Below are 117890 nucleotides of genomic sequence, written 5' to 3' on the forward strand. Positions count from 1 at the left end.
CAGATGATGATATCTCTTACTCAATGAGTAAGTTTTCAATAACAAGTCATACCAATTTCTAATCCAACCCACCCCCTCTTTCTTTCTCTATACACCTACTTTCACTCACTAAGATACAACCCTTTTGGGTTGGAATCACTTAACCCAAATCCGTACACTTTAGAAAAATCAGTAACAGAAACATAAACACATATTACATGCAAACACACATATTACATATAAACACACACAGAGCTCAGTTTAGGTAATTTTCTGTGATGATGAATTTCAACTGATTCAAGAAATTGGTGAAATTTTATGAATTCTAATTTTTTTTTTTTTTTTTTTTGTTTTCTCTCTCTTTCCATTGTGGGTTTAGCCTAATGTTGAATTTTTATACTTTAGTTGCAGAAGTCCAATTGATATGTGTGTTAACAAACCCATTTGGAGAATAACAGGAACCTGTATTATGTCTAAAGGAAATTACTTTGGTGGATCTCTCGTTTTAATTGGTCCATCATGAGCATAGACATGGACAAGGGCATGAACTTCTCTTGTAATCCTTCCGGTCGAATTGAATTGGTCGCATATGCCTTCCTGTTTAGTGAATCTCTAGTGGCGTAATTAATCCAATCTCTCAATTGGTTGGTCGAATGTGCCAACCTCTCTAGCTTTCTACATTTGCTTATTCATCATATTTTAATCGGAGCTCCATCAAGAAGAGGTCGATGGAGAAGCTAGTTATCGCCGCATCTGTTGATGGCCGGAGCAAGTTGTTGGAGCACTCGCTTTAAGCTTCAAAATCGTTCGTAGTAGTGGCAATTTACTGGAATTTAAGGAGGTGATTCCGGTAACAGATAGGGCAATTAAGGTTCTGGATAGGCCAAGTTTGGGTATCGCCCTATTTTAGCATAGTCGTGGTCGTGGTAGGGATTGGTGGCCATCGTTGTTGGGGGCGATGGTGTTCGTACGTTGAGATGAAAGGGAGAACACATAGCAGAGGGGAGGAGAGAGAATATTTAATTATATTAATGGGTATTTTGGTCATTTCATCATTCTGATATTTTTTTTTAATTAAAATTAAATAAAATAATGTAGGGCGATCTCGACTTTTCACATCATTTTAGGGGCTGTTTGGATCTCATTTCTTACATGGGGTGTCTATAATACCCCCGGATTTCCGGATGCGGGTTGGCCAGGCCCATACCCGACTACCCGAGGATATCAAACAAATTAGTAATAAATGAACACAGAATACAATTAAGATAATAAGAATAAATAAAATTTGCTAAAAAGAATCTAGAATGATAATCCAAAACTAAAAACCTCAGAATAAAATTTTATAAATAAAGTATTAATCTGATACATCCAACTTTTCCAATTCTACTACAACTCTGGAATCCATCTGGTGGTTCCTGCATGGTGTCAAGATGGTATGGAGTCGGCTCCATGCATATAAGAGCCTGCTTTAAGTTTCAAGAGCAGACTCTCTCCTATTTTGACGTATTTTAGTGTTTTCTGATTTTCTGGGCACCGTTTGGATGATTTTAATTCTTCCGAATTGTGTTGTGAGGGCACTTGGGGTTCTTAACTTAAACTTCAAGTGTATTTAAACCTCTTAATGCATAGTTTATACATTTACGCTAAAGTGTTAAACAGTAGGAAAGTAGACAACTTTTCAATACTGTTAACGGTTGGAGGAAAGTTAAATTGCGTAGTTTAATTCAGTGATTGAACGGATTATAAAACCAGTCATGGGGATGATTTTGGGTGTAAATAGGATTCTTAAACTCAATATTAAAGATGAACCGAAGGTTGGGAATAGCCGGAGACGAAGCTGAAAGGCGAAACGGAGCAAAACTGGATAGAGGAGGCTCTAAGCCTTTAAGAGCAGGCTCTAAGTTTCAAGAGCAGGCTCTAAGTTTTTATGGAGCAGGCTCTAAGTTTCTAGAGCAGGCTCTAGAAACATGAGGACGGAATTCCTTTTTTTAGGGGGGAAGAATGTAATACCCCTAATTTAAAAGGGATAAAAATTGGAATTTAAATGTTATTTTATGTGCATTTTTATTTTATTTTATTTATTTATTTTGTGGCTAAGTGTTTATGTGTCAAATTATTTATTTGTGTTTATTATTTGATTTATTTAAATTATTTGCATTAATTGAATTAATTGCATTATAATGATTTAATTGAAATTGTTTGTTTGCATTTATTGACTTATTGGAATTCTTATGTGAATTAAACTAAGTGAGTTTTTAAATATATTAAGTTATTTTTACTTACAAGTTTTGGGACGTCATCTGGTGTAGCTGACATAGAATTTAATCGTAGGTTTTATGATGGGCCGACTAGGATTAAGTTTAGGGCTCTGTCTCTATTATGACAAGGATTAGGTTTTTGGTATTAAGCCTATAAATATACCATTATGCTTTAAGCTTAGGGTTTAATTGAACGTTAATTGGAAATTATATGTTTAGTACATGTTATATCAATGATCTGTAGGTGTTGATATCAATTCTGTAAAACAAAATTTATGCATGCTTTCGTTTCAGTATTCTGTTATTAAAGTATGTTAAGTTAGTTGCAATTTTAGCCTCTGTAATTGTTTCCAACTACTGTAGATAGGCCATTGGAATGATACTAGGTATTTATAAGACTAGTAAGTTCAGTATTTAAGAGAAATAGAGGAACTGGAATGACCGGAGGTGGAGCAGATAGGCTGAAACGGAGCAGAACGGGGACGGAGGCTCTCAAAGGAGGTGAGAGCCGGCTCCATGGATGTGGGAGCCGGCTCCCACACTTAAAGAGCCGGATCTAAGACCTATAGAGCCGGCTCCAGGCTCAAAAGAGCCTTCTCTTTAAAACTTAGAGCAGGCTCTCTTCAATAGTAAATGTTCTGTAAACTTTTCTACGAACTGTTTGTTACTTTAGAGCATAGGAATGTTTCTATTGATTCTGGGGTTTCACAGAAGGATTAGAAGGTTGATTTTGGGTGTTATTAAGACCTTGAATTAATTAAATTTGATAAGGCTCCTAAGCTCAGTAGAATTGTTGTTGAAAAATAGTTTTAGTTTTGTTCTTAACACATGTTAATTCGGTAACGAATTTAATTTCTGTAGTTGATTTTAATTGTTATTTTCAAATCATTGGGATGCTCTTTGGTATTAATAAGACCTTTAGGATCAGTTTTTGAAATCAATTGAATGGTAGAAAAAGGCCGGAGAAGAAGCAGAACGGTCGGAAACGGAGAAGTAACTGAACTGAGGCTCATAGGGGAAGAGAGACGGCTCCATGGAGGGAGGAGCCGCCTCCCCCATGGGTAGAGCCTGTTCTAGAGGAAGTAGAACAGGCTCTACCTTTAAAAGAGGTTGCTCTACCTCTAAAAGAGCCTACTCTTTTAGGATTAGAACAGGCTCCCTTCATTTTGTACATTCAGTTAATGTTTTTACGAACTTTTTGCTACTGTTTGGGCACTTGGGGTTCTTGAAAAAATTCTAGAACTTTAATAGGGGTTTAAATAATTAATTTAACATGTAATTAAGATCTTAAATTGCATAAACTACCCTCGTTGTAATGATGGAATTAACAGTACGCTAATTAACAATTTTACGTACGGTTAACGACTGGAAGGAAATAAATTGTTTAATTTTAATTTGACAATTTAAGGTGTTATATATGTTTCTAAATTAAATTTTAGATGCGTGAGGTAGTCTTTTAATTAATAAATTGGACTCGTAGCATAGTTTGTGGCTGGGTGCTTAAACAACAAAACAATATACAAGTATGCAACCTAGCTTGCTATTGACGGATAAAAGGAACTGAATTAATAGAATTAATTTTTAGCAAATTCTTGGATAATATTATGATTTTAAATCTTATTTGAATGCATGATAGAATAGTTGATTTATTAAAACTAATTTATTCATGCTTTGGATGCTTGTTGATGAACCGTTAAATAATACATGGTTTAACTCTTGGATTTAAATTGCTGAAATAATAAATATTCTTCTGCAATTGTTTGGAATGGTTTCGGATTGTAAATTACTAACATGTATTTATATGTTGTAATTTACATGGTTTTGGATTTTAAATTGCTGAAACTTAAAACACTTTTCTGCAAGGATATGAATATTTGGTTTTAGACTGTAAATTACGTGCTTAGTACTTATATGTTGTAATTTATATAGATATGGAGGATTGTATGCACTGGTATGGGACGGTGGCATACTAGGTATGGTTTAGCTCAAAAAGCTAATTCCTACCTTATGGATTTTAATTGGTGAACAGTTTTATCTATTTTATAAATTATATGGATTTTGTGAATTGGAAGCACCGGTATGAGACGATGTCATACTAGGGACAGACTGATTCAAAATACTCAGTCCTACCTATTTTGGAATAAGGGTACGAATTATAAAAAACATAATTCTCCTTATATTTAAGTCTGTGCAGTTGAATACGATGAACGACTTACTGGATCTCTTATACAAGTCTGTGCGGCTGAATAAACTGAACAACTTATTGGATTTCTTATGGATGGATATGAACGGATTTTAAATATATGGTTATGGTACCACGAGATGAGCTTGAGTCTCAGACTCGTCGGTTAGGGTGCGTATATGCAGTGGATGCGTAACTGGCTATAGTAGGTTGAGGTGTACCCTGTTAGATCTAGGTACTCATGCCCACCTTTGGGTGCGTTTTCTCATGTTACCTTCTATTCAGGTTGAGACCCCTATTGTAGTTCAGTGAATGTCCCTTAGTGTGGATATATGTATATATATATATGTATGGACTAGATAGCTATTATTGAGATATTTAGGGTGTATCTGTGTATCGGGTCACTGTTTGGATTGCAGTTAGAGAAGAATTTGTATGTGAGCCTGACCCACTCTTATTTTTACAGGTGTTCGTTAGTTCCAATCTTAGAACTGGATCGTGCTGAGCAGATATAGTCATTCACTCCACCGATGCTGTAGGATTTTGTTTCATGTTTTAGGCTTTGGTTTTTTTTCCAGTCATTTGAGTTCGGTGGGATATTTTAGGGGTTCACTAGATGGATTCCCGAGTTGTATAATTTGGAGAATGATTTGTATTCGTGAAGGATCAGTTGTAATAGAATAATTTTATTTATCAATAAAATTTTATTCTGAGGTTTCAGTTTTTGGATTATCATTGTAGTTTCTTTTCCGCAATTTATTTATTCCTGTTTTCTTAATTATATTCTGTGTTCGTTAATTGCTAATTGGTTTAATATCCTCGGGTAATCGGGCATGGGCCTGGCCAACCAGTATCCGGAGATCCGGGGGTATCACAGTGTCATTGTTCAAAAATATGCTAACTTTCATGTGACTGTCAAATGGGTAAACTTCAGGGAGTGTGAGTGTAATTAACCCTCAATTGAATATCAAAGTTGTAATTAATTGAATAGTAGAAAGAGTCAATAAGTAATTATGGAATAACGGATTTTATTAGTTGTAATAAAATGATTCGAATGAAGAGATATTAATATTAAATATCTTAAAGAGTAATGATAAGCAACGCGAAAGAAAAAACGTAAAAACTATCAAATTTGATTTTGTTAAGTCACGTCAGATTTAAAAAAGAAAGAGTGAAAAAAAAAAAGAAAAAAAGAAGAAGGAAAACACCAACCTCTTTCCCCCTCATATCCAAGCTCGTGGTTCAAGCTCTGATACCAATTACAAACAAGTGCGGAAGAAACAAGAAACAAAATATAATAACTAAGAAGATTTTGGAAGTATACCTATGTCAATGGTATTCTTGGAGAGGACAACTTTAAACAAATATCTTGGAAAAATGTTTCTCGTTTTTTCAAGAAGACAGATACGATTGATTTTTGCAAATGTATTTTTTGGAAAATCATGTTCTCTAGGCAAGTCTGAGAAAACAATTTATATAAGTTAAAGAAAAATCTTTTTCTCAGTCAATTGTGAGACAGATTTGGATGCAAAGCTTTTTAAGCTCTTCAGTCATTGTTGTTTGTTCAGCTATGAGAGAAGTAAGATTACTCAGGTGTTACCTGAATTTCTTATTGCATTCTAATTTATGCATTTTCCATACATTATTCACTTCATTATAGTTTTAACCCAAAAAGGGATAAAACTTAGGGCTACAACTTGGGCGGGCTAACCCAGCCCAACCCATGCCCGGCCCGAAATTTTAAAATTTGGACTCTAAGTTCACAAATCGGGTTCATATTCGAGTTGGGTTTTGTCAAAACCTAGACATATTCGGGTTGGGCTCGGGGTCAACCCAAACCCAACCCGAACCCAAAATAAAAAAAAATTTCTCCTTTCTCTATCCTCTTTCTTCTTTCTCTTTCTCTCTCTACCGAAATCCAAATCAGGAGTACTGTAGCCCTAGTTTTTTCCTCCCTCAGAATTTCTTCTACTTCGCAACGCTGAAGAAGTAAAAATATTTTATCCATCATCCTCCTATGCTTCACTCTGGAGAACTTGATTAGTGATGAAAGAAAGGGACTCCTTGAAGACAAAGAAGCAGAGTCAGGAAACTCATCCAACCATAGCAATAAACGAGGGGAGAGAGCAAAAAAAATTTGTTGTGATCTCCAATCTGCGACTTGAAAATTTTTCTTGAAGAGATCGAGCCCAACGTTCCAAACAGAGAGGGTTGAGATGGGTGGCTTATAAACGAGATCACTATTTTAAGATCTGGCTCATGTTGATTTTTTGAAGTTCTGGGAAACTGAAAGATTTGGGTTTTGATTTTTTGAACAATCTGAAGTTGATTTTTTGAAGTGCTGGGAAACTGAGATCTGGGTTTTGATTTTTTGAACAATCTAAAATGATATGCCGATATGGGTTTTAAACTTTTGCTTCTTACAGGTAGATAGGTTTTGAAATATATGGGTTTTGAAGTTCTGATTCTTATAGATTTTGTAGTTTGGAGAGAGATAGAGAGTTCAGAGAGAACAGAGATGGAGGTAGGGAGGCTAAAATGATTTGCCCTAAAAATAATATAATATAATATGTATATATATATATATATAATTTATTATTAAAATATATATAAAATTCCAAAAAAAATAAAAAATCTCAACCCGACCACCCGCCTAAAAATATTCGGGCTGGGCTATGTCTATAACCCATATTGGGTACAATTCGGGTTGGCCTAACCCAACCCGATCGGGTTAGGGTTGGGTTGGGACTGGGCTTGGTTGGACCAGCCCAACTTGCAGCCCTAATAAAACTACAGGATCACATTATTATAAAAATGGCGACAGATGAAACACCCCATTGGTGTACAAGGTATTGACGGAGAAGATCTTTGTGTTGTCTATGGCAATGATCTCTCTGATTCAGATAATATTCTTCATGAAATATCTAGTGAATCATATGTATCAGGCAGTGATTGTGATGAAGAAGTTCACATGCTAAACGCTACTTCTTATCCTAACGAAGAGTCCTCTAATATTAAACTCAGTAATTTTATTGGAGAAGAAGTCCAGTTTACGAACGAACAACTCATTCAGTTCGCTACGCTACAAAAGAAAAAAAAAGAAAAAAGTCTACAAAACTTCTAAGTTATCTTTTCAAAAAGGATTCTTGAACAATTCAGTGGCAATACCACTATTGATTACACAGCCAGCGAATTGCATGGATTCAATATCTTTAACAAAGAAAAAATGGATCGATGGAGATTACAAAACCCTCTTGCTCGATATATCCATATAGGAATGATTCAAATCAAGATCACTCCCCTTTACTATAGTAATGAAGATATAAAAGTAATTTATGAAAAACCATCATCAAATTACAATAGAGAAGAATTTGATCACATCGTCGATTTTATAAATTGGCTACGACAGATGTACATCAACCCTCAACTATCTCTTGATGAAAGTAATCATATCATCAATCAGATCCGTGAGACTTCTTTACAAAATGAAGATCTTCTTACATATTTCGGATATCAACTCAACATCTCCGATAGTGATGAAGAATCAGAAGAACAGATCAATGTTCTTACTGATTAGTCTGATAAGGAAGAAACAGAGTTTAATAATTCTGAAGACTCTGAATCAGTTGGCGAAGAAATTCAGGCCGAACCACAGCCAGAATCAACCTCTCGTAACAAGAGAAAACGTGTATCAGACACTATTCTCGATGAATCTTTCTATGGCGATTTTTCTCCCACAGAAGAAATGCAAAACGTTCCTTACCCCAATGAGCTTTCTGATTATGGACAAAAATGGCTAAGGATTGTGCCCATTCGTCAATGGTTTTAAGATGATCTTTATACGGGATATGTGAAAGATCAAGATAAGTACCGTTTTGAGAAATAGGGTATTTATTGAGGTCATCTTTCCTAGCAAAAGTAGGATAGGTCATACAATCATAGTTATATGAGGATGCAGAGGCAGAAGGTTGTTTTCCTTCGGCTAAAATCTTTAATGATCTTAAGGATTTTGTTGATATTCTAGTCTTCTCTAAAACAAGAGATGATCATAAAAAGCATCTACAATGCCTTTCAGAAAAACTGAAAAAACATGGTATCATTCTATCTCCAACAAAGATAGATGTTGAACAGGAATCTATTGATTTCCTCGGTCTAGTTTTAACCCAAAAACGGATAAAACTACAGGATCACATTATTATAAAAATTCGTGATTTTCCTGATGAAATTCAAGATAAAAAGCAGCTACAGAGTTTTTTAGGAATCTTGAATTATGGCCGTAACTTTATTAAAGGTTTGTCTCAAAAAGAACTTCCTTTGAAAATTAAAAACAATTGGAGGGAGAAAGCAAAAGAAAATAATCATAAACTAGAAATTACTTATTCCTGTATTCAATAAATAAAAGATCATGAATATTTTGCTCTCACTTGAAAAGCTATTGACTAAACCAAAATCAACATTTCTCAGTTAGATCATACAAGGCTCATATTCATTTGACACTCATATGAAACAAGAAACTAGAACCTAGAGAGAGAAAGAGGGAGAGGGGAGGGTAATTGTTGGTTGATTTCTGCAACTCAAACCAGTATCACCAAGGTATTAATCAATCAAGAGAGAGAAAGACATCAATTACAGTACTCATATACAAACCATGAATACCACCACCACTACCACCTCCACCTCCTCCATCCCAACCGCTAGCATAATTATCACCACTACCACCCATCAGTAATGGCCAGTAGCTATATGGCTAGCCTGCCCACTCCCTCACAAGCCTCTTGTTACTTAACCTGTCCTAACATTCTCCTTCCCCCCTCGGACAAGCAGTCACCTGCCAATCTTGTTAATCTTGGTACTCAACATGGCCTTAGTACCGTCCATGAAGATGCTGAAGAAGGTGAATGGGATGCTGCAGCCGAAGAAACTAAAGCACTAGCTGAAGCAAAGATGGCGCTTGAACAGGCCCCTGTTAGATCACTTGCTAATGCAAGGATTGAGCTTGCTCTTGCCAAAGAGAAAATTACAGAACTGGAAAATGCCCTTAACCATAAGGGTGAGATCCAACAAGGGAAACAACCACTTATCATAGTGGCTGAAGAATCAAATGATCCTTTACCTACTTCCTATCACCCACTGGAGTTTGGGAGTAAGAGCTCCAACTGTGTTTCTGCAGGTAGAGGCAAAGGTAGGGGTTCTAATGGCAGAGGAAGAGGTAAAGGAAGAAACTCCACCACCCTTGGCTCTCTTCATCAGCACTAGAGGAGTGTCCACGCCCCGCCTGTGGGGGTGGGAAATACTACTACTTTGAAGTCAAACATTGGGGAAAACACCTCTCCCCAAGCCATACCTTCACAAAAGGACTTTCCTCCATTTCACCAAAATGGAAACACTAGCTGGTCAAAGGGTCTGGACACTACTCAGCATCCTATTTCTGAGTATGGTGGTCCTCGAGACACTCACACTAGCTGTTCAAAAGTTGCTGCCACTGGTCACGTTTCTGTAGCAGACAAAAGTAGGATGAAATTTGACTTTATCCCACCTAATGTCAGTGATGGATCTCCCATTGTTGTTGAACTTCTTGCTAGTCTTACTGAGGAAGGAGTCCATGAATGGAAGGCCAGTTTAATGGGATATTTTTTGCAAAAAAAAACTTCCCTACTCTCTTGTTCTGAAGCAAGCCCAGAAGCTATGGGGTTTAATGGGATTTGAGGAACTACTTGGGGATGACAAAGGTTTCTTCATTTTCAAATTCTCAACTGAGGATGATTGTAATAATGTCCTTGTGAATGGGCCATGGATGATATTGGGGAGACTAATCATTCTTAAAAAATGGGAAAAAGGTATGGAACTCAACAAAGAATCCTGCAGCACTATCCCTCTATGGGTTAAGTTTTTTAACATTCCGTATGAATATTGGACTGCTAGAGGCTTGAGTTACATCACCAGTGATGTAAGGAAACCACTATTTGCAGATGAGCAACTGAATCCATGACAAGAATAAGTTATGCAAGGGTCTGTATGGAGGTTAATGCCACTAAACCTCTTATGGATAACTTTCAAATTAAGGTGGAGAGTGGTAAACTTATCACCATCGATGCAGAGTACCAGTGGATGCCCCATGTGTGTGATTCTTGTAAGTGCTTTGGACATTCTACTTCTAATTGCAATTCCCATGAAGGTAATTCAGGTCCTCCTTTGATTACTATTACTACCCCTAAGGTGACTAAAGCTGTGAATGTTATTTCTGAATGGAAGGTGGTCCAGAAGAACAATAGGACTACTCCCTCCACCATTAATGAAAACCAGGAACTCACCTCTTGCACTGAAACTTGCTCAGAAAATGCAGCCCCTCTCAATGATAGTACTAACCCTCCATTGTTAGTTACTAACCAGTTTTCTGCTCTGCAATCTGATATTGTGCCTCCTAGTATTGAAAACAATGAACTCCTCTCTTGCACTGAAGCTGACTCAGGAAATGCAGGCCTCCTCAATGATAATGAGCCACCAGTTGCTAGCCACAACCAAGATCAATTGACAACTACTCATAGTGAAGATGTCACATCCAGCAATGAAGTGACTGAGTCATCTCACACTTCTAATGATATTGCTCTGTCCCCTACAAGTCGGGATTGCAAAGATGTTACAGTGGATGGCAAATACAAGGATGATGATAAGGGGAAGAAGAAGAAGAATAATAAAGGGGATATTACTCAATAAATGTTTGTTCTAGGCTTTCCAGGTCTGGTGTTGCAGTTCACTTAATGATCGGTACAACTGCTTGGAATATCAGGGGTCTCAATTCCCCTAAAAAACAAAGAGAAATAAGGAAGCTTATTCACGATTCTAAACTCCAGTTAGTTGTCAACTTAGAAAATAAAGTCCAACAAGCTAATGTTTTTTTAATTTTGAGAAATATTGCTCCTTCTTGGCAGGTTTTTCACAACTATAACCATTCCTCTCTTGGTAGGATATGGATTATGTTTGATCCAAGGATCATTAAAGTTCAGGTGTTAAGAGACAGTGCCCAAGCCATCCATTGTTCTGTGACCATTGACAGTGACCATATTAATTTCAATCTTTCTGTTATCTATGCCTACAATAGTGCTGATCAAAGGAGAAGTCTGTGGAATGACATTTGTCAGCTTGCTGCAATTACCCCTCAGCCCCCTTGGCTCCTTTTGGGAGATTTTAATGTTATTAGACATCCTTCAGAGTGCTTTGGTGGATCTCAGAGATGGACCCCTGCCATTGATGAGTTTAATAAGTGTATTAACACCTCTGAGTTATATGATTTAAGGTATAATGGAATCTTTTTCACTTGGACCAACAAGAGCCCAGGTGCTGCAAATATCTTTAAAAAACTTGATAGAGTCTTGGTAAATGACAAATGGCTTACTACATTTCCCTTATCTGAGTGTGAGTTCTTGCCCCATGGGATTTCTGATCACTCCCCTATGGTGGTCAAGGTTGGTAGCCCTAATCCAAGGAGAAACTGCCCTTTCAGATTCTTTAATTTCATTGGTACTCATAAGGATTGTCTGACCACAGTCAATGATGTGTGGAGTATCAATGTCAATGGTGTCTCTATGTTTTAAGTGACTACAAAACTCAAGATGTTGAAGCATAAACTCAAACTCTTGAATAAGAAGGAGTTCAGTGAGATTTCATCTAGAGTTATTGAAGTAAAAGAAGCCCTTAATATTTGCCAATGGAACCTTGACTCTAATCCTTATGATCAGCATTTAAGGACAAGAGAAAAGGAATTGCTCCAGACTTATAATGATTTGGCAGCAGTTGAGGAGTCATTCTTCAATCAGAAGTCTAGAGTTAACTGGTTAAAGGAATGTGATAGTAATACTACTTATTTTATGAAAGCATTCAACAATAGATGTATCAGGAAGAAAATCATGAGCCTTCAACTTGCTGATGGCTCCACCAATACTAATCTTCAAGTGATTAAGGAAGAAGCTCTCAGCTACTTCAAATCTATTTTTGGTGGAGGTACTAGTAACTATTCAGGTATGGAAGCCCTCAGAACAGTTTACTCTAAAACTATTCCTGATAGTTTCATTGCAAATCTTAGCTCTATTCCTTTAAATGAAGATATCATGAAGTGTTTTTTCTCTCTTAAGAGCAATAAATCCCCTGGTCCTGATGGGTACAATGTTTGCTTCTACAAAAAAGCCTGGCTTGTGATTGGTGAAGATATTATTAAGGCTGTTAAGGATTTTTTCTCTACTGGTCACTTGCTTAAGGAAATTAATGCCACTTATTTAGCTCTAATTCCCAAGGTGCAAAATCCAAATTGTATGAGTGATTTCAGACCTATTGCCTACTGTAATACTATTTACAAAGTGATCTCTAAGCTTTTGGCTAACAAGCTCAAACCAGTTCTCCCTTGTTTTGTGGATAAAAGCCAAACTGCCTTCATTAAGGATAGAATATTGGGGGTTAGTGTGTTTTTGGCTCAGGAATTGAAGAACGGGTATCACTCTAGCTCTAACAGCCCTAGATGCACCCTAAAAGTTAACCTGAGAAAAGCTTATGACACTGTTAATTGGTCCTTCTTGTTGGATACCCTCATGATCCTCAATTTTCCTTCTATTTTTATCATCTTAGTCAAAGCCTGTATTACTTGTCCAGGATTCTTAGTGTCTGTGAATGGTGAGCTCTATGGATTTTCCAAGGGTACTAGAGGCTTAAGGCAAGGTGACCCTCTATCCTCTTTCTTGTTTGTTATTGTTATGGATGTCATATCCTCTATCACTCAACAGGCTACTTGCAATGACCAGAGCTTCATCTACCATTGGAAATGCAAGAAGACCAAATTATCTTACTTGATGTTTGCTGATGATCTTATGTTTTATTGCCATGGAGATGTTCACTCCCTTTCTGTCATCACCAATTCTATTTCAACCTTTTCAGAGTTGTCTGGCATCTTCCCTAACCTCTCTAAAAGTCTTTTATTCATAGCAAATGTCCCTGAGGAAACCCAGCAACTCATGATCAATATGTGTGGTTTTGAATTAGGTAATCTCCCTATTAGGTACCTAGGGATCTCCCTAAGTTCCAAAAAACTTAATGCTATTGACTGCAGAATCTTGGTTGAGAGAGTCACAACTAGAATTACTTGTTGGACAGCTAGATTTCTATCCTATGCAGGTAGATTGCAGCTCATTAAATCCATTCTTCTCAACATGATTGGTTTCTAGTGTGGCATATCTATCTTTCCTAAGATGGTGATCAACCAACTCAACACTGTCCTTAAGAACTTTTTTTGGACAAGAGTTAATTTAAAAGCTACTGGAGCTCAAGTGGCTTGGTGGAATGTGTGAAAGCCTAAAGATTTTGGGGGTGTAGGCATACCTCATTTAGCAGCTTTGAACCGTATTTCCATGCTCAAACATATCTGGAACCTGTTTAAGGACAGAGGCCAATCCATTTGGTTCGAGTGGGCTCATAAAAACCTCATCAAAAATTGCAGCTTCTGGTCTTTGAAGCCTCGTCAGTTGTGCTCTTGGAATTGGAGGATGTTTCTCCATCTCAGAGGGCTTGCTAGACCTTTCATTAAGCATGTGGTGGGGGATGGAAAAGATGTTTCATTATGGCATGACTACTGGCTACCCTTAGGTCCTCTTGACACCAGAATTGACCTCAATCTTATTGTTTGTTCTCAATGGAAAGTTTGGGCAAAGGTACAATGTTTGATTAGGCATGGTCAATGGCGAGTTCCTCGTCTGTTTAGAGATTTGGTCCCTTCCATTGGGATAACAGAACAGCTCCCTCAGCTGAGAAGTGGATCGCAGGACTCAGTTATATGGTCCCTGTCCCCTACTAGAGAATTCCACTTAGCTACTGCTTACAGAGCCCTCATTCCTCCTTCTCCTTCTATTCTTTGGCATTTTGTAATCTGGTTTTCAAAGCACATTCCGAGGTATTCTTTCATCGCTTGGGTTGCTTTATGTCATAGGCTCAAGACAAAGGATAGTCCAGCTCTTGCTAAGAAAATTGCTCCTAATTATTGCTCCCTGTGCCTTGCTGATGCCGAGAGTCACCAACATCTCTTCTTCAAATGTAAATTTGCTTATGAGATTTGGATGTTCTTCCAACATTTATGTGGGATTTATGTTGGAGACTTCAACTTATATGAGAATTGGATTGTGTCAATGTGGAAGGATGGTACCAAGGCTCCGTAAGCCTTTGTTTTCAAGCTATGCCTCACAACATCAGTGTATTTTACCTGGAGAGAGAGGAATAGGAGAAATGCCATGAATCAAATGGCTTCCACCACGTCCGTTACTAAATTGATTTACACTGATGTTAGGAATCGTCTCATGTCTTGCAAGTTGCGGGATTCAAAGGCTGCAAGGTCTATTGCAGCGGCATGGAATCTCCCAAGCTCAGTGTTCCATGGTGATTAGTGAGGGTGTTGAGGTTGTTGCTGCTGCAACTGGTTGTTTCTGTTTCGTGTTTCTTATTTCTATTGCAGTAGCTTTGTTTTTGTTCTTGGGCTGGTTTCGGCCCCAGCTTCGTTGTTGTGTTTGCGTTGTGGGCCTTTGCCCCTCCTTTGTATAGTTTCTCTTTTCCTTAATTGAATTTTGATTTACCGAAAAAAAAAAAAACATTTCTCAATTAATTAAAACCTTTTCTCGTGCTCTTCTACTTAGATAATGTGGAAAAACAGATTTATTAAAAAATGTTCTTTAGAAAACTTTGTGTAACATGTATTAGACAAAACCGAATTTTTCTGTAATTGATTTTATATTGGCTTGATATATCTCTTATAATAATAATGGACAGAGGCAATATAGGCCCCTGGAATTTTTCCTTTTCCTTATTTTTTATATTTATTTGCTTATTATATGTATATATTTTTTGGACATATGTAAAAATGTCCCCCTAAAATTATATACCATATATATTTCCTTAAATGTTTTTTCTTAAATTATTTCATTATATTCTATATATATGTAATTTATTTCATCCCAAAAAATATCATTCTCCATATGTATCCACATATGTCTCTAATATATACTCTATAAACACTAATTTACTTGTACTAGGAAAAGGCACGTGCGATGTACGTGGTGAATATTTTGTAACTTATAAAATTTTTGTCTTCATATTAATTAATAAAAATTTATTTTATATTAATAAATAAATACTGAAATATTTTAAAATTGCTGATAGAGTTTAAGTTTCGTAAATTAATAAATTCTTTTATGTTTTTATATTAATACTGAAATATGTATATTTTATTTTTTGTTAAATAATAATTTTTTATTTTAATAGTGAAATATTTGAGTTTTGCAAAGTAACAAATTTTTTTAGGTAATTTGAATTTTATTAGGTAATTTGTAATTTGAATTTTATTAGATAATTTGAAATTTAGTATAATTTTTAATTTACAATAGAAATTCAATTATATTAATTTTTCATTAAATTTTAAAATATAAATTCAATTATACTAATTATACATTATATTGAAATTGATATAAAAATTTATTATATGGAGTTTGTGCTTTTTGGAAGACCCTAGGTTATATTTAATTTTCTTTAAATATGTAATTTGTGGTAGAATTTTATAGAAATTATTTTATTTTATTTAGATATATCTTTGTAAAATTAGATTTTCTTTTATTAAAAAACTCATAAAAAATAGATAAATACAAGGGTTATATACTTATATGTGATAGAGTTATCTTTTTGTATTAATTAATAAATATTTTTTATATTAAAAAATAATTACTGAAATGTTCAAATTCTTTAACAGTTATATTTTATTCATATGTATTATTATATTATTATATATTTTCTTTAAATATATTATTGTCCAATGTAATAAAGTTATAGAAATTGTTTTATTTTCTTTAAATATTTCCTTATTTAATTAGATTTTATTTTATTAGAAAACTCACAATAAATAGATAAATACAGGTTATATGTGATAGAGTTTTAAAGAAAATAAAATATATAATTTGTGGTAAAGTTTTGTTAATCTATGTTAAAATTTTATAAAAACTATTTAAATATATCCTTATCTAATGTGATAGAGTTTTATTGCAAATAAAATAGGTAATTTATAGTAGAATTTTATATAAATTATTTATTTTCTTTAAATATATATATCCTTGTCTAATTAGATTTTTTTTTTAATTAAAAAACTCATAATAAAAGATAATTTGTGGTAGAGTTTTAGAAAAATTATTTTATTTTTTATACCAATTTTTAAATATTTTTTATATTAATAATTCTTGTCTATTTATATTATATTTTATTTAAAAATTCATAATAAATACATAAATAGGTAATTTTTATTAGAATTTTATATAAACTCTTTTAAAAAAATATTTTATTTTCTTTAAATATATCGTTGTCTAATTATATTTCCTTCATCAAAAAACTCACAATAAATAAATAAAAACAAGTTATATGTGATAGAGTTTTAAAGAAAATAAAATAGATAATTTATGCTAGAATTTTATAGAAATTATTATATTTTCTGAAGATCTATTTATAAAAAATAAATAAATAGGTAATTTGTGTTACAGTTTAATAGAAATTATTTAAAAAACACTTTTTATATCAATTAATAAATATTTTTTTATATTAATCTAATTCTTGTCTAATTAGATTTCCTTTTATTAAAAAACTCATAATAAATAGATAAATAAGTAATTTGTGTTAGAGTTTTATAGAAACTCTTTTCAAACCTATTTTATATTAATTAATAAATATTTTTTTAATCTTAATAATGCTTGTCTAATTAGATTTTCTTTTATTAAAAAAACTCATAATAAATAGATAAATAAGTAATTTGTGATATAGTTTTATAGAAACTCGTTTAAAAACTCTTTTTATATCAATTTTAAAAATAATTATTTATATTAATAATACTTGTCTAATTAGATCTCCTTTTATTAAAAAAATACTTAATAAATATATAAACAGAAAATTTGAGTTAAAATTTTATAGAAATTCTTTAAATATTATCTCTTTGTCTACTGTGATATAGTTTTATTGAAAATAAAATTTGTGATTTGTAGTAGAGTTTTAAAAAAATTATTTTATTTTCTTTAAATATATCCTTGTTTAATTAGATTTAATTTTATTAAGAAACTCATATTAAAAGTTAATTTGTGGTAGAGTTTTAGAAAAATTATTTTATTTTATATATCAATTAATAAATATTTTTTATATTAACAATTATAGTCTAATTAGATTTTCTTTTATTAAAAAATTCATAATAATAAATAGATAAATAGATTAACTTAAATTTTATTAGATAGATTTTAGAGTTTGATTGACATTTTTTATATATATATATATAAACTCTTTGCATATCAATTAATAAATATTTTTTTTATAAAAATAGATAGTTAAATACTGAAACTCTTTGCACATATAATAATACTATAGATAAAATAAAAAAAAAATTATATCAACTAATAAATATTTTTTTATATAAATAAATAAATACTTAAACAACTTGGCACAACTTCTGTATTTTACTCATAAAATTAGGTTTTCTTTTATTAAAAAATTCATAATAATAAATAGATTAATTTGAATGTTATTAGGTAAATTTTAGAGTTTTATAGAAGTTCTTTTTTCTATGAAAACTCTTTTCATATCAATTAATAACTATTTTTTATATAAATAAATAAATATTGAAATACAGAAACTCTTTCCACATTTAATAAATATTTTTTAAATAAATACTGAAACTTTAGATTTACTTTTATTAAAAAATTCATAATAATAAATAGATAAATAGGTTAATTTGAATTTTATTAGGTAGATTTTAGAGTTTTATAGAGGTTTTTTTTCTTTCTTTTATTTTAATTTTTTTATAAAATCTCTTTTCATATCGATTAATAAATATTTTTTATATAAATAAATAAATACTAAAATACTGAAACTCTTTGCACATTTAATATTTTATTTTCTTTAAATATGTCCTTGTCTAATTAAATTTAATTTTATTAAGAAACTCATAATAAAAGTTAATTTGTAATAGAGTTTTAGAAAAATTATTTTATTTTATATATCAATTAATAAGTATTTTTTATATTAATAATTATTGTCTAATTCAATTTTCTTTAATTAAAAAATTCATAATAATAAATTGATAAATATGTTAATTTAAATTTTATTAAATAGATTTTGGAGTTTGATAGAGTTTTTTTTTTTTTAAATTACTTTTCATATCAATTAATAAATATATTTTTTTTCTTAAATAGCTACTTAAATACTGAAACTCTTTGCACATTTAAATCTGTTTTTATATTAATTAAGAAATATTTTTTTATATTATTAAATAAATACTGAAACACTTTGGTAGGACTTCTGCACTTTACTCTGAAAATTAGATTTTCTTTATTAAAAAATTGTAATTTGTAATATGTGTTAGAGTATTATAGAAAATATTTTTAAACTCTTTTTACATTAATTAATAAATATTTTTTTATTTTAATAATTCCTATCTAATTAGATTAGTTTTTATTAAAAAAAACTCATAATAAAAGGTAATTTGTGGTACAATTTTAGAAAAATTATTTTATTTTTTTATATCAATTAAAAATATTTTTTATATTAATAATTCTTGTCTACTTAGATTTTCTTTTACTAAAAAAACTTTTAATAAATAAATAGGTAATTTGTGTTAGAGTTTAATATAAACTCTTTTAAAAACTCTTTTTATATCAATTAATAAATATTTTTTATTTTAATAATTATTGTCTAATTACATTTAGTTTCATTAAAAAAAAACTAATAATAAATAGATAAATAGGTAATTTGTGTTAGAATTTTTTTAAAACTCTTTTAAAACCTCTTTTTGTATCAGTTAATAAATAATTTTTTTTTTATTAATAATACTTGCTTAATTAGGTTTATTTTTATTAAAAAAAACTCATAATAAATAGATAAACAAGTAATTTGTGTTAGAGTTTTATAGAAACTATAAAGTTTTGCGAAAAATAAAATAGGTAATTTGTAATAGAGTTTTATATAAATTATTTTATTTTCTTTAAATATATACTTGTCTAATTAGATTTAATTTTATCAAGAAACTCATAGTAGAGTTATATAAAAATTATTTTTTATATATATCAATTAATAAATATTTTTTATATTAATAATTCTTGCCTAATTAAATTTATTTTATTAAAAAATTGATAATAATAAATAGATAAATAGGTTAATTTAAATTTTATTATGTGGATTTTAGTGTTTTATCATATTATTTAATAAATATTTTTTTACATAAATACTGAAACTCTTTACACATCTAATAATAGTATAGATAAAAACTCTTTTTATATCAATTAATAATTTTTTTTTTTTATAAATAGATAAATATTGAAATACTCAAGCTTTTTGACAGAACTTCTGTATTTTACTTTGGAATTGAACTCTTTTTATATCAATTAATAAATATTTTTTTATATAAATAAATAAATACTGAAACTCTTTGACAGAACTTCTGTATTTTATTTTGAAATTCTAGATTTCTAGAATTCTCAATTTCTGTACCCCTTCTTCCATGCCTCTATTTATAGGCTTTTTGGATTAATAAGATAATGACATGTGTCCTTTTCTGATAATGACATAATCATAATTGGGCCGGACCGGTTATATTGTGATAATTATCCACAAAAAATAACTAAAAATAAGAGTTTTATATAGAATATGATTGATTTTATTAGGTAATTTTTAGATTTTTATAAAAACTATAATTATCCATAAAATAAAAAAATAAAAAATAAAAAACTAAAAATAAGAGTTTTATATAGAATGTGATTGGTTTTATTAGGTAAATTAGATTTTCTTTTATTAAAAAACTTGTAATAAATAAATAAATAGGTAATTTGTGTTAGAGTTTAATATAAACTCTTTTTATATCAATTAATAAATATTTTTTATTTTAATAATTATTGTCTAATTAGATTTACTTTTAGTAAAAAAACTCAAAATAAATAGATAAATAAGTAATTTGTGTTTTAAAAACTCTTTAAAAACCTCATTTTCTATCAGTTAATAAATAATTTTTTATATTAATTATACTTGTTTATAATTAGGTTTCGTTTTATTAAAAAACTCAAGATAAATTGATAAATTGGTAATTTGTGTTAGAGTTTTATACTAACTTTTTAAATATATCGTTGTTGATAGAGTTTTATTGATACTAAAATAGGTAATTTGTAATACAGTTTTATTGAAATTATTTTATTTTCTTTAAATATATAGTTGTCTAATTAGTTTTAATTTTATTAAGATATTCATAATAAAAGCTAATTTGTAGTAGAGTTTTATAAAAATTATTTTATTTTATATATCAATTAATAAATATTTTTTGTATTAATAAATCTGGTCTAATTAGAATTTCTTTTATTAAAAATGTATAATAATAAATAGATAAATGGGTTAATTTAAATTTTATTATGTAGAATTTACTGTTTTATAGATTTTTTTTTTTTTTTGGTTTTAGTAAAAACTCTTTTCATATCATTTAATGAATATTTTTTTTTATAAATAAATAATGAAACTCTTTACACATCTAATAATAATATAGATAAAAACTCTTTTTATATCAATTAATAAATATTTTTTTATATAAATAAATAAATACTGAAAACTCTTGACAGAACTTTTGTATTTTACTCTAAAATTCAACTCAATTAATAAATATTTTTTATATAAATAAATAAATACTGAATTACTGAAACTCTTTGGCAGAGTTTCTATACTTTACTCTGAAATTCTGAATTTCTAGAATTCTCAATTTTTGTACCCCTTCCTCCTTCCTCCTTCCTCCATGCCTCTATTTATAAGTTTCTTGGATGAATAAGATGATGGCATGTGTCCTTTTATGATAATGACATAATCATAATTGAGCCGGACGGTTATATTGTGATAATTATCTATAAAAAATAACTAAAAATAAGAGTTTTATATAGAATATGATTGATTTTATTAGGTAATTTTTAGAGTTTTATAGAAACTATAATTATCCATAAAAAATAACTAAAAATAAGAATTTTATATAGAATGTGATTGATTTTATTAGGTAATTTTTAAAGTTTTATAGAAACTATTTTTACAAAAATTATTTTTATATCAATTAATAAATATTTTTTTATATAAATAAATAAATACAGAAACACCGAAATACTTTGCACATTTAATAATAATATAGATTTGGTGTACGATGTGTCCCTGAAAAATATATATATATATATATATATATATATATATATATATATATATATTCTGATTCGGGATGCAGTCATGGATTAGGATTAAATTTTCAGAAGAGTCCACTTATCTGTAGGGTTCAATGTTAAAATCCAACTGAACAAATTAATTTGTAACTTTTTTTATAAAAATATATTCCTAAATAATATGTGGTACTTGTAAAACCTTCTCAAAATAAAATTTTTATATAAATCATCAAATTTGGTATTCATAATCCAGAAAGAACAATAAGTTATTAGAACCCTAACCCTAAAACCCATTAATTCTTCTTAGTGATTTTATGCATGATGGCTGTGGTGACAGTTCCACCCTACAATTCTTATGATGACTACTCTGTAACTGTGTGCGCTAGCCACTATCTTCAAGATCATCAGAAACAATCATCTGAAGAGGAGATGAACATGCAAGTCCAGGTGGTAGTTCGTTACTTGTCATCAGATAAAAGCACAAAACGTGACTTCAAAGGCCACCACACATCCAAAAATTTCAAGTGTCCAGTACGTAAGTTAGCTTCGTCTCCTCCATCGTTGTCATGGGAAATTATAGGGAAAATGATTATTCTGATGGAAGTCCCTTTTCCGTTAGACGGCAGACTTCATTGGATTGAAGAGCTCAGCAATGGTGTCTATGGTCCCAAGACTTCATTGAAGGGTGCGGATGATATGGTCCAGCATATTTTGGATTATGTTCTTCGTTGTACGAATGCAGGTGATCAACCAGTGGGAGTGGAGGTGACAATCGAGAAATCGGTAACTCTACCGCACCATGAATTCGAGGCATGGATCACTTGGGCTGATAATCAGAAGGAAGTTGATGGTGTTAATTTTGAGAAGGAATATAGAGAAGTCATCACCGGACGGCCTTCAAGAGAGTTAGAAGTTCAATTCTTGACAATTAGACACGAAGCCACAAAGAAGATGAACCTGTTCGTTCCAGCAGCGTCATCATCAGTTGCGGCATTAGAGAAGGTGACATTCGAGGGTGGTGGTGGTGGTGAAAATCATGAGTTTTGTACAATTTGCATGGAAGAGTTGTTGATTGGCTCACAGGTCACTCGTATGTCATGCTCCCATCTGTATCATGAAGGCTGCATTCTAAGTTGGCTGGAAGAGAATCACAGATGCCCTAATTGTCGCTTCAAGTTAATTTCTCTGCTTGATATATGCCTCCTCATTGGCCTTTAATTCTAATTTTAAGATCGATTAATTCCTAACTTTGAATTATTATTGTTTTATCTAGAGAAAATCAAATGGAAAAGTTGAATTATGTAATTTTTTTTTTCAAACAATGATAATCGCTTCCGCAATGCTTCATTATAATAGCTTATTAAACTGTTCGATGATCTCCTTATTATGCAACAATTTAAGAGCGGATCATTGGTTTATGCTCAGATCTTCTGGTTCTTTGTACTGCTTTGCTGTACATGGTGCTTTGAAATATCAAGCACAGTAACGGGTTGAGTCAATTAGACTCTTGGGTTGGGTCTTCGGCCATGTTGTTTTCATATTGGGCCACGGCCTTTTTTTTTCTCCAGCACATGTTGGAGCGCTTTGTAATTTAGTTTGCATCTATACAATTACTTAACATTCCAAAAAAAAAAAAAAAAAAAAAAAAAACAAACAAACAATTTAAGGACGGGTTCAGGAGTTGTCAATAGAATGAGCTAATATTAAACATAGATTTAATTGACTTTTGTTGGCACAATGGCCTTAAACTACCTCTTACTATTTTGATGATAACAAACAAACATGATAAGTGTTTTTAACATATCTCCATTTGAGATGCAGTTAAGAAGGAGCACAAGCACAAATAAAGAACAAAGGCATGGACTCATCAAAGAAGGGATAACAAATGGAAAGCCTCTCTTCCATCCACAGGGGTAGCTTAGAAATTGTGAGAGTAGATAAAATGTAAGGCAAATAGATTATAACACTTTGGTTTAAAGCTCAAAATGCATTTCATTCATCATACAAACTATAACTTTTGTAACTTGAACTAACCGAACAGATGCTCAATATAAACGATCAAATAGCCTTATTGAAATGACAAATTTTATATGATGTGACCGATCACTTCAGGCATATAACCGATCAGATGATCTCAAGTGATCGAACAGATCACTTCATATTAACGATAAGATGCTTATGACAATGAGTTTTGAAGGTTTCAAAAATTATCATATAACCGATCACTTTGCTCACATAATCGATCAGATTATCACAAGTGATCGAACATATTATTCCATATTAACGATAAGATGGAGAAAACAGTAAGTCTGGAAAAACTGAAAGTTTTCATATGACCAATCAGATCATTGATATAACCGATCAGATGGGTTCAAATCTTAAAAGTGCGGGAAAATAGGATCTCATCCTACCGATCACATTGTCCATCTTACCGGTCAGTTACTTCAATTGTCCGAACAAATAAAGAATGTGTTCGATCACTTGAGTTCAAGTGACCGCACAAATGGACCATATGTTTGATCAGATGGGCAAAATTTCAGGATAATTTTTTGCTGAAACAGTATTTTTGGCAAGCTTTGAAACATAATTCAATGTTGTTTAAAGCTCTATATAATATCTTTAAAGGTTTTATAATTAAACGTGCAATACATATCAGAGAGAAAAAACCTTGTGATCAAAAAGAAAACTTATGTAGATCATTGTTTCATTCATATCATTTGAGCTTTAACCTCTGTGTTATATTCTATATTTGCCATTGGTTTATGAGGCTTGATATGCGCATCAAATCTGAGAGTTTTCTTTTACCATTATATTCAAATATCTTTGTAAGGGTTGGTGTAACCTAGCATAAGTCTAAGAGAGAATTGTTTTATTAGCAAGAAGATTTAGAAGCGGTGTGCTTCTTGTACCGGTTTGCTCTCCACCTTTAAAGAGAAGCCTTATTGGGTTTTTGGAAAATTTCAAGAAGGATCTTGAGCCGAGGAGTAGGAGTTTCCAAACCTCGTTAAATCTTGGTGTTCTGAGTTTGCTTTCTCTCTCTATACCCCTTTACTTTATTATTATTGCATTTATTGCTTATTTATTGACATGCTTTCAATAAATCTTTTACTGTCCATCTTATATAATATTTTAATCGAATTATTTGGTATCGTTCTACTTAGACTCTATTCTCCCCCCTCTAGAGCCATTTACTGGGTAAGAACTTGATCTTGTTTCAATAGACTAATATTAGTTGGATAGAAAATTCATTCTTGAAAATGAAATTTTTTTTTACAACTAAACCTATTAAATTACCATTAGGAATTTTTTTTAAAAAATAAAATTCCCAAAAAGGCCTCGTATTCTAAGTTCAAAAACCACCACCACCATTGTCTTCACCACCACAACCACACCATTGTCACCTCCATTGCCTTCCATCACACCACTTACACCACCGTCGCTGCCACCACTGTTGAAGCCTTTCACCACCACCGACTTCCATCATTTCCCCCGCCTTTTACCATTGCTACCAACTTCCGCCACTGTCACTGCCACTACATTCACCATGCCTTTCACCACCACTGTCACCTCCATTGCGTTCCACCACCACCACACCATTGCCATTGCCTTCCACCACTACCACTACCATCGCCATCTTCCACCACTACCACCTTCCAATACCGTTACCGCTTTCAACCTCCATCACCACCGCCAATCTTTTTAAAAAGTTACAGAAGAATATTATTTTGTTAATTTAATTTATTTGTCACTAAAAAAAGTATTTTAAAGAAAGGTAAAGTCTAGAAAACACAATCCTAGTTTTGATTTTGTGTGGATCATACCCCTCTAGTTTATTTTGTGCATATAAATCCCCACCAGATACTACAATGTTGCAACTAACCATCTCTGGTCAGATTTCCGGTAGAGAATGGGGTTAGAGGTCTTCTAAAGCATTAAAATTCAAAATTCCCCTCACCATATTCACGGCCCTCGCTTCTCTTCTTCCTCACTGCCACCACCCACACCATTCCTCAGAACTCCTTTCTCAATCCAAGCACATCGATGTGAGTCCATCATTGACGACAAGGTCTATTCCGGGTAGTTCCTCATCACCGGTATTCGGTCATCCCCTATTTGCTTGAAGAGGGAACGGCAATGGCAAGCTTGGAGCAAAGACAACGGGGTAAACCCACTTTGATTTCTCTTTAAGCCAACCTAAATCTTAGTGAGAGACGAGTGAAAAATTTAGAGATAGATAAAGAAGAAATAATTAAATTTAAACCCAAATCTTAGAGAGAGAGGCGGCAGTGCTAGCGACTGTTAAAGTCGCGATTTCGGCGGCGGCCGTTAAAGAACGGCGGTGATGTGTGGCAGGAAGCGGTGCCGGAGCAGAACAAATCTGAAAGAAATAAATTTAAACCCAAATCTTAGAGAGAGAGGCGGCGGTGCTAGCGACTGTTAGAGTCGCGATTCCGGCGACGACGGTTAATGAACGGCGGTGATGTGTGGCAAGAAGCGGCGCCGGAGTGGAACAAATCTAACCCGAACATGTTTATTGCCACCTACACGACTGAGTATAACCACCCCATGCCGACTCACCGGAATTCACTCACCGAAAGCACCCGCCAGAAGCCAGTCACACTCCCAAACGGCCACCGCCTGTGATATTAACAAACCCATTTGCTCCTCCCCTGTTTCGCCGACAAGTCTCTCTCCGGAGAACGAAAAGGTTCATAACAGATAAGACTTGCTGATGGAAATTGATGAAGATGGTGTTGTGTCCGGTGAAGTTGTGTTGACCAGTGAAGAAAGGTGAAGTAGGATGGTTCAGCGACGTCATTGTCTGCCAAAGGTGGAGATTGGCACCGACGGAAGGGGATGAGTGGGCTGATTTTGAAGTTCTTGAGGTTGTCTCTATCTTGAGTACTCTTCACCGTCATGCCTGTCATACCCCCTAATTTTGGAACACGGATTGATCAAGTCCGCGCACAAAATCAAGGGATATCAAAACAATTTAAGTATTTAACAAGTACAGAATACAAAGATGAATAATAAAGAATAAATAAACCGCTGAAGAAAACTAATAAATAAATATTACTTAATGATTCTCTAACAATTACAATTCGGAAATCCCATAACTCAAGGACCCCTTAAACATTATCCAATAATCCAATACTATTTAAAAGTACACAAGATGAATAGACGAATGACAGTCTTCCAGCTGCGGATCCTCAACCTCGAGACTGGAACCTCTAATAACCTGAAAAATAAATCGTGGGTTAAACCCTACGAGCAAGTTCACTCTACCAGGCCTCTGAAAACCAATAAGCAGATCATCTCTGATCAAAACCAAACCTAATAAAGTTTTAACTTTAATAAAGCACGATATACATGTCTATATATAATTATATATACTATACTAATCACATCCATTAATAGGTTTATTAAATTTCCATACCTATTAAATAATTATTAAAATAATATTCATACCTAGACCAATCTACCATTTCATTTTATAAAAACTCCTTTGACCTTAATCCCATCCTAGTCAGTTGTTTAATCATTTAAACAACAAATTATAATAAAAGAAATACTCTATTTAATCCCAACCCGATAATGATTTTAATTGTTTAAATCACATATCCAAAATCCAAGTTTTGACAAATCATCCACGTCTTCCCCAATATTATTTTATTAATGTAAAATAATACACTAACCAGTAAGTACTAAACTATTCTCATTTAAGAATATCTAACCCTAATCCAATCCATACATACAACAACTATAGATGATATTTTAATCATCTAACACATAACAACGTAATTATGCTTTGGCAAATCAACCATGCCATTGTAAATATTTTTATTTATACATTGGCAATTCAATCATGCCTCCATAAGTATATTTATTTATACATTGGCAATTCAACCATGCCTCCGTGTATGTATATTTATACATTGGCAATTCAACCATGCCTCCACAGGTATATTTATTCATACATTTAATTAGCAATTCATCCATGCTTTCCATATATGTATTCTATTCATACAAATATTTAGGTAATATATTTAATCATTTGACAATTTATCCATGCCCACACTTTAACCATGAATTAACTTTAAAATTAACAATACGCTAAATCACACATAGCCATCACATGCATATTATACGCATATCATTAATTTAACAACCAGCCTATTAAGATATGCCAAATAAGAATGATAATATTAATCATCTTAAATGATTTATATATATATATACCTACAAATATGTTATTTAATGTATATATGTGTTTAACACCTTCTTTAATAATCCTTGATTATTTAAAATCAATATACATACATACATACATACATATATATATATATATATATATATATATATATATATATATATATATTCATCCTTCCATACAACTCATAGACAAATTAAACTATATATACCCATATATAAATAATTATATATATATATATATATATATATATATATATATATACACACTTCCTTCCATAACAAATTATTAATTTATTATATTTACACAAATTAGTGCAACTAAATATGTCAGAAATAGTTTCCTTTAAATACTCCATATTGGTTTAAATAGTTTTCCGACACTTTCTCACTAAAACATAAATATCTCCTAGTAGGATGGGAATCTGATAATAAAATTGGTACCATTGGAAAGAAGACGAAAAATCCTTGAATTTGAGCTCAAGAATGACCCAATTTCGATTTAAAATGACTAAGTTATGACCGTTTTAATTTCTAGTGTCGAATTAGGCCAACATAGTTTCCCACGCGCGCCCACGTGCTTACTATGCACTTGCACGCGCTGGATTCAAGCCTCCTTGTGTGCTGGTATTGGCTAAGCTCTTTCAGCTACCGTGAGCTCACCACACTGAATCCATCACTTCCTTTATGCCGCATCCAATGGTCATAAATGAGTGCGCAAATGAACACGCTCACACTAGATTATTTTCTATTAACTATAATAGATCTAAAGTCTAGATCAGCGACTGCACCATCTTCTCATGGTCTGCAATACACCAAATAATCCCATAGTTGACCAGACCACTTTTATGGTCTAGATACACATGCGCACCAAAGTTTTATGCGCCGCGATGCACCATATCAATTCACATAAGTTTAATTAATCAAATGGCCCTAATTGGCGTATACACCCTATTATCCTACACCGCGCCGCACTGGATCAATTCTGTATTGTGCCGCCGCTCCACATGCGCCAGTTACCTAGTATATATATATATTTATATATATATATATATATATATATAATTATTTTCCTAACAAATAATAGGAAAATAAATCCTAATAAATTCCTAAAAATATCAGAAAAATTCCAGAAAATTACAGAACAATTCTAGAAAATAAAGAAACCATAATTAACTCTCTTGGGTCACAAATCCACCTATAGATTGATTTTAAAATATACATAACACCTATATATATCAATTAAAATCCAATAATCTAAAAATCAAATATAATAGTTTATACTTTTTAATTATTCCGATCTAACCATAATTTTTAAACAAATAAATTTAATTAAAGCCTTGATACTCAAGGTGAAATCCTTATGAGTTCTAAGAGGAAAGTTAGAGAAAACTCGCCTGAAGGTTTCGAAACGAAACCGACGCTTTAAGCTTTAATTATCTCTTCCAATTCCGACGTCCTCCTTTTCAGATCCGACCTCCTCCTTGTCAGCCCTTCTTCTTCCTCTCTCTCTGTCTGTTTTATTTTTCTAACGTGTAAAACCTTTAACCCTAAAGCCTTATGTGTATTTTTATACACCTTAAATTCCAAATCCTATTCCAACTAGTATTATGAATTAAAATAATAATCTTTAAATAATTTATATCTATAAACATATATATATATAAATATATATTCCTTCCATAATTAACTCATTAGTTAATTAAATCATATATACTTATAAATATCAATAAATATATATCTATATATATATCTTTCCATAACAATTATTAATTAATTATATTTATATATAATTATATATATATATATATATAATTGATACAAAAGTGATCATTTAAATAATTAAATAACCACGGACCTTCATTAATTAACCCAATAAGGTTTCATACAAGCCCAAGACCACATCTTTTGGTCCAACTTTCCTTAAGCCCAATCCAATTAATTTAAATAAATAAGATAATTAATTAAATACAGAAATTAAAATAACTAATTACATGAAGCACATAAACAAACAAGAATTTACAACTAAGTCATATAATACCAATAAAATCAACACACCAATAATTCGATCAATAATCAACCACACAAACAATCAATCATCATACATAATCACGAAATATAACTTAATTAAAATAAGATAATTAATCTAGCACTCAATAAAATAAAATAAATCATTGAAAAATAAAATAAAATAATTAATCCTAATTAATAAATCTTTTAAAATTATCGGGGTATTACATATGTAAGTTCTATCATTGACATGAGATCACTGTCTATACCCTCATATATCTCAACAGACCCACCAACATATGGACTTAATTCTGTACTACCAAACTAACCATCATAATGCATTTCCAGTGTGTATAACTTTTGAAAAGCAGGATTAAAACCTAAAGCAATAAATTTCAACAAAACAATACCAAATATAAGATAACTAAAAAAATAATTCTGACACAGTTACAGTAATTTTAAACAAGTATTGTCAAACATCACTGGGACCACCACCCTATATTACTTAATTTAATGATCACTAGGACCAACAATACTATAAGTACTACAAAATCATTAAACCCTAATATTAATACTCCTACCCAACAATAAGGACCGACATTGAAAATGAAAGATTATAAAACCCTAAGAATTCCGCCCAAAAAAATATATTATTTACTATTAATTTCAAGAATAAATCCCTAAACCTTAAATTATAAATAAATTGTTTGAACAATAAACAAACCTTAATTTTTTATCACAGGGACCACATCCCTATAAACAAACCCTAATTTTTATTATAAAGCAATGACAAAGCAACGACATTGGTAAAAGTTTGTCCACCAAACATCGAATTATACCTACCAAACATTAAGGACCCATATTGAAAAGAAAACAATATAAAACCCTAACTACAAAGCAACGACAATAGGTAAAAGTTTGTCCATACCTAGCACCATTGTGTCGAACAAAAGTGATACGAACCAGTTGGAATCCACCAAGATCTTCGACCATTGAGCGATTACAGAAAAAAGACACACACAACACTCGCTTTCATAAACACTGGACACTGGCTTTCATCAACACTCAGACACTGGATTTCATCAACACTCAGGCACTCGATTTTATCAACACTCAGACACTCGATTTCATCAACACTTGCTTTCATCAATAGTCGCTTTCATCAAGACTTACACTTGCTTTCTTCAACACTCAGCGCGCACACAAACACAGAACATAGATGGAGACATAAAAATCGATTTAGGGCATACAACAAAGCCCCTACACGACGTCGTTTCACAAAGAGGCATAAACAACACAATACTACATCGTTTCATATGGGGGGTATATTTACCAATTCAAAATTCACATTTTCATTTTAAAATAATATTAAGGGTATTCTTGACATTTCACAATAACTTAATGGTTCTATGACGGAATGGGGCAATTTTATAGTTTCTGTTATATTAGGGGGTTTTTTAATACTCGAGGGGGTTAGTAGATAGTTTCGATAAACAAGAGGGGGGTTTTTAGAAATTAGCCCTATTATATATACTCTGTATAAACCAAACATTTATTATTTAAAACTTACATTATGGAATTTTTAATCTATAATTTATTCATCCTATTAAAATTTTACAAAATGTATTTGTCCTTTATAGAAAAAGTAGCGGTCCAGAGTAATTTTACAAAATGTGACGTAGATATTCAATTTCGGAGAGTTTTTAATTTTCTGTTTGTGAGGGGAAAGTGAAAGCATTTCATGTAAGGAGGGACTTTTTATTTTTTAATTCTGACGTGACTTAGCCAAATCGTTTTCTCTTTAGCGTTACCTATCATTACTCTTTGAATATTCAAATATATTATTTGTTGAAAAAAGGAAAGCAAACAATTATTTTGATACAAACTAAAAAAAAAAAAAAAATGATAACTTTCATTTTTTTTTTTTTTTTTTTTGGGAATGAAAGGAATAGTTACTAAGGTTAAATTGGGATACCAAATGGGCAATTACCCATGTACAAACTTACAGGCTAAGTTGTCCCACTTAATTTATTTTAGCTCTTATATGGGCTTTTGGGCTATATTGTCTCACTGAATTTATTTTGCTTTTAAATTGGCATTTGTTTTATCTGGTTATATAGGCTTGTCCAGCTGGTGCCGGTTGGTTGTGTTTTGTTTTTGATATTTTTGTTTGTGTGGGTCATGTAACATTGAATAATAGAAAAAATGCTTTTCATAAAAATTAAGGTAAAGTGCATTAAACCCCCCCTGAACTATTGGGGTATATGCAAAAAACCTCCCTAAATTATAAAAGTTGCAAAAAAACCCCCTGAACTATTAGGGTATGTGCAAGAAATCCCCCTAAACTATAAAAGTTGCAAAAAAACCCCCTGAACTATTGGGGTATGTGCAAGAAACCCCCCTGAACTATATTTTTTTTTGCAGTTTACCCCATCTGCGCTAATTGATTGACTGAAAAGGACGATGAAGCCGAGGAATTTGTTGCTGGGATCGATGGGTCTCCTGTCATAGCTCCATCATAGCTGTTGCACCACCTGTCAGATCCGTCGGCCATATATATCGCATTTCTCTGCAACGTTGCGTCAGCCCATCGCTGTCACCGCCTTGCCCGCCGTTTAGCTCACCTTGCTCGCCGGTCCATTCTATCGTCCATTCCAAGTTCACCGGCCCATTCTGCCATCTCCATAGCCGAGCACACCGCCGTCCGTGTTTCGAGCACACAGCTGTCCACAGTTCACCGCCGAGCCCCCTCGAGCTCGCCGCCGCCTCCACAGTTCACGGCCGAGTCAACCGACTCTCATCACAATCGAGTCCTCTGCGCACAAGCATTCATCATCCGAGACCGAGCCATCCCGCCGACCTCGGATTTCTTTGGTCTCTTCTCTCTCTCTCTTTCTCTAGCTCTCTGTTTGGGTTCTGTTTGGTGAAAAACATCTTTTGGTAGAAAAAAAAAAAAAAAAAAATGTAAGAAGTGTATAAGTTAAAATGACGCAGTGTGTTATAAGGGTAAACTGGTCTTTCAAAATTTTCGGTGCCGGAAGCTGATGTCATGGGGGTAAATTGCAACAAAATCATAGTTCAAGGGGGTAAATTGCAACAAAATCATAGTTCAGGGGTTTTTTTTGTAGTTCAAGGGGTTTCTTGCAAATGACTAATAGTTCAAGGGGGTAAATTGCAACAAAATCATAGTTCAGGGGTTTCTTTTTGTAGTTCAGGGGGGTTTCTTGCAAATGACCAATAGTTCAAGGGGGCTTAATACACTTTACCATAAAAATTATTTTGCTTTGCGTATTATCAATTGTTTAGTAAATAGTAGTCAAAAGTCGAAACAATAATTTGATATTTTTACATGTTTTAGCATTAGTAACAAGTAATTTAGCGATGAACCGTACCAATTTATTTTATTTTATTTTATTTTATTTATAAAAACTAATTATTATATTTTTCAAACTTGTAAAAAAAATTTATTAAACATGTTTTCATGTTTCCAAAAATGTGCACGAATGGACGTTACCAAATATACTTTCGATTATCATTTAAAGCAGTCTACAAACAAATACTTATTTTGTTTCGAGTAAAAACAAAATAGTAGCATCCACAGTGTCTTATCCAAGTTCCATATATGTTGATGGATAGATTACCTCTACCCCAATGACCGAACTAAAAACAATGTAATTATCAAAGAAATTTGGCCTACAAAATTAGATCAAATCCAAATATATATGTATAGATTAATCCAAATATCAAAACACCAACAACACAAAAGAAAAAATGCCAATCTCTAAATGGTCAACTAACATGACCAAGAAAATGTGAGCTGTTGTTTAGTTGCCCCAACTAATTTATTTCGCTCAAAATGATCAAGTAATAAGGTATGACAATTTTTGGGCGTTGTGTTTGTGTCGATACAATTTAGGTTGACATGATTATTAGTCGTGTTTAAAATTCTTGACATGGATACGAAGCGATTATTACACGACACGCGTAATCTGTTTAATAAATGTATCAAGATTTGACATGATACGAAAAGACACGTTTAAGTCACTTTTGACACACGATATGTTTATTCTACATGTTTAACTAAATGGATCATTTTTTTGCACAAACACGGCATGTTTAGTTAAGCGGATTAATCGTGTCATAATCATATTTATAAGGTCAAATACGAACACGACACGTTTAATTAATGTGTCTATTTGTGTCGATATAATTACGACACGAACACGATTAGTCCAAACTCAAACGCTGTTATATAGCCTAAACAAAAATCATACCAAATAAGTCCACAAAGTATTTAGTTCCACATGTAATGATTGTTTAGTGGGCTAATCCACACCGTCTATATTCAAGTTCCGAAACTAAAACAATGTAATTATCAAAGAAATTTACGCTACAAAATTAGATGAAATCCAAATATCAAACCACGAAGAACACGAGAGAAAAAAAATGTCAATCTCAGAACCAAGAAAAGGTTAGCTTTTGTCTAGTTGTCCCAACTAAATTAATTTGGCTCAAAATGGTGAAGTAACAACATATCAAGTACTCCTAATCATCAAGCAACAGTGTAGTAAAATGGTGAATAAACCTCATGTCTTGCTTAGAGTGTTACAAACCGGAATCAAAGCAAACAGCATCGAGTAAGAGTTTTAGGGCTTGAAGTGGTCCTCCTTCATATCAGGAGGACCATCCTTCCAAACTTGCTTGCTTGGATCCACTTCCTCTGGTTTTGCAAAGTAATTCTCGATGATCAGCACGGGAGGATCAGCATATTGCACCACCACAACGTCCTCCTCCACATCCTAAAAATTTGAAGGATCAAATTACACACAAATATATCTATACAAATACAATTAATATATATATGATTTACACACACAACATCTATCTAATTCTTCAACTTCCGTTTTCGAAATCAATCTATTATCTGTCTCTACAAACACTTCGATTGCAATCACAACACACGTAAAGACTCACACACACACGCGCACACACATAGAAACACACCCAATTTTTCATCTTTCCTTTCTCAAATCAGTCCCTTTTCTCACAATCACACACACATACGATACACCATCACACCCAATTCTTCGGCTTTCCTTTTTATAATTAATCCAATTCTTCAACATTCCTTTAATTGTCTGTGATACCATGGTATATAGATTATGTGTATATTTATATATAAAAGAATGTTAGGCTAATTAAAATTATATATATCCATCTTTTTAAGACAAATATAACCTTAAAATTTCAGTTCTATGTGCTTCAAACGAGGGCTATTTGGGTCATTTCATCTCTCTATGTTACTGTACGCTCTCCATCACCACCATAATCGCGCCGACGCAGAGCAACACAAGGACGGCCGGCGCATAGGCACTGCCTGTGTCAACGGCGCGTAGCATCGCTAGGACCACCAGAACCGACGCAAAGCACGGCCAGTATCGCCGCCACCACCATCCCCACCCCATAACCACCACCAGCACCACTATTATCCGGTGACGAACCACCACCATCCCCTGCAAAATTGAAGGCACGACCACCAAAATCGGTGGCGCCAACACCACCATACTTGTGTATTTTAAAGAATAAACCACCAGTCACCACTGACCACCACAGTCGGTGGTTCCACCACCACCACATCCCCAACCCCCACTAGTAATGTATTTCGTCGAACCACCACCGACACCATTCTCATACCCACAACCACCGCTAACAAAATGTGATAACACCAATAATCGAAGCTCTCGCCCACGCCCACGCCGGCGGCCGATTTTGGTCTGGTTTTGGAAGGCCAATCGAGATCCACAGAAGACAATTGGGTAGGCTAAACTATGAAATTACTTAATCACCCATATTTTCAATGACGTGGCAACCTTTAGTAAGGTTTTTTTTAAGACAAAAACGATGGATAAGCTTATTTTCTGTTAGATTTCGTATATATATATATATATATATATATATACACTCTTAAACGTCCATAATCATGTTTCAATCATGAACTAACCTGTAGTAAATTGACGGACGTCTTCTGCTCAACCTCCGATTTCTCCGGACAATTATCTGTTGCTTCCTTCGCTTCCTTCTAGAGGGACAAAAAAGAGAGAAAGTATGAGAGATTGATTCACCGCAAAAACTCAATAGCCTAAATTCAAGAGAATTGTCACCTTAAGCGTGATTCTCTCAATCTTCTGCTCAACGACCGGCGGCTTCTCCAAAGTTGCTTTGTTTCTAACTTTCTAGAGAGAGAAAGCAGAAGTGAGAGATTGATTCACCGCAAAAACTCAATAGCCTAAATTCAAGAGAATTGTCACCTTAAGCGTGATGTTCTCAATCTTCTGCTCAACGACCGGCGGCTTCTCCAGAGTTGCTTCGTTTCCGACGTTCTAGAGAGAGAAAGTAGGAGTGAGAGATTGATTATCGATCATTAGCGCAAAAACTCAATAGCCTATTCGTCACCTTCAGCGTGATGTTCTCGATCTTTTGCTCAACCACCGGCGGCTTCTCCATAGTTGCTTCCTTTTCGACGTTCTAGAGAGAGAAAGTACGAGAGAGCAAAAATTCAATAGGCCTAAGGAACGATCTAGACAGAGAAAGTAAGTCAAAAACACAATACGCCTAAAATTCGGCTCAACCTTCTGTTCGGGATTGATTTCGCTTGCCGATTCCGAAGCCCTGCAAATGAACGAGATCATGAAAGTGAACCGATCGTCAAGTAAACAGATCAATATGAGAGAGAAGAGGGAGAGATTAACCTTTCAACTTTATTAATCATCCATTTCCGCACAACCCTTTTACCACCTGAAAACTGATCTGCCATTGTTGAACGGAGTGAACAGAGAGAGATTGAGAAAATGAACAGAGAGAGAGTGATGAGAGAGATTGCAATATATAGAGAGAGAGTGAAGAGAGAACGAAGTGGGAATAAGCAACGTGATTCAGTTGCGTTGGCGGGAATAGAGCAACATCCACGTTTTCATTTTGAGAATTTTTTTTGGGTCATAAATTGAACCTCTATAGATAGACTACAACTCTAAAATGGAAATGATACTATGGGTCGGGGTATAATTGGTCACTGCTTCAGATTTCCAAGCAACATCAATTTTTCTTTTGTCTTTTTCTTTTTTCTCCATTTATATGAAAATTTATCTGTGAGGGGTTTTAATTTCTTTACTTTCTCAGTTTGGTGGTGAAAACCAAAAAAAGCATAAGAATTAATATAATAAAATTTATCACCCAAGAAACATTTGAGTATTCTGGTGGATAATTGATCAATGGGTTTAATACTAAGTTGAATACAGGGCTTCTGATTTCCTCATCTGATTGTATGGGCTTGGAAGTCATTTCTTGTCAATGTGTCTCGTGTGTGTGCCAATATGTGTTTCCTTTAGGTGTGTTAATTAACAAGGAGGCGCTATATTACTGGCTTCAGTGGCCATTCTCATCCATCTGGTTCTTGGACCTCTACTGAACTGCAGGTCATAAGGCATACTGTTCGACGGAGGGCGTGCTCCGGTGGCAGTAGTAGACTAGTAGTGGTGTAGGAGTTGTTTCTGCATCAATGATAAATCAACCTCAAAGTGGTAGAAGTGGTGTTATTTCTGCATCTGGAGAAGCTAGTCTTCACAAGCTAGTTTGCTACAAAGACAAAAACACACGGTATTTTCATCTCAGGCTTAGTTGATCATGTTGTATCTTTTTGCTTCAGAGGAATGGGTATCTCTAGAATAGGAATGTACTGGAGTATTAATGATTTAAGGACCTAATTTGACAGTTTTCGAATTCAATTTATGTGAGTGTGTGAAGTTGGTACCTAAATCAACTATTATTCCCTTCAAATTGACCATGGTTTTAATGATTTATAAAAAATAGGAGGTGAAGTTAAGGTGAACCAAAAAATTCTCCACATTCCTCCATCCTTTCCTCTCATTGAACAAGTATAATCTACAATCACGAGGAAGGGTTAAATCTTCCATGGTTTTGGCTCACTTTGGAGAACTCAATTTAGTTCAAGCACATGAATAATGACCTAAATATATTTAACTCCAAGACTCTCTGCATATTCTAGCAACCTAAGAAATATGTCACATCCAAAATGACGACGCAGATTTACAGTGTTCGCCACTCTGAAAAATCCTGCCCGACTCCTAACCAAATCCCGCATGACACCAAAACAGTTTGTCAGCTGTTGAGATTGGAGAGCATGCCTCCACAAGCAGTTGGCATCACCACCACCCAACCAGGCCCATCAAGGCGTGTCTGGTTCTCCCTCTTCATTTGGTGTAAAACCAAGCAGATCACTGTGGTTTCTTCATCAGAGATTTCCGTTTGTATCATCTTGTCTTCAGGATCTTCTTCATCTCGGAGCAGTGCCAGAAGGCCCTCCTGAAATAACACAGCTCCATTAATGAAAAAGTTTCTAGGAACTTTGTTATTAAAACAGTTGATCACTCAAAAAACCACACATGGAGCATTGCAAGGAAACTGAAAGCTCAAGTTCTATAACATCGACATCCTTCCATACTATTGATTGTAGTCTAATAAATCTAAAATCATGGTTTACAAAATATGGAAATAATAGCAAAATCTCTTTGGCATAAAAAAGGAGTATAATGAAACATAAAGTATTAAATGAGAGTTAAAACATGCATATATATATATATATATATATATATATATGTGGTGAAATATTCGGACAACATGCATTGATCTGGAATTGGCCCCCTAACAACAAGGTCGAGTCAACCTGGACCAATGCCTATTAATTTCTTGTTGACCCAACCAAAATTGTAAGAACCCTGAGCCAAGCCACAACCCTAGCCTGTCTACATATTAAGCTTTTCAAATCGTAAACAGTCCAAGAAATAATTTAAGAACACAGAGACTAGATTTAATAATATAGCAGAAAAAAATTTAGATTTTTGAATGAGTTGAAAATTTTGGAAAAAACTTGGAGCAGGACGACTTAATCGTATCAACAAGTGTTGATTCGTCTGTTGAAGGGATAGAAAGATACATTATGCATCGTTGGGAAAGCTTATATCAACCAGGCTTTCTAATAAACCCATTGTCCAACAGAGAACTACAATATGGCAATTGAGAGCCAATAGAACAGTACATCACATGGTTGAAGATATCAAAATAGATATCACAAACCTCTGTAAGATCTGTACTTTTAGACGTGGTTCTTTCTCGCTGAAACTGCCCTTTCCCAATCACGACATGCTCAAGCTTTAACTTACTGAAAGCTCTTTTCAGAATTCAACCCTGATATCATATACTTCCTCAGTTTCTTCCCATTACAAGAAGAATAGCAAACTGCATTATATAAAACAAAAGAAAAAAGCCAACCACAAAGGTACCTCTACAGATTGAGCTGTTGCCAGCCTGTAAACATGAATGGCTTTGTTTGACCATTTCTGTGACACTGATCCACTGCTTGTAAATCCATTTGGGGATTCTGGGATGCAAATGAAATATGATAAACCAAAAATGTCAAGTGCATCTAATGAAAAAGGCCAAAAATACCAAAACAAGCTCAAGAAATGGAAAAAATGATGGTTTGAGGAAGGTACCCAGTCACTATCATATAAAATGCAGGTATCACCGTATCACCAGCAGTTAGATTGATACCAAGCCCACCAGCCCAGGTGCTGAGGAGAAATATTATGTAATTTGCTATTCGAATCATTGAACTCCTTGACCTGTTTGACCAAAAATAACAGGTTGTCACTAAAACAGAAGATGGTTCATCAAATGCTCTTTTTTCTTCTTTGGCAACTGAATCTGAGTGATCAAAGTAAACGATATAATCAAATGCATGGAGAGAAATTTATTCTAAAGGAAAGGACAAGAGGCAGCAACAAGGAGACTAAACATATTCATGGCATGGGTGCAGGATTGTAGGCTTATGGAGGATATGTCAAAATTACATTGTGTGGGACTATGAGAAACAGGGAAAAAAAAAAAAAAAATTTGAACATGTGTGCAGCCTGACACATATGCACACTCAGACACACATATAGAATCCATACAGAGAGACAGTGAATCATGACCTAACTGGAAAAAACAAGTAATAGAATTCCAAAGATAATAAACAGTGTACTGATTGTCAGAAAAATAAGATAAACAGTGTCACCTCAATGATCAGCCCAGTGAGGCTAACCAAACTGAAGAGTTTAGATTCTGACAAATTTTATAAAATGTTAAAAAAAATAAAACAATTCACTTAGAAAACAGCAATTTTCTGTAAGCCAAATCTCCAAAATTTGTAAATTAATCTATAAAAATGACTTGGAGCAATATCAAATGTTAAGAGGTAGTCCTTGCCGGTCTTTTTCTTTCAGACAATTTCACACTACCATCAATTCTACAAACCTAAAATCCCTTTTCACTAAAGTTGTAATCAAGAATATCTAAACTTAGTCCACCGGCAGAAGTTTAGAACCTGATTGAGAATATAACAGAAGGTTAATAGAATAATAATAAATAAATAATCAATAAACTCTAAAGCATACCTTGTGCTTGCGAGCAAATAGCTTTGCCAGCATTCTGTCAAGCAAGTGAAATTTGCTGCACTATTCAACTATCTGTTCTATAGGTGGATAGAGACCTGTAAAGAAATCAAGCAAGACAAAAATTGAATAAAATTATAGAGAACCACTGGGCATCTAAAAGTCTCTCATATGCAGGCAGATTGGTACTTATTAAATCAGTATTAATTTCCACAGAGATGTATTGGTCCAATATTTTCATTCTCCCAAAGAAGGTAATTGATGAGATCAACACCTTACTGAGGGGATTCTTATGGTCTGGACCTGAGATGATGAAATCTGGAGCTAGAGTTGGATGGGGTCAGTTTGTAAATCTAAAGCTGAAGGTGGGTTAGAGTTACCAAACTTGGAGACAGCCAACAAGGCTGCCATTATGAGTCACATTTGGAGTCTTAAAACAGGTAGTAGTCAGAGAATTTGGGTATTATGGTGCAGGTCATACCTCTTCAATGACTGCAATTTCTGGACAAAGAAAATTCCACAAGTGTGCCCATCGAGTTGGAGGAAATTTTACAGCTGAGGCCTCTTGATAGGAAGATGATAAAACACAAGGTGATGAATGATGAGAACACGTATTTCTGGACTGATTACTGGCTCAATGGTGGTCCTTTGACTGATCAATTTAGTGAAAGTACCATACGTGCAATGGGTTACACACTCACCACTAAAGTATGCTCCTACATCCAACACACAAATTGAGTATTTCCACATCAGTTAACTTCTATCATCCCTGAGCTCTCATTGCTTCCACCTCCAGTCATTTCAACACCAGACAAAATCATTTGGAGTGCAGTTCCTACTGGAGATTACTCACTCAAACATACCCTATGTGCACTCTCTCCTGAACCCTTAGTTGCTCACTGGTCACACCTGGTATGGAACAATCCCTTACCAAGGCAAAAGATGATACTTTGGATTGCTATACAGAATCGATTGCCAACCTTGGATAGAAAGATCATGTCAAAAATTGAGCCCAAATTATGTCTCCTGTGCTCTTCCAAACCGGAATCACACTCTCACCTATTCTTTGATTCTGATTTCACTGGGCCAATATGGAGATTCATACAAGATAGATGCATATGTTACACAGGAAGTGAGAATTGGCCCCATTTGTCATTTGGGCTAGTCAGCATTGGGTTAATAGAAACCCTAGAATCATGCTCTGTAATCTGGCTCTTACAGTAATGATCTACACTATATAGCAATAAAGGAACAACAGACTTTACAAGAACCTACCTTCATCGCAATCAAAGATGCTGAAGCTTGTTGCGAACTCCATTGCAGGATCATCATTGCAGGATCACTCAAGAATTCGAAGAAAGAACCTATCTCTGCTCTTGCAAGGGAATGGAGCTTGATTGCTGCTCCTCTCCGGCCACCACCGCGACCTCCGGACTGATTGTGTGGGTGATCAATGCCATCACCATCTTCTCTTGATCACTGGAATGAGAATTGACATCCATTGCTAAATGCTATTAAGCAGTTTTCAACGGTTGTTTCTATGCTTGATTACTAGGAGTAACCGTTCTAGTTGGGGTTTGGGTTCTCGGTGTTTTTGGGTTCACTATTGTGTTCATGGACTTGGACCTGCTGCTGTTGCATAATCTTTGGGCCGCCTGTTGTTGGGCTTCTTGGCCAAACTGGCCGTGTACATTCTTATGCATACATACAATATTTCTTGGGAAAAAAAAAAAAAAAAAATGTTGACAGCATTGCAATTGGTTTACAAAAACACTAATTTTGATAGTAGGTGCGGTCAATGGTCACACCAAATTTGGAAGGAGAGGAAATGAGAAGGATTGATATTTTTATTTTTTTCTCCTGATAATTTTTAATTTGTTACACCTTAATGTTTTTAGAGACTTAAAAATAGCAATAGAATAAAATTAAAAAATATTTTGTTTGAAATTTCGTAACACTATTATTTTAGGGAATAAAGTATCTACTCACCTGTGAGTATAAAAAATAAGGAAGGTTTAAAAAATAAACACATAGTCTGCAATTACAAAATCAAGCAAGGTATAAATAAGAAAATAGAGAAGTGACCGAATTTATTTTAAAAGAAAAAATTATTATTCTTATTTATTATTTTTCTGATTTTATAAATACAAATAGTGTCTATTTGTAATTGAAACACATCAGCATTCAGTAAGAATGATCTACTCATCGGGGAGTAGGCAAGTAAGGACAATGCTAATAGGTTTAATGACAAAACTAGCAAAATAATTTGCATCAATGCACCGCAACTGGTCCTAGGTTCACCTCAATGTTTTTGTATAATATGATCCCGGACAATACTTGGCTACTCACCGGTGATTAAGAAACTTATACTCACCATGCATGTGGCGCAATACTAAACTGACAAATGTCCTTACATTTAAAATAATAAAAAATAAATAATTTTTAGCTATATGGGGTAAACCCAAATGAATCCGAATCAATTCTAACCAAGTTTAGTATTGTAGAATTAATTTTTATTTAGTTTTGTACATCTAAAATAGACTTATATATAACCAACAAAAGTATACTTTTTATTTAGTTTTGTACATCTAAAGTAGACTATATGAGAGGAGAGAGAATTAAAATTTGATTCGCATTCATTTGGGTTTACCTTAAATAGCTATCAAATTATTTATTTTTTATTATTTTAAATATAAGGACACTTATCAATTCAGTATTGCACCACATACTTGTCTTTCGCCTCATAACCCTCCTTGTTGCACACAAATAACCCGCGGTGTAAAATTCCCATGCTTTCCCTTCTTACTCGAACTCCATCCCTATCTTTGGGATGGAATTAACATCTCCCGGGGAGTCACATGCTATGATTACTACTTCCATTGTTGGTAAGATCTCATCACTACTTTGGACAATGTTGATCAGGGCGAAGCCAAAAAATTTCAATTGGGGGCCAAATAGTAATATAAAGTTAAATTTAATAATTTTTTTTCTTGTACAAATGATGTGAGAAAAATAAATAGAAAAGAGATTAGTTAACAATTCATTAATAAAGTTGTCGTTGTCCAGTTTTCTTAGAGAGTACTAATATGTTTTAGCAAGAGTTACAAAATAATAAGTACTTCTATTATTAAATTTGAATTTTTAAAGACAAGGCTAAAAGGATTTTTTTTTTTTTTTTTAGTTGAATGGGTAAGCTTTTATAAAAGAAGAAAATATTTACAATGTCCAAAATTGGACAAATGAGACCTGAGGAACATTCTCCAAAGGCACCAACTGAAGTAAACAAAACAAACAATTGCTTGTCATGGTATCATAACAAATATACATCAACCAAATAAACTTACATCATCAAAATACATACTGCAGTACTAACTATCCCAATCATAACAAGCTGGTTGTAATAGCACTACTCCAGACTTAAATCAGTACCAAGGCTTGGCCATTAGCAAATGAGCAGCCTTTGACAAATAACTCCTGCAATTCCACCATTGAACTGATATTCCTCATATCTGCTCCACACTTGGCTTAACTGAAGCTAGTCTAGCTCTTATGCAGTTCTTTATCATTCTGATAATGAGGTAAGAGGGAGAGGACCTGTTTCTGAATGCTCTTACATTCCTTTCTTGCCTAATGAAGTAAACAGATGCAGAGAAGAGCAATTTGTGAATGAGCCAGTGGCTACGAGTCCAAGTATTAGAACACCAATCAATGAACTCTCTCCAACTATTAGGCTTGATGTAGAAACCTACAGCATGTTGAATGAACTCCCAAATTGTACTACTATATTTGCATTTGAAGAATAAATGATCCAAGGATTCCCACTCAGCTAGGCATAAATAGCAAGCATTGGTGTAATATTTTTTTCTCATTCCATTGCAATCCAGTGTATACAGTCTCTCATTGAGTGCCAATCACGTACTATGTCCATGCTTTGGATTGTGATTTTTAAACCAGATAAGTTGATGCCAAGCAAATAACAAAGATGAGGTGAATAATACTCCATTGTGAGCTTGTGAGAGTAATGCATTGGAGCATTTGGTAACCATTGGATCAAATCAGTGGTTGCATTTGGGGGTGAGAGGCATTGAAGCTGAGATAGGAATGTTTGTGACTGGAAGAATGGATTCTGCTGTAACCAACTTAGGATTGTCCATTGAGAATTAGCAATTAGACTATCAACCTTAACTTGAAAATCCAACTATGAAGTTTCACTGTCAGAAAGGCCAAGCTGTGATGATATAGGACCATTAGGTAGCCAATAATCTAACCATAAGCTTGTGTTCCTTCCATTCCCAACCCTGTGTTTAACAAGTCCCCTAGCCATGTCCCTTAACTTGAGAAGTGTAATACCCCTATATTTTAAGGTATTATTAATTGGAATTAATTATTTTTATTTAATTAAAATAATTTGTTTGATTTAATAGGAATTAATTGTGTTTATTTTATTCTTAAATGATTTGTTTTATTGAGTGCTTAGATTAATTGTTTTGTTTGATTTATATTTCTTGATTTTATATGATGATTGTTTGTGTGTGTGCTTGATTGTTGATTGAATGGTTGACGTGTTGATTTTATTGGTATGGTGTGTCTTAGTTGTAATTTCTTGTTTTGTTTATGTGTTTTATTTAATTAGTTATTTTAATTTAAATGTTTATTTAATTATTTAATTTATTTAAATTAATTGAATTTGGGCTTAAGGGAAGATGGACCAAATGATGTGGTCTTGGGCTTAGATAAAGCTTTGTTGGGTTAATTAATAAAGGCCCATAGTTATGTGATTATTTAAATGATCATTTTTGTATAATTATAAATATATATATATATATATATATATATATAATTAAATATAATTAATTAATAAGTGTTATATCTATATATAGGTATATATGACTTAATTAACTAATGATGGAAGGTATATATATATATTATTTAATTATAATTATTATTTATTTTATTTAGTAATCATACTAGGAATAGGAATTGGATTTAATGTGTATAAATATACATATAAGGCTTTCGGGTTAAAAGGGTTTACACGTTAGAAAAATAAGAAAGAGAGAAGAGGAGAAGGCTGACAAAGAGGAGGTTGGATCAGAGAAAGAAGACGTCGAAATTAGAAGAGACAATCAAAACTTAAAACATCGGTTTCGTTTCGAAGTCTTCGAGCTAGTTTTCTTTATTTTTCTTCTTAGAACTCATAAGGATTTCACCTTGAGTATCAAGGCTTTAGATTTAATTTATTAATTAAATCGTGGTTAGAACGGATTTAATCAAAAGCATTAAGTTAATTTTATTTGATTAAATTATGATTAAATCGGAGTATTAAAAACATGATTTATTATTTTATTTTTTTTGGAATTGTTGGATTTTAATTTTATATATAGGTTTTATATATTAAAAATCAATTGTTATGCTTAATTTATGACCCAAGAAGGTTAATATTTAGGGTTTATAGAATTTTTTAGGAATTTCTATATTTTTCTGGATCTGTTTTATATTTTTCTGTAATTTTTAGAAATTGTTTTATAATTGTTAAATATTACTATATTATAAACTATTTGCATACACTGGAAGGCTTTTGTTCTTCGGCGCGTCCTAAGGGGCGTTGGATTCGGTGTAGGCGTGTGCATGGAAAGATGGTGCACACACCAATCAAGGCCATTAGATTAGTTATTCTTATGTGGATTGATATGGTGCATCGCGGCACATGAGAGTATGGTGCACATGTGCATCTGGGCCATAGAAGTGGTTTGATCAACCTATGTTTCGAAATTGGGGAGTATCACAAGAAGTCTTCTCCAAAACCCAAAGCTCAGTGAAGAAGGTTCGAGAGTCCAAACACTCTTTGCATTTGATACAAAATTTCCAAATGTGCTCGAGGCCAGATATTCTGTTCGTCATCTTTAAACAAGGAAACCCAAGACCACCACTGATTTTAGCTCTACAAATAGCTGATCATGTCATTTTAGCACCTCCCTTTCTGATCTCCACACCTAACCTGTAAAAACTTTTAATTATATATCTGGTTAATCTGCTCAATGACCTTAATTCATAGGAAAAATGAAAGCTTGTGTCCAATAAGCTTGTATGGAAAAGTGTATGGATTTAATCAGGACTGCTCTCCCTGCATATGAAAGAAACCTTGAAGTCCACCTACCTATTCTGGATGTGATTCTTTGCACCAAGGTTTGGCAATCTATGGAATTTATAGCTGATGATGAAAGTGGGAGGCCTGGGTATTTAATTGGTAGTACTCCAACATCAAATTGTAACAATGAAGTGGTATTTGATTTGGTGTGTGAATCAACCCCAGCAAGAACACTTGACTTTTAGAACAATTAATAGAAAGACTAAATGCATTTAGAAACTTGTTTAAGGCTGTAAAGAAAACTGTAACAGAGGGAAGACTATCATGTGAGAATAATAGTATATCATCAACAAATGCTATATGAGTAATACCTAACTTCCTACATCTCCAGTGGTACTTAAAACCAGAATTCAGTGAAATTGAATTACTGATTGCCTGTGAAAGGACTTCCATTGCCAGAACAAACAACAAGGGTGATAATGGATCTCCTGCCTAATTCCCCTTTTGCCCTTGAAGAATCCAAACAACTCTCTATTCAGTGAGATGGAGTATGAAGGAGTGGTAATACATTGTTTTATCTAGTGTATAAACTGATCAAGAAAACCAAAGAAGTATAGTGTGTCTAAAATGAATTGCCAGTGCAAAGAATCAAAAGCTTTTTAAAGATCAATTTTGAGTGCACAACATGGTGAGTGTGAAGCCCTATGGTAACCATTTAAGAGCTCATGTGCAAGCAGAATATTATCTGTAATCTGCCTATTCTTGATAAAAGAATTTTGTGAAGGGTTAATAAGAGTGGGGAGCACAACACTTAGCTTAATTGCAATGAGCTTATAAATGCATTTGTAAATAAGGTTACAACAAGAAATTGGTCTAAAGTCACTAACTGTAGGGGGATTAGGCACTTCAGGTACAAAAGCAATGTATGAACAATTAACATTAGATAGCATTCTCCCAGAGATAAAAAAATCCCTAATTGCAGTAGTGATATCTTCCCCAATGATTAGCCAAGCATGCTTGAAGAAACTTGAGTTAAAGCTATCAGGACCAGGGCTTTTATAAGGGTGAAAATAGAGATATTGTTTTATTTTGTAGGCAGTTGATGTTTAAGAGAGTGCAAGAGATAATGATTTTATTTTGTAGGCAATTGATGTGTGAGAGAGTTTAAAATAAATATAATGTTGAATAATTATTAACATGTAAACAGAGATAATGATTTTATTTTGTAGGCCATTGATATGTGAGAGTCCAAAACAAATATAATGTTAAATAATTATTGATATGCAAGAGAATTTTAAAATTATAAGAAGTCGTAATGATAGAAATAATTTTTTTTTTTTTTTTTTTTTTAAAAGAAGAGTCATGATATTTAGACAGAAAGTTTAGACCGATTTGTTAGGCAGAATCTACATGGCACAAAAAGACAAATTAATATGGCAATCAAATGGTCCAACTAGCATTTTCATTAAAATAAGAATAATGATACTTGCACCGATTTGTTGTAATGTATTACCTAACCGAATGTTTCTGATTAGTTATTTATGCACAATACAGGTAAGTGAAGGGTGCCACTTCTTTATTTATGCATAAATAGACCAATTAAAATAAATAGGTCTAAGCAATTCACAACAACAAATGTGATACATGTATTGTGCATAAATAACAAATGATAAACATTCGGTTAGGTAATTTATTGCAACAAATCGGTGCAAATATCATTACTCTTAAAATAAAGTAATTAATACATAAAGAAAAATTTGCATTTTTTTTTTTTTTTTGGTCACCCATCAATATAATAGAAGTTGTATTTATATGGTAATTAATATATTAAAGGAAACATAATTAAGAAAAATTTGGCACTCTTTTTTTCGGACCAATAACTATAATAGAAGTTGTATTTATTTGGTAATTAATATGCTAAAGGAAACATAATTAATACATTAAGAAAAATATAAGGCCCTCTTTTTCTATTAGGGTCATAGCAACCACCTAACTGCCTAAGTCCCCTTATAGTTGACACAATTCATACAGCCACTCGATCCAACCATTATGAAATTATTGAAATCTAGCGAGTTGAAAGATAAAAAGTAACAAGCAATTAGAACAAAGTCATAATTAAGCAATACACATGGAATACATTCCAAAAATCAGTTAGATTATATTAAAGCATTGTGCAAGCCGTTATGATAAAGCTATTATAATAAAAATAATTATAATAATAATCCGACATTGCTATGCTGTGGTTTCAATTTGATGTTCTTCTAGAATAAAAAATAGAGCAAAGTATAGAAAATTTCCCTCGACTTGTAACATTTTCTAGTAAACCCTTTTGTCTATTTTTTTACCAAAGAACCCCCCTCGACTGTTTCCAATAAATCTCCCTTGTTTAATTTTTTTACCAAAGAACCCCCTTAACTATCTGAAAGGGGTAAAATAGTTGATATTTAGACCAAAATGCCCTTTTATTTAAATATTAATTCTCCTGAATTTCAAAAATTCATATCTCACAAATCGTACATTTAAAAATTGTAAATAATATATGCACAGAAAGCTTATGAAATAAGGATTCTAGAAATATCAGATTTCTACGACAAACCTTCATAACCAGAGAGAAATAGGCAATCTAAAAATCTACTCCAACAATCTTCTTTTATTTTTTAAAAATAAAATACTCAGAGATATTTGTAAGAAAATTTTCAGAATTATTCATTTATATACGGAGCTGAATATATAAAAAATTTAACCCCAATAGAGATCGATTTCGTGAGATATTTTATTTTGTGTCAAAGTATTTTTAGTTCTTTTTATAGACTTACCATTTTAAAATAAATAAAAATGAATATTCGGTCTCTATTGGGGTTAATTTTTTTATATGTTATGGTCCATATGAAAATGAATAATTTTAAAAAATTTCTTGTAAATAACCAGAATATTTTATAAAAAAATAAAATAAAATAAGATTGTTGCAGTAAATTTTTAGATGGTCTATTTCTCTCTAGTTATGAAGTTTTATTAAACAAATCTTATATTTCCAACATTTAGATGTACGATTTGTGAGATATGAATTTTTAAAATTCGAAAAAATTAACATTTAAATAAAAGGGTATTTTGGTTCAAATATCAACTCTTTTACCCCCTCAGATAGTTGAGGGGGGTTCTTTGGTAAAAAAATTAGACAAAAGGGATTTATTGGAAAGAGTTACAAGTCGAGGGGGTTCTTTGATAAAAAATTAAACGAATGATTTACTGAAAAAGAGTACAAATCGAGGGTGGGTTTTATGTACTTTACCCTAAAAAATATTAATAATTTAAAGAGAACTCCAAATTTAGAATTGAACATAAAGAAGGAGTTTATCAACTATAGAGAACAACTTGAAGCGACAATTATGGCACCTGTTATTCTTTTCAGCCAACTTAAAATGCAATCTTCATGGAAGAGATGGGAGCATGGCATATGAGTGAGCTGTGAGCCAATCAACAACTCGTCCGGGCAACTCGTACGAAAATCATGATCATGATCATGATCGGAACCATCACCATCACCACCCTTGAATGTCACCTTCTCTAATGCCGCCATTGTTGATCTCGCAGTTGAACCGGAGAAGTTCATCTTCGTAGCTAAGTTTCTAATTTTCAAGGATGGATGTTCGATCTAACTTCCTTGAAGGAAGTCCGGTGACAATATCCCTATATTCCTTCTCAAAATTAACACCGTTGACTTCCTTTTGATCATCAGCCAAAGTGATCCATGCCTCAAATTCATGGTGCGGTAGAGTTACCAATTTATCGATTGTCACCTCCACTCTCACTCCCACCAACGTGACTATTGAAAAATGCTTATGTGACAAATTCGGAAAGCCTAATTCTAAAGAGACCATTGAAAATGCTCTTAGTACACATACATGCTCTAGATGGTAGCAGTTTTGACTAGTGCGTGTGTGGGCTTGCATCATGTATTCCACACAAATTGTAGTGTATAATAATTAAATCTGGCAAAATAAGTCTTGTAGCCTTGCATAAAATCTGTGATGATGTGTTTGTAACGTAATAGAGCTTCCTTATCATTTAAAAAAAAAAAAAAAAAAAAAAAAAAAAAACTAAATAATTCAACTTTGCAATTCGACTCTCTCTAGATAAAACAAAAATAATTCAAAGATAAATGAATCGATCACTAGGTACTTAGGAATTAAGTAATCTTAAAATTTAGAATTAAATGTCAATGATGAGGAATACATCAAGCAGAGAAACTAACTTGAAGCGACAATTAGGGCAGCTGTGATTCTTTTCCAGCCAACTTAGAGTGCAGTCTTCATGATACAGATGGGAGCATGACATACGAGTGACCCGTGAGCCAATCAACAACTCTTCCATGCAAATTGTACAAAACTCATGATTTTCACCGCCACCACCACCACCACCACCCTCGTATGTCACCTTCTCTAATGCCTCAATTGATGATCCCGCTGCTGGAATGAACAGGTTCATCTTCTTTGTGGCTTGGTTTCTAATTTTCAAGGATAGATCTTCTAACTCTCTTAAAGGCCGTCAGGTGATGACTTCCCTATATTCCTTCTCAAAATTAACAGCGTCAACTTCCTTCTGATTGTCAGCCCAATTGATCCGTGCCTCGAATTCATGGTGCGGTAGAGTTACCGATTTCTCGATTGTCACCTCCGCTCCCACGGGCTGTGGTGGGGTAAAATTAGGAGGAGCTGCATTCGTGCAACAACGAACATAATCCAAAATATGTTGGATCATATCAGCCCCGCCCTCCAATGTAGTCGTCTTGGGACAACAAAGACCATTGTCATGCTCTTCAATCCAATGAAGTCTGTCTAATGAAAAAACTTCCCATGAAGGAGACTTGCCATCATCCAAAGTTAATGTGTACTGGACACTTGAAAATTTTGAATGTGCGGTGGCCCTCGAAATTGCGTTTTATGCTTTTATCTGATGACAAGTAACGAACTAGGACGATGACTTTCATGTACAAATCTTCAGAGAATTGTTTCTGATCATGAACATGGTGGACAGCAGAAACAGTTACAAAGTAGTCGTCATAGGAATTGTAAGGTGGAACTGTCACAGCGGGCGCCATCATGCACAAGAAGAATGGGATTTAGGGTTGGGGTTAGGGTTCTTGATCGGCAATACCTCTAATCCCCTACTTCCCTTATAATCTTGATCGGCAATATCTCTCTGCCCCGTAATGACGTACTGTTCGTTATATTATTTATAAATATGTTTTTTTTTAGAGTTGATAGGCATGAATTTTTTTTATTTAATCATTAAATTAAAACAGTTTATTGAAAAATGTGAAAAGTCAGTTACATTTCTATTCTAATTCAGACAAGGATCATCATCAGCGTTGGACCTTTCCTGCATAGAATTTAATGAATGAAATTGAATTGATAAATGAGACCAATTAACAATGATGCAATCTCACCCACTAGCTAGATTATGTGTAAGAGAGGTCAGCATGGAAAAGATCCTTGTCAAATTAATTTATGGGCTCAAAAAAGAATGCTCATACAACATTAATTTTCTTTTGATTTTTTGTTTTTGCTAATAAATAATAATTTCCAAAATTGTTCCCTGGTTAAATTACCCATCCTCAAATTAAAATAATAATAAAAAATTATAAAACCCATTTAATATTATCTACTTGGATTTTAATTGAACTCTACCTATGAACGGACTCTCCTACAAATTTAATAAAATTAGGTAGAGGTTTAATTCCTTTACGTTAACCATACCCGAATTCCCCTGAAATTTCTCCTCACCTTGTAAACTATATATGTTCTTTAATATTTTTTTCTTAAATTGTTTCATTATATTTTATAAATGTAATTATTAATTTATTTCATTCTAAAAATATTAAATTCTCTATATATATTCGCCTATATTTTTCTTTATATATATATATATATACACATTATTATGTAAATATTCTAGTGTACAATGTGCCCCCGGGAAAAAAATTCTGACTCCATCATTGCTCGTGTGAGAGTTGCTTTATAATTTCTTTATATATATATATATATAGCTTTTCGATAATATATATTTACAAGAATTTAACACAACTATTTTTTTTTTTAAGGGGAGTTCAAACCACTTACCCAAAAAAAACCTTCAAACCTCAATTAAAAGGAAGAACAAGTATCACTGACTACAATCTTTGATGAATTTTGAATAATAATAGTATAAGACTTATGCTAAGATCAGATTGATTCATAATTCACAAGTTTCAGGAGTACTTAAAATTTATATAAATTTCAAACTATTAGCACTTGTTGCTAATTAATTTCCTTAACTCTTGGTCCTTTGACTAGGGGTGGCAATTTGTATTCATGGGTGTTATGTATTATACTAATTAGGTAAACAACCCATTTAATAATCGTGTCAAGAATTTTTAATACTAACCCAACCCATTTATTAAACAGGTAAACGTGTTAACCCGTTTAATGACCTGTTTATCAAAACGAGACATTTAATCAAATACTAAATAATATTAAAAAAATTGTCATAATTAACCCAAATATTCAAAATAAAAAGAAAAATAGCAAGGCATGGATAAGGTTTGTGGTGAAATGACTTAACTATCCATAGTAATTGAGTTTAAACAGGGAACATATTATATAGGTCATATTCACGACTATAACATGTTGAGTTAAATGAGTCATAAACGAATTACACGGGTTAAACTCATCAATCCAAATCCGACACGGCTAAATAAACGGGTTAATTATGTCGATCCTTTTATAATTCAAACCCGGTTATACCAAATCCAAACATTTTTAACTCGTATCTTGTTATCGTGTCGTATCGTAATTTGCCGCCCCTAGTCTTTTATAATTATGGGCTAATATTCCCTGAACAGGTGGCTTGCTTAGACTTCTTAAAGTAACTCCTATTATTTTGTCTCAAATATTTAATTTTGTCATTGGCCAAAAATAATAATAATAATAATAATAAAGTAAATAAATAATTATGCCTATCTTATTATAAGAGATACGAAGCCAATATAAAATCAATTATATTGATGAAAAATAAATAAATAAATAAATCTGTCTAATATAACCTGTAAAAAAAGTTTTCTAAAATAAACAGGAATGTTTCCACCTATGCTACAATCTCTCGATCACATGAAATCATATGTCCTTAACAATTGAATAAAGAGTAGTCATAATCTCATTTATGAATTGTGATCTATTCGAAATGGTACACCTGGAGTTAACTATAGGGAGAAATTCCATACATTTACTTTCTTCTTATATATACATTATCACCTTTTTTTTTTTATTCAAATGATTATGATTTATGATGTAGTAGTGCAATATGCATTAAGTATTTTATTTTATTATTATTATTTTTTTGTGTGTACATTTTTTACAAGTCACACTCTGCTGGGCTGGCTAGGGACTTGGCCTCCAAAACAATAAATGGGTTCGCGACTAATGAATGGATTATACGTTTGGTATATATTAGGTTTTTCTGCTCACTCATTCTATGCATACATATCTGATATATGTATATATATTATATATACATTTTATGATCATAACTCCTGAAATCATTAAGGGTGTGTTTGATTACATACTTGCATGAAATTGGACTCTTGAAATTTGAATCGATGGAATTTGAAAAAAAATAATTAAGAAAATTGAATCAAATTTTTCTCAAATTTCACAAATTTTAATTCTAAGGCTGGAATTTCATGCAACCGACAACAATTTTCTATGTTTTTCAACAAGGAGAGAGAGAGACCGGAAGGAAATGAAATGAATGTGAAGTTAATGAGGATTGAATTAATGTTGGTTTTGGTTTTAGTTTTGTATTAATGGTCATTTGAAACTTACAATAACAACACTATTAACTGTTCAGATGAATTGAGATGTAAGGTCCTAGGTCACATAATTAGTCTCAATCTTTGCACGCCAATATGCGATTTGGGAACGAATTCGTACAAAATTCGCGAACTCAATTTTTGTAATTTGCAAATTTGTTTTTCTAATTCGCGATTTTCATATATATTACCATATATACATTTATTACTTATATTATTACTCAATATATACATTAATTACTTAAATGTCACTGTGCGGATTTGCTAAACTACCATATATATATATATATATATATATATATATATATATATATATATATATATATAAATTATACATGTTTGAAAATGTACTACTAAAAAATATATTACAAATAAATCACCCATCTATTAGTGAGAAAAGTTAGCTTATTTATTACATATATTATTAATTGAATAAATAATTATAAATATATTTCCATATGGATTTAAATATATAAAAATATATAAAATATACGCTCTCAAGACGCTCCCGCTCTAAAAAAATTTAAACTTTGACGCTCTCGCGCTCCCGCTCTAAAAAAATTTAAACTTTGACGCTCTCGCGCTCCCGCTCTGTATGACTTAGGTAAGATCTCTAATTCATTCAATAAAACATTTTACAATTTTCATCCATCAACCTAGCGTCTCTTCCATTCATTTATTGAATTAGCTAATTTCAAGTAGTTGGAATGAAAGCTAAATTGATTGTTATTAGCTTAATTTAGATTTTTTTTCTTTTTTATTTAGAGCATTGTTATTTGTTGAGCGCGATAAGTGACTGTCACAAAACTCATGGTGAACTCTAAAGGGATTGTGAGTATTGCGGCAGTCGCCTGTTACAACATATATAATTATCCTTTTATTTATGATTGAGGAGGCCCGAGATGACATGGGCCGGATATGACTTGCAAACGCGACATTCGGTCCGTACAGATGGGTCAGGCCCATAGAAAGACACTGCCATATGGGCCGAACGCGAATAAGCCCATCAAAGATGACCAGGACTTATGGAGGAACGGGCCTAGATCCAGCAGTCCATCAACATTTGTAAATATCTATAAATAGGAGAAGTAATGGAAAGAAGGGGGAGATATTTTTTGGTTGAAATACAAGAATTCTAGAGAGAGAAAGAGGGAAGGAATTTCTTGTATCTTCAATTGGCGCCGTCTGTGGGAATCATGGAAGATTGGTTGATCAATGATTAATATCGCGTGGATTCAGACCAATTCGGGTGATCGAGACTCGATCTTTGGGAGTTGAATCCAGATCTGAGCGATTGTGACCTACTCTAGAGGAATTTTAGTTCCTGTAGCTTTGGCAGAAGTGGCTTCAGATCTACGCAACAACGAGTTGTTCGATTGTGGCAGGATCTGACGGATTTAGAATTCGGACAATTCAGATCTCGTCAACCGTGAGCATAATTCGGAGAATTCGAAACCAGATCTGAAAAATTCCCACTCGCGAAGCTCGGATCTACTCGCGAACTTGAGATTAATGCCTTTACTCCGTTCAGGAATAATGATAGGTGAAAGCTCCAATCCGATGGAGGTTGTCCAGCAAACAAAGCTTGAGGAGTTGATGAACTTGATCGAGGCTCTTAAAAAAGAGAATGCAGAATTGAAAGCTGGAATGCAACATCAGCAAATGCCCGCGGTTTCGCGTCCACCTCCGGCCGGAAAAGGAGGTGTTCAATCTAATATCGCGCATCAAGGCGAGCAGGACGAGAACAGTCAGTCAGCTCTCCACCGTGATGAAAGAAGGATGGATGATTTGCCGCCAAATGCTCGTCGAGTTGAGGATCACGAAGGATCGACTCACGTTGATCCGCGACATGAGCAGATCAGACAGAACGAAGCCATGACCTTCGATCCGCATCGGGAAAGGGTCAACCGAGAGGAGGTGATAGAGGTTGATCGCCGCCAAGTTGCGTCGCCTTGGCAAAGAGAGCTCATAGAGGAACGGTCGTTCGATCCGTCCTACCGGCCCTCCATGGCTACAATCACTCATCGCGGTTCGGAGAGCAGAACCGTAGCTCACAGAGCTACCACTGGGCGCCAAAGAGAGAATGAAGCACTCTGATCCGCGGCTCGAACAGTTGATTCACCATTCACTGACGAGATCCTGAATGCCCCGCATCCAAGGAAGTTTGCTATGCCAGTATTTATTCTGTTTGACGGAACAACCGATCTGATCGATCATGTGTACCATATCCAGTTGAAGATGGCCCTGAATACGGAAAACGACGCTTTAATGTGCAAATGTTTCCCTACAAGCCTAGCTGGACCGGCGCTCAGCTGGTTCAAGAACTTGCCTAGGAGCTCCATTGGTAGCTTCCGAGACCTGTGCGATCGGTTCATAAGCCAGTACTATGGGAACAAGCTTCCAGCAAAGGACATCTCAAGCCTATTCACAATGAGACAGCACAAAGATGAACGTCTCCAGGCTTTTCTCACCAGGTTTAATCTCACTAAGAGTATGGTGATCGAATGCCACCCTTCTACAATGGTTCAAGCCTTCAAGTTAGCCATGACACGTGGCACTCCGTTCCATACCAGTCTGGTAGTGAATACGCCGACGACTATGGATGAACTCAATGAAAGAGCCGACGGCTTTGTGCGCCTAGAAGAAGAGGAGGCAGCCAATGCTCGGACAGCATCGCTCGTGTCGATCGAGGAAAAGTCCAAGGCAAAGATTAGGCAGAAGCAGGCTCAGCCGCAGCGTCAGACCTCCTGGAAGGCAGAAAAGAGGTCCAGGGAGGAAGAGCTGATCACTCCGCTGAAGGTCACTCTGGCGAGGCTATATCAGGAGAACAAAGATAAGTTTCATCCACCACTGCTAATTAGGCAACCCCTCGAACAGAGGGATCAGACTAAACATTGTGCTTTCCATTCCGATTTCGGTCATCAGACTAATAAATGCAGGAATTTGAGAAGGCAAGTGGAGATGTTGATAGCTAGAGGGGAGTTCGCGAGTTATGTTCAAGGCTCGGCGACAGAGTAGAATCGACCGATGGAACAAGTAAAAAGGAGCCATAAACAAAGCTCCCACAATTCACAACCAGTTCGTATAATCAATGCTATCCACGGTCGACCCGAGCCCAGCGAAGATTCAGATGAGCTGCTCCGAGCGCGCCTACGGCAGGCGCAGATGAAGAAAAGGGTTAGCAGTGTGAATACTCTACACCAGCAGATCACATCGATACAGATAAAGTTCGACAGGACGGACCTGTAGTGTGTTCAAATCCCCCATGAAGACCCGTTGGTAGTCAATTTGACAGTGGCGGACTGCCTAGTGCGCAGAGTTCTGATCTATCCCGGGAGCAATGCGAATGTCATGCCGAGGGACACATTTGATCGGCTCGAGATTAAACCAGAGAGGCTCAAGCCCACTGGGAATCCCCTGTTAGGATTCGATGGCAAGAGGGTGGAGCCCGTCGGAATGGTGGAAGTAGAAGTTCAAGCTGCAGAATGAGTTCTTATGGAAACTTTTGTGGTTGTAGAGATTCACCCCTCGTACAATCTCCTTATGGGAAGAGGATGGATTCACAGAGTCCAAGGAGTACCCTCAACTTTGCATCAGGTCATGAGGTGCCTCGGACCCGATGGAAATAAGGTGATAGACATTCGTGGGGATCAGGTTGCAGCCAAATAGTGTTATTCCGTCACACTAAAGTATGCTGGGAAAGGGAAGGCGCCCGTCCGACCGGCAAGCCCCAGATAGCAATTACAGGAACCTCCGCCCAAGCAGAACAGGGTGGAGGAGTCAGTTGACTTGACCGAAGAGCCCCTTCTGGATGTGCAGATCGATCAGTCCAGGCCAGAACGAACTACCAGAGTAGGAATAAGACTGACCAGGGAAGAGCGGCAAGAGCTAGCTGACTTCTTGTCTCACAATGCCGATGTATTTGCATGGAGTCACCTAGACATGCCTGGAATTAATCCCTCCGTATCCTGTCATTCCTTGAATGTCAATCCCAATTTCAAACCAGTAAAACAAAAGCAACGAAGATTTGCTCCAAAACGCAACCAAATCATAGCCGAGGAAGTTGATAGGCTGCTTGATGCGGGATTTATCAGAGAAGTGCACTACCCTGATTGGTTGTCCAACGTCGTTGTCGTGCAGAAGAAGAATGGGAAATGGCGAGTATGCATTGATTTCACCAATTTGAACAAAGCCTGTCCGAAGGATAGCTTCCCGCTGCCAAAGATTGATCAAATGGTGGATGCTACCACCGGGTATGAACGCTTAACCTTTCTGGATGCTTATTCAGGTTATAATCAGATCCCTATGGACCCGGCAGATGAAGAAAAAACTTCTTTTGTAACCGAGCGAGGGACATACTGCTACAAAGTTATGCCTTTCGGACTAAAGAACGCGGGAGCAACTTATCAAAGACTTGTTAGCAAAATTTTCAAGGATCAAATAGGAAAGATTGTGGAAGCCTATATTGATGATATGGTGGTAAAAAGTAGGAAGAAGAATGATCATCTAAAACATCTGCAAGATATATTTGATGTGCTGAGGCGATATGGGATGAGGCTCAATCCAACCAAGTGCTCGTTTGGTATGAGTTCCGGTCAGTTCTTGGGACACGTGGTCAACCGCAAAGGCATCGAAGTTAGCCCCGCTCAAGCAGAGGCTTTGATTAAGAATGCCGAGCCAAAGACGATCAGAGAGGTGCAAGCCCTCACAGGACGAATAGCTGCATTAAGTCGATTCATTTCAAAATTGTCAGACCGCTGCAAACCGTTCTTTGACACGATTCGGAGTCATGGAAGACAGGTCTGGGGAGATGAGCAACGACAAGCATTGACCCATTTGAAGGAATATATGCAGAATCCACCAGTCCTGTCAGCCCCGGATCCAGAAGAAAAGTTATTTTTGTATCTTGGAGTATCTAGTGTTGCGACAAGTGCCGTTCTAATTCGTTGCAAGGAAGGCGTGCAACACCCGGTATTTTATGTCAGTAAAACAATGACCGAGGCAGAACGAAAATACTCGAAGGCCGAACGGGTGATACTTGCACTTGTAAACGCAAAAAGAAAGTTGAGGCATTATTTCGAATCCCACCCTATAGCTGTTCTAACAACTTTTCCAATCAGAGTGCTTATGCACAAGCCAGAACTCTTGGGCAGAATGACAAAGTGGGCCATAGAGTTAAGTTCATTTGACATAACATATGAGCCGAGAACAGCTGTCAAAGGACAAGCGGTAGCCGATTTCCTGCTAGAATGTGACTCTGAAGATACGAAAGAAGACCTTAGGTACGGCTCTTGGAAACTTTATGTGGATGGCTCCTCTAACCAGATGGGGGCCGGAATTGGGGTTAAACTGCAAACCCCAGAGGGTACTTCTTTGAGTCAAGCACTCAGACTGGAGTTCCGAGCCACCAATAACGAAGCGGAATACGAGGCGTTGCTGAATGGGTTAAAGTTGGCCAAAGAGCTACAGGTCAGAAGTTTGACTGTTTATAGTGACTCATAGTTGATTGTTCGGCAGGTAAATGGTGAGTACGCGACCAAGGATGACACGATGGGGGCATATCATTCTGCCATTCTGCATAAAGCCAAAGACTTTGCAAAGATTGAATTCATACAGTTACCGAAGGAACAGAACGCAGATGCGGACCGGTTAGCATGTAGTGCTTCGAGTTCTGGTGAAACATTGGCGAGGGTGATTCCAATAGGAATATTGACCCAGCCATCTATTTTCGAAGAACCTTTGGACTCCGACCCTTGGCAAGTCAACGTCATACCGTATGAACCGAGTTGGATTGACCCCATCATTACTTATATTCGAGATGGCGTTTTGCCTATGCAAAGGGATAAAGCTAGGAAACTCAAAAAGAATGCTGCAAAATACGCCATCGTGCATAACCAGCTGTACAGAAGATCCTACTCTGGCCCATACTTGAAGTGTGTCACCCCCGCAGAGTCACAGCAGGTATTGCGAGCTATTCATGAAGGTGTGTGTGGCAATCATTCTGGGGGAAGGTCGTTAGCGCATAAAGCAATGACACAAGGGTATTTCTGGCCGAACATGTCAAGAGATGCGGAGGAGTTCTCTCGAAGGTGCGATAAATGCCAACGATATGGACCATTGATCCACCAACCACCTGAGGAATTGCACGTAATGGCCTCGCCGTGGCCTTTCGCGCAATGGGGGATGGATGTGGTCGGTCCTCTGCCAACGGCAAGAGCTCAGAACAAGTATGTGTTACTTGCCACGGATTACTTCACTAAGTGGGTGGAAACAGAACCATATCCTAGCGTGACTCAGACTCATGTGAGACGATTTATTTGGAACAATATTATCTGCCGTTTCGGCGTTCCAAGGTCAATAGTCATGGATAATGGCACGAACCTCGACAGCAAGCAAGTAAGAGAGCTGCTGGAGGAGTATGGAATTAATCAGAAGTTGGCTGCAGTAAGTCATCCTCAGGCCAATGGACAAGCAGAAATTACAAACAGAACAATTTTCGCCTGCACTAAGAAGAAGCTGGAGGACCATAAAGGGAAGTGGTTGGATGAGCTCCCGAACGTCCTATGGGCTTACAGAACCACCCCAAGGCGGCCGACTGGGGAGAGCCCGTTTGCATTGGCATATGGTACCGAGGCGGTTATACCGGTTGAGCACTTGGTCCCAACTATCAGAAGCTTAGCATGGAGTCGAGATCAGAACGACAAGATGTTAAGATTGAACCTCGATATGATAGACGAAAGGAGGGACGCTGCAGCAATAAGGTTAGCATCATACCAGCAAGTATTGGCGAATAGTCACAACAAAAGAATGAAACACAGAGATTTTGCCCCTGGCGATCTGGTTCTGAAAAGAAAGGTGGGGATAGTCAAAAAAATGATGCCACCCTGGGAAGGCCCATACAGAATTACAGAAGTCATAGGCAAGGGAGCATATACGTTAGAAACCATGGCGGGAAGGTTGGTCAGCAAGCCCTGGAATGCCACGTCTCTGAAGAGGTACTACCAATAAAAGCTAAGTTTCGGCTTTATTGGGTGTTGTTTGTTGTCAATCAAGTACGTATGAATGTGCAAATTCCTGAAATTTATAAAAATAACTTTCCTCTTCAATGGGTTGCTAAAAATAAAAAATAAAATTGAAAAGCCAAGTGGCAAGTGGCATTCTAGCCGAGCGCCAGGCACTTAAGCAAGATAAGTGGCAGCTGGCACCATAAGCCGAACGCCAGACACTTGCTAAAAAATGAAAAGCCAAGTGGCAAATGGCATTCTAGCCGAGCGCCAGGCACTTAAGTAAGATAAGTGGCAGCTGGCACCATAAGCCGAACGCCAGACACTTGCTAAAAAATGAAAAGCCAAGTGGCAAGTGGCATTCTAGCCGAGCGCCAGGCACTTAAGCAAGATAAGTGGCAGCTGGCACCATAAGCCGAACGCCAGACACTTGCTAAAAAATGAAAAGCCAAGTGGCAAGTGGCATTCTAGCCGAGCGTCAGGTACTTAAGCAAGATAAGTGGCAGCTGGCACCATAAGCCGAACGCCAGGCACTTGCTAAAAAATGAAAAGCCAAGTGGCAAGTGGCATTCTAGCCGAGCGCCAGGCACTTAAGCAAGATAAGTGGCAGCTGGCACCATAAGCCGAACGCCAGACACTTGCTAAAAAATGAAAAGCCAAGTGGCAAGTGGCATTCTAGCCGAGCGCCAGGCACTTAAGCAAGATAAGTGGCAGCTGGCACCATAAACCGAACGCCAGACACTTGCTAAAAAATGAAAAGCCAAGTGGCAAGTGGCATTCTAGCCGAGCGCCAGGCACTTAAGCAAGATAAGTGGCAGCTGGCACCATAAGCCGAACGCCAGACACTTGCTAAAAAATGAAAAGCCAAGTGGCAAGTGGCATTCTAGCCGAGCGCCAGGCACTTGAGCACGATAAGTGGCAGCTGGCACCGCAAGCCGAACGCCAAGCACTTGCCATAAACAAGCACACGACAAAGTTAATATAAAAAAAAGAGAGAAAAGGTATATATATATTGAAAATGGGTTTGAACAGAGCGCAACACAAAGGAAAAAGAGAAAAAGAGTTATGTCATCTCATTCATAATAAGCATTGGGTTTACAAAAAATGAAATATTCAAGTCACATTGTTACAAAAAAGTATGGAATCGAAGAGTCCGGAGGAGTCCTAGCTAGCTGCCTCAGTACCGACAGCCTCCTGGTTGTGCCGACCCGCCTCCTCGGTCCCATCAGCCATCTCACCCTCACGAGGTGGGGAATCAAGATGAATAACAGAGTCATTCGGCTGGGGGCCAACGTCAGCAGTGGCTATGGGAGGTACCACAGTTGACGATTGAGGAGCGGTTAAAGGCAGAGCGGTAGGAGGAGCTGTAGTGATCCTAGAGGAAGCAATGTCCTGGCACTCATCAAATATGTGCTCCGCTTCGGTGGGTTCTGGGTCAACATAGATCCCCAGAGGGTCAATCCCTAAATCCTTATCGACCTCATCTGGAGTTGAGCTGGTCTGTCCCTCATCCGGAACTCGGTCGGAGAAACCTTCTCGGAATCCTTGAGCATATCTAAGAGCGCCAACCCTTGAGAACCGAGCATGAAGAGCCAGCATCCCACCGTTCACTCTGCTGATGGTATCAATCAGAGCATTACGCTCGTCCAGAGCTCTCTTCTCAAAAGCCATCCGAGCAGACTGTTCATCAGCCAGAAGGCGCTGGAGCTCTGCCTTTTCGTCTCTGATTGAATCACGCTCAGTCTGCCAGACACTCTTTTCAAGCTGGAGGGCATCCTTCTCATCCTGAAGAGAGTCGTTTTCTTTCTTCAAGACATCTCTTTCTTGTTCGGTTTTTTCAAACCGAGCCAATACCTCGGTATTCTTGCTGGCGAGAAGGTTGTTTTCCTTATTGGCCACCTCCAGGCTATCAGAAAACTTACGAGCCCTAGCGTTCCCCATTTCAACCTGCTTCTGCATAGCCATCATTCCGAACAAAGTCTGCATAGATATACATTAATAATGGTTAAACAGATAGTCTGGTCGGACGAAGGCAAGACCAAATAATATGAGAGGATTCATGAGTTGGAAAATAAAAGTCACCTCCATGGCAGATTGGGGAAAGCGGCTGAACACATCCTTCTGGGATAGACCTTTCGCCGCCTCAAGGTCTTTCGGAGTCCACATGATCCTATAATACGCCATGGCCGTCTGGCCATCCTTTAGCATGGTCTCGTTCGGCTTCACGAACGTCCCATCCATTCGGGTGTACCGAGGAGCCCATGGTGGTAAAGTGGGAAGAGAAGGGGAAGCTGAAGCAGAAGCAGAGGCACCAGCTGCAACAGGCCCGGAGGGGGCAAGAGCTCTGACTGGGCGGTGCAAGAGAGCACCCGGCCCAGAGACCTGGGTCCTTCTTATAAGAGGTTCCTCCTCAGGGTCGACTCCACTGTCAGGATGAGGCCTTTTGCCTGGTTCTTTGTCCCGAGCGCCCCCAGCGGCAGCAGGGGCTGTAGTGATTTGTGGAGATGCGCTCGGGTTGGTAGCAGGGGTGCTGACAACAGAATCAATAGCCACCGTGCTCGGGATGGTGTCAGAGATGGTGGCTGAGGAAGAGGCTGATGCAGGAGAGGAGGTTGCCCCAGCAGCAGAAGTGGCTGGGGGAGTATTTTTCTTCCTGCCAAAGGATGGAATCTGAAGCCTGCTCATGGTATAGCCGAGGGATGAGAGCGCTAGAAGGTTGTCTGAAGTGAGGAGGTCTGAGCAGGAAGGAATATCGTTCAGAACGTATTTCTTCAAGTAATTACTCCTATCCCTGCAAACACTGTAGCTCAAGTCATCACAAGGTATTCCTAAGGAGCGGCATAAGAAAGTACAAAAGCGAGGAACACATGTTTCGCAGGGACAATCGTTTTTGTGAGATTTGAATTTCTTATATGAGGAAACAGAACAGACGCCAAAGGCGCTCGGGATTGGGTAATCCTCTATAGCCGGCGAAGACCAAGCCCCACTAATGCCCAAGATGTTATCCCTCCAACCCTTTTCAGATTTGATTGTGTCCGTACATATGGACATCTTGTCGATCGGGTAGAGGTGGTAGAAGGGCTCGTTAGTTCGGATCTTACTGACCTTATAACACAGAAGAAGATCTATGAGGTCAAGGTCCAGGCTTCTGTCACGAATCAACAATAGCATAACGGATATGATTCTAAAGAAATTGGGGTTTACCTGCAGGGGGGATATCCCCAGTCTATTGAAGACATAATTAAAGAAGGGATGCAGAGGGAACCTAACGACATTTAGTTGAAGGTTTGAAAATAAAACTTCGCCGGGAAGGAGGCCGGCACCGGTCATAATATTAACATCCTTAGGGCAAACCCTAACTTGGATGTTGTCAGGAAGTCTAAGTCTCATACGAAGAACATCTAGATCTACAACAATGGTGGAAGTGATTGAAGGATCTAAAAGGGTAAAAAGAAGCCTGCCGAAAGTAAAAAGGAACAAAACTAACCTCTGAGGTAGAAAGCAACAAAGAGCACTGCAAGACCGCTGGAAGAATGACTCTTGAAGGATTTCACCGGAAAAAGCTTAGCACTGTTCTAAAAAGAGAGAGATTTGACTGGTGATGAAGACGGTAAAAAGGCATGAAGTGGTATTCTAGAGCCTTATAAAGGCGAGGGGGACCCGAGGGCCGAAGCGTCAGGAAGGCGAGAAATTCATCGAGCCCCGGAACATTGATTCTGGATCTGACCGTCCGTTCCCCCATGTGGGTTTCTCGAGCCGTCAACGTCATGATGAGACGCCTTCAATAATTACCCCCTTATTAAACAAGGGGTAATTATGGGGGCAGTTGAGGAGGCCCGAGATGACATGGGCCGGATATGACTTGCAAACGCGACATCCGGTCCGTACAGATGGGTCAGGCCCATAGAAAGACACTGCCATATGGGCCGAACGCGAATAAGCCCATCAAAGATGACCAGGACTTATGGAGGAACGGGCCTAGATCCAGCAGTCCATCAACATTTGTAAATATCTATAAATAGGAAAAGTAATGGAAAGAAGGGGGAGATATTTTTTGGTTGAAATACAAGAATTCTAGAGAGAGAAAGAGGGAAGGAATTTCTTGTATCTTCAATGATTAATATTTATTCATTCTGTACATTTTATTTAAAGGTTTGCTCCCTCTCTGCCCAAATTCCCCATTATTGTTATTTCTTATGAGGATGCTTTTAACAATGCGAGAAAGCACTTGACATTTCCATTGGAAAATAAATACAGTAGAAATTGGTAGGCATTGGTCCGGGTTGACCCGACCTTGTCGTAAGGGGCCAATTCGAGATCAATGCATGTAAGTCTGAATGTCTGATGTCTGCATTTTTGACAGAAAAAAATCTTCAGTTGCAGTAATGCTGAGCTATGTGCATAATTTTTTGGTTGTCCACATATTTCAACATACACGCATGCATGTTTTAACTCTCATTTAATACTTCAAGTTTCATTACTCCTTTTTATGCCAAAGAGATTATGCTATTATTTCCATATTTGAAAACCATGATTTTAGATTTATTGGATTATAATCAATAGTATGGAAGGATGTCGATGTTATATCAATTGTTTCAATAACGAAGTTAAATGATTTTCTTGGCAATATTAGCATGTAATGCAGTTGTGTCTCCTTTAAAACTTTTCCATTAATGGAGCTGTGTTATTTCAGGAGGACTTTCTGGCACTGCTCCGAGATGAAAAAGATCCTGAAGACAAGATGATACAAACGGAAATTTCTGATGAAGATTTTAAAAGGGTTTGGACCGCAGTGATCTGCTTGCTGCTACGCTAAACAAAAAGGGAGAACCAAACGCCGGTGTTAATCTGTTTCCTCTTAAAGGGCCGACTCAGAATCCGCCAATGGTCAACCCTACAATGCCGTAGATCAGATCAACCATCTCCAAGAACTGGCCGATCACAAGAGGCACGGATTAGATTCTCTTCACCTCTTTAATGACATTTGCTGAGTCTTGACTATGATAAGGGGCTTTGGAGAGGAACGAGAGGAAGTGAAAATAATGGATAGATGATACCAAGTTTTCCTTTTTTAGACTCGTTACTTGTACCAAAGAAATGAGAGGTTTTGTTTAGCTCAGTCACAAAAAAAATAAAAAAAAATGGAACCAAGCTATTGTTTAGATCACTCGCAAACAAAAATAGTAGCATATGTTTTGTTTAAAGTTAAAGAAGGTACAGTGGTTTAGTTCTAAGTCACAAAGTAAAAAGTCTATTATTATCCCATCATTAAGTACATAAGCAATAACAGGGCTCACATGAAAAGGTTTACATTGTTAGAGAAAATTTTAATGATTCACATAATACCCATGGTAAGTTTAACTCTCTATATATAGTTTTTCTTTATTCGACCTCAATAGTATATTCACATTAACAAGAATTTTAGGAGATTATACATGTCAACACTACCTTTCTCATCTTAGAAATTGAAACTCAAATCAATGAAAAATCATCTAAAGACCATAAATATATATATATAACCTTAAGGTAGTGATCATCCCAAGCCAGTGACCCACATTAAATCCTTCACAAGTTTCTTACCCTCTCCAAGAATATTCCAAAAACTATACCACATAATATATATATATATATATAAAGAATCATTAAAAATATCTCCAAAAATTCAATATAAATTCTAAAAATTCTATATAAATTTAGCATAGCCCATCCAAGTCTAGAATCTCACCGAATATAAGAACACCTCTCACCATACGGACCGACACAATTAAGTTCTAATATTTTATTTCATTTTTCTTTGGCAAAGAACTAGCACACGGGGAAGTTAAACTTTTGAACTCTTACTTTTAGAAGTGGAAGAAATATCATTACACTACAATTTTCGATTCTCTTTGTCTCTCTTTAATAAAGGGTATATGCCCATATATTATTCTGTAAACCATCCTTCCTCAAAAAATAAAAATAAAAAATAAGTTAGTAATGTGAAGGTATTTGAAATTATCAGCTTCCTTTCGAGAGAATTGAGAGTAAAGTCTGTTTGCAAATTCTAGCATCCAAAAACATGTCAGATCCAAAACAACGCAGATCAATGGCATACACTACTCCCTAAAATCCTGCCTGACACCTAACTAAATCCCACATAAACTAACCAGTCTCTCAGTTGTTGAGATTGGAGAGCATGCCTCCACGCAATTGGCATCACCATCCCAACCAGGCCCTTTAAGGGAAAACAAACTAACAGCAGAATCTGATTCTCCCTCTTCATTTGGCGTAACACGAAGCAGATCACTGCGGTCCAAAACCCTTTCCAAATCTTCATCAGAGATTTCCGTTTGTATCATCCCGTCTTCAGGATCTTCTTCATCTCAAGAGCAGTGCCAAAAGGTCCTCCGGTAATAACACAACTTCATTAATGAAAAAGTTTGGAGGGAGATAGAGTCTAATATTGTCAAGAAAATCATTTAACTTTGTTATTAAAACAATTGATCACTCAAAAAACCACGTGGAGCATTGCAAAGAAACAGAAAGCTCAAGTGATATAACATGGACATCCTTGCATACTATTGATTGTAGTCTAATAAAACTAAAATCATGGTTTACAAATATGGAAACAATAGCAAAATCTTTGGCATAAAAAAGGAGTAACGAAACATAAAGTATTTAATGAGAGTTAAAACATGCATGTACATGTGTGTGTGTGTGTGTGTTGAAATATACGGACAACCAAAATAATATGCACATAGCTCAGCGTTACTGCAGCTGAAGATTTTTTTCTGTCAAAAAGGCAGACATCAGACATTTAGACTAGCATGCATTGATCTGGAATTAGCCCCCTTACAACAAGGTCGAGTCAACCTGGACCAATGCCTACCAATTTCGTGTTGACCCCACAAAATTGTAAGAACCCTGAGCCAAGCCACAACCCTAGCCAGTCTACATATTTTTTTTGATAAGTAGCCAGTCTACATATTAAGCTTTAGAAATCATAAACAGTCCAAGAGAAATTTGAAAACACTGAGAGAAGATTTAATAATATAGCAGAAAAAAAATTTAAAATTTTGAATGACTTGGAAATTTTCGAAATAACTTGGGAGTAGGACAACTGAATCGTGTCAACAAGTGTTCATTTGTCTGTTGTAGAAAATAGAAAATATACATTATATACCAAAGTCTTAGAAATGCAGAAACAAGTAATACCATGCATCATTAAGAAAAAGCATAAATCAATCTGGCTCTCTAATAAACACATTGTCCAACAGAGAACACAGCATGTCATTCGAGGACTATTGAGCCAACAGAACAGTACACATCACATGGTTGAAGATATCAAAATAGATATCACAAACCTCCGTAATATCTGTACTGTTGGATGTGGTTCTTTCTTGCTGAAACTGCCCTTTCCCAATCACGACATGCTCAAGCCTTAACTAACTGCAAGCTCTTTTCAGAATTCGACCCTGATAGCGTTATACAGCTTCTTCCCATTACAAGTAGAATAGCAAATTGCATTACATAAAACAAAAGAACAAAGCCAATCATAAAGGACCTCTACAGATTTGAGTTGTTGCCAGCCTGTAAACATGAACGAGCTTTGTTTGACCTATTCTGTGACATCAATCCATAGCATGTAAATCCATTCGGGGATTTTGGGATGCAACTGAATATATGATAAACCAAAAATGTCAAGTGCATCAAATGAAAAGGCCAAAAAGACCAAAACAAGCTCAAGAATTAGAGAAAACCATGGTTTGAGGAAAGTACCCGATCACTATAGTATAAAATGCAGGTATCAGCTGCAGTAAGATTGTTACCCAGCCCACCAGCCCTAGTGCCGACGAGATTCCGTAGTTACTGTTCTAGTCATTGAACTCCTTGATCTGTTTGACCAAAAATAACAGGTTATCACTAAAATAGAAGATGGTTCACTGAAATGAGGGCAGTTTTGCGACCAAAACAAGCACTATAGACAAATGTATGGAGAGAAATTTATTCTAAAGAAAAGGACAAGAGGCAGCAACAATGAGACTAAACATATTCATGGCATGGGTGCAGGCTTGTAAGTTTATATTGGACACGTCAAAATTACATTGTGTGTGACTATGACAAGAAAAAAAGAACACGGGCGCACGCACTCAGACATACACGCGCGCACAAACACATATAACATCCTGTATACAGAGTGTATCATAACCTATCTGGATAAACAAGTAATAAAATTGCAAAGATAATCAGTGTAGTGATTGCAGAAAAAATAAGATAAACAGCGTCACCTCAATGATCAGCCCAGTGGGGCTTACCAAACTGAAGAGCATATATTCTGGCAAATTTTGTAAACTGTGCAGGAAAAAAAAAAAAAAAAAAAAAAACACTTGCACTTAGAAAACAAGAAGTTTCTGTAAACCAAAACTACAAAATTTTTAAATTAATTTATAAAAATGACTTGGAAGTTGGAGCAATATCAATGTTAAGAGGTAGTCCTTACCTGTCTTTTTCTTTCAGACAATTTCACACTACCACCAATTCTACAAACCTCAAATCCCTTTTCACTGAAGTCGTAATCAAGTATATCTAAACTTAGTCTACGCCAGAAGATTAGAACCTGATTGAGAATACAACAAAAGATTAATAGAATGATAAAGTAAATTAGAATAATAAATAAATAAATAACCAATAAACTCTACAGCGTACTTTGTGCTTCCAAGGAAATAACTTTGCCAGCCATCTGTCCAGCAAGTGAAATTTGCCGCACTGTTCAACTATCTGCTATACAGATGGGTAGAGGCTGTAAAGAAATCAAGAAAGAAAAAAATTGCATAAAATTATAGAGAACCCATTATATTTTAGATCTAATTGATATTGCAAAAAGCATACAAGAGCCATCAAAGGCTGACTCTAAGAGATCAGGGCGGATTCAGTTCTTCCGAAATTGAAGATTATTAAGCTTGCCTTTCATACCACGTCCTGCGTATATATTCAAAGTGAGCACGGAAAAATTGAAAAATATAATGAAAAGAAAATGTCGCTATTATCAGCAAAAATTACAAAATATAATGGCTTGTTAATGCTTACAGGCAAAAGTGCACCAGTAGAATAAATGAACTCTAAAACCAACAGCCATAAAGGCGGGAACCAAAAACATACCTCTCCGAGCCAATGTGAATTGTACCAACAAGTTGAGGACCAACATCAGGATGTCTCAATTTGCAACACCGAAATGGAGGCAATGCATCAACAGCTAAGTTCATTTTAGTAGTTCCCTGCTCCAGTAAATAAATTCACAAAAACTATGATAAATCCAAGTAAACTCCAATTCAGGAACTAATCTAAGAACAAAGAATAATAGGAAAGAAGTCCACCAAACATTCCCAACTTTTGTCTGGGTTTCAGTAGGCAATGATTACCAGATAAGTACAACTCACAGTGGGCATGAAATAAAACTACCGTTCATGACATAATACCCTTCTGAAAAACTACTGTTGATCACCTTATTACCAGCAACAATGTCCCATGGGTGGCTAAGTATAACATTTTAGCTGAAACCTGAACGAAAGCTTACAATGCTCCCTCTGAAGAAATTATTATCAGCTCAACCCCCAAAATTGTATGCTAGTTCAGTCCCTCCATTTACATTGTGATTTCTAATCTTTTAGGACAATCCAAAAACTACTGTTGATTACTTTATCACCGGCAACAAAGTCCCACTAGTGGCTGGGTATAACGTTTTAGCTGAAACCTGAACGAACACTACAACAAATACAGGCTTTAGAGTCAGTCAAAACCGCTGCTATAGCCTATTGCAGCAGCATAGCGGTGGTCAGTATAATAGCCACCTAAGGCCTCGACACAATAGGTATTTGGGTTATAGACCGCCGCTAAATCTCAGCGTTACACGTCTAAATTGTAGCTTCCAATTTCTTATAAAATATTTTATCAGCTTCATTGTTATAAAACATTTTTTTTTTTTTTTGGCAGATTAAAAAAAGCTAAAGTTAATGACCTACTTCTACAAGAGTTAGCTTCCAATTTCTTAGAAAATAATTTATCAGCTTCATTGTTATAAAAACGTTTTTTTTTTTTTTTTTCTTGTTTTTTTGGGCAGATTAAAGAAAGCTAAAGCTAGTGACCTACTTCTGCAAGAGTTCTCAACTAATACAAAAACATATTCATAACAGGTCTCTACAAAATCTATCGATATAGATTTAAACCCAAAAAATTGAATACAACCAATTCGTGAAAAAATCCATCTTTAAGCAGAAAGATATCTGTAAACCTGTTCTTCCACATTATTCCATGTAATTTACCAAAACATGTTAGAAAATTTCAAGGCAGAAAATTTATTTACACCTACCTTCCTCAATGACAGAATGCTTTTAGCTTCTGTATTTCATCAATCGACATCTCAATTCCTTCACGTCCGACTGTTTGATGGGCTTTAACAAGAACATTGGAGCTCCTTCTAAGCACCCCCATTCATGCAAGTACTAATTTATGGTCAACTTTATGTTGTTGAATCTAAATTCTAAATTTGTATTATACTGGGCTGACAAAAGTAAACTGAAATCAATTAAGATGCTTAGGATCCTCCAAAAAATGGTGAGCCACCAAGAATGAGTCAACATTTATACTCTGGACTGACTCTCTTCCTTTAGCGCCAATAGCTACTGTTAATAACAACAAGCTCACAGACATAATTTGGACAAGAAAAATACCAAAACCCGTTATAATCAACCTCATCAAATTCACAATCACAGATAAAAAAGCAATTCAGGCTATGTTTTGGGTTAAGAGATCTTCCCTTGTATCACAATGATTATATGACCTAGAATTCAAAATTCAAAAGTGTACGTATGAGAAATCAACCCTTGCATATCTAATCTGCTTTGAGGATGTATCTAACTGATGTGATGCTCAAGTTATATAGTTTCTAGACTAGAATCACTAAACTCCAAAAGAAAGGGATCACAATCGAACATCAATGGAATTCAAGAAAGGAGAGAAACAAAGGGATCTTAAGAATTTAAGGAACTATAAATTATACTTTTAGGCAAAAAAAATATGAATTGCAAGAAAATATAGGAAAGACACCCTTCTTCCAGTATATACATTTATTCAACATAATAATTCAAGCCATTTTAGCCTGTTCCAAAACCATGCAACTTCTCACGATAATTACTAAATTGATGCAAGACTCACCATGCAACTTAGAAAAATCATAGGGGTCAACATTCTGCTGACCTTCGCCAAGAACATACCATCCCACTTCAAGACTCGCTTCAGAATTCTGATTAAAGTCGTTTTCTGCAATAAATTCAGAAACAACATCCCATTTTACTTGGTCTTTCTTATCATTATGCATACACTACAACCACAAAATATTTCAGTATATACACGTATAAATGCGCACGCACATGCACCCATAGAAAATAACAGATTTAATGGCATATATAACAATAAACCACATATTAAATAACGTGTTTACATGGCAATTCAGGAAATAGCCAAGCATAACAGAGTCTGAAAGTAGGAACCCGAATATGATTTTTAAGCAAAACATCAAGCTTCAAATTATGGAATTCCATAAACTATCATCCTAATGGAATTGAAGATACGAAGTAAATATAAAATAGAAATTAATAAAGCAATGTTTGATAAGAATCATGGAATACCATAAACTATCATCCATAGATGTTCTTAAGTTGGGATTCTGATAGTGTCTTCTGAAAAATCACTGTACTGGCTGCTTCCAAAAGCAGACGAGCAATTCTACTTGGTGACATTCAATCCAAATGAAACATGTTCTTTGTTAATATCAGTATGTGTATGCACTATGCAAATACTACTCACCACTAACCAACTCGAAACCCTAACTTTCCATGATGAGAGAGAGAGTCTTACATTGAGCTGACTGGTAATAGTCCTGGTTCCATGGAGCTAGAATCACAGAGCCCATGGCCGATCTATCTCCCAATCAAGCAAACGCATTATGCAGTCCCTTCACCTGATCACAATCGCAAACAAAATCACATGGAGCAAACATTTTCAATATACAAAATGAAGAAAACAATGAAATTAAAAAAAGATCAAGAAAACGGCAGCACCACTCTCTGCCACCCATGTTACGACTACAAGACCAGGGAATCGGCAGAGCAGCCAACTCAATAGGGCGAAAAAGGGCACAAATAGCAAGACATCATAAACAACAAAATAAGAACAGAGCAGTGTCTTACCTTTGCATCAAGTCCTTTATCTGACGATGAACCACATCCCTTCCTCTGCAACATTCAGAAAAATAAAATAAATAAATAAATAATCCCCTTAAGTACTAATCAGTGCCCTGTTGGGATTTAGAGGGAAAATCAATTCAATTAAAGTACATATATCAAATTTCATTAACACAACGCAACTAAGAAACAATTGCAGAAGCCTTAATTGTCTTGACATAACCCCAAATGGGGCCATAAAGATGTGGAAGCTAGTCATCAGATATGCTAATTCACAAATTTCTACATGCAAGACTCAAGGTATAGTAGAATGCAGAAATGCCTGAATTCAGAAGTGTACATTTCCCATGGAAAGGCTTGTATGAACTCACATTCAAAGAATTCTTAGATATAGCCTCTGGGGTGCATCTGTGGTAACAAATTTGAAGTTACAAGGATATTAGGAAAAGAGAAAACAGTTAAATGTGTTAACCATATAAGAAACGAGCCTTGCCATTCTAAAAAAATTTGAGAACAAAGTAAAAGCAACAGGGATATATGCTTATTATCACATCAATTCAAAGGGAAAGAATAAAATCAGTGAAATACCCTGTGGCCCTGGATACATAGGGTGTTTGACGTAATTTAGGTCAGCTGGTAACCCACCCCTGCCACAGTAATGCAAACTACAGTTGGACAAAGTATGGCATATAAAAGCATGACATTTAGTAGCTTTTAATTGGTTAAATGCATGAAAGTTGAAGAGACTTAACAAACAGACTTGGAAAAAAAAAAAAGCATATTACCATAGAAAAAGATAAGCACGTTCCAAATTGAATTGAATTAGATAATACCCGAATTAGATGATATACAAAGCACTGCAATTTCAATTATTAGTTTCTAAATTTTGATTCGCAGTTGTTGTAATGCACAATTCGTGAGATAATAACATTTGACACTGCATTTGTTCACAACTCACTGGGAAGAAGGTAAGTTGAAGCAGGGTTCACCCCCATTCTTCAAGCGATGAAGAGCACTTACAGAGTTTTTTCTGTGTTGAGGACCAACATAGAAGTTGTTGACAAAGCACACCACTATGAGGATGACATGCGCTAATTCAACCCAAATGTGGCAATGATACACATTTGTTCTACTAAGAGGAGAACGAATAGTTCTCTGAATATTGCACATACATCTGGCCTTCAGAAGTAATAAATGAAAGAGTTCAATCTACTTATCATTCTGATAGTAAGATATAATTAGATGACCTATGAGAAATCAACCATGATTCTTCTATAAACAACTAATAGACCAAATTTAGCAATTCCTCTTATATGCATAAATTTTATCATTCTAATAGTAAGATATAATCTGTGTATAATTGTGATCATAAGCATCTAAATTCATGTTAGGGTGGTGATTACTACTCCATGTTATCCACAAAATTTGCAATGCAATAGCAGCACAAGTGGCCTTGATACCATGTTTCCCATAACCAGTAAATGCCAGCACCATTCTTTCTTTTTTGTTTTACTCATGTCCACAGCCAAGCGTGTAAGCATGTAAGAAATCTCAATTGTCTCATTACTATATTTTATATTTTCATTGCTTGATTAATTACTATAATAAACAAAACTGAGATTCAACAATGATACTAAGATGATGCCTTCCTTCTCGCCGTGTTCTATTCTGCCACTCTGGGAGACAACAGGGCTGTGAACTTGTGCATTGTATGTACCTTTCATACTAAATTTTTTGTTTTTGTTTTTGTTTTTTGTACAAATACACAATTGATTAACTTAGGTGATAAAACACTATAGTTACAATGGTGATTACCTTGTAATGCAGCAGAAGACCTTCGAAGTCCACATTTTATTATTGCATTCCTCTAAAAAAAATTTGATAAGTTATTGCATTCCTCTAAAATGGATGTGATTTTTCAAATTAATAATATTTAAGTGGGGAATATGGGACCTGGTGGGAGGGAGACATTGCCCATAGAGGTATGCATAAATTCACACACACACACATACATATACACACATACAAATATCAAAGATAGTGAAATAACAAACCTAAAGATACTTCCTACTGGGGCTGGCCAATCAAAGCATGCTGATAATCATCATCAAGATACAACACTCAGTAATCCCAAGAGGAATGATTGGCAAGCATGAAGGAACCCAAACCCAAATAAGGAAAGAAAATTCTCAAAATTTGCTTGGTAACATTGAATTACTATGAAATTCTAGAGTCTATAGAGACTACAAATGACAATCTAAATATCAGAATGCGTATGCACTATGCAAATACTCCTCAATGCTAACCACCTCGATACCCTAACTTTCCCGGAGAGAGAGAGTCTTACATTGAGATGACGGGTAACAAGAGTCCTGCTGGTTCAAATGAGCTAAAATCACAGAGCCCCTGGCCGATCTATCTCCCAATAGAGCGAACACATTATGCAGTCCCTTCACCTAATCACAAATATGAACAAAATTGAGAACAAAATCACACACAGAGCAAACATTTCAATATACAACATGAAGAAAACAATGAAAAAAAAAAAAAAGAAAAGAAAGAAAGAAAGAAGGAAACGATCAAACGAAGAACAAAAACCCCAAACTTCCTTTGGTTCGAGTTAGGGCTTTTGTTTAGTGAAGAAGCACAGAATACGTAGAATTCACGTTTTTATCTGAAACAATGAAAAAAAAACGCTAAATTACAGAGAATGCTTACTAAGATTGTACTTCGAGCTAGGGTTTTTGGCGTCACAGATCTACCGTGTTCGTGTTGGAGAGAGAAGGATTGATAGTGAGACCGTGTTCATGTAGGAGTGTAGGAGAGGGAGTAGGATCGATAGTGAGAGACAAAGTGAAATCAATTTTTTGGAAGGTTAGGTCAACAAATCGCTTGATCAGATTAGAGAGAAGGATCGTGCGCAAGCAGTTTGAAGAAGGATCGACAGTGAGAGAAATGTGGTCAGAATAAAAACACGATATTTGGAACCATGTGATGAGAGAGAGAGTGATCTGTGCACATTTCAGGGGAGGAGAGAGAGAAATAAAAGGGACTGTAGCTCTATAGGCAGTTTTTCTTGTAGTGGAAAGCTTACCATGCTCCCTCTGAAGAAATAATTATTAGTTCACCCCCCAAAATTGTATGCTAGTTCAGTTCCTCCATTCACGTCAATCCAAATTTTTTGGCCAAAAAGAAAAAAGAAGACTCTTGACGGTCAAGCCCTCTTGCCCAAATTGCTCAATCTGGCGGCACTTTCTAATTAGAAAGCCCAACATTCGCTAAGCTCTAGCTTGCTCTACTAGGAATGTTCACTAAGCTCTACATTGCTCTACCAGGAACATTCACTAAGCTCTAGCTTGCTCGACTAGGAAGTGACTGAACTTAGCAAATGCTATTGGTACCCAAGATCACCTGGTCATTCGCTTAAATTTATACAAATTGGTTTTCAGCAAGGGGCAAGAAGTACCAATTTGAAGGTCAAATATGTGCTGTAAATTGCTTTATTATCACAGAAGTGATAAGTTAGATGACCACAGTACCCAAGCTCCATAAGAAGGAAATTTGACTGAGCCACGACACCCTTGCATAATCAAACCAGGAATGCGATTATGAAAACAAACATGCTTCAGAATTTCTACAATTAGAAAAGTTTTTAAACTTTTAATCACAACAAAACAATAAAAAATGTGTGGTTTCTTGCCACTTTTACCCGTCAGAATCTCCACTACCAACCTTCCGCTTTATCAAACAAGTTTCATTCTTTCTGATTTATTGCAGTTGAAATTAAAATTTCAAAATTGATGCACAACATGATATGCCAAAATGTGAACAATAAAGATGAATTTGCATCATGAAGCTTAAAAGAGTACCTTCTAACCAAGCACCCCTCAGCAATGATTACAATATGAGCTCCAGCTTCCCTAGCAGAATTACTAATAGCCAAAGATACCAAGCACATCGCAAGTATGCATGTTGTCTATGCAAAAGTGTAAAATGTAATAGAACACACTCGAAAATGCTTCTCAACCATAGCTAACAGCGATCCAGATCAACATTTCAAACTAATACAGTTTTAAGCCGAATGTACATTTGCAGAAGTGATAACTAATTTTGCATCACATAAGAAATGAACACAAACTATACAGACTCAATGAAAGCATAGTCTATATCATGGATCCTAAGTGAAGACTTAAATGTTGAGATTGTTAAAGAGACCTTGCAAATTACATAACTCACAATATAATCCGTTGCGCCAGGAACCACAGAATGGAGTTGCAAACATTGGGAAATGTACAAATTTAACCAGGAAATTTAAAAAGGTCATCATAAATATTTGCAAATAGAAAACTCAAAGCAAACTCCAATATTTATATGGTGTATACATATATCTTTATCTATATATATATACAGAGAGAGTTATTCGAGAACCAAAGCAATGTGCCCCTCCTTGGAAAATTGTAGGGAAACATTGAGAATAATGTCACTTGTTTGTTTGAGATATGTGATAGCACACAAGTTCACATGCCAATTAAATATCAAAACTTCACCAAAGATCCAAATTTATTCTCCCAAAATACCAGCATTTAACAGGCAGCTAAGTCAGTTACGTACATTATAAAACAAAAATACTCAACATCAAGTCCGCAGCTAAGATACATATGACCATATCCCACAATCACCATCAGTTTGTCCCATCACATGATGTAGCATAATATATCCACTCCCAGGAGTATTGACATTCCCCTACCACACAATTGAGGACAACTGGCTTATTATTTCTGTAAATTTGTAGAAATGCCAAACTTCAATCAAAGTCTAATGAGCCCTGTGACAGATATTTAGAGTTAAATCTTCAGACAGTAACATTTTTGTTTATGAATGTCCACCCCAGCCTTATGAATAAGATAGGAAAAAGGTGAAAAGTGGAAGATGGTGGCAAGAATAAGATTTAAATTATAATGCTTAGCTTCTCAAAAAGTCTTTAAGAGTACAAATTTGTAGATTACACAAATATACCTAACTAATTGGGGTTTTTTTTTTTTTTTTTTTTTTTTTTTTGGCATGGACAGGTCACATACGAAGATATAACCAATTTGTACAAGTGTATATTTCAAACAGAAGGGCTCAGGTACTGCCTAATGTGTTACTTGATACCCATTAATACTCACCCAATGTACAAAACAAACAACTGGAAGGTCCAAATGACATATATCACATAGGAATTGAACAATACCATAGTTTTGATCTTTCCTTAGTGTGCATACATGAAAAAGAGAGTATTAGGGGATACACGTTTCCATAATAACAAAAATTAAAACAAAAAACAAAATTCAAATATTAAAATATTAAAATAAAAGTGTAACGAGAGAAGAATTTTTAGATTATGAAGTTTTAAAATTCACTATAACAACAACAACAAACAAAACTTTTTCCCAATTACTTAAGGATTGGTTACATGGATCCTATTTTTCCATTTAAAATTCACTATAGCAACAACAACAAACAAAACTTTTTCCCAATTACTTAGGATTGGTTACATGAATCCTATTTTTCCATTCTACTCTTAGGATTCATGTTCACACTGGTGCAAAGAGTTTAAACTAGTTGTCAAGCTACCTTATGTAACCCTCCTCCTTTTCCGGGTCTGAGACCATCAATATAAACTAAGGCACTATTTATGACACGGACTAGTTTTAAAATATATAGAATGTTGAATGCAATTGGTTTAGGCCCCAAACTAACTATCATAACAAGGCCAATAACTAGTCTAAATGGATCGCCCTTTCCTTATTGTCCAAAGCTTGACTACTGGACCTCAAATCAAATACCATCTAACTTCACACGAATGGATTTTGATCATTCAAAAATGATATAGAAAATATTGGGACTTGAGCCCTAACTACACCTCCCCTAAGAGAGTAGCAGCGGATAATACATGATCTAGGTGATTACCATCACATTTATCGTGTATTGGTAATTACATTTTTTTCTAATTTTATTTGAACCAATCCCATTATCATTTGGGTGAAATGAAAAGGTACAAAATTGATATGTTAAATATAGCATATCATTTTGCTAGGCAAGGACTAAAAAAGAGAGGGAAAATAGACTGAAATTCTCGTTGCAAAAGTCCCCAACATAAAAATAAGATCATCTCAAAAAGTTTTGCACTAGAATTTTCCTCCAAAACTAGTTGTCTTCTCTGCCAAACAAAAGGATAAAACAACAAACTGAGAAAAACAAAATTCCACAACTAGCAGTCGTATGAATTTTTCCTGACACAGAGATCAAACTAAAGCAAGTGTATTTTAAGAAAATATTCAGACAGCCCATACTTGAATGGATGGCTCATTTCTCCTGTTCAATGTGTCACCATTAAATCTTGGTCCCACAAAAAGTCCACGAGATCATTAGCGATCACCTCAGCAACTCAAATCCATCCGGATAAACATATGAGACTATAGTCACAACTTGATCCTGATACCATGCACACTAATATGTACACCCCTAAAACCAGTGCATTTCAACAGAATGAATAAGAATCCTACCGTGGTCCCTATTACGGAATTCATGGCAAGTGGTGCCTTCAGAACATCAGCCTGTAGTTATTCACATCAATGATAGTACATTAATAAATTGGTAAAATGGACACTCATCAATTGAACCCACAAGTTTAGTGAACACACACACACAAGAAACTCTTTTAGACATGTAAAAATTCCCTACATTGAAATATAACATAAGATCAGAAATATAAGATTCAAGGCGATGCAACACAGAAATAACAAGAGGTAAAATGATGCCTTCCAATAATTCTTTTACCCTTCCAAGGAACATTAAAAGATCAAATTAAATGTTCCAAATTAAACATTTCCAACAACTTTTAGATAAAATTTGGAATGAGATTACACAAGATTGGATGAAAAAAGGTAAACTTGAGCTAATGAGGAAAAAAATGGACACTTCTTTGCCATTGTGATGCTGGAATATATGTGTGTGTATATATATATATATGGATATATGTGCACAACAGTCCATAAAGTCAAATGATAAATAACAAGAGCATTAAAATCACGTAATAACCTCAAACCAATTATAAAAAACCTTCAATGCTGGGGACAATAGGAGTCCCTGAAACATCAACTGATACAAGTTAGGAAAGGATGAGATCACCACTAAAAAATCATAAATTACTAAAGTTAATGAATTTGTATTGACTTGATCAATGCAGGTACATAGTTTATGGTGCACTGCTTCCGGTTGGCAGTAACAACAAGAAACAAAAGAATTAACATGTTAACGATAAAAGGACCCAAGTTTGGAATATGGAGAAATAAAAATAAAAACCTCTTACACCATATCTTTTTTGCCCCAAGGAAAGAGCCCACCTCAGACAATGAGCCCAAAAAACTGATTTCTGTAACTTATTTTTCATCTTGGCATTAAAAGACAATGCATAAAATAAATAATAAATAGAGTAGTAAGCATAATTCATAAGAAAATCAAGATTCAGGAGCTGATGTGAAACTATTCATTATATTTATATTCAAACGTCATCAATTCTACACTTATGAAATAAAACTAAAACATTTAAACAAAACTTCTTCTCTATTCCATTGCTTTACATATGCTGATTTTTCAGCTATTTTCCATTCGGTTAATTTGTCCTAATGTTCTCATAATCCTTCAAGTAGGCTTTGAAACTTAAATTACATATTCAGGAAATCATTACAATTGATCAGCACATCACATAATATTTGCAGCTTTTGATAATTTTATCTACAAACATCACCGGCAACTACCTTCACTTGTCTCCTTATGGTATTATATCCTGAATAGCTCGGGAACAAATCAAAAATATTAGTGCACTTTCTGAACACACTTGATCCCAGCTTCTAGAGTTTCCTTCTGTCTATATTCTATGTTAGATGCATTGCTTGATTCGGCAAATACAACAATTGGTCATATAAGTCTCTGGCTCTCCCTTGCAAGAAAAACTACATTATGGACTAGAACTAATGCAAATAGTTTATATTACATTAAAACAAAATAAAATACATTATCATAACTCATTTTGAGAAAGATGCAATCAACATATACTTAAAAGCTGCCCTATCATAAGGAAACCATTTATTACATGGTTCATACATATTCAGAAAAAGAGAAATTATGCGGCTGACCTCATTCATATGAGCTTAAGGCCAGGATGATGATGATGTGTTCAATGGTACTTCTTCTGGGTTCCTAGGAAATATAATTAAACTTGCAGGATTCTCAGGACATCTATACTCAATTTGATAGCATGGAATTCGTATCTTACACTAATTTTTCGTTCAATTTCAATTCCAATCCACTGACTCCAGGCTTGTAGTTGCTTCTACAATGATTTTTTTTTTTTTTTTACTCTAAGGGCAGAGAATTAGAATGCATAAGATACATACATGTTGAATTGAACCTCTCGTCCCGTTTGGATAATTTTGAAATCATTGAATGGTTGAGTTCTTTATCAGGACCCAATAGAAGATACCGGACATCAACACAAGGCGTGAATGATAGAAGGACTCCGTTTCAATAACTTCAATCCATGTCTCTTTTCGCAATACCGGGGATGAGATCTTCGGGGGCGGCGGTCGAGGACGGCGACGGAGAGTCCAGAGGGAGCGAGGTAGGCGGTGGCGGTGAGGCCCGTTGTGGCCCTCGCCGATCACCAGCTCGTCCCATTTCTTCTCCTTCAACGCGCGCGTGGAGCTCGCGCTGCTGCTCAAGTTTATTGGCCACAACTCTCTCACACAGTCACTCACACAAAGTCACTGTTAATGGACTCGCGTGAATAGCTTTTGTTTTGCAACTAGTAATTAAAAAGCATCTTTAGTACGAATAATTAAAAATATTTGTTAGTACTATTTGTTTTTAAAGTATAATGATTAGTTTAAAAATATCATTTAAGAACTTTTTAAATAAATAAAAAATATTGTATCCTTACAATATCAAATGATAAGATAATTTTTACAAAATACATTTTTTTATTATTTAATGGACAATATTAGTCTACTCATCGGTGAGCGGAAAACTTATACTCATCATCTATGTGGCTCAATGTTAAACTAACAAGTATTTTTATATTTAAAATATTAAAAAATAATAATAATTTAATACATATCCTAAATGAATCTGAATCAAATTTTAATTATCTCTCCTCCGCCTCCTTCTCACGCTTCTATCGTGTAAAAAAAAATAAACCTGAAACAAAGAAAAGCATCTCGTGCTTATATGTTATTTGAGATCAAAATCACTAAATGCCAAAACCCTATAGAGAATATAGAGAATTTAAGTGTATAGTTAATAAAATAAATAAATAAATAAATAACACCAAATCATTGTCAAATACCAATGTTCCAGAAAATGATGACCAATTGCAAGGTCCTATTTAATCAGCTTCGGTAAATAAATCCAGCTCCAAAACATTACATTCGACATCGTTATGAATACTCTTGAATTCAACGTCACCAATTTTCATTTCCTTTCTGGCCTTGTGAATTTTTTGAAAGGTTACTTAAAGGTGCCATAAATTCCTGCCAATAATAAAATAGAAGCATGAAAAAGAAGGAGAGGAGAGATAATTAGAATATGATTTGGATCCATTTGGGTTTAACCCGGATAGCTATCAAATTATTTATTTTTTATTATTTTAAATGTAAGAAAACGGTCAGTTTATAAATTTTCTACTCATCGATGAGTAGGCAAGCATTGTCCTTATTCAATAATACAGAACTCGTCAAAAACAAAAATAAAAACACCAAAAACAAAATACTTAACCAAACATGCCCTTAGTTAGATGGGTGATGGTGAAAGCACAAAATTATTTACAAAAGCAAAAATGACATAACCTTTTTAATTACAACATTGCAATTTTGTTTTAAAAAACAACCTTTTTTTCATTTTATATAAATTATTACTTCCTACATAATTTCGGACAATCACTAATTACAACGTAATTAAATTAATTAAAAGTATCAATTTTTTCTTATATTAGTTATGTGTCATCTGATTATTGGTAGGTTTTAATGGTTTGAGACTATTAATAATTTCTCCTTTTTTTTCGTAGTCCAATCCTTATCCAAAATGGTCACACCAAATTTGAATAGGGAATTTAAAAGGAGAGGAAATGAGAAGGATTGATAGATAAAAAAATAAATAAATAACTAAATTCTTTCCAATTGATAGATAATTTTGATTTTTTTTTTCAAAATGATAAGATAGATTATTTAGGTCATTTTTCTAAGTACACCTTAATGTTTTTAGAGACTTAAAAATAGAAACATCATAAAATAAAAAAATCACATTTACCACTACACCATTCCATACAATTTTATTAAAAACTCTATACACTTTTAATTAAAAATTAAAATTAATGTTTCTTTTATTGTAGGTAACTTCAGATCTATATATTACATTCACACATTTTCATCACTCCCTCCATATTTGCACAAGTTGACACATATAAGGGACAAGGATTAAAAAACAACCTTAAAATATATTCCGCGTAATACTTTTATTTCTTATTTAAAAAAATGAATAAAAAACATTTTTAATATTTTCACATTGTGTAAAAATACCCCCTCTGACATAAATTAGTGTTGTAATACCCGTTTTGCCATTTTACTCTTCGAAAAATGCCCAAAGGGTTATGTATGCTACTAATCTCATAATATATGGGTGTTATGTGCACATTACCTTTTTTTAAAAAAAAAAAATTCTCTTTATATATATCTCTAAACATTTTGTTTTAAAATTTTTTTTTAAGAATTTGTAAAACAAGGATTTGAATTTTTTGAGATTCCAATTTATTCTTTTCTACTAAATTTTTTTTTCTTTATTTATTTATTTTTTTTCGAACCAACACTGTTAAACAAAAAAAAAAAAAAAAAATCCCAATATCAATGTGCACTGCTTTTCGGAGTTTGAAATTTTTTTATTTTCTTTAGTTTGCACTTTATTTTTGTTTTTTATTTTCTATTTTTATCTTTACTTTTCTTTTATAATTTTATTTTTATTTGATATTTTTATCTACTTGTCCATTGCCGGCATACTCCAACAGTGTCATTTTCTATCAGTTTGTAAAATTATTTATTTTTATATTTTTTATAAAATAGTTTAGTAAGAATAATTTAGTCAACTTGAGGTTTAAATTTGTTAGAGGGACCTATTTGCACCACATTGAAACTTTAAAGGTATTTTTTGCATGAGAGGAACATCCTCCAATAGTGTCTTTTTGGATCATTTTATAAAATTATTTATTTTTATATATTTTATAAAATGATTTAGTAAAGGTAATTTAGTCAACTTAGGGTTTAAATTTGTCAGAGAGACCTATTTGCACCAAATTGAAATTTTATGATATTTTTTGTACATAAGAGGGTGTGATATGCAATATTATAAACATATTTTAGGGATGTTTTCTACATTTAATCTTAATTATAAACAGTAACACACAATACTTACGTGAATATATACAATTAAACAAACACAACTATACACTACAATAATTCCCAAACCCATTAGCGACTGGGACAGGACATTGTATAGTATATTACACTATTACCAATTTTATTATTGTTATAGTTATTATTATTATTATATACATTCTTAAGGATAGTAGAAAATATTTGAAATTATCTCACTAATTAGTTTGATAATGATTTTTTTTTTTTTTTTTTTAACCCAAGAAAACAACTATTTTTGTTTATAATATTGGTAATTAAAATTTCATGTGTTTTGGTGATTATAATGATATTTTTGCTTCATATTTCGAGACAAAGTTACATGAGAGAATATTAGATTCTCTTTCTATTATCAAATTCTTATAAAAATATGTAGTTCAATTTATGGCATACCCTTACATTACATATATTGCTTAAAATGATTCACATATAAATTGAAGGGAGTACATTGAATTAAAAATAAAAAATAAAAAAAAATTATAATGAATACGTTACAAATTACTTGAGAAAAAATGAATAATCTAGAATTTTTTAAATATGGCATGTAAAAAAAATGTGTATAATTCTAAAATATGTGTATAATTCTAAAATAATTTAAAGAAACTACCCCCTCTGACATAGACAGTGGAGTGAGCTAAAATAGACAGTGGAGTCTGTAAGTCTTTGTTATCCAGACACTTGTTCTTCTCAAAAGACATCTAAACATCTTCGATCTACCAAAAATGGGACATTATTTACCTTTTAATTAAAGAATAGGACATTTTTTTTTCTCACTTAATCCATTAAAGAAAAAATGAATAATCTAGAATGTGTAGCACATACACGTGCACATAAATCAATATACAAGATGAATTCAACAATTAGGTTTCCCTATTTGCACATAGAAAATATTATAATAAGATTTTAATAAAATAAATCTACGGAAATAATATTTAAAAAGCATACAAAAATATATTGAAAAACACACAAAAATATATGTTTAACGTGATCAAGGACAACTTTGAAATGTAGTGTGAGAAACATAGAGGAGAGAAATCTATTTCTTGTACCACTAAAATAGTGGTGAATTGTGAGCCTCTTATGATCTGATCATTTCATTCTGTTGTGGATAAATATTTTAACGTGCTTGTCCATATATAGTCATATATATTATATTTTTTAGCAAGGGTTCGTTTGTTTATATGTAAAATATTTTTCAAAATTTTTTATTTTTTATTTTTTAGTGTTTAGTTGTAGTAAAATATTTATAAAAATATGATAATCTCCTTCATAAATTATTAGAAACCAACCTGTCAAATTCGCATTTTATCCCGATTTTAGTTACTAACCCGAAAAATTTTGTTTATCAGGGAACTTGTTAAGTTATATTTTAAATTCCTATTATACCCATCATTATTAATTTGGGTTCCTTTATCTTTTTCTCCCTTTTTGAGAGACATTTTTTTTTTTCCCAAACGTAAATGAACTCATGAAATTTAGATCTTATTTTTAGCATTTTTTTTAATATCTATTTTTATAGCTTTATTCTTTCTTTTTTTTTCCCTTTTTTTCTTCTTTTTTTTTCCCTCCAAATACGTATATACATATAAAATATTATGGTGGGTATTTTTTAAGTGCGTTATATTAATTTACAATATGTATATATACATATCAATTAGGTTTTAGAATTTGGATAATAAAGTTATTATAAGTTTTAGGGAATATGTATGTTCCATAAAAAGAATAATACAAAATATTCTATAGTGATATAATTATAGTTGAATTAAAAAAGAAAATCCTCGTAAACTTGGTTGTTATATGTAAAATTCTATTGGTTTTAGTTATTCTAATATAAATAAACATATAGTGGAACAATTCTAATCTTATTCGATTTCATCAAAGTCCTTACAATTACTATATAAATTGTAATCTCCAAATCATATATATATATATATATATATATATATATATATATAAAAATATTTTTTAGTAATGAAATTTAGGTGACTTGTGTCTTGTACAAGTTCAGAATATTATTATCAATAACAAAATTTGATGCATGAATTAATTTTACTCAAATTTATTTGTATTTTTAGTATTTAAAATTATAAGGGCAATTTTGACAAGTACAATAATTTTCTTTTTTCTTTCATTCTATCCAAACTAACAACATAATATTTTTTTACAATTTTTTTGAAAAAATTTCATGCTAACCAAATGCACCATGAAAACTTAATTTTCTTTCACTTTCACTTTTTACCATTCACTTTCACTTTCTATCATCTATTTTCATCTAACCAAACAAAATGCTAAAAGAATAATCCTAGACTAACAGCGAATGCATTTATCCTACTAGTGAGATAGCCCATGATGAAAAACTAAACAAAAAAAGTCATAAACATTGAACTTATAATTTATATTGAGGGGTTTAGGATTGTGCTATTTGGGCCGAGGGGCTACCCCAAGAGACTAGCCGAGCACCTCAGACCTTTGGGCCCAAAAAGCACACTCTACATTCAAATAGATTCAGACCGGGTTGTAAAAAGAAAAGTCAAGTTCTGCCACCCTTATATTAAAATAAAAAATAAAAAATAAAAATTAGACAGGAATTATCAATTTCAATGGGAAAAAAAAAGTACCGGAAAAAGAGAGTAGGTCCTTATAATGTATTGTGTAACAAGGGAGAGTTTGTCCCACGTTGGACCTCGATAGAAAAGTGTTTGGGTTGGGTGTTAGTCTAACTTAATAGTTTAAGTTTTTGGGTCAGATCGCGAAGCACTCTCCCATTACAATTGGTATTAGAACTAGACCCAATCTTTGATCTAGTGTTAAACCAAGCGTCCGTCCAGAAGGCGTCAAAACTTGTATAACATATTTAGTTCGGGAAAATCCATTATAACATATTTAGTTCGGGAAAATCCGTTTTTCATCTAGGCTTCTTCTTTTATCTTTTTTTGCTGATTTAACTATTTTTTTTTTTCTCCTTGCCTTCTTTTTATATATAAAAACAAAAAACAAGAAAACAAAATGAAGAGTCGTACACTGCATTTGAGAAGAATGAATATTTCTAGAAGAGGAATGTATTTATATTTATACCCTTCCAATTGTAGGACCATAGTTTTTATGATTTGTTAAAAAGATGAGGTGGAGTGAATTGAGGTAATAATAAAATTGAGAAGAAAAAAAAAACAAGAAAAAGAGAGGAGATAATAATGCTTACAAATTGACAAACTATGAGTCTGAACAGAATCTTTAAGCATTCTTCTTCAATCCATGGGGGTTGTTAAGGAACTTAGGACACTTACTTTCAGTGTACTGTTCTTTTAATTATTTATTTTCAGCAAGAAACTCACACCCCCAATTGATATCATGAGAAGTTAAACTCTAATCTCAAAGTGGAAGAAATATCACTAGTCTACAACTAGCAGTTCTTTTAGAAGAAAGTCTCTTATGTACTTAATTGAATAGGACTATCTGAAGAGAATAGAACATTCAGCCTTACATTGCCCAAATTTGACTGTTACATATAGATTAATACATTTGAAAATATCAGCTTCCTTTCCAGAGAATTGAATCTTTTCCGCATTTACAAAATGAAAGAAAGCTATGTCGACAAGCATTTTTCAGCTCACACAAGACTTAGAATAGTTTAGCATCCAAAAAAATGTCAGGTCCAAAACGATGCAGATTGACAGGCGTACGCCACTCCAAAAACCCTAACCAAACCCCGCATACACTAAACCAGTCTGTCAGCTGTTGAGATTGGAGAGCATGCCTCCACTTGCAGTTGGCATCACCACCTCCCAACCAGGCCCTTTAAGGGGAAACAAACTAACAGCGGCATCTGGTTCTCCCTCTTCATTTGGCGTACCACCAAGCAGATCACTGCGGTCCAAAACCCTTTCCAAATCTTCATCAGAGATTTCCGTTTGTATCATCCGTTCTTCGGGATCTTCTTCATCTCGGAGCAGTGCCAGCATGTCCTCCTGAAATAACACAGCTCCATTAATGGAAAAGTTTGAAGGGAGACATCTGCATTACATGCTAATATTGCCAAGAAAATCATTCAACTTCGTTACTGAAACAGTTAATCACTCAGAAAAGTGGGTTGAACGAAATGGAGGCAACCTAGTAGGATTTTACATGATAAAAGTTATATAGTACCGACCAATTGTGTTATATGGAGTGGAGTGTTGGACCTTATAAAAGAATCAGCAACATTGGAAATGAGAATGAGTGAATTGACTAGAAGAGATGGGGTCACAAATGAAAGTGCGAGGAAAATTAGGTGTTGCACCCATTGGGGAGAAAATTCGAAAGAGTAGCACCCATATGGAACATCGCAAGGAAACAGAAAGCTCAAGTGATGTAACATTGACATCCTTCTATTCTATTAATTGTAGTCTAATAAATCTAAAATAAGATGCACATAGCTCAGCATAATGGACAACCAAAATAAGATGCACATAGCTCAGCATGACTGCAGCTGAAGATTTTTTTCTGTCGAAAAAGCTGGCATCAGACATTCAGACTTGCATGTATTGATCTGGTATTGGACCCGCATACAACAAGGTTATGCCTACCGATTTCGTGACGAGCCCACCAAAATTCTAAGAACCCTGAGACAAGCCACACCCTAGCCTGTATACCCATTAAGCTCTTCAAATCGTAAACAGTCCAAAAGAAAATTTAAGAACACTCAAAGCAGATTTAATAATATAGTAGAAAAAATTTAAAATTTTGAATGAGTTGGAATTTTTGGAAATAACTTGGAGTAGGACAATTGAATCGTGTCAACAAGTGTTCATTTGTCTGTTGTAGAGGATGGAAAATATACACTATATACCAAAAGTTTTAGAAATGCAGAAACAAGTTATACCATGCGTCATTGGAAAGCTTGTATCAACCAGGCTCTCTAATAACCACATTGTCCAACAGAGAACTACAGCATGGCATTCGAGTACTATTGAGCCAACAGAACAGTACATATCACATGGTTGAAGATAGATTTCACAAACCTCGGTAAGATCTGTACTGTTAGATGTGGTTCTTTCTTGCTGAAACTGCCCCTTCCCAATCACGACATGCTCAAGCTTTAACTTACTGAAAGCTCTTTTCAGAATTCGACCCTGATAGCATATACTTACTCAGTTTCTTCCCATTACAAGTACAATAGTAAACTGCATTGTATAAAACAAAAGAACAAAGCCAACCATAAAGATACCTCCACAGATTGAGCTGTTGCCAGCCTGTAAACATGAACGGGCTTTGTTTGACCTATTCTGTGACACCGATCCATTGCTTGTAAATCCATTTGGGGATTCTGGGATGCAAATGAAATATGATAAACCAAAAATATCAAGTGCATCAAATGAAAAGGGCCAGAAAGACTGAAACAAGCTCAAGAAATAGAAAGAATAGTGGTTTGAGGAAGGTACCCAATCACTATCATATAAAATGCAGGTATCAGCTGCAGTTAGATTGATACCCAGCCCACCAGCCCTGGTGCTGAGGAGAAATATCCTGTAATTACTGTTCAAATCATTGAACTCCTTGATCTGTTTGACCAAAAATAACAGGTTATCACTAAAACTGAAGATGGTTCATCAAATGCTCTTTTTTCTTCTGTGGCAACTGAATCTGAAATGAGGGTAGTTTGCGATCAAAGCAAGCACTATAGACAAATGCATGGAGAGAAATTTATTCTAGGAAGCAACAATGAGACTAAACATATTCCTGGCATGGGTGCAGGCTTGTAAGTTTATAGAGGACACGTCAAAATTACATAGTGTGGGACTATGAGAAAAACAAAGAACATGGGCCCACGCACTCACACACACACACACACATGCACACACACAAAACCATATAACATCCCATGTAGAGAGACAGTGCATCATAACCTATCTAGAAAAACAAGTAATCGGTGATCATCCAAGTGGGGCTAACCAAACTAAAGAGTATATATTCTGGCAAATTTTATAAAATGAGAAGGAAAAAAAACATTTCACTTAGAAAACAGCAATTTTCTGTAAACCAAAACTCCAAATTTTAAAATTAATTTATAAAACTGACTTGGAGCAATATCAAATGTTAAGCGGTAGTAGTTACCTGTCTTTTCCTTTCAGACAATTTCACACTACCATCAATTCTACAAACCTCGAATCCCTTTTCACTAAAGTAGTAATCAAGTATATCTAATATCTTAGTCCACTGGCAGAAGATTAGAACCTGATTGAGAATATAACAGAAGTTAAAAGAATGATAATGCAAATTAGAGTAGTATGTAAATAAATAACCAATTAACTCTAATGTGTACTTTGTGCTTGCGAGTAAATAGTTTTGCCAGCAATCTGTCCAGCAAGTGAAATTTGCCGCACTGTTCAACCATCTGTTCTACAGGTGGATAGAGACCTGTAAAGAAAACAAGCAAGACAAAAATTCCATAAAATTATAGAGAACCCATTTTTTTAGATCTTATTGATATTGCAAAAAACATACAAGAGCCATCAAAGGCTGACTCTAAGAGATCAGGATGGTTGCAGTTCTTCCGAAGCTGAATCATCAGATTATTAAGCTTGCCTTTCATACCACATCCTGCATTTTTATATATAAACAAAGTCAGCAAGAAAAATGACAAAATATAATGAAAATAAATTGTCAAAAGTGAAACAAGTCAACCATCAGACAGAATGGCCGCCTAACAACAACGTGCAACAAATGGACTGAATTCATGAATATCGAAGACTGACTCATTGTATTTTCATCCAAGACCAATGCTGGTCAAATCCATGAGGATTGAGGGATCATAACACAAAAATGTTAATATGGCAACATGATAGCAGGATACAATCTTATGCCAAGTCACAAAACCAAATTGAGTTCTGAAATATGTCAATGCGGATTATTCTTGGAGGACGCCTTGGCATAAATCCCCTCTTCCGGTCTTGTGCTGTTAATAAGGTTCAATCTTACAAAGTACAGGGATGCCTCCCAATTACACAAATTTTGCCTTCAATTTTCAAATAACCTTCCAGAAACCGTACATTCTAACCAAATATTTTCATAAGAAATTTACAATGACTCGTTTCCAAGATACAGCTAAGCAACAAAAAAAGAATTTCAGTGATTGACTACAAAATGGATGTGTCTGCTCATTATTTTTCTTTGTTGTTACTAAATTGTTAATTGTCCATCTAATGCAGCTTTAAAGCAAAAATAGTTCATTACCAGCTTCCACCTTCTCTAGCAAATAATTTTCCAGGGTCTTATTAACTAGATGATCCTGCAAATTTTTTTGATGCTCAGTCATATTGGCATATAATATAATCTCTTTTTTCCGAGGGAGCATCTGCTCAACATTTGCTTTCATTCTTCGAAGGAGAAAGGGACGCAATATAGCATGGAGTTTGGCCACCACCTGCAGGCAGCAAAATTACGTAGAGTTATACATAAAATGCAAATAAAGTGCCGGAACAGTAAAGTGCGTGGTCAGTAAACATGTATACTTGAGCCTTTCTCTTCTCCTCTAATTCTTCCTTTATGGCTTCATTGTTGCACTTTCCCGAAAAATCAAACCTGAACATAAAAATCGTGTAATGAACAAAACTATCAGGCCATGGCAAGTAAATCATCACTTTAACCCAAGGCATTTATTGTTTTCTTCTTAAATTTATTTTTTTAAGAAATTCTACTTTTATAAGAGTTGACCATGGTCAGGGAGAATGATTAGAAAAATGCTCTTAAATCTGTGGAAAAGGGGTTTTAACATAAAAACCACTCAAGTTGCCTTTTAATTCTCACCTTTTCAACTGTACAAAGGATTTAGAAAGTTTTAAGCAGTAAGGTCGTAATAATGACAGGGTTGGGTAAGGGGGTTCATAGGTAGTTATGGAAGGAGCAAGATAAGAACAATGGTCTTAAATCAAAGGAAAAGGGTTTTCACATAAAAACCACCCATGTTGCCTCCTAAACTCTTTGAGGTATCAACTTTTCCAACTGTAATTATAGGTTCTTACAAGTATAGTGGCAAAAGAGACCATAGTGTTTCAAAATACATGGAAAAAAAAAAATTAAAAAAAAAAATTGTCGGAAAGTTATAAATGCTTACTGATATTCAAACTTAATACAGGGCGAATTATGTGCCTCCAAAATTCATTTCAACATTGTTATAACACAACATATTTTCCATGCCTCAATAAATTAAGAAAGACTCTACATTAACAAGCTCCTTGTCCATAATAGCCTAAGGTATTACACAAGAACCAGCTTACAACTTAGGCTATTATGGACAAGGAGCTTATTAATAGAGCCCTTTCATAATTTATAGGCATGGAAAATAAGTTGTGTTATAAACAACGTTGAAATGAATTTTGGAGACACATAATTGACCCTTCATTAAAAATAAAATAAAATAAAACGAACGCTTAAACTATGCACCAAACAGGCATCTGCTGCTTCACGATTCAAACATAGATGTTAAATGCATCAAAAAAAAAAAACAATTATAGGTTTAAAACTTCAATCTTTGTTGCAGAAAAAGCAAATGTAAGAAACAATTTTAAACTTCCATTATTGGGAATGCTGCATTTATCATGACAGATCCTGAATGCAAATACTAAAAAATTCCACAATTAGTCTTTATTTCTTTATTGTGTTGTCAGAAATAAAATGGATACTAAATCTGACATTAATTCTTTTGGTGCTACTAACTTATGTTTCAAATTACTCAAAAGAAAGTCTATGATGAGAGCTCTCCCATGTGAGCTCACACCCTCATCCAGTGGATGAGGGCCAAGCCTACAGTGATAACACTCTCATCATAGCTTTTTACTACTAAGAATTTCCACACAAATATATATATATACCAATGCAACATGATTCAAAAAACTACAAGAAGACAAGTTCCGACTTAACAAATACTATGGGTTCATTTACAAGTTCATGAGAAAATCCTATTTAATGGAAAAAGCCATGGTACTTACCATGACTCAAATTCTTCATGGGATGAGAATATATCAGGCAAAATGAAGTTCAATAAGGACCAAAGCTCAGCCAAATTGTTCTGCAGAGGAGTCCCAGTTAATAGAAGCTTATTTTCAACTGGTAACAACTTCAGTGCCTTAAATAATTTGCATTCGGAGTTTTTTAACCTGTGACCCTACAAAAAGAAATATACAGTTTAGATAGCAGAAGTACAACTGCCCAACCTGAGAACTCAACATTCGCGTATGTTTTGAAAATAAGATATTCATCCACGAATTTGATAACATACCTCATCAACCACAATATATTTCCAATTGTAGTGTCTCAAGTGCTTTTTCGCATCATTTAAAGCAACCTCATATGAAGTAATTATAATGGGGAATTTGGGGCCTATTGTTCTCGGCATGTGCTTCCTCCTTGTCTCATCTCTTTCCTTCTTATCCCCATGGTAGATAATTGCATTCAAAGAGGGAGCAAACCTTTAAAGGAAATGTGCAGAATGAATAAATATTAATCATACATAAAAGGAAAACTATATCTGTTGCGACAGGCGACTGCCACAACACTCACATGAGTGATGATATGTCACATCTCCCTTGTTAGTGTTGTGACAGTCGCCTGTCGCAACAAATAGAAGTGCTCTTTAATTCTAACTACTTGGAATCAGCTAATTCAATAGATCACCAAGACAGAAAATTACCTAGATATCTCGTTTACCCAATTTGAGAGGGTAGAAAGAGGGGCAATGACTAAGTAGGGCCCATCCAAACCCTTGCCTTTTAAGTGTGCTAGTAAGCCAATAGTTTGAATTGTCTTTCCAAGTCCCATTTGATCTGCTAGGATCCCATTTAGCCCATTTTGCCATAAAGATATCATCCATTTCACACCTTTAATTTGGTAGGACTTTAACTTTCCACCAGTCAACAAAGGAACAAGTTCAGTCTGCTCTTTCTCAGTTCTCTCCTCCTCAGTGAGGTTCATATCTTTCGGAGCAGTGCCTTCTTGAGACCTTGTAAGCATTACCGCAACTGCTCTTTTTGCCATCCTCTGAAAAATATCACCATTTTGTCACAGACCATTCAGACCAAAAAAATGTCACATTACATAAAGAACAAAATAATTATACCAAAGAAGCCACAAATGGTAGAAAAATCCATTGGCTGCAAGTCATAGTTCAAAGCTGTGCTACATGGACAAAGACAAAGTACACATGTAGGACATACAATTGGCTATGGGTATAATATATGAGTCCGACAAGTCTTTGTTGACATGCGCCTAAAAAAGTATATCCATACAGCTGTCCTATCATTTTGAGTTGTAAAATTACTCTTTCTAAACAACTGAATCATCTATGTTGACCACTGATAAGTACACCATTTTAACTCAAAAATATAGATACAAAATATAAATATTTAGCAGTGTCCAGTGAGTCTTTTCACCTTTGGTTGGGGATTTGATAAATTTCAATACATAGACATGTCCACCCGATGCTCGCACCAAAGTGCATATAAGATAAGTTCATGGTTGCAGTATTGAAAACTAAATTGAGGGAAGCGATCCAATATGATACAGTAAATAAAAGGCTTATAAATTCCAAACAAAGTTTTTAAAAATAATTATAATAAAATGGATCTAATGAATTAACAAAATACACCACTTAGAATATAGAACACTGCCTAAGTGATTAGTATAACAGTACTAAATTAGTCTCCTATGTATCATAATACAAACGTTTCATCAGCAGATTTTAAAAAGGAAAACAGAGGGTCTAAATTTGTAAACATATACTGTATTTATGAATATGATTGTTATTTTTTTGATAAGTAAAAATTTCAATTAAAAGCGTTCGAAATGGGTACACGTCCCAAATACAACAAGGCTAAGATACCAAGGAATATAGGAAATCAATAAAGTCCTCTGGGGAGCCACAGTATCTCCCCAATCCCCAAAAGAAAAGAGTGAAAATAACATTATGCTTGAGAACAGCAGTCGAGACCTCCTTTCCTTCGAACGCTTTACAGTTACGCTCCCTCCACAGACACCACCAAAGACACGAAGGAACCATCCTCCAGTACCTTCTAGCTTGAAGACCCACAATCACCCTACCCCAAGCCTCTAACAGCTCTCTCGTAGATCGAGGCATGACCCACACTACTCCAAACAGGCCCAACAGAAGGTTCCAACAATCCATGGCCATTGAGCAGTGCAAAAGGAGATGATCCACAAACTCGCCATTATGCTTACACATATAACACCGGTTAACAATGATCAGCTTTCTACTCCTCAAATTGTCAAGCGTCGAGATCTTACTCCATACCGCAATCCACGTAAAGAAGGCCACTTTAAGCGGCACTTTGGCTATCCACACAACCTTCCACGGAAAGCTCTCTACTGGACCAGAAAGGCAGCCGAAAAAAGATCTCACACAAATGGTGCCCCGAGATGAGGGAATCCAAACCACAACATCTCTTCCTTTCCCCCGCATCTCCTGTTGGTACAAGAGCGCCATAATACTGTACACATCGCCCAACTCCCAATCTTGAACAGATCTGTGGAAACGAACATCTCAAGTCGTCTTCCCGCTATCAAGACGATAGCAGTCAGCAACCAAAACATGTCTATCCACAGCAATTCGATACAGTCTCGGAAATAGGCAAGCAAGAGCCCGATCACCACACCACCAATCCTCCCAAAAGCTAATCTCCCTAGCCTCCTGAACTCGGAATCTTATGTGTTTGGAAAATTCATCCCACCCCTTTCGAATAGCTTTCCAAACCCCCACCCCTCCAGGACTTGAGACCGAACACGAAACCCAACCCCCTGTCTCCTCCCCAAAGCGTCCAACTAGAACTCTCCTCCATAACCTATGTCGCTCCATACCAAACCTCCACAGCCACTTCCCTAACAATGCCTTGTTGAAATGCCTAATTCTCCTAATACCTAGGCCCTCATACTTAATGGGTCTACACACCTTCTCCCATCGAACAAGATGATACTTGAACTCCTCCCCAGCTCCTCCCCACAAAAAGAAGTCTCTCAATAGACTCAGCCACCGAGACCGGAATATGGAAAAGAGAAAAAAAAAAATAATAAGTAGGAATGTTCGACAGGGTGCTCTTCAACAAAGTGATCCCCCCCCTGTTCATTTTCAAAATATAAAGAAAATTTAGAAAAAGTGAATAAGAAAACCAACATTAAAAACCCTCTTATATATACAGAATGTGCAATACCCCCCTGGTGTTAAAAAAAAAAACCCTACATTTTGCAAATTGAGCAAAAAAGAGTATTTTGTCAATTTGAAGACTAAAATACCTAAAATGCCCTTAAGCCAAAATAATTAGAAAAAAAATATTGATTTTAAGTTTAAGGGTATTTTTGGGTTTTCATAAATAAAATTGTTCAAAATTGACGATCAACATATATTAGGGGCCAATTTGCATATATTTTCAAATGATAGGGATTTATAAGCACATACCAAATAGTAGGGGTGTTTTTTGCACATTTTTATATAGCAAGGGGCTTTTTGGCACCTTACCCTTAAATATTTCACACAATACCAATAGTTAAAAAAAAAAAATTCATGGATACTCAAGGATCTACAATATTTCAATTTAACTTGCACCATAATATCTAGACCTGCAACAAATTTTAAATTAGCAACACAATCATACCCGACTAACTTAAAATATGAGAACAGGAAAAAAAAAAAGTGCTTCTTTCATTAAAAATATCAAAGCAGCATATTTAACCAGGGAAAAAATTTTAAAGCACCAAGTGTCTTGATTTATGCATTTGATGGTTTAAGAGCAAAGACAGAAAACAGACTTTGAGTGGCATTTGATAGCTGAAGATTGAAGGAGTAAGACTTTAGTGGTTCGTAAATGTGATTTGAGATGAAAGTGGAGATTTTTTAAAAAGCATACAGTTGAGTGAATAGGGAACCAAAAGCATTCTATTCCCTTTGCATGATAAGGCATCACACTAGAAGGTGCTGTCTCAAGGAAGAAGAACGAGACACCTCGTAATACCTAGAAAGGCAACATCATCTCCCTTATTTGCTAGACCATGTCATACATTTGGATTAGAACCCAACAAGACGAGGTATCTAGGGTATCAACCATGACTTCAAATCATGTTCCAAGAAGTTGGCAGATCATACAAAAATAAATTAAAATGAAAGGTTTGCCATCTATGTTGTTTCCATCAGATTAATCGGTTAAGATGAGAAGATGAGCAGCACTAGATGTTGAGCTTTAATAAAGTTTCTGATCTGAATTTTCAGACCACTCAATTGTTTTGAACCTATTCAGTACTGTGGCTGCTTACTTAAAACAATCTCAAGAGTACATTTCTTCTCTCTGAAAAAGTTCCAGTGATACAAATAAAAGATGACCTACCATTCATTTTGGTCCCTTCTTTTTCACACATCAATGGACAATGCCCTCAAATCATATATGAAAGCCAAGAATCATTTTAACAACCATGATACGCATCAATTAAAGAATTGCCTCTAATTCATACATAAGAGATCAATTTCCCTCATATTAGCATACTTGCTTTTTAAATGTATGAAGGTTTGTTTCCTTTTATTTGCTTACAGTAAGAAGAGCAACACACAATCAATTTTCAACATAAATGATGTACACAAAAATATGAATGAAATATCATAAAGAACCTTTACAAAAACAACATATATTGTCATGTAATATTTATAATACAAGAAGACATGTGATATGTTTTCTGGACTCAAGTGCAGATAACAACATCCGTGTCAAGTTGACATGTTATGGATCCAAGAAGAAGGTTCCAGCCTTCCAGGTAATACAGAAAATTAAATTTCTAAATCAATGCCCGAAGATAAGAGGGGATTACATTGTTATAATCTGTTGCTGCTTTTCTTTTTGAACCGCGACCTCTCTTTTTCACTTTCACAGTTGCATTGTCTTCTTCAACTCCATTCTATCAATAAAGTTCATATAAAAACTAAATCAGAAACAAGATAAATTAATGCTAGTATAGAAATTTCTTGAAGAAATAAGCATCAGAGGATACAAATGTGATGTCATCCATTTTCTCCAGCAGAAATTCTGAGTAAAGCTGGGTTTGCGTTAGAAGCTCGTCTAATTTAGTGAACTGGGTGTCATTCAAGCAGGGTTGCTCCTCGGGCTCATTCACTCTTTCTCCTTCCTTCACCCGGGCTTCCAGCAGCTTTTCTTCCTCCTCTGCCATGACTCTTGATATAATAGAAGAATCTCCATTTTTCCCATCCAGAAGTATTTCTTCCTCCAACTTGACTCCAATTTTCTCCTTGCAAAAACAAAAAAAAATACAAAATAGAGGAGAAATTGAGTAGACTGAAACCCACTCCGCACCCTGGGAAATATGGGGCAACGGAAAGAAAAGAAACTCTGCAACTGCAACTCAAAGATAACACGAACAGATAAACTATGAAAATATACATAACCGAAGTAGATAACATAATTTAATATATAAGAACCAGCAATGTAAGATGTTGAAGCACAAAATGCAACCTTGACACTGAAAGAGAAAGTCCCTTAAAGATCAATGAAACACTATGGATGGCAGGGACAGAACTTTCCCACGATCAACAACTAAAGGCATCCGCCTTTGAATTAGGACTCTTCCAAGATATTTGAGATTGACAATGATCATTCTATTCTGAGTCAACTAGAAAGTTCCTTTCGATTATCTCAGATTGATAACAAATAGATGTACCAAAGAGAGTGGTCAAGGAACACATCATTCTTTTCTGAGTGAACACACGGACTTTTACACGAATGATTATAAACATGATTTGGCTTGTGTGATTCCAAATAAAAAAATTATTAGCAATAAATAAGAAATAATCTGCTAACAGCTACTGCAATTATTGCTAATGGGCCATTAGTCCAATGGTATATCATATCCTTCCTCAAAGGGGGAGAAGAGGCGTTCGAGCTCCGTAGTGGGCAAATTGTGTGTGTGTGAGTACTTACCTTACCTATATATATATATATAACTATTGCAATCACTCTACTATAGTTCTAGAATAAATGGACCACACAAGGAATTTTTGTTTTCATTTGGCAGTACAGGTCAGCCACACAGAATAACACAGCAGCAGACTCAAATCCTTAACCAAAGAACTGATCCACATAACTTAGTTTCAGATTGAACTTGAAGTTGAAACTCAATTTGATTCTCAGAAAAATATTTTTACAAAAAGGAGAGAAATGTATTTTCATGACAACCAAGCAGAACAGAAGGCGGTCGATTGCTCTTTATTTTTTCGGGTATCACAATGACACAGAAATATTTATCCGTGCTAAAAACTCTAACTATCAAATAAACAGAACAAGTAAAGGTAAACTTCAAATGCAACGAGAAACAGAATAAAAGCTCAAAACAATAAAAAGGGCTAAGAAAATAATAATAACAATAATAATACACTAGATGATGAAAAAGGACACGACAAGTTTGTGCAAATAAAGCAAGATTTTTTGACAGATAAGAAAAGAACAAATTTATACGCACAAGTGAGGAGCTACAAAATGGCGACGATGTGAAAATTATATATATATATATATATATATAGAAAGAGAGACGGAAAAGGCAACAAATGCAAAATGGAAGCAAACCTCATCTTCGAGGACAGAAGTTGGAGAATCTGCAGCAGCAGCAGCAGGAGATTCGTCCTTCATTCCGTCATGGGCCACCATTTTGAGCTTCTAAGTCTTAACCCTAAGCTACTGAAGTAACTGAACCAATATTTAGGGGTATCAATCCACAACACACAATCAAATCAGAACACACAGTAACACACAATAAACCAAATGATTTTGAAAAAAAAAAAAGAAGCAAAAACTCTAGGGTTTCAATTATTTCCTATTTACGGAGCGATTTATATATATACGGATGTATAGATAGATGTGCGTGTGTGAAATTAGGAGAACTGAGCTTGTTTTTACCGGTGCTTGAGAGAGAGTTGCAGAGAAATGAATGCCGATGGAAGGGTTTTCGATCGGTGGTAGAGCTACTACATGTAGCACTAAATTATTGTTCTACTACTTGTCTGAGAAGATTTGGGCGGGAAATTGAAGTTTTTGTGTTTGCCCTAGAACCGTTCACATAATTACAATGGAGCCAAATGGGAAGTCGTTTTGAGTACTTCTTCGTCGTTTTCAATATTTTGCCGTTACTTTTCAAGCCAACCTGAGCTTACCCATACGATACTTTTTGATACTCAAGAATATACACCCACCAATGCTTGGTGTTGAATACTGTTCATTCTAGTATATAGTGCAACGTTTTTCTATATAAATATGCAGTATGAGAATATGAGAAAGCTCTTCTTCTTCTTTTTTTCTTTTTTTCTTTTTCCTTTTTTTTTCTTGTTAGTTTAATTTATCCGGTTACAAAAGACATATTTATTTTTGTAAATTAAAATATTTTTTTTAATTTCAATTCTAAAGGAATACTTAATCCGAACAAAAAATAAATAAAATTGTAATTCAATTCTACATGAATTTTAAAATTGGTCTGAATAGTGTATTTGAAATTGAATTTATTGAATTTCAATTACATAAAATTGAAAGTCCAATTCAATATTAATCTTGTGCAACCGAACACATCCTAAGAATATTTGTCAATCCGATAATCTAATAGGTAATTCATGAATGAATCGGATATCCGATCTGTTATTAGTCGGATAATTGATCCGATAATTTGATTCATTAAGGGTTTAATTTATTTTATTTAAAAAAGAATAAAAAATTAATTTAAAAAAAAAATTATTAGGATATGAAGGAGAAAAAATTGAAGTAAAAAAAATAAATTATGAAAGTAAAAAGGATTTAAAAAAAAAAATTAGATTTACTCTTTGTTAAAGGAAAAAAAAAAAAAAATTAACCAACAGGCCAGTGGCCTAGCGTCTTACTCCCCAAAGAGAGGTCAGGGGTTCAAATCTCAAAATTGACAAGTATGTGTGAGCACCAACTAGAACAAAAAAATAATGATAGTTTTGTAAGAGAAATAGGGAGAGGGAAGAGAAAGACCAACAAATAATTATAAAACATTTTTATAATATATATAAATGCTATATATTATACTATTAGATAATATGTGTTTAAATTATTATATAAAATATTATGCGAGATAGGATTATTATTGGATCATATTGACAAAAATTCATATCTAATTTGTCTAGTTAATGAACTATCAAATTCAGGTCATTAACAGCTTATCTAATTAAAATTATGATTCATATTCGAATTATCATATATTAGAGTTGGTTTAAAATTCGATCCGGTGAAAATTTAAAAAAACATTTATGAAGGAGAAGTGTTAAAAATTGATACACTTTTCGAGAAAATTCTAGAGGAAGGAAAGTTGCTCAATGTGAAAAATACGTGTATCTAGTAAAATCTGGATAGAACTTTTTAGGAAAATAAAATGTAAAAAATAGGTGTATTTTGAGAGAAAATTCTAGATTAATGTAACCCTGGAGAAAGTAAGAGGGTGGAAGTTGGGTTATAAATACCCAGGTATTGCCCCTAATTCCCAAGTCCAAATCCTTATCCTCGGAGAGCATGGTCTACAAATAATAAAAGAAATTATATTTCTTCCTGCCAGAGGACTACTGCTATTTATTAGGTATGAAAGAGGAGTGTTAAGAAAAGAAATTATATTTCTTCCTGAGAGCACTACTGCTATTTATTAGGTATGAAAGGGGAGTGTTAAGAATTGAAAAGAAATTATATTTGTTTCTGATAGAGCACTTCAACATAAAATGTTATAAAAAAATAATATGTAAAAAATATTTGCATTTGAGATAAAGTTCTAGATTAATGTAACTCAATTATTTCCCGCCCACCTTATATGTAAAAACAATTGTATTTAATTTTCTCTAATATTTCAATTTAAAGCACATATAGAATCAAACAAAATCTATATAATGAGTTACATATATATTGATGATTGAAAAAAAATATAGTTTGACTGTAAAAATGACTTTTTATAATAGAATTAAGTTTATTGTTGATTTTAATTTATAGACATCACCAATGTGAAAAAGAAGAAAGAAAAAAATCATTCATGTCATGTCATTCATGGTAAATGTGTGATAAATTTTGTTCAGTCACAAATTATATACATGTCAATATCATAGTTGTGAAATTTAGATTATAAGGAAGTTAGAACAACATATGAGATGAGTTGATTTTTTCCTAGAAGGAAAAATGAAACCTAGCTTCAACATTTTTTAATTGTTATTGTTATTTATAAGTAGAATCAAAATATTCAAATATTTTAGTTGCCATTAAAATGTAAGAAAGCACCCAAATCTTCAGGTTAGAATACATCAAGTGAAGAAAGTGTTTTGGTGATGTGAGGGATTTGGTACAAACGAATACTTGATGGATAAACTTGAATGTGATACTAACCGGCCCAAATGGTTTTTGTAATTTATTATTATTATTATTATTATTATTGTTATTATTATTGCTTGTTATAGATAACAATTCCTCATTAAATATGCAGTGAGTTAGCTAGTATTGTGCAGACTGGATCAAACCATAATTTTATGCACTTTCTAAATTACTTATAGGGCTTGCATACCCCCACCAAAAACCTCAACTTACTTTACTGCATCATAAGTGAGTTAATCGACAACCTGTGCTTAGTGAATTTGCATACTTTAGTGAACATGAGCAACGTTACAAAAATGAAATTTTAAGAATTACATAAAGGTTGGCTTAGTGCATGAGATTTTTGTTATTGTCACATTTAGATATGGAACAACAGTACGATGTACATGGTTTTACCTCCTCCACATAGAAAGATATTGTTTTTTCCTTAAATTTTATTTTTTTAAAAAGAGCTATCAATTGGTCTCTATTTTTTATTTTTTTTCCATAGTTCTCTCATTTTTATTTTTTTTCTTGCTTCTTAAAATTATTCCTTTTGCACTTGTAGTATATAACTTTTTTTAACGAGGCTTAAATTTTATGAATGAGACAACTATATTCAATGAAAGTATTACTAAACAGCTTTTAATTTTTATATTGATCAACTATTTTACTTTTAATCTTGTAATTGAAATCCTGACTCTGGTTGTGTCAAACATACCCTTATACAAAGAATCAAATATATTAATTATTTCACACATAATTGTACGTTGTTGACTATCAAATGCTAATAATTTCTCATAGTAAACAAGATGACACATTATTATTATTATTTTTCACATCTACATCTACATTGACCAGTGACTTATCCTCAGTTGATATCCCAACAAAGGAGAAACTACAAAGGCTTGTGAACATCGGAGGGAAGTAGGGGTGGCAATTCGTGTTTCCGGGTCGTAATCGTGTCCTGTCAACTTAAGAGTATTATACTAAATAACTCAATTCGAACACGACACGTTTAATAATCATGTCAAAAATTCTCAACACTAACACGACCTATTTATTAAACGGGTTACACGTGTAACCCGTTTAATGACCTATTTACAAAAAAACAAAAAATATATATATTATTTAAATTATTAATAATACTCAATAAAATTATAAAATAATAAATATTAAAAAAAATATAAGTTTTAATGAACCAAATTACTAACTAGTTTATAGTTTATGAAAAATTAAATTATAAGACACAAGTTTATATAATAATTTTATAACTTAAATAGAAATTTATTTACGATATATATAATTAAACGTGTATAAACGGGTTACGCTGGGTTGAACTTCTCAATCCAAACACGACACGATTAACTAAACGCGTTAATCGTGTCAATCCGTTTATAACTCGAACTTGCTTAAGGTCAATCCAAACTTATTTAATTCGTATCGTGTTCGAGTCGTACTGACAGATCGTGTCAACTTTTGCCACCTAGAGAGAAGTGAAGGGAGAATGTGGAAGGGTCAATGAAGAAGTTCTTATGTGCATTGTTGTTGTTGCTCAGTAGCTTTCAAGGGTCACCTGTAAAAAATTACATAGAGAGCAATAGTTGATGGTCCAAGAACAAATAGACAATAAATGGTTAAATAAACTAGTCCTGTACAAATCCCAAAACAAAAACAAAATGTAGTTGAATTTTTGCGGATTGTCTAGATTTATGAGGATTAAATAAGATGGAATGTGTTCTTGTTTCCTTAAATAATATATATATATATATATATATATATATATATATATTTATACATTTATTTTTCTATCCGGAACTGTTCTATTAAATAATATGAAGATGTTATAATTTAAAAAATTATTATATAATCCGAGAACATTAGATCTCGATTAATTATTTTTTAAAAAAATTTTGTTAACTTGTGATTTGATACATACCGACGCTATATAATAACTCGTCATTGCAGTTTACTTATTTACTTATTATTATACTCTTCGTTATGCGAGCATGTAAAAATATACTAGTTTAGTCAATAGGATTGGACAACTGCAGTTCTATTCCAAATTGGCTCTGCTTTCTCTCACTGTACTGACCAATACATAGCCCAATTTCAAGGGCCCAGTATCACTTACTTGTTCTGTGCAGTGTGGGTTTCCTAGGGTTTATGTATTATCCCCAAATCTGCAATTTGGCGGCAACATCTTGTCGAAATACTTTCAAAATTGCCCGTCAAATCTCTCTTACGATTCAAGTGCGCGTCGAAGCCATGGCATTCTTTGATCTCCAATCCCGACTTCAACATCTATTAACTTGGCTCGTAAGAACTAGAAATGATTGGCAAGGCCATCATCAATATGTATCTAAAGATATATATACAAAAACACATAGAAGTTAAAGCAAAATTCTATGAAAAATAAAATCACAGTCAAAGACATCAAGAAATGAATTGTTGTGATGCCTATTTCAAATCATGAAGCGATGCCTTTTGTTACGTATACTTTTGTATTCAAATTTTGATGGTCAACAATTTACCCACAATTTTTAACAATTAAATGTTAGGCGCTGAATGTTACACAACATCTTAGTCCCTTTATTTGCATGTTTTATTATCTTAATAATAGTTTATTTGTAATTTTACATTATTTTATTATTTTTTATTTTTTATTTCAGGGCTTTAATTGTAAAATCAGTCAAGACCAGTGATTCTGCGTTTTAACAAATGACATTATGTGGGATTGAGCAATGTTGAAGATCCAAGTCTAATTATACTTAGATTATAATTCAAAAAAAGTCACAAGTTGATAAGAATGGAAAGAAGAAGAAAAGGAAAAATCCTTCTCCAAAAATAAAACTTTCGCCAAAGTTGGTAACTTGAACCTGTTTTGGTAATCTGGCTGTATCTTTCCCTTTTAGTGTCAAAAATGCTAAATTCTCGCGTAGGTTGAAAGGAAATTGGAAGAGCTACAATTTTGTATTTCACGAGGATTCCCTAAAGCAACTGTTTACCCGGTTAAAATTGGTCTGGAAGTCTGTACAAATTTTGGAGTCCTTATTTGACAGTTAAAATTGGTCTGGAAGTCTGTACAAATTTTGGAGTCCTTATTTGACAGAATTTCTATGTATGTCTTTTATATGAAAAAGTGAACTTTAGGGCTGATCTTTTATTATTTAAAAGGAGTCCTCTACAACATTGAATCATCATACAGAAGAGCTTGAAGCTGAGATCAGAGACGAGCATTCAAAAGAAAGAAGAGATCGATCCATGGCGGTGAAGATGTCTTCCTCAACCATGAAGAATTCCACTCCAGTCATGCTTGACTAAACGCTCTACTAGGGTTGTGATGTAGCTCTAGCTTAGCACACTAGTTTGATTGTATTTAATTATTGGAGAATAATTTTTATCATGCATGATTGTGTAATCTATATGATTTTTAATTGACTTTTCAATAAGAATCGGTTTTAGAGTTTTAATTCAATTACAAATATTTTTCAATCTTGTCTTAAATATTTTAATCTTGTGATTGAATACAACTCATTCACTTCTTGTAGTTATGAATGGGATGACTACACAATGGTTTTTCTCTGAATATAATATTAGAGATTTGATGGATTATGCCTAGAAAAGATAAACCATGCTACGCCCTAGAGTAAAGTAAATAGGTAGATGGTTTATACCAATCGAAAATAGTCCATGCTTAGCTTTAAATTATATTATTTTCTAGTTGAATTAATATGTGCTTGTAGCCATGATTGATTCCATGTGCATGTTATATCATATATCTCCAATAAATTGATGCAATTGACTGGTGGTGCGACGTTAGTGCTGAAATCATACCCCTAGTCCTCTCTCTTTATTTTCTACATCCTATTTAATCATTATTCTTTAGTTTATTTTATTTTTCATTTAGTTAATTTAGAATCAATCATTACAATTCGATTATCCTACTTTCAAGTTAATTTGGAATTTAAGAAATTTGTTGACAAACTTATTTTACACAAATCCCTTGAGTAAGACACCCTTACAAATAAACCCTATCTGCAAAAATTCATGCACTTGCGAGTAGTACATATAAATCTCACAACATTAAACACCCACAAATTCACAATCACAAAAATAAAGTTATAAAGTAAAGCAAGTGAATTAAAGTTTAACAGATGACACCAAAATTTTTGCATGAAAACCCTTGTTGGAAGAATGGAGACTTTCCCTATCTTCAAGAAAAATACAACACACTTAACTGCCACTCACTTCACTCTATCAAGAAATAGTTATTGAATGCCTTTGGGTTTACAACTCTCATCCACACGCTCTCGACTTCAAGCTTACTCTTTAATCATTGTTAGTAGAATGAATTCTTTATCCCCTTCGGAGCACGATTGAATCCTCTTTTCCATGTTATGAAAATTAGAAAGTAATTATGCTGCTATGATCAATCTTTGTAATCTAAAGTAAAATGTGAAGATTCTTTGATCAGTTGAAGAACATGACGTTTAAGTGTATGCTCTAAAAATTATACAAATAATTTTTTCTAAAAAAGGCTTCAATAACAATCTTAAAATCAAATCCATTTTTTTCAATTGAGCCATCCAATCTCTCTTGGGACTAGGAGTTAGAGAGGTTTTTATATCTAAGAGAGTCTTTAAAATAGTTAGAAAAATATTTAAAAATTGTACTAGGACATCACAAGTAGTTTGGGTAAAACAGAAAACTTAAAAGTTACCAAAAATTGAAATCTACCATTTAGAGAAGTCCGTCGGTCAGACTTAGTTGGACACAGGTCGGACTAGCTTTTCTAGTTTGTAAACAATGGGAATTCCAAAAAATGTGCCCAGTCCAAGAAAGTACGACCGGACAGACTTTTGATAGATTGCAACTCTGAATTAACAATCACCCACTGACCAAGTGTGACTGGTCGAAAAAACTGCAACTGTCGAATTTGTTGAGATTGTAATGTTTATTCCAAAAACTCAATTGCAAATAATCAACATGGATACGTCAAAAAAAAAAAACAAAAAAAAATGAAATGAAAAAGGACAAAGGTACAATATGGATACGTCAAAAAATAACATTATAATATATTATTATATATAAATAATATATTTTTGTTATTTTCTACATAAAATTATAAATAAATCACTAATTTGTATTTTAGAAATAGATATTTGTTACTTTTGTTTTCTTAAATTTACATGGGAGCTGATATTTGTGCTCCACTATTATCTTCAGCCACTCCAATTCTTCTCTCTCCTAAAATAAAATTACAAAAGAGTCCATAAATTATCCAATGTTTGGTTGTTATAATTTTTAATACCATAATTGCCTTCTCTCTCAAGGTTAGAATTCTTAACTACATTCCTTCAAATTTTCAATCACGTTACCTTCCATCATCTCTCCAAACACACAAAATAATAATAATAATAATAATAATTCCCCTAATAATACAATGTTACTGAACTTCCCAAGACAAGAAAATCGAACATATATTTTGAGTTGGTTTTGAACATATTATTCTTGTTGAATTAGACCAATCTTGAGCATCTTACAATTACTGATTTAATCTATAAGTATTTACTATAAAACTGAATTTTATCCTCGGATTATATGGAGAGAATAATAGATACAATCTCTGTAAATGTTCTTGCTATTCTCCTATACTTTCTTAAAAAAGGCGCTCAACCAATAGTTCTATTTGTATGGGTCCTTTATTTCTTTGATTGCTGTTTTTTCTCCTCCGTGAGCGTGGGTCTGGGCTGCCTGCGGTTACAGAGTCCCCAATGAAAACATCACTCCTGAGATGTTCAAGACTTCCGAATGTTTGGAACACTTCCCTTACAAGCGCCCCGATGAATGTGGTAGTTGAAAATCAAAGATCGGCCATGGATATTATCATTCACGGGAAGAAATTATTGTTAAATAGAAATGAAAAAGTTTAAGATTTGATATGAAAGGTATCTTATTAGAATTAGAAGTATTTGAGTTTTTTTTTTTAATTTATTTTTTTATATAGTTAAAATAGAAATACTTGACTTGGAAACAAACTTCTATTTAAATGAGTAAAACTTATCACATTATAGAAAAACATTTAATTGAATTGAAAATCAAAATATTTGCTAAAACATCAAAATAAAAATTTAAAGTTTAGCTTTGTTCTCAAATTTTAATATGAGAGAGAAAGTGGTGAATCCTAACAAAGTTTTGTTAGAGAGAGGGGATACAACTTGAGATAAAACTCGAATGAATTGAAATTTTAAAAATTGAAAAAGTTAAAAAGAATTGGAAGAGTTTTCACTTTATACAAAGGGTAACTATGTCATTACAAATATAAGAATTAAACTTTGAATAGGGTAAGGACTCTTTTGTAATTTTGTTGTTTTTTTTTTTTTTTTTTTCTAAAAAAAAGAAATGAAGTGTTTTAGAATAATAGTGGAGCACTAATACCAGCTCCCATTTCATATTATTTCTATATTTTAGATTGCGTAGTTTTCCATTTTTCTTAATAAAAAAATAAAAACTGTGAAAGTGTTCGAAATGTATATTTATTGTATCCATAAAGTGTTCCATTCGTGTCCAATCAGAAAATAAAATATTCAGTATTGAGAACTCGTGTCCAATCATAAAATAAAATATGCACTATTAAGGACACTTCTAATCCAAGTGTATTCGTATATTCGGCAAATGTTCTAGTGTTGGCCACCTTAAGAAAAATATCCGTGCTTCCTAGGTTAATATGACCCCAGAAAATATGAATCTAAAAATAATAATAATAATAAATAAAAGGGTAGAATCAAGTTAATTACATAATTTATGGAAAAAGATAATAGAAAAAAGAAAAAAGAAAAAAAAAAAAAAGAAAAAAGGCGGTGAACAGAGAATTAGGGACACAAGAAAAGAAAGAAATCTACTATATTTTTCCTTTTTTTTTAAGTGGGAATACATTCAAGTACAGAGCAATTGCCAATGCCTAGGTCCATAAACATGAAGTACAAATACAAGATTCATACAAGCTTTAACTAGTTAGGTTTATGCATTAGAAGAGCCCCCAACACTAAGCATATTGTTGATGCTTGCCGCTCCTTATGAAATCAACTAGTTCTGAATTATATGAAGTTCCCATTATCATGTCATATTAATTCCCTCCACCATTGCATGAAGCTGCTCTCCTCTAAGAAAACCTCAGTGGATACCCCATAATTGTTTATCAAATCCATCGCGTAGCGATCAAACTCAATCAAATTCACCCTTGAGGATTCTTTATCTGCCTGACTGGTTTCTCCAGACTGCAACAATTTGCATGAAAGAATAGCCTCCTCCACATGTGCCCAAAAGCAAGAATCCTCGGTAAGACTGCAAGCTGCAGTTCTCTCGATGACTTGCAAAGTATGGTCGGACGTCATCATTCAGCCACTTCTCGAAGAAGACATAATGTGCAGATCTTCCTTGAGTTATGTACAGTTTACCTTTCCTGTAGTAATCAGCCATGTCAAGTGGTTCAACCATCCTTCTATAGGATGTTCCAGCATAGAGCCAGCGAGTACGGAAGGTTGTTCCCTCCTTGGGGGAAACTTATCTGCCTCTTCGACCATAATCTTCCAGTAATCAGTGAGTCTTCTTTGGTACATAACAGTTCCTTGGTCAAAAAGTTACTGGATGTAATGGATGTCTCTTTCTCAAAAAGTCTAGAGAAGATCGACAATTATATTGATTATATTTCGTCTGTGTTCATATCGTTTGTGTTTTGCATTCACTTGTAGATATAATAGCAAAACACATATATACTATGCATTATAGCTAGACACAAATTGATTTAGGTTCTATTCTTGGTTGCAGTGGACGCCCTTCACTCATGAATGGGATAGCGCGCCCTTGGCAATTGCCAGGAACATTTAGTGTACCTGTTATGATTGAAATTTAGAAGAATTGCTAGCATATTCAAATAATATAGTGTTAGGATGGACATTATATTATTTTCACAAACTCGGATATGTCAATGTGACCCGAAAGTTGACCCGATAACGAATCCTGAATGCGGAAGCGGAAACAAAAATAAAGTCTATGAGGATGTTCGGTATCCCTAAGACACTTTCCATGAAATCACGGAACCCAAAGAAAACAAATGCGGAAGCGAAAAGGTAAAAATAGACCAAGTATGCTACCAAGGGCAAAATAGTCATTTCACATGAAAACAAAGTCTCGACGGATGTACGTCATTCCTCAGACACAAACGTGGCTTCCCATGAAGCCACAGATCTTAAAAGAAAACAAAATGCAGAAGCGATGTTTTAAAAAGGGACAAGTTTAGCCCTAGGAGTAAAATGGTAATTTTTAGAAAGATATGGGTGCTACCGAGCACACCATTGAATAGACAACGAAAAATTAATGAAGATAGACTCAAGAATCACTTGATTTGGAGTCCGGACGAAAGACAACAGTCAAAAACAAAAAAACAAAAATGGACGTCGTCGCAGCTGAGGGGCACCCATGCACGCCCACACACCAATAATAATAATATTGTTGAGGTATGGAAGGAAATAAATAGTACATAGTAAAAAAAAAAAAATCAACAAATAGATATAATAAATGCTGATAATCGGGAGATAAACCAAATCCAAACGGGCATGTTGAATAATAAGAGTTGGGGATGATAGTAGATTTTGGCACAACTGTGCGAAACCAAGTCAAGTCCAACCTTCTGTTGTTGAAGGGTCACAACACTTCCAAAGTTCATGGTCGTAGGCAGTTCATATCAATCTCTATAGAATATGCTTTTGTGCCATTTCAAATGTGTGAGACATATGGCATTGTTTGTTGAGGTGAAAATTCAGAAAAAAACAAGGATGTCCGAGAAATAATCATAATCAAAAGGAAATAAAAACATTTAATCACAAGAAGATAAGATGCATGTATGTGATTTATCCAAAACTTAGTGCTACGCCTACGGAACACACCAAACAAATTCCACTATATAATGAAGAATTCCTCTCAAACTCTCAACTTACTACTATCTCGTGTAGGCACAAAATCACTCAACAATTAAGCCACTCACAATTCTCACACAATTGTCAATCTCACACAGTTTTGCACACCAATCACCTTGCGGCTCACACCATCACACAATGTCACACACCGTAAGGTCTTATTAGGTTGGCACACAAAGGAACCTAACTTGCCTCTCAAGTCTAACCTTTTGGAGAGTCAAAAATTAATTAGTAACTAATTTTCGCAAATCTCCAGATAAACTTGTTCAAAATTTTTTTGAATCAGTTGAGATTACAATCATGTTTAACTAGTTCAGGAAAAAACTTGAACTAGTTCAATTGGGGTTACAATCATGTCCAACTCGTTCAAGAAAAAAACTTGAACCAGTTTAATTGGAGTTACAATCATGTCCAACTTGTTTACGAAAAAATTGAACTAATTCAATTTGTTCAGTAATTAAAATTTGGGTTAATTACAACGACACCTCCTGAGGTTTGATGTATTAACAGTCATGTATAACGTAGCCATTTTTTGAACAATGACACCCCCTGTGAGAATTTTGATCCAAACAAGCCCTTAAAATGTTAAAAAGATGAAATTGCCCTTCAATGTTTAATTCATTTTTGTGGGAAAATATTAGAACTTATGAAAAGTCAATTTTGCCCTTATATATATATACATTATTACATCAACACCATCATATATATATATATAAAACCAAGTCCAACAAAAAATTGGGATAGCAGCACCGTCGCCAACCACAGCCGAGCTCCACCTCCCTCGCCGGATCTGTCTCACCGTCCACAGCCATCCGCCGAGCTCGCCGTCGCTTTCATCGCCGGTCGCAAATCATAGCCGATTTCTCCTTGCCCGCCAATGGACATCATCAAAGCCGAGAGTCCCTGCCGGTGGACATCCAAATCTGTCTCACAGATCCATAGCCACTGGCCAAGCTCGCCGTCGCTCTCATCGCCGGTCGCAGATATCCACAACCGAGTTCTCCTTGCCCACCGATGGACATCATCAAAGCCGAGAGTCCCTCCTCGCTCACCGCCGCAGTTAACCAGCTCGTCTCTACGGCTTCATCAAGCCGTCACAGCTAGTCCGTCACTACTTTGCCGCAGTTCATCCACACCCGTGCTCTCCATCTTGCTCGCCGCCGAGTCTCCACGGCCAGTGGATGCTTTGAAGAAGGCCCGGCACCGCCTCCACTCTCTCCACCACTATTGCCCCTGTACATTCTTTCAAGAAATATATATATATATTTTTGCCCACAAAATTGAAGAAACACATTGGATAGGCACAGAGAAATTAATTAATAGTATGCAATAATTCTCACTAAACCCATTTGCAATCTCTCTGTGTCGTGTTTGGTGGAGGTGGCAGTGGTGGGTGGTGGTGGTTTTGGAGGCAAAATTTCTAGTTTTCAGTGAGAGAGGATAGAGATATAAAATTAGAATTAATAAGGGTAATTCTATCATTTGAAGATTTGGATATTTTAAATTAAAAATTAGTATTTTATTGAAGGGCAATTTAGTCTTTTCTCACCTTTTAAGGGTCTGTTTGGATAAAAAATTCTAGCAAGGGGTGTCTTTATTAACTTTATCAAACCTAGTGGGGTGTCATCGTTCAAAAATGGTCTAACTTGTATATAGCTGTAATTATAGCAAACCTCAAGGGGTGTCATTGTAATTAACCCTTAAAATTTTCATTTGACTTGCAGTGAAATAACCTCCACAACTCAACATTGTTGGTCATTGAAATGGTAGAAAAAACTTGCTAGTTAGTTGTTTAATAATCCATATGCTTATAACCTATCATGCTTAAAATACTTTTGGGATGACATCAGCAGTATCATTTATTACAGGCTTGATTTTAGGGGAGAATTGAGTTCAATTAACAGGAAAGAAATTTGAGTTCAATCTAGTGTTTTTTATTTTTTTTTTGTTCATGGGTTGACATAAAAATAAAAAAATTATTATTATTTCTTTTAAATGTTTTGAAAATAGAATTCTGTATTAAAGATTGAGAGGAATTTAATTTCCTTCCTCAAATCAATATTACATGCAGTTTAGCCCACCCAGTCCAAGTAAATGAATAATGCGTGAGGCAAGTAAATGAATAATGCGTGAGGTTACAGAGAAAGAAATATTAATTACATTCTTAGAAGAATTTGTAATTGTTATAAGCGTGTTAAGATGTTTATAATGTTAACGGAGTGAAACATTTACCATTACATGGGAGGAAACTAAAGAGATTGTGAGCCACGCTGAAGAGGAAAACCAGTGCAATTGTTGGGACAGAAAAAGATTAGGCAAAAAAATGACACTTTGTAGATCTTGTTCCTCATCCACTTGTTCCTCATTCATGTTTTTAAAAGTATTATGTGTTTACTAGTATTACTTCTCATCCAGTGGCATAATATTCATCCACTTGTCAAATAAAACCTCATTTTGGTGACAACCAAGTAAAGAACCTGCAAGCCATTACATAAGCCACTACTTGCAAATTTATCCCACTACAAAAATTCAAATTGCAAATGTTAACACAATTATTCATTCGCTCCATTTTGTACGGCCCCATTGGTGAAGTAATCAACCAAACAAAATAGGTTCAAATGAGAACACCACAAGAAGTATCAAACAGAAAAAAAGGAGCAAAAGGCAAACATCCGTCTCCTCACCGATCAAGCTTGGAAGTTGAGGCGCACCAAATATCCCTAGTACTCGTACTCGCGAGAAAGTGACCTTTCTGAGCGTCGGTATTCACGGTCCAAATCTCGAGTCCTCTCCCTTTCATGCGACTCGGAAGCTGCTCGATCATAATGGTAGTCATCCTCCATTTCATCATACTGATCATTATCACGATCAGGATGATCATAGCGGTCGTGATCACCCTCGACATCCATCTTATCATATTGACGCCGGCCTTGATGTTCATAGTATTCAGCTTTTGGACGCCTATGCCCATGTCCAGACTCTTCATACCAACCAGGATCATCCTCTGGCTCAGCAGGATCATAGTTAGACTCCTTTTCACCATGACGGTCACGATCATGTTTAGATTCCACCTGCTCATAGTCATATTCTCTATCACGTGAACGCTTGCGGTCAAGGTCAGGTTCCCCAACTTCATAATCCCTTTCCTTATCTCTTTCCCTTTCTCGAGGTCGGTCACGCTCCCGATCGCGCTCTCTATCACGGTCTCTGTCACGTTCATAATCCCGACCACGGTCTCGACCCCGATCACGGTCACGTGTTCGGTCACGATCACGACCTCGCTCTCTCTCCTTGTCCCGGTTCCTGTCCCGGTCTCTGTGGTGCCTATCCTCTTTATGATCACGATCCCTTGGCTTGTCATGAGAGCGTTCACGAGACTTCTCCCGTTCTCTCTCTCTGTCTCTTCCCCTTTCACGAGATTTTTCCCTATCCCTGAAATATTGTTATTCAACAGCAACCATAAACATCATATGCAGACATAAGTAAGACATAATAAGGATCTCAAAAAATCTCCACAATCTAACCTAGATTCCATTGAAGGCTTACCTGGTTTTTACTTCAGTCCATAAAATTTCTTGTTAAACTTTTAATTATTATGCAAATATATATATATATATAGATATATATATTTGTACTGGAACACAATAATTAATTGTTTGAAAGTACTCGAGCATTACTGTATTAAGGAATCCATCTCCTAACTGGTCCAATTTGTTTGTGTGATCATTTCTATCCTCCAACAGGTTCTTACATTTGGACAGAAATAAATAAAACCAACAAAACAAGGCAAAAAAGTTACTACAAATATTACCGCTCTCCGTGCCTTTCATCTCGAGTCCTGGGCTCCTCAGACCGAGGTGGTCCTCCTGACTGCTGTAGCTCTCTGAGGATTCAAAGAAGAGCAAGAAGCACATTACATTTCACAAAATAATAACATCCAAAACACGCAGAATCATTTGGTACTTTGTACTGCAGTTGAAGCTCAGCATTATTACAAAGCAATCATAACCTACCTCATTAAACAAGGAGGAAAATAAAGGTTATCAACTACCCGGAGTTAATTTTCATCATAATTGATGTTTTTCAGATTGCAGCTGTTTCAGAGCATTTGCATAAGATTAGCAAATCAAGAGCAAGTTGTATCTTTCTACCATTTGTTCACTCAAAGGGGACCAAGGAAGAAAAAAAAAGGTTCTGCGGGAAACTCCATCTCTTAGCCTACAATAAATATATGCAAATTTTTTTTTTGGTTGTGTATAGTGGTGGGGGTAAGATAAGAGCACACACCCAACCTCATGTGCAATCACTATAGTTCTAATGGAAAATCACTCTCCAAAAATAAATGCAAAATTGTTGTTAGCCTATATATGATAATTAAATCCCAAAACTAAGACGCCTTCTCTTGGCTACCTCCATGTACAATGCATTTCCCATTTTAATTAACATCCTCAAACATTCATATTAATAAAGATCTTGATACCCCATAGAATTTTGTGGCTCCTTTCATCATGCAAAAAAGTTTGTGAAAATGTTGCAACCAGGCTAATTACCTCCCAGAATACTTTTGGTTTACTTCTTCACCTCCAACCCTGGTTGTTCCAAGTCCACCACCAAGTCTGCGAGGTCGCCAATTTGGAACAGTTCTACCACGTTCAACATCCACAAGCACCCTTCTATTATCAAGCTTCTTCCCATCAGCTTGTTTATAAGCAGCTGTATGAAATATACATGCAGCACTCTCAAACCAAATACAAAATATATGAGATAGAGACCAATATAGAAATTAGATTAAAGAATACCTTTCATATCACGCGTGTGCAAATACTCGATGAAACCATATCCTCTGGGTTTACTTGATTCTTTATCTGTAATCAATCGAATCTGAAAATCAAAGGATAAGATAAATAAGCTACTGCCATAGAAGGACAAAATTCTGCAGCAATGAACAGAATGTTATTCCAGATGCTGTTTAACTTTACCAATCAAGTGTGTATTGAAATAGTTAGAAAAAATAAATCCTAATGGCACGGCAGACAGGCATTATGCCTCATTAGCCGTGCTCACCTTTAAATCATACAGCTTCCCCAGGCGAGATGCATCACCACCACTGCTAGAGTTGCAGAAAAACTGATGTATGTGGCCAATTTACCAGTTGCCGAACAAACTAACGTCCCCTTACCAGGGAAATTTATTTTAAATAACAAAGTAATTTGTAAATAATAAGTGAAATACCAGATATCTCCTCAACTGCTGATATGTTTTTTGACAGCCTTTAAAGCCAAAAGTACAATTTTATTAGCATAAAAGCACGTACTACAAATTAAATTAGAAGAGAATGAGATACTAATACTCCCGATATATTTTACCCAGTGCAGGAAAAAGTTGTGAGTCTCCCTTTCTCGCTTGGAAATAAAGGCCAAAAGGCACAATCCATCACCGCTCTGCTTAACTTAAAGCATTCAGCTTTTCCATGCAGTATGAAGCACCATCTTTACATTGAATTGGTAGAAAACCAAAG

At 34.6% G+C, this 117890-nt stretch overlaps 2 protein-coding genes and 1 long non-coding RNA gene across 3 annotated transcripts in view; all 3 read right to left on the minus strand.

Annotated features, from left to right (window-relative positions):
- Positions 1 to 36175: 36175 nt before the first annotated feature.
- LOC132266721 (uncharacterized) lies at positions 36176 to 82351 on the minus strand. The gene is made up of 19 exons (XR_009468701.1): positions 75873 to 82351; positions 74114 to 74172; positions 73897 to 73933; positions 73532 to 73576; positions 73200 to 73302; positions 72498 to 72602; positions 70446 to 70561; positions 69993 to 70265; positions 69787 to 69903; positions 69575 to 69638; positions 69066 to 69181; positions 68651 to 68961; positions 39431 to 39559; positions 39218 to 39315; positions 39012 to 39122; positions 36611 to 38240; positions 36491 to 36530; positions 36315 to 36386; positions 36176 to 36241 (listed from the first exon to the last, which is right to left on the minus strand). It is a non-coding gene; the product is annotated as an uncharacterized LOC132266721 (long non-coding RNA).
- A 6129-nt stretch (positions 82352 to 88480) lies between these two features.
- LOC132266720 (ATP-dependent DNA helicase DDM1-like) lies at positions 88481 to 101273 on the minus strand. Its single transcript, XM_059767695.1, has 16 exons — positions 100959 to 101273; positions 100629 to 100748; positions 99043 to 99297; positions 98863 to 98949; positions 94691 to 95037; positions 94280 to 94469; positions 93990 to 94165; positions 92514 to 92583; positions 92236 to 92425; positions 91507 to 91602; positions 91325 to 91419; positions 91117 to 91236; positions 90444 to 90563; positions 90230 to 90328; positions 90024 to 90134; positions 88481 to 88991 (listed from the first exon to the last, which is right to left on the minus strand). Exons 2-16 carry the CDS (start codon positions 100707 to 100709, stop codon positions 88755 to 88757), a joined length of 2274 nt encoding a protein of 757 aa, XP_059623678.1. The 5' UTR covers positions 100710 to 100748; positions 100959 to 101273; the 3' UTR covers positions 88481 to 88754.
- A 13568-nt stretch (positions 101274 to 114841) lies between these two features.
- Positions 114842 to 117890, minus strand: part of LOC132266722 (U1 small nuclear ribonucleoprotein 70 kDa-like) — a 6775-nt gene continuing 3726 nt past the window's right edge. The window contains exons 7-10 of the mRNA XM_059767697.1: positions 117172 to 117253; positions 116923 to 117085; positions 116184 to 116255; positions 114842 to 115804 (exon numbers count right to left, since the gene is read on the minus strand). Coding sequence (XP_059623680.1) covers positions 115093 to 115804; positions 116184 to 116255; positions 116923 to 117085; positions 117172 to 117253 — 1029 coding nt within the window. The 3' untranslated portion in view covers positions 114842 to 115092. The remainder of the gene's footprint in view (positions 115805 to 116183; positions 116256 to 116922; positions 117086 to 117171; positions 117254 to 117890) is intronic.

Source organism: Cornus florida, unplaced genomic scaffold (assembly GCF_030987335.1).
Source record: "Cornus florida cultivar Cherokee Brave unplaced genomic scaffold, ASM3098733v1 CherokeeBrave_3.0.0_Hap2_Chr07, whole genome shotgun sequence".
NCBI classification, from domain to species: Eukaryota; Viridiplantae; Streptophyta; class Magnoliopsida; order Cornales; family Cornaceae; genus Cornus; species Cornus florida.

Coding starts and splice junctions, on each gene's coding strand:
- LOC132266720 (XM_059767695.1), bottom strand. CDS start 100,709: ATGGTGGCCCATGACGGAATGAAGGACGAATCTCCTGCTGCTGCTGCT. Junction 91,420..91,506: donor GTCAGCCTTTGATGGCTCTT/GTATGTTTTTTG, acceptor TTTTCTTTACAG/GTCTCTATCCACCTGTAGAA. Junction 88,992..90,023: donor ACAGTACAGATCTTACCGAG/GTTTGTGAAATC, acceptor GTGTTATTTCAG/GAGGACATGCTGGCACTGCT.